This window comes from Poeciliopsis prolifica, unplaced genomic scaffold, assembly GCF_027474105.1.
Source record: "Poeciliopsis prolifica strain line A6 unplaced genomic scaffold, Auburn_PproV2 SCAFFOLD014, whole genome shotgun sequence".
Classification (NCBI taxonomy): domain Eukaryota; kingdom Metazoa; phylum Chordata; class Actinopteri; order Cyprinodontiformes; family Poeciliidae; genus Poeciliopsis; species Poeciliopsis prolifica.
Window position 1 is genome coordinate 7,528,360 of NW_026562389.1, and position 144,179 is coordinate 7,672,538.

A 144,179-nucleotide genomic window follows, 5' to 3' on the forward strand; every position below is an offset into this window, starting at 1 on the left:
ACCTTCTAAAGGAATGCCACAAAATAGTGTGTCCCACTGCAGTGGGTGAATATTCAAATTAAAAACATCAAAAGAAAAGGGAAACATCACAAGGTTACTGAAAATCATTTTCACTATTCATCTTTATTATAGCTTTCATTGAAGTTGCTTCCAAATTTCCAATGATTAAAGTTTGCAGTGCATACAACAGACATGCAGCAAGCACAGCAAACAGCTATTTGTAGAGCTTCACATATATATATGCATGAACAAAAAGTAAATATGTATCTCAAAACATTGTTTTGATTAAGTATATGAATCTTTTTTGAAAACTGTGGATAATCATCCTTTCTCCATGCTGAGTTCTTGATGTAAGAGGTTACAGAAGAGTCAGTGAGTTGAATTCTTGAATTCCATTTATTAATACCAAAATACAGTTAATCCATTTCACATGCCACCTTTAGACAAAATAGCACCCCAGAACAGCTTTGTCAGCCTCTTATTGAGTTACGCCCCAAAGAGGGCGTTACCTAATTCGCCATATCCCGTAATATTAGATTTAAGGGTATTTCCTAACATGTCATTTCCTTCAGCTCTAGCTTTGTGAATAGGTAAAGGAGATTGAAGGAAAAAATAATTATGTATTCTCAACAAAATATAGTTTGATAATTTACCTATTATTCTATTCTGCAGTTTCCTCCAGGAATTTTGCAGCCCTCGCTCCACTTCATCCTACATATGAACTGGAATACATATGAATTTATCAGCTTGCACTTCCTGTAGGATATTTTCCCACCCAGACCAACCTGCTTACACACTCTCCTCCATCTTTATGGCTCTATTCCTTTGGATCTCCTGGATCTCTGCAGGAACCTCCAAAGACCCAGACCAACAAGTTTCTGTTTAGGTTCTTTCATGAACTTTTCCTGAAGCATTTGCTTCACATGGTATTGATTCTCCTCTCTTCCCCAGACTCACACCAGAACCCTTGACCACAAAATATATCTCATTTCTTATTGTAAATAGAAAAAAAACATATTAAACATGCTATTCTTACATCTCTTTCTCAGCTATTTTATACAAATGTTTTGGATATATATATTTTTGTCAACAGAGATCAAAGCTGCAGACAAGCAATATTTTCATCTTTTTCAACCATACTTTTATAATTGAACTTAGGACTAGACTTGTTGAAAAAAGGCTCTAATCAGAAATATCACGTGTCTCTATGGTGCCAGTAATATTTGTTATATATATATTCATTTAGGAAACAAATTATGTAAATAATTGGTGCAATTTCAGAATATGGGTTTTAACAGGATCCTTTAGAGAATTTATATTTTATTGAGTTGAATTTGGGTTTCCATTACCAGTTGCCGTGACAATGGGTGCAACCACATTATTGCAATTCAGACAATGTTTAAGATGTGCATGCAAAATTTTGACAAACTCCAAAAATACATTGATGTACAAATTAACATTTGCATAAATATAAACTACAAAGCTATAGATATTTTTACGTGTGAAATTAGGTTTTGGCTTTTGAAACATACATATAAGAAATGGCATGACATTTGAAAGAAAATAAGCAACCTTTGACACACACCTGGATATGAAAAGAAAAGCATTTTTTCTTTTTATAAGACAAATTTGAATTATTGGCTAGTCTTTTGCCCCCTTCGTGTGAGACCTTTTTGCTGCAAGTCTCAATGCAATTTCCATCCATGTAACACATTGGATTAAAGGCTACTTTCCAAGTCCTGTGAGTCCTCCTCTAATATAATGTCAAATTGATCTGTCAGCTCGAGTCTCTGCAAGTCTGGGACACTTTAGCCAACCCAAAGGCATGATTAGCCATTCAGATGCAGTACTACATTTGCTGGGCAACTGGTAGCTGCTTCTGAGTGATCTTGTAAGAAAATAAATGTTGTAGTTTCACTGATCAGTGCATGTCTGTGCTCCCAACACTGCTGCTGCTTTTGTTCTCAAAAAATAACTCCACATTTCAGTATCCAGCTGTGAAAAAGGATATAATTCACAGAGTAAGTGATATTTGGCTATGTACTAAAATGTACTTAATTATTACAACATCAATGAGTTTAAATCTTTTTTCCTTCTGGCTTTAACTGAGTTTTCTTAATGTCACAAGAGGTGAAGCGTGATTATCATTTCGATGCTGTTCCTTGTGAGAGAACAGTACGTTCTTTGGTGTATGGCAGGAATGTGATATCCTTCCCCTGAAAGCACCTGATATGCCTGTCAGAGATAGCATAAAATGATTGTTCTATTGAGAAGGACATGAATAGGCTGTTTTTGAGAGTATCCCATGAGCTTTTGCTTACCACATGCTTCGTTGTGCATCTACACAGAGAAAGACCAGAGGTGTAAAGAGGTAATCATTTGGAAGGGCAAGAGTGATGGATTCAAAGTCACGTCTTGGCAGCGTTGGTGTGCTGTAAGATGGTCAACTAATGAGCTGTAGCAAAAAGACCATTTCTACTGTGGTATATATCATTTCTTAATCAAAATTGACCCTCTTAAAGGCACTCTTCCGGATGTTCTTTGATTGTATAAGCGTACATGATCCAAATGAAAAATAAATGTGATTAACTGCACTACTTACATTTAAAACCTGAATTTTCATGGCTGTTTTTTTTAACAGTTATAAGTCAATTAAATGTTCACTAAATTATGTTTAAATATCTTCTCAGTCTTCATTAACTGGACATAGACAGTTACTCTTAGTCTGAAGCAAAGATTAGCTTTTTTTGCATGAACAGAAGCACACCTTATTGTGGCAAACATTGCTGACATAACATGGGTATATATAATCAATTTAAAGGATACAAAACCATCATTCCGTTCAATTACTGCATATTTAGTCATATTTCCCTCAAGTCAGGATGTGTAATCATCAATCATCAGTAGACAAAGGATTTTCTTTTTTCCCTGGGGAGACTCATACTGTCAGGTTCTGTGTTTAATTCTGAGTTTCTGTGTCCTGAGTTCTCCTCGTTGTCCTGTCTTCCCCTTGATTGTTCCCAGGTGTGTCTTGTTCTCCTGATTACCCTCAGTGTATTTAGTCCCTCCTGTGTCCTTTGTTCCTCGTCGGGTCCTTGTCGTTGTTTGTCAGATTGTCTTGTTTTTTTGGTGCCGCCCTTAAGACCAGTTGCTACCGGTGTGAGCCCTGGCTTCTGCTCAGCCGTGCTGCCTGGCCGCGGACTATTGTTTATTGACACTGTGTTTTTGTGGACTATTTTGTTATTAAATTACGTCATCATTCACCATATCTGGGTCTCCAGCGTGCTGCCTCACCACCTCCACCACCACACTCCATGACAGAAGGACCCGACCAGAAATACGGTGAGGCTCGCAGAATCAGATCATGGACCCAGAGGGTTTAGAGGAGCTACTCCGAACAATCCGCGAGTATGAAGAGTCAAGGAGTACGTCCACTTTCGCCCTGAGACGGCCTGGGTTCGCCATACGCCTGGGGCTTTTGCTGGACTATTGGGTTCCTCGTCTCCCGCACCCCGCGCTGGTGGAGCTGCAGCGGGAGGCAGAGGAGATACGCCAGACAGCCTTTGCAGCCTGGGACGCTAAACCTCTGCCTCCCAGGCCAGACATCCGCTCCGCCAGCCCAGCCCCAGCTCCAGCCTCTGCCCTCGTGCCGCTCCTGCTCCGCCGGACCCCGCTCCGGCTGCCGCTCCTGCTCCGCCGGACCCCGCTCCGGCTGCCGCTCCTGCTCCGCCGGACCCCGCTCCGGCTGCCGCTCCTGCTCCGCCGGACCCCGCTCCGGCTGCCGCTCCTGCTCCGCCGGACCCCGCTCCGGCTGCCGCTCCTGCTCCGCCGGACCCCGCTCCGGCTGCCGCTCCTGCTCCGCCGGACCCCGCTCCGGCTGCCGCTCCTGCTCCGCCGGACCCCGCTCCGGCTGCCGCTCCTGCTCCGCCGGACCCCGCTCCGGCTGCCGCTCCTGCTCCGCCGGACCCCGCTCCGGCTGCCGCTCCTGCTCCGCCGGACCCCGCTCCGGCTGCCGCTCCTGCTCCGCCGGACCCCGCTCCGGCTGCCGCTCCTGCTCCGCCGGACCCCGCTCCGGCTGCCGCTCCTGCTCCGCCGGACCCCGCTCCGGCTTCGGCTCCTGCTCCGCCGGACCCGCTCCGGCTTCGGCTCCTGCTCCGCCGGATTCCGCTCCGGCTTCGGCTCCTGCTCCGCCGGACTCCGCTCCGGCTTCGGCTCCTGCTCCGCCGGAATCCGCTCCGGCTTCGGCTCCTGCTCCGCCGGAATCCGCTCCGGCTTCGGCTCCTGCTCCGCCGGATTCCGCTCCGGCTTCGGCTCCTGCTCCGCCGGATTCCGCTCCGGCTTCGGCTCCTGCTCCGCCGGATTCCGCTCCGGCTTCGGCTCCTGCTCCGCCGGATTCCGTTCCGGCCTCCGTGGACTCTGCTCCTCGTGCCGCTGCTCCGGCAGCCTCTTTCCCTAGTGCTCCTTCCGAGATCCCTAGTGCTCCTTCCGAGATCCCTAGTGCTCCTTCCGAGATCCCTAGTGCTCCTTCCGAGATCCCTAGTGCTCCTCCAGTGTCCCCTAGTGTTCCTCCAGTGTCCCCTAGTGTTCCTCCAGTGTCCCCTAGTGTTCCTCCAGTGTCCCCTAGTGTTCCTCCAGTGTCCCCTAGTGTTCCTCCAGTGCCCCCTAGTGTTCCTCCAGTGCCCCCTAGTGTTCCTCGGCACCATGGACGCCCTCCGGACCTCCCCTGTGGGGTCTGCCGCGGGCGCCGAGGACGCCCTCCGGACCTCCCCTGTGGGGTCTGCCGCGGGCGCCGAGGACGCCCTCCGGACCCCCCTCGACGCCTCTGCCCTCTTTCTGTTTAGTTTTGGACTCTTGGCCCCTCCTTGTGTTTCCGCCCACCTTTTGTGGGTAGTTTTTTGTTTTCTGGACTCTGGCCTCCTTTCGTCGCCCTCCGCCCACCCTGGTTTTGGATTTTGGTTTTGGGCGTCTGGTAGCCGCCCTTTAAGGGGGGGGTACTGTCAGGTTCTGTGTTTAATTCTGAGTTTCTGTGTCCTGAGTTCTCCTCGTTGTCCTGTCTTCCCCTTGATTGTTCCCAGGTGTGTCTTGTTCTCCTGATTACCCTCAGTGTATTTAGTCCCTCCTGTGTCCTTTGTTCCTCGTCGGGTCCTTGTCGTATTGTTGTCAGATTGTCGTTGTTTTTTTGTGTGCCGCCCTTAAGACCAGTTGCTACCGGTGTGAGCCCTGGCTTCTGCTCAGCCGTGCTGCCTGGCCGCGGACTATTTTTTATTGACTCTGTGTTTTTGTGGACTATTGTTATTAAATTACGTCATCATTCACCATATCTGGGTCTCCAGCGTGCTGCCTCACCACCTCCACCACCACACTCCATGACACATACACTAGAATGGGAAATTGCTTGTAAGTGATTTAAAGAGATGCCTCCAGGGGGGCAAAATACACCTACTGAAGATCTCTCCCACACTGAAGAAAAAAGGAAACTGCATAATGTTTATGTAAATATGAATTCATATGAAAAAGACACTTATCATATGACCTTTATAACTAAAGTCCCTTTGTTATTAATACAACAAATTGCACAACTTTTTTATTTGTTTGATTACTTTTATTATTTGAAAACTATAAATATACAAATTCTCTTTAGCACACAACAATTTTAGTTTGGTTACCTTTGCTGCACTTTTCACACATACATGAGCAAACTACGACAAAACTTTTTGCTCAAGTACACAAACAGGATTTGGTTATTTTTGTAAAATCTGTACAACAGTAGTTATTTTTTTTTAACATTAAGAGATTTATATTGTAATCCTGAAGGTGTTATTATCTCCTGTATTACAAAGCTGTGCATTTGCCAATGATTCTGAACTGGCTATGATACATAACAGGCATAACAGCTTGACCAATTTGTATCCCTCTTTTCCTGCCTAAGCATCTCTGACTGTCTGAAGCACCGTCGTAGAGCCCTGCAGGTGTGCTGTGGTATCTGGAAATGAGAACTTAGTAGCAGATGAGTGGTGCCCAAAGTCAGTCCTCAAGACCTACTGTCGTACATATTATCTGGTTCAACATACCTGAATCAAATGATGGTTCATTTGCAGGCCTCTGCAGCCTCACCGCATTCTGAGGAGGTAGTTGGACTATTTGAATCATCTCTCCTGGAGCAGATTCAAAAACTGACAGGACTCTGGCCCTTGAAGACTTGAGCAAGACACTCATCCTCTGGGTCTAAACTGTTTGTAGGTGAGGCCTGAGTGGATTCACTGCAAAAATATAAAATATTATCAAGTAATTTTGGTCTGGTTTCTGGTGCAAATATCTTAGTGCATTTGAAATAGGACAAAACTAACTTGCAAGTAACTTCCCAGAAATATGTAGGGGATTGTTTTAAGTAAATAACTTATTAAGTTTGATGAAAAATAACTATTTCCACTGGCAAATAATTTCATTGATAACATGGGAAAAATGTTTCTATCAATATTAAAAAAACAAGCTCTTACATCTTGCTGAAAAGTAAACTATGTGTTAGTTTTGCCTTATTTCAACTGTACTGAGTCATTTGAACTAGAAATTAGACCCAATGTACTTAGTGTTGAGTTAGTGTTGGACCTTTTTGTTCAGCACATCCCACAGATGCTTGACTGAACTGAGAGTGGAGATGTTTGCAGTCTGGATCAACACCTCAACTTGTTGTGCTACCTAAATCATTCCTGAAGCAATTTTGCTTTTTGTCAGGGCACACTATTCTGTTGCCATCAGGGAATTTATTTCCATTAAAAGGTGTGAATGGTATTTTGTCCTTGATCTGCAACATTAGGTGGGTGGTTCTTGTCAAAGTAATGTCCACGTCTTTGACAGGACCCATGGGTTCCCAGCAGATCATTTAAACGTTATCCATCATGTGTTTTTTGCCAGATTCCAAATTTCAAGGTAGGAAAAGCAACAATGTAACCGAGGAACATCTGTCACTGTTGTGATTAAGATGTATTTTTAAATTATTTGGCTCTGACATGGACATCAAGCACATCAAAAATACACAAAAAGGGGCTCCAAAAATAGATAAAAGTTTATAAATGTCTAAAGCCTATTTTCATTTTTTCTTTTCAGGGCTATAAAATATCTTTCATATTTATGACAGAAAGGTGAGGCACTTTGGATGGCATCATTAACGTCAAAATAGACTAAACCAAAAATCAGCCCCTCAAATGTGAGTGGCAATCGGAGTGTAAACATTGCACCTGTCAGCTCATTACTGGGGCCTCAGTGTGGCAGCGAAGCTGTTTGGACGATGGACAGCAGTTGCTTTGCAGCCGGGGTAAATACCTTGCCCTTCTGCTCTATTCTCTGGATTCATTATACCGAAGAGCAGCACAAAGGAGAATCTGTCAGGAGTTAGTGTTCCCATTACCTACTAAATCCTTTAACAGGAGCCTTAACTTGTTGAATCAGACTGCTATTGATTTAGGGCAAGAGGTGAGTATTGGGAGCAGAAGATTGGATGATTCAATGCACTAGTAAGAGTGAATCCTTCAATAGGACCCTTGAAAATCCAATTATTCACAGCACATCATGGTTTATCTGCATCAAGAAAGTTGGATTTTATTTGCTTAAAATATTTTAGTAATTTGATGACACAGTAAGACGTATCTTAAATCTCTTAAATAATCTAGCAACTGAGAAAGAGCAATATGTTTAGCTGTACTCATTGTAAAAATAAAAAAAAAAATATCAAAACAACAAGTTGGTTGTTTCTTCCCAGCTGATTGAAATTACCACTTACCTCCTCCTGGCTGCAAAGATCTGGATTTATCTCAGTTCCTCAGTGCAGTTCTGACTTCAGTACTCACCTTAGTGCCTGCTGTCAATCACCCTCACAAATCTGACCACAGGATGTATTCTTGATCTATTTAAACAATCTTCCCAGTCACACCACCTTCAAGGCCTTGCTTCCCCCCAAAACATTAACCCTGCCTCCAAACCAGTAGAACGTCTCTCTACTTAAGTACAAGGAAGTCTAGCCTCTTGATCTGCTCAAGTCTAAATTCAATCTCCCATTCAGACTTTGTTGTACATATATTAAGCAAATATCCTTATTATTTGAAACCTTATTATTTGAAACCTCCGTTCCATGAGCTGTTCCGCAAATGGATTAAAAAACTTCCTCAGGACATGACAATAAGATAGAAATATTTAATAACAACCAAAAGGACAAATCAATCAAATTTTATTTGTATAGCACATTTCAGCTACAAGGCATTTCAAAGTGCTTTACATCATAAAAAAGACTGCAGGGTCATTTGTTTTCATTAATAACAATAAAGAATGAGTTAAATCAGGATAAATTACTCAGTAATATGTGATTTACTTTGACATTGGGCCCTAAATACCAATGACTTGACAATGAGTTTTAAACTGGCATTCAGCAACTTCTCTACATTTAACTGTAAGACCTGTTTCTGATTGGATTTTTGTGAAGTATTGAGATTTGGGATTAAAAAGAGAAATTAGTACTTTGCATTCTGTAATGTTCTTTAATGTATTATTACTGTCCACTCATTTTGAAATGAAACTTTTGCAGATTTTTTTTTTTTTTTGTCAAATTTTCTGATAAACCACATAAAGACATAGATCTCTTGTCCTTTTGTAGTGCCTGTTGCCTAACAGATCATTGAGACAACTTCAAAAACCCTTCATTTCTCATTTAGGTACTTTTTCTGAGGTAAGTTTAGGCTGTGTGTCACCCAAAGAAAAACATTGCCTCAAAATCTCCTAAATGCTCCCCGGCTGCCAGTCCCCTCTGGCTCGGGTGCCACAAAATGGTTCTTTGTAACCAAAGAGCAGGTTAATGTTCCTCATTAGTGGGGTGACCTTTTCTGGAAACTGCTGTGTTCTCGCCTCACTGTCCTCTGATTATCACAGTTACTCTGGTTAAAATCATGCTGCACAGTCATTTCCACAAGCCAGGGCAACATGTTTTATCTGTGCTTCTCTTGGCAGACTTGCTGGTAGAAGAGATAAAGGGAATAGGCTGACAAAGGTAGGGGTCATGAGAACTATGTTTGAGGTTAAAGAAACCGATAAAAGCTGGACAAATTTGCTCCATCTAAAAGATAACAGAAAAAAGTCACTTTAAACTGAAAGATTTTAGAAAATACTGAATTCATGTGTTCTAAAACAAGAGACGAGAGCAGGGGAGAATGAATTCTTCATGAAATAATGTTACCCTTCGGCAAAAAACAAAAACAAAAAAAAAACATTTTTGCACTGTCACATCTCTGCAATGCATCCTTGTAAATTGTTCAATATTTTTAAACAGAGAGAAGGTCATAAAGAAACAATTAAAGTGCTTTAACTTATGACTTTCAGAAAGTCATAAGTGACTTTTAGAAAGTGATTTCTAAACACAAACTTTGCAGACTTTGTCAAAGAAAATTATGGCTTTGCTACTTGCTGCACAAACAGTCACTTTCTGTTCCTTTCCTACCTGGCAAAAAAAAAAATAATGTGAGTAAATCTTAATTTCTGAGAATGTAATGCTATTTTTGCTAATTGAATAATGGACTTCTAAATTAACTAGTTAAAATTCATCAATTACGTAACATTTTGCTTGTTGCTTTGAAGCAACAGTTAACCATTATGGTACAACCATGATGACAAGAAATGTTCTTGATATGTGGTTAGTTAAATGGAGGTCTTCTCTGTATGACATTCAGAATTATTTTGTTTTGCAGTTTTACAATTTTTTTTGTTAGATATCAACATCAACATATAACATCATTTTATTTCCCTTTAAAGAAAAAGAGAGTATGAATCATAGCTCTATTTTAGAATAGTGAACATGAATCAAAAATAAGTAGCAATGAATGTGGCTATAATAATAGATGCCATGAAAATGGGAAACATGGGTGGATAAGAGTGGGAATCCAGGTGAGGTTGAGGGCAATGTGCCTGAAGGTTTTCAATAATTTTGATCACTTTTGTTAAAGGCTGGTGTTTAAACAGGACATTCGAACATGCATAATAATAATGCATGTTTTAGAATAATATGGAATGGTGAGTATTAAAACATGACGATTTCAAGGGCATTTATTTTGGTAAGTAAGTATGGATGACTGACTTTCACCAAACTGTAAGAGTTTGGTGAAACTTTTGCTCGCTTTCACTTCCTCACATCTTCAGCGGCAAGAAATTCCACTTTACATGTCTAAATTACAATATAACCCTGACAATCCAAGCAAATGACTATAACCGCATTGATCATCTCAGAAATGAAACTGGTGACAATTTATACATTTTTCTGTTGAAAGTGTTTTATTTGATCATTTTCCATGCATGTCCATCTTAAAGTCTTGTTGTAAACATTCTCTTGGCCCCTACAACATACCTGATTTTTTGGGTTGTATTTAATAATTTGACATGTTTTACTGCTTGGACTTGGGAAAATATGTTTTATGAATATTTACTGGTGTTGACTGGAAAAAAGGTGATAGAAGAGACTGCAGGTTAGTCTCTCCTAACTACCAGGATGGGGGTTAACTACCATCGTTACGCTCTCTGTCTTATCCTAACAGATTTTTTGCAATAATGGCACACCTCCATAATCCTACTCTTCTGTTAAATTTCACCTTTATTTCTATTGTACAAACTATCTACTATACAGGTTGTAATACTCTATCCCTTGGTTTCATATTAGTAGTCTGAAAAGTATTAATTTACAAGGAGAAGCTTTATCTGGTGCCACTGGGAAATGATTTAGAGATTTAAACATGCACCATCCAAAGCATGGAAAATGATTGTGATAAATTATAAGTCCTGAACTACTGAAAAACGTTTGAGTCATTACAACCAGCCAGGTAAATAGTAGTATGAAAAATGGAACTCACTCTGAATAAATCAATGCATGGTGTGTTCATCCACCTAAAGATAATAGATAATATTAAGATAATATTTTAATATATTTGTTGGCAGGGGGGACCACAAAGATTCCATTTAAATTCACAGATTTAAATGGGATTCCTCTTGAGCGACTTGTAACTGATCCATAGAGATGACTTTTTATCTTTACTGCTAGTTATAGCATAGTGTCAAATCGAAGACTGTCCCAAAGCTTGACTTTGAATTATTTATTATTTTATTTGGGTTTGCACATATACTTATGAAAATACACTTCACCATGTGGCTTGCAGCTTGTAATGTTGTGATTATACTTCTGAACCTTAAGAGATACACTGAGCTGTATGAAACAAATATTGTTTGTTTTGTGAGCATTAATTTGCTTAGTATTAAGTATTACATTATGAAATATTAGTTGCAATGAATGGCAAAAGTTTGCCATGAGTTCTGTCAGAGAAGAGTTGTGAGTTAGAAGTTTGTTGGTAAACTATATTCACATAAATCATGGTAATAATGTACACAATCTTGCTTGATTGGTGAATGATTGGAGGTGCAGAGGAGTATTGCAAAACCCAGAGAGTTGGAAAGTGAGTGAGATGACTAAAGAATGGTATGAGGCTGCTGATTGTGGCTGATCAAGGACCTATAGATAGATGAGGTGGAGGTGGATGGCTGCGTGACGAGAAATACAGTAGAGGATTTCTCTAACAAGTGTTGTTTTGGATGAGTGCACAGTTGTAGGCAGTAATCTGTGAAGACACATAGGAGATGAAGGTATCTAGTGCACAGAGGAGCATAACATAAGCACTTGAACATAAAGCAATACTTAAATTTCACTAAACAAAACTTGTAAAATTTAGCCACAGGCAAATAAAAATGAGGTTCATCTCATGCTGAACAATGTTCCTGTTGAAAGAATGTATGGAAGCAGATGTCTGTGATGATAACAGGTCATAAATTGTGCTGCAAGCTTCAAATGAATGCTGTAATAAAGTAAATGTCTAAAACCTCTGCAATATCATATAAAACTAAAGACATTCAAGAGCATAAAAGTCTATACATGCTTTACTGCTCCCTAATGACTCTGTGTGAAAGAAAGGGGTACAGATAAAACCAACACTAAACCAATTTGTGTGCTACAAAAGAAAGCTGCAAGAATTATAACTGTTTCAGATTATAAAATATTTATTAAACGACAAGGTTTAAAGTTCTACAATATCAAAAGATTGAGTATAAATGAAATATATTTTTAGAAAAAAGAAAGGAGAGGACAAATATTTAAAGAAATGAACAGATGCCAGAGGGCAAATGTATTGAAAAACTATGAATAAAACTGTTTAAATGATAAAAACTGTACAAAAAACATGAGTATTAAGCAAATGTGAACGTCACAATAAGATTTGCTTATTTTTAAGACATGGTCTTGACATAATTCTGAGCTTGGGAACTGTTTTTAGTCGCTGTTTTGATTTTATTAGGAAATAAATCTGCCATCTGGTCATTTAGCTGGCGGGTAAAAGAAAAAAAGGGAAACGGAAAACATCACAACAGAGATACAGAACCATTTTTAATTACTTTTCTTCAGGGAGACAGAGATAGAGATTGATACAAAAAAAAATAAACGCTGCTTTACCTAAAATGGTTATATTTACTTCTACAGTGAATTTTATCAAATGTGTAAAATTTGGAGTTTAACTATGATGATATAACTAAACACCATATTTTACTCATCAGAAGTAAAACATGGAATTTATTTCAGAGAGGGCCATTGTGCTCCAGTAATTTTTAGAAGCTGATAGAAAGGATTTAACCCTCCTGGTGCTGCACAGAGCATCAGATATCACATTATATTTTTTATACTTGACAGGTTTAGAAAATTCTGCTCATTTTTTTAATCCCACCACAATAACTTTTACTCACTTTCATCAAACACGAACAAGAACTAATATTAAGACAATTCCATTTTTATTTAAACCATCATTCATTTTTTCTTTCTCGTTGAGGAAGTTACAGTTGCAACATTTTCAGGAAACTTTTTAGGATTTCTAAAGTTTTTCAGCTTGTTTTCTGAATTTCTCCATTGAACTGGATAATGTGACTGTGATGCTTTAAGTTTATTTTGTTGTGACTTTGCTATAAGCTCTGAACCTTTAATAATATAATACTAATGTTCTGTTTTTGATTGCATATTTACCTGTTTCACAGAAGTCTGTCTTGAGGGTGAACACTTTATGTTTGACATTTTATTTAATGCTCAGATCATTCAGAACATGCAGGGAAGTGTAGGAGGACATGCGAACCAGAATGTTAAAGAAGATAGTGCAATAAATCCAGGTTAGAGACATTTCCTTATTCAAAGGTTTTGCACGTTCAGTAAGACAGCACCTCGCAGCTTTTAGCCATAATCACACATTGCTCGCTTTCATTTCCAGCAACGTGCTGTGCAGTCTTGAAAAACAGCACATAAAAAGTGTGAAGAAATTAACTTAATTTCCATATTAAGTTTGCTTTTCAGGACCAATAATCTTCTAATTTTCTGAGGATGTACGATATAAAGAACCTTTTTAAACTTAATCATCAGTTTAAGTTTAAAAACATTGTGTGAAATGGTCATCATACTGAAGGGGACAATACCAAATAAATGTTGTCAAATCATTGTTATGAATTAATAACAGTGTCTAGTTATATTTTCTAAACAGTATATGCTGTTTCTGTTTTAGCAGCTGCTTACTACATCATCTTCACTGAGTGTCAGTCTGACATCACTATTCTTCTACCAATTGGTTTTCAAAGAGAGTCTTCATCTGGCACAACAGTGTAGCCGTTAAGATACAAAAAAATTGTGTTTTTTCATTCATGAAAAAATGATAGGGATAAATAAAATATGCGGACCACCTGCAAAAATGGAAACCATTAACAACTCGATGGTAAAATGGACAATTTAAAAAACAGTGGCGATGCAGCTGGTGCTAAAGGAAATTCCACCTGAATAAATCAGCATATGATGGAACTCAATAGTGACTCTAGAGAAAGTGAAGTCAGTTCATTCTTGGCTGTGCCAACAACAGATATCACTGGAGGCACATCAGACAGATCATGGTAACATACCTTATTGAAGACCCGGCTCCAGAGGAATTTAACTGCAATCACTCGTTACTATCTGTCCCCCTTTCAGATTGTAACTGGCCGAGGGCAGTAAGGGGTTTTTATACAATATAAATGCATAAGTAATATATGTGTTACTTTATTGTTATAACCATTTTAAATAATAATAATATAGCTAAGCTTTAGCTCATAAGTTGCCAAAACCTTAGCGCTGAAGTCTATGTAAGTGCAAAATCAGACTATGTGTAAAAAGTTCTCTTTCTGCAAGGATATTATAGCAATGTAGCCCATGCTAGCTATAATACAGACAAACATATTTGGACTGCGCAGTTGGTAGCACTGCTGCCTTGCAGCAAGAAGGTCCTGAATTCGATTCCCGGCCCGGGGTCTTTCTGCACGGAGTTTGTATGTTCTCCCTGTGCGTGCGTGGGTTCTTTCCGGGTTCTCCGGCTTCCTCCCACAGTCCAAAAACATGACTGTTAGGTTAATTGGTCTTTCCAAATTCTCCCTAGGTGTGAGTGTGTGTGAGTGTCCAGGGTTTGCCCCGCTTCTCGCCCGGAACGCAGCTGGAGATGGGCACCAGAAACTCCCGACCCTAACAGGGACAAGGGTGAACAGATAATGGATGGATGAACTGTGAATGAGGGACTCTTCAGATCTACTCTGATACTTCCTGTTCTATGCCATCACTACAGAAAAAAAACTTGTAAAACATGACTTAGAAGTACATTTTAATTTTCCTTTTGGATTAATAAATGGCATTTGAATTTATCTGAATTTTGAAATGCTCGGTAGGAACACACCACAGTCAGTTGCTCTCAGAGAAAATTTGGCCGGACGAACAGAGCATGTCTGAATATCTGATGCCAGAGGTGGGGCATACATCCATATGGTTTGTTTTTTAAGAGCGTAAGGAGAAGGCAGATGGAGCTTGGCACAGAGTGGTGGAACTTTCACTTTAATCCTTCATCCCTTGGCTGAAGTCTTTCTGGTGCTATTAACAGTGCCATTTTGCTCCCAACCCATTAATTAGCATAGTAATAAAAACTATATGTACTTTCCCAAAAAAAGATGTGAAAAAAAATGCTTATACTGCACAATATACTTACACATTCAGTAGAATACAAGTAGGTTGAACAGTTCAAAAGGATTATTGTGAGAGGCTCACATTAACACATTGAAACTTTTATGTAAGCCTGTACAATAACTGAATCTTGAATAAAATTAACATTTCTCCTCATCAGCTCTGGTTCTCTGAAAAGGCAGGCCTTTATGACCTTGAGATTTTGTCTCTCTAATTTTCTGAGAGTTAAACATTTGCTAAACTTGAAATTGTATGGCTCTACATGAAAGAAAAAAATATCAAAACCTTTGAAACATGGATCACTATTTTAAGCTGCGAAATACGGTGGTACCCTTGGTGGTAATTTCACACATCCCCTCTAGTTTTCACCACTAAATACTGGATTGATGAACGTTATAGTTGTGATGAAACACAGAAGTGACACGACTTGTGAAATGTAGTACAATCATCCAGCTCACAGATCCCAGTTATGAGTCATAGGCAACACTGATGTAAAGCAGTTCTTACCAACTGTGGTTATGAAACCAATTATTTCAGTGATTAAAAAGAAAACTAAGTTTTGAACATTTTTCTGTTTATGCCTTAAATATTAAAGTTTGTAAAAACTCAAGTATTATTTTCAGTATTTCTCACTACAGAATGAGAGCAAAATGTTTTGATTGGATGCAAAACGTCCAGTGATCCCTATGCTTTTATAAGAAAGTAAAGGCAGTTATAAGGATTTTGATGTGTATGCTCAGATAGTAATCAGATAACTGACCTACACAAAAGTTCTAAGGTTTGTAGAAAATTTGATAAAAACCATAAAGATCGTTGAAAATTCACCCAGGGATCAACTTTGAACTCTTGAAAATAACAACCTGGACAATTGTTGAGTCATTGGTATTGATCAATCACTCTTTAATGCCACTTTCTTGAATTTAAAATATAAAATAACATTTGCTGCAATGAGACTCTAAAAGTTCTGTTTTGTTCTACAATCTGTAATACATGGCAAAGCTTTCAAATAACCTCAGTAAATAATGACAAACGCTAAAATTGAGAAAAGGCTGAGCAGAAATATGGAAAAGAAACTCCATTATGTGTATTATGTGTTTTGTATGAAGTATATTTTCTGGGTCAGAGATGGTTTACATTGTTGGGAATTGAGCCCATGATTACTTTCCAGTCAATGTGGTGTTTGTTCTTCATCTTAAATGGAACATTTGGACTCTGACATTTTAACTTTATTCTTTTCCATGTTTCCTCTGCTGGTTGTTAAACGTATAATAAAAATAAAACTAAACAGATCTTTGTATTTTGCTCCTGACAAAACTTATAATCCATATTATTTTTGCAGATTTCAGAATATTTCAAATCAGATGATGTCTTAAGACTTGAGCATGTAGTTAAAAAAAATTGCAGTGTTTTCTTTGCCTTGCACAGAAAACTATATTAACTGATTTTGCTATGTTTTTCTTCAAAATCTCCTCAATACATCTGGCTTAAACTCCCATAGCTGTTTGTGCGTAATAGTGCTGGCTCAAACAAACGTAATATATGCATGCCTCTGAAACAATCAGTCTTGTTTACTCAGAACCCTTGAACCTCCAGGATCAGAAAGTTTCAGCAATGAATTCTTATTTGCTAAATCCGACTCCTATAAATTGCCTGAACTCTCCACAAACATGAAAACAAACTCCCCCTTTTTCTGCCTCCAGCTGTTAGTTCTTTATGTGAATAGCAGCGGAAAAGCAGCTGGATGATAGAAATGAGGAGCATTTACAATTTGTTTAATGTTTCATCTTTATTCTTTCCTAGTGTCTTACTCCATCTTCTTTATTTCTCTTCTTCTGAAATATATTTACATCACACAACTTTGTATTATTACTGCCTGCAATTGAGTGGTACTTATTTTTGGTCAAGTCAAACTTCACTCAGTAATTATACCTGATAGAGCACGTGTTAAGTAAAGGGAGGAAGTACGGTGAAGGAGGATAACTGCATAATGTGCAACTTATGGTTTTTGAAGTACAATCACTTGGTAGGATCCACAGCTTTGCTGAAAATGCAAAACATCAGTTTATGGTCCAGCTGTCATTTTTCAACTTGAATGAGAGTGGATTGAAAATGTAATTGGAAGAGTCGGATTGTGCGTCAATTGCTGACAAAACACAGTTGCTATTTGAACATCTGTTTACTTGTCGTCTCTAATTAAGATGATAGATGATTAGGTATGCAAAACCACTTCTCTTAGATTTTGGGATGGTGGTGGAAATGTTACATATCTTATTTTTCTTTTGTCTCATTTTCCAGTTGTTGAATGATCATAATTTCTAGGTGACTCATAATAGAAACACAACATACATTAATATTTATGTACAATATTCTAAGAAAAAATACTTTTTTTAACACTAAATATACTTGCTAACTCTAATAACAGAGGACAGGATTCAATCTTATCTTTCCTCCTACTCCTTTACAAACAGAAAATGGAGACATTTTACAGTAATTTTTATGACATTTCAGTGTATCTATATTTTGACTTTCTTGCAACATCAATAGTTTTACTTGAAACATATTGTGATGTTCATTAAGCATGTACTACTCACATGCTTGGAATATAGATTTTCTTCTTTATTCGAAAAGAACAAAAACTTTTTGAATGAAGATTAGGAACAACAATCTTCTTGTTCCTTCTTAGCTGCATTTTTTGTTGTTTATATACTGAAGCATGTTTATACATGAAGGTGTTTCTGTTCATCCAACATTTCTTCCTCTCAAACATTCACATCATAAAATGATCTTAACTATCTAAAATGTTTTCTTTAAAATACCTGAATTTTTTAAAATGTATTTTTCTCAGATAAACTTCAAATCAATAAATAATTGTGAATAATAGTGACTATGCTTTCTCCAGTACACATTCTATTCCTGGAGGTTTTTTTCAATATTCTTCATAATTATGTCAAATTATGTCAAAGCTTTTATTTCCCCTTTGGTTGTAAGACTTCTTTTTGTGTAATCCAATGGGATTTTTGCACACGTTCTGCAAGTGTCCATCTCCAGGTCTTTGATGTTAGAAAAGCCTCATCAAAAAGCTCCATTGCCATCACTCTGGGCTGTAGGTCCCTTAACAGATTCTTGACAGGATCAAAGTTTGGGTTCCAGTTTAGCCACTTCAAAATTTAGGCACTTCTTTCTCAAGAACTTCCCAAAAATATGGAAGATGTATTTTAAATTGGAAGGCAAATCTCACCAAAAGCAGTTTTTCTCTGCAGTAATGCTGCAGTTTTTCTCTTATTATTATTTAGAATCTTTCTAAATAATGAGGGAGGCGGGGGATATATTTGTGTCATTGTAATTCTCTGTACAGGGGATAAAATCTGCTTACTAATGGAAATACCTTCAAAAGATCACAACCAAGTGAAGCCAGGGGATAGTTTTGCTAATTAAACACAGCACCATTACACTTCAGATGAAAACATTGAGAAAGACTGATTAATTCAAAAATAACGCTTTCCTTTTAGCCTTACCTTCCTCAAATATTTTTTTATTTTTCTCCCTCACTTTCATTATGTTTCATACATTCCTCCAAATTGAATAGAGAACAAGAGCAAAATGGAGCTAAGAGGAGAAACTTGGGCTGTGAAGTGATATACTGCATATCAGTCTATACAGAGCACTCAGATTACGCTTTTTAATCACATACCCACACCAGCAGGGCATTACGTGGTGGATCACATTGCAATGACGAAGCATTACATTAGGACTTGAATTGGATTGGATATTCCATCACTAAAATTCCCCATGGCTGTCCAGAAGCCCTCTCTGTTTGCAGGGTTTAGCATAACAGCTTGAGACTAGATGACCCGCCAGATGTTTGTAATCTCACACCGAGAAGCTCATGGCTGGGGTCACAATCAGATAAGGACACCTAGGCAGGGATTATGAACAGAGAAAGTAAGGAAAAGGCTGTATATATATAAGGCTATACAGTTAGGGCCAGAAATATTTGGACAGTGACACAGGTTTTGTTATTTTAGCTGTTGACAAAAATATGTTCAGAAATACAATTTATATATAGTATGGGCTGAAAGTGCACACTCCCAGCTGCAATATGAGAGTTTCCACATCCAAATCGGAGAAAGGGTTTAGCAATCATAGCTCTGTAATGCAGAGCCTCCTCTTTTTCAAGGGACCAAAAGTAATTGGACAATGGACTCTAAAGGCTGCAAGTAACTCAAAAGGCCTTTCCCTCGTTAACCTGTAATCAAGTAAGTAGTTAAAAGGTCTGGGTTGTTTCCAGGTGTGTGGTTGCATTTGGAAGTTGTTGCTGTGACCAGACAACATGCGGTCAAAGGAGCTCTCAATTGAGGTGAAGCAGAACATCCTGAGGCTGAAAAAAAGAAAAATCCATCACAGAGACTGTGATATATATATATATATATATATATATATATATATATATATATATATATATATATATATATATATATATATATGACCAACTTTGAAGAAGTCAACAATAATGCCAATGCAAGTCTTGCCTACTCACTGTTAGCTTTTCAAATATTTAGTATAATTTAGTATCAGACTGTAAACTTCTGGACTGAAGGACGGACAGACAGACATTTATTTTTCAACCTCTATACAATGCCCAATAACGTCAAAAAGAAAGTGCCAGCAATTTTCTTTTGCCTAGTTTGTAAAGCTCCATTGAGAGCGTATGGTTGTGTGAGCAGGTTAATGGCATCATCTTGAGAGTTGTTCTTAATCACGAACAGACTAATGAGATGGGATGAGCTGGAATTATTCAGCAATAATCAGCAACACTGGTTGCTCCTTCACTGTCTTGCTCCATCTTTTTTCATGTGTTTTCATTTTGTATCTTGTTTTCTTTACTATCAAACATAATTCAAAAAGTTTGGCGAAACCTGTGGAATGAATGCAAGGATATACAGAGATGACAAAATTGTAGAACAATAAACTAATTCACTTTGTATTGATATACAAATGCAGCAATAAACCAATAAACCAAAGGCCCCTCTTTATGAAATATTATGAAAGTGGTGAAACATTTAACTGTGACCAAACCAAAACACTACAATGGTTGTAGGCCATTAAAATCAGATTGTACTTAAATCACAAAATCAAAGTAGCTCAACAAGGAAAACAATCTATTCATATTTTCTAATGATTTATTATTCTCTAGCCTGCAGTGTGGTGCACAAGATACATTTTTTCAACTCCTCAGTACAGAAGCATGTTTCACTCCATTGGAGAGTGAAAATTGGAGCCATGAAAGTGTAAAGAATTGGACATCAGTCCCCCTAAGCCCCAGAGGTACGTCAAAAAATGTTGGTTTGCCCAGCTCTTCCTGTTAAGAGCATGTTCTGACTGTGAAGATGGCTTAGCAGCAGAGAGTGCATTAATGCTGGATGTAACTCTGTCCTGTCCTGCAGTTCTGTATTTTATTCTGTAATCAAAGGGACAGGATGTTGGAATGTTGCACTGAAAAAAACGTTTGTGTATTTTTGAGGTTTTCACCTAAAAATAAATGCTCTATGATGATGAATGGTTGTCTGTCCATTGCTTATTTTATGCATGAAGCCATTGCTGAACTGTAGAGCTAATTTAAGGACAAACTGGTAGTAGATGTAGTGTTGTTTATTAGACTGATATTTTCATAGTAAAAAAGTGATCCTTTAATGTGTATATTCACATTTTTCAGAGCTGCAAAATCTGAATGCAGGTTGTAAAAAGTGGGGTTTGGGCCACACAATGGTCCTCAGCACATAGCAATGCTTCAAAAAATAGTTTTGCAGCTTTGTGGGTTTTTGAAGGACAAAATGTTTAAGAACATGTATTAAAAATTGCCCTTGTCAGCAACAAAAATATCTGGAATTGTTAGGAGATAAATGATAAATGGACCCCCAACCAGGACGGATCGATCCATATATATATATATATATATATATATATATATATATATATATATATATATATATATATATATGGTAAGCATTACCTTATATATAAGGTAATGCTTAAGGTAAGCATTTGGGAAACCTTAAAAGGACACTGAATTGATAAAGATTCACATAAGCATTTGTGGATTATTATACTTGTTATTTTTAGTTTGGACTCTGTTTTAGTCCACGGTGGATTAACCACTCAGAATGCTGGTGAGTGTTTTATTTAGTGGCCCTTGTGTGAGTTCTGTTGACAGATGGGGACATTTGGTTTGGAGCAGATTACTGGACAGTATGCTAGTCTTCAGATGATAACCCCACATCAGCACAGATCTCTGCATGAACTGCCATAAAATGGCTAATGGGAAAAAGAGTGTGTATTTTTCTCTGTGTGAATGAGGGGTTGAGGATGTGTATGTGGAGAGCTTTATTCTTTTTAATCATATTAAGTTGGATCATTAGATAGACCCATTTACACAGTGGTTTTCATGAGGTGTGTAGGACCAAATCCTATTGGATATCAGCCTAATCTACTGAAAAAGCTCCACAGTCGGGAGCTGCAGCTTTGTTGGAGAGTGTATCTCCCTCCACTCACGCCAGGATGTGAACGTTTAACATTTATTTTTCTGTATTAAAAATTAGCGAAAATTACAATTTTACATCCTAATGGTTACTGAAACATCATAAGTACACAAATGGTTAGATTTCAGTGTGCGTAATACAGCTAATGTCTTTCTTCAGAAAAAGCTCACATTGGAAATTTAGAAAACATCTTTATATAGTCCAGTGGTTATACCATTAAAATTTTCCCCATAACAAAAATGGACATTGTAACACTTAGCTGTTTCTATTTTATTTATTATTTTTTTACCTTTGCAATCTATGTCCTGTTAGTTTGAAATGAATCTGACCTTTTTCAGAGGAGGAAGGCCTTACTTAAGACCATGTCAGTCTGAAATGCTCAAAGATTATTTCTCAGCTGCATTTTGTCGTGTGAAATGGAGTCCAGTCCTGATAAAAATAGAACCATGATCCCCATCATTTAAAAGAGGATCAGGAAGGAGGTCCTGCTGATATGACCTTTTGAGTGCGCTCTGGGGGTTGACACCAGTATGGTGACAGTTGTGAAGTCGACTCATGAGACCACTTAAGCAGATCTAGTGTGGTTGAATTACAAGATTCAATTCTCTAATGATGTTTGGCTTTTAACGTTTCACTGTTAAGGCTACATGTAGTGCAAAAGAACACATCATCTTTGTGAAAAGCCATAATACTTCATAATGCGTATGTAAGCACTTACCCTTCATAAAGCAATGCTAAATATACAGATGTTGATCAGAATGTGTGTTTTTGAGCACATCTAAGGTGTGCAAAAAACAATATTATACATCTTATAACATTCTGGGGAGCCACATTTTGCTTTTGGACATATAAATAAATTTTTTTGAATCAGTCTAAACTTTACTAAGCAGAATTCATTGAGAAAAAAAAAGAGTTCTGTCTTTTTTATGCAGAACATCTGGTTTCAATTTCAAAAACAAAAGCAATGTGGCTGTAGTTTTTCTTTGGGATATTTTTTTATTTATAACCATTGTTTTGTGTCTAGTATCACATGTTATGTGGTTTATAATTGTGAAAATATAGAGTATTTTGTGACACATTAAGTCTTGTTCTATTAATGACATGTGTCTATTTTGGTAAGAAATTACTACATTCTTGACATGACAGCACTCTGTTATTTATTTTTCTCAAAATAGTTTTTATATCAAAAATGTATATAAGAACTGTCAGAGCTTCTTCATAATGTTGTATTACATTAATATACATATTTATTGAAGTATATCCATTTTGCTCTGCCTCGTGTTTTACCTGAGGCATCTAAATTTGCATGAAGAAGATAATGAGTATTTCTAAAGTTTATTTTGCTCATTTTAAACCTGTGTTGATAAACCCATCTATATTGAAAAGATCTAAACACATCACTCATTTTCACTTCTAAAGCTTTAGATATGTATCGGTGATATTACAATCATAAACTAACAGGAAAACATTTGATGATAGTGACAGAAATAGAGTGCAAAATAGCAACAGAGAAAGAATTGTGGAGAGATTCGATTGAAACAAAGACTGATACACTTTGAGAACTTAGTATGCAGATCAGCAAGCAAACTGTTTTAGACCCTCTGTCGAAGAACTCACCAGTGAGCAGTCAAAACTTTCACTTAAAAACCTTAGCCTCAAGCCATAATATCAAATATTTCAGTCACATTCACTGAAGCTAAAAAAAAAGTCTTATTACTTATGATCAAAGGTTGCTGTTTTCTGGAAGAGATGTAATGCGTCTGCCAGAATTTGCATTGGAGTTGAAGACAGGTCATTTTCAGTGGATAAATAGCCATTGAGAAACAGGCCTGATCATGTTGTTTTTGCTGCATTTTAAGATCTTTTACTTTTAAAAAGAGTTTAGATGGGAAAATATTGTGGGTGAAAAATCTAAATGTGAGAAATCCTGTTTTACCCAGTTAATGAGGATTGGCAAGTTAAAAGGAAAAAAAAAAACAACTACTGCTCAAGCAGTAGAAATAGATGCATTTTTGCTCTTCTCTAAGCGCATCTTCACACCCATCCGTTATTTGTCTTTCAGTCTCTCCATGAAAATATATGGTCCAACAGTATGATGTACACTTTTTGGCAAAAGGGGATCAAAATATCCCTCTGACAGTTTGGTCCATACTGACATGGTTTTATCTCACATAGTATATACTAGTTGCTTGTACATTCATAAAAACAAATATCCCATTCAGACTGATCCTAAGGGTGCTCTATTGGATTGCAATGTGGTGACTGTGAAAGTCACTACAGGAATATGTACTGTAGTGATTGTACCGTCAATACAGTACACTTGAAATGAACAAGGAACAAACTGGTTACTTATTCATTTCAAGGAACCAGTTTGAGATGATTTGAGCTTTGTGACATTGCAGGAGTTGGTATCTAAAAATGGGTACACTGTTATCATAAAAGTGTGGAGATATGTCCCATTGGGTGCTGAGGCACACTCTAAGTCCTTATCAAAAGACTTGGAGAAGTATTCCAAAAAATTTACATCTTCCTATTGAAGAATACAAAATGTTCAACTTAGAGGTGTTTTCAAGTATTAGTTGAAATGTTTGGACACATACAAACAGATAATTTTATTCTTCCTTTATACATTGTTTTTCTATTGAACTGCATATTGAATACTTCATCATATATTGGAAAAGGTTCTGAAAGGATTTGTCATGGTCTCATTTCTGACACGACAAAGCACAAATCTTCACTGAGGGTAACACTTTTTAAATTTAACTTTGGTAGTGGCACCTCCACAGAGATATAATGCTGATAGATTAAGAGGAGGAAATATTTCATCAGGGAAAGAGTTTTTGTAAGGCTGTTGATGATAAATCAAAATAAGTGATTATCATCTTGTTTGTTTGTATGTATTTAGCTACCCCCTTTATAATTTCCCAGATGTATTGTATAAACAGCCTATTTATTGCATTTTATTTATAAAGGAAAAAATAAATGTAAAACATAATAAAAGTTTATCTTTCTGATCTGATAATTTACAAATATTTATTTATTGTACTTGATGCTCTATCCTATACAATACAGGTGTTATGCATGTGATTTTTTTTATTGAGGCTCTGCAAGTCTTTTCTCATTAGCAACAAAACAAATTACCACTGAGCATTTGCAGTTGTACATCTTGCATGGTTTACTAATGTCTTTTTTCCATGATTATCTACATTATTATTTTATGTTTCTTAGTCCTTTCTATTAATTCTGCCTTGTCTCTGTTTTTACTTCAGTTCTTCTTAATGATTCTCGTTATTATCTTTTTTTGTCTTGTAATTTTCTTAGTTACACTACTTTTTATTATGTTTCTTATATCTAGTTATTTTGTTAGATTCATTGTCTAGTCCCCTGTGTACGCTGTGTCGGCCCCTGTGCCGCTTTCCCTTTCCTTTTCAGGGTTTCCACCAGAACACTTGCTGAACCCGATGGTCGGGACGCCCAGGCAGTCCACCGGCGGTTCACCTCTGCATTCTTCTTAGTATGAGTCTCCTCTTCAAAGTCTTAAAGCCAGAATGACAAAAAAATGCAGTGCAGTAATGGAAGTTTTTGAGACCAACAGCTGGTTGACTAGTAGCTGAATATTACTTCTGACTGAGAAGTTGCAGTGATTTCTTTGGGTATTCCCTCCACAGCTATTGGTAACTGAAAGATTTCAAATGTTGTTCCCTTCCAAAATGTTCGCTTCCAAATGTAGGTTGTAATGGACAACATTCCCTTGATCTGAAGAAAAACTACTTCATTGATATACTCTCAACCAGGAAAACAATATTATTTTTTTGTATTTTTTTAAAATATATATGAACTAAAAATCTGTAACTTGTTATTTAAGTTTTGCTTTCAGTCTGTATAAAAAGACTACTGCTTACAACAGCTGGATAGATGAAGTTAAGTCTAGCTGACTTGCAGGCTGTATTGCTCATGTAGCCATTTTAACATATAGTAGCTGGGGGACTTGGCTAAGGATCTCCCCAGTCCCTTTTTTTTTTTATGAAACTATGTAGATATACAGAGGATGCTTGAATGAGTCATGTGTAATTACTGGTATCTTTGAAGACTGCAGCTCATATACAGATACAAACCCTGATGAATCTAGTTTGGCTGGGGGTTGGAACTGTTGTTGTTTTCACCCTAAAATCAAGTTTCTCATGTTCTACTACTTTATACCCCTAATTGACAGCATCAAAAAAGCCTTAGGTCTTTGTGAGGACCCAGTCTTCTAGAGATTTCTCATTCAGCGAGATAAACTGAGCATTGTTGGCAATTTCTCAGCATAGACTAAAGTGCACTGTAACACTACATTGTCTCAGCCTGTGGACACCCCAGCATGGATGTGTTTCAGGCGACTTGTCCAAGACGGGATGTTTCATGTCAAGCATAATGTTCTAATATTTCATACTAGTTTTTTTATGCAAAGCCTTGAGGGCCTCTGCTGCTCTGATAGTCAATGTTCAGATGTAAGGTGTCATTTTTTAAATATTTCTATATGATTTTCATGCACACTTACATAAGATTCAGTACATCTGCTTTTGCAATGTATAAACCTCTAATCATATTCTGAATTTTATTTAAACTTCCTGGGGCAAATAATTTTTTGCATCATCACATTTCATGTGCAGCACCTATTTAAAACTAGTAAACATAGTGGGTGGGTCGTTGCCACTATTTTTGAAACATCAGTGATTATAGTATTTTATAGCAACATCAATATCAAGATTCCATTTTTGCCAGTTGACTCTTGTATAATTTGACAGATGGATCAAACCAAGATAACTTTTAAATGACCTCCTCAAAATGTCCTTACTGTGTCAGTATAATATAAAGCACTTCACTAATCCACTAATATTGAAGCAGGTCTTAGTACTGTCAGTGATTTGTGTATTAGCATTGAAAGTAATGAGCAATAAAATAAAAAATAAAAAAAAAACAGAAAGAGAAAGAGTGTATGCATCAGTGGTTCCTAGAAATAAATGAATTATCATACTACTATGTGATTAAATATTTGATTTTTCAAGGTGTTATTTTTTCAGGTCTAATTATAGTGTCAATAATTTTCTTTAGACAAAACTTAAAGAATATTCCTATCCTGCTTTCTAACAGTGATGCTCTGTTTTACAGGTCAACAAATGTAGAGAATAGTGTTCCAATAGTTTTCCCAGGATGGCCGGGGATATCTGAACAAAGTTCATGCAGCATGTGACAGATAGAGGTCACATGCTGTCTTTCACTATCGACATTTTTGCAGAAGGTAAAAATATTTAAATTGTTAGAGATTTAAACAAAGTAAAATGCATCTCCAGTGATACAGTTGTTCAAATTATACATATAAAAGTGGCTGTAACGACAAAAAATGGCCAAAAGGCCATTGAATGGTTTGCTAGGCCAGTGGTTGAAAAAGCCACAGAAAACAGTGTTTTTGGTATTTCAGAAATATATCAAGTGTTTTTGGTATTTCAGAAAAATACCACACAAAATAAACATCTATGAAATAATAACTTTTATTCATAATATATTCATACTTGTACACAAGTAAAATAAAATGCATATCTATGATTCCATTGCAATCCCCAGTGAATAAAAGGACAGCATTCATTTCATAAATGCTCCCCATATATCCTTCTGTCATGAAAATATAGAACTAAAATTCAGGGGAGGCAAAACATTTGTTTTTATAAACATAAGAAAGAACATTACAACAAATGTATGACTTTGAATAAATAATGAGAGGGGATTGTTTTTTTTCTCTTCTTTAAACAGACCAAACATTCTTTGTGTGCATCATGTCTCTGATTTCCCGTTTGAAGCTTTTTTCCACATTTTTTTGTCCTTTATTTTTGTCTTTCTGTGGTCTGTCTAAGCAGTAAAAGCTTTTAAGGGGGAAAAAAAGAGGATTCTCCGAAGTGTATCTTAGACACAGTACAGTTGAGTACATAGAGAACAAACAATTTTGGGCACCAAATCAATATTTACATTAGATCTGTAGTGTTCTGTAAAGGCATCCATTTCTTTTATTGTACTCGTTTCATTATTGTTTGTCTCCAGCAACGTTTGATCAACATGACTCCTTGCTTCTCAGTCACTGTCTGTTGTAGGCGTCACTGGATCTTCTGTATCATTGTCATTAGCATAAACATTCTTGAGTCCTTTGTGCAGAGTGTTGTCAGGAGTCCTAAGACATGGCTAGAGATATCCAAATCATGGGAATGATGAGAAAGTGCAGCACTTGCAAAGTAGAGCTCTGGCTTTTACTACAATGGGAATCCAATTTTGTTTTTCTGGAACACTTCTTTTTCTTTTTGTTTGATGCTGTAGATGATTCTGGATTCTCTATGAATTCAGGGCTTAGGTTTTCCAACGTCTTGTCCAGGTTGTTGGATAAGGTCCCCAGTGGCCCATCATTCTGCTTATTCTGGGTCTCATTTTTTGTTCTTTCTTGCACCTTGTATTTGGTCTTGGACATGTTCTCCTTTGACTTAAGAGGATTATTTGTGATCTGGCGACTCTTTCCAGACAGGATCGAGGATTTGTCATTATCTCCAAGACAACACTTGGGAATGATATCACCTAGAGGGCTTTCAGTTGAGGAAAATTTCCCAGACTGTGCCTTGGAGTTAAAGAGAGTTGTCTGGATTTGTGATGTCTCAACACATCCCTCCAATTCTTCACTTTTCAGTTGTTTCAGATCCTTTCCTGCCAGGGACTCTGGGACATAGCACTCCAATTCTGAACTGGAGCCTTTGAAACGTTTGAACCAATCCCACAAGGTCCTCGCACGGCAATCACAAATCCACTGATTCCCATTTAAGCGCAAATATTGAAGGGAAACCAGAGGATCCATTGTCTCCCCCGTCAAGACAGTAAGGTTGTTGAAGAACAGGAACAAGGATTTTAGTTTTCCAAGATCACTAAAAGCCCTGGGTTGAACAAAGATTACCTGGTTCTGGTGTAGCAGTAGCCTGTCCAGATTTATTACGCCACGAAACATGTTGTCGGTTACTATCTTGATCTTGTTATTATGTAGGTAGAGAAAAGTGAGATTGGCAAGGTCCACAAAGGTGTCATCATGCAGAGTGTGAATGTTATTATCCTGCAAGTAGAGATACTGGAGAGAGAACATTCCTCTGAAAACTCCAACAGGGAGCTCTGACAGGCCACACCTGTGAAGGTGGAGGGTGTGCAGCTTCGTTAAACCTCGAAAGGCTGTTGGGTTAATGGTGCGGAGATTGCTGTTATCTCCAATATCCAGTTCCTCCAGTTTTTCCAGACCAAAAAAGGCTCCAGCCTCGATGTAGGTTATGTTGTTTGAGTAGAGCCAGAGGACAGTAAGATTGTGGCAAGAACTGAAGCTAGTGGACCTCACCACTGTCAGCTTGTTACTCTGGAGGAATATCCGTTGGCTCCGTACAGGAATCACTGTAGGAATGGAAAACAGTCCTTGTTGTTGGCAAGCCACAGTGGGCCTGGGCTCACTGAAGCACACACATTTGGCAGGGCAGCTATCAGTTTGAGGCAAAAGGTTCAGCCACATCACCAGGAAAAGGAGTCGCCCCCCTGTGGAGACATTAAGAAAAGACACATGTGGATCAGTAAATGTTAAATAAATATTACCCGGGAAATCTGTCGAAAAAAGAGAATTTTGGCAAGTGCACACACAAAATAATAAAACAGGCAACCTTTCAGTTCTCCCTAGACAATAAATATGCTATTTGTCTCTTTTGAATAAGTGTCAGCGAAAATGTAATAAAAAGCAAACAAAATTCCAAATATTCTTTTGAAATGAGCTTAATGTTTAACACGAATAAACAGAACAGTTAATCCAGTTTAAAAATTTATTCACTGGATGTTTTAGCTTAGATGTTGTTTGGATTGAAAGCAGCAGGAGTCCTCTCAACTGTTGACTCATTTTGAATTGAGTGGGTGGCTGCTGTATGGAATTAGCTTGATCTAATAAGGCAAACATAACTAATGGTGTTTTAGTGTTCCTAACGCTGACATTGTGCCTGATTGTGGGAGAAAAATTGCCATGCCACGCAGAAAAAAAAATAAAAAAATCTGATAGTGGTACCAGGTAGCCAGAACCAATTAATTATTTTGGAGCTAAAATATATCACCATTACCCTTTCTTACAAGAAGTCTCAATGTTAGGGTTTATATTCAGGAATGAGCGTAAATTCTTACCACATAAAATCAAATAGGTTTTGAAAGGTCATGCTAGAAGTCAGTGTAACTTAGTTCATCTTCAGCAGATTATGGTGAAGTTGCTCTGTTGTTAAAAAAAAAAAAAAAAAAAGTAAAGTTCCACTAAAGTGGCTTAAACTTACACTCTTGATATACAGTGCAGATCACCTTTTCTGGGTGATTATAAAGACATCAATACTGTTTTATATAAGGAGATCATAGAAATCATAGATTTTCATTTTCTCACAATTCAGTTGTAATAGACTGGTTTTGCAATTTGTCAAATCCACTACTCCTTTATACTAAATTGTTCTAATTTCTATCTTAATAAAAATGCAACTGAGCAGTACGTGCAACACATCCTGCATGATATTTTCATAAAATTTGTAAAACAAGGTTTTAGAGTTACCAGACGATACGAATCATAATCAAATAATTAATGATCAGCTTCTGTATTGACTCAATAAGTTCTGCCGGAATCAGTTTTAATTACTAATTAATTTATCAAATTTCCTTCAATTTTTACAATATAAATGATCAGACTTTGATATTATAAAGCATCATTGCTTGATTTAAGGATACAACTCTGCTGCATGCTTAGCAATTAAGAGCATGTTTACCCATATTTAAAAATAAAGCATACATCACATCTGGTCATATTAATTATTGGTGCATATACTCCGCCATGGCTCAGATTAAAATTATTATAACTGAAATGGGGTTAGATAGCCACACATAAACGATCTGCTCTGATATTACATTGCTGTCCAAAATGAACATTATCTACAACCACTCACATCCTTCATGTACAGATGAAGATGTCAACATGTCACAAACTGTGATAATCACACAACGGGAGATACTCCTCAAATTCTCTGAATCCCGTTCAACTCCGGTCCTTCCTCAAAATTTCCAATCTCCGCTCCAATACACATGTAAGGAATTCGAGGGATGGCAAGCATGACAGGTAGTGAGAGTGGGGAAAAATGCATGAGCCGTACTCATCCCTCCTTACATCCCACTACTCACCCCCCTCTCATTCGCCTGCAAAGTGTTGTGGTGCAGCTTATCTCTGGACCTTGTTAAACGGGGCTCTGGTGTGGCCTGACAGCAGCCCTCTGCTGCACTTTCCTTCCAGCCTCCCTGCTCAGCCGTCAGACTGCCACCGGAAAGCTGTCAAGACTTTCCACTCTTTCTGCACCGCAGCACTTTTCCCTCAGCACTGACTAACAATAGTGATATTTTACCTCACAGCACGCTTCGTGTATCTCTTCTGTCGTCTGCATTTTTGCATTTTTTCTCCTCTCTCTCCTGCCTGTTCATTAGTAGTTTATTTCACCTGCACCTTATGTCATTGCATGGATTCCACAGAACGAAGCAAAACATGTCTTGTTTCTGTTAGACACAGTTAAATGAAAGAAGTAAAACCCTAAATGCTGTCAAAATAATTCTACTGATGAAATTGCGTTATTCTTTGAGCAAAATTCTAGTATCCAAACAGAAGCCTTGATATAACATTAAGATTAGATCCTGAATGGTCCAGTCTGTTGCACTGGTTTTCAAACTGTTGCACAGGTGGTTTTGGGGCTGCCTTCTGTGATAATCTGAAGAAATGTTTGCATCTATGATTTTTTGATGGCAAATATGAACAAAGTGATTCAGTGGTTAAAGACACACACAAAGCAACATAACAAAATATGTTTTAACAAAGACAGATCATAAACTATAGCATGAAAAATTTAGTCCATGTTAATCGTTATACTATTTTGCTGTAACATGTCCAGTGAAGGAAGCTTTTATTGGTTCCAGTTATAGTCAGCTTTTGTAGCTTGGCAGCTACATTGGATTTGGTGGTGATTGTTGGCGTGAAACATCCAATTTTCTCACATGAAATTCTGAGTATCAGTGGCAAGTAAAACTGGTGAACCATGTTTTACTTGCATTTGTCCACCAAACATGCAACATATTTGATTTTATTAACCCTCTCAAGCTCAGATTAAGTTAAAACAAATTTGAAGGAACTAAATAGGTTGCTGCCATAAAGCTGTTTGAAAATATATACAGTATCAATGTGGTGGTATTTGGAGACAAGTTTTTACAGTTGTGATACATGTAAGACGACAGATTTAGGAGTACATAAAGTATCCATACTTTATGTAGGATTAAGTTACACCAAGGATTTAAAAAGTTTCTAGTTCTAAAACAACTATAATGTTTTTTAAATCACTTACTGAGTCTTAAGTTCTTGTAATTAAATGCTAGCAAAAGTCTCTGAGTGACCTATGTGTTGTCTGGCTCTTTTAATGATGAAAAGTATCTTGTTTGTGTTAACAGTGTGATATTTTAACAAAGTTCAACAAACCTTCACAATGGAGCAGGTAAACTGCTTAGGCTACTAATTAGCAATATGGTGCACTGCTTATTGATTTCATCACTATAATGGTTCCTTTTCTCAACTTACATTATGCAGAAAATGAATATATTTATTTTGACATTAGCAGAATTGATTGCTGCTGACTGCTTTCAAATCTTCTCTTGTCAAAGTACAGCTGAACATAGATCCTTCCCACTTTCACACTCTCCCATCAGCCTCTTTTCTTCAAGACACACACGACTGTATTACAGCATTGTCAGTTTGATTAGAAGCAGAAAAATATATTTTTCTCCTAAGTCACAATTCTAATCCTTTCAGCTTCAAGTAAATCTTGTTGCATCTTGCAAGGTGTTAATCATTGCTGAAATCACTGCATCTTGTTGCTGGCGGCCTATTGTGCCTCACAGCTTCATTCACATTAGCCCACCTCAGTGACAGAAAGCAGCATTGCAATTACTTGATGTGTTCCTATTTGCATGAGAACAGGGGTAGGACTTCATGTGAAGGACAAAACCAACAAGTTTACGACGTTTTAATACAAGATTGCACATTAAATACAAATTTATACAGCCCTGCAACCGACTCAAGCATTAAGTATTATATTTTTTATTCCTTTAACTATGTTAAATTTTATGATGGAAATACTCTTGAAAATTTTCTATTGAATGACATGGTTTGATCTTGGCTCCTCTTTATTTTACATGATCCTTATAAGCATACTTTATTTTTTTACGAATCACTCTAAGCAGTTGGGGAATTGAACTACTGACTCGTAATAAAAGGGTTAACCGGTTTTATCAACAAAATCAAGCCAATCAAAACTACTTCCTGTCAGGAGAATAATATGGGACTTAAAATAATGTGTTAACTTCAAACAAAGACACATACTGACTGCAACTAGATAGTACTTTCAAAGACTCAATTTAGACAAAAAATACTCTGCAGCTTTAATATATGGTGCTCTAATCGGCACTCTGTTGATATAGTTCAAAGGTACACCTATTCTTCAAACAATGGAATACAGTGGACCCCTGGTAATTGCAGGGGATAAGGACACAACCATGCACAACTGGCAGAAATCTACCATACTTGAGACCTCCTGTTGAAACAAATATAACTGCCAATTTTAATAGGTTACACGCCAGCTATATCTCAGTCTTTATTAATACAAAGCGGAAACTGTCATGCCACTGGTTGAGAAGCTAACATTCATGACTTTCCTTATCTCTGCTCTTGGGTGTACAATCAGCCAGAAGGAAAATGAATGGGGCTCTAATGTGTCACATAATCTTGCACCACGGTATTTCAGCTTCCTATGCTGCATTTTCTTTCAGATATTTTAGATATGCTTCACAAAAACATCTGTGAATAGGCACATTTTGTACGAACGACCTAGAGTTATGCTTAAAAAAAATCTGCAAATAGGTGAATCCACAGTGATGACTAGGCAGGGCTCAACTGCACAATTTTTTGATTGCTGTTTAGTACTGAATGAGTGATACATATATTTTAGGCTCATTCAGTAGCAATTGTGATGTGAAGCTAAATCAATGAAATTGGATTTTTTAAAAACAATTTAATACTTATTCTCATTCAGCTGCAAATCATCACATTGTTGGCTTTTCCCAATTTATTGCATCATATTGATACGAATAACTTGTAACAAATTAAGAACTAAATTAGACATAATTGCAATTAAGTGGTGAAATGACTCGTATCAAATCTTTCTTTTTGGGTTATTTATCTTTTATGTATTAGTAGAGAAAAAGAAACCAAGAGCCCACATTTATATTTTTTTTTCTAAAAGACTATTGTAAAGTGTGTTTAGGACTTCAAGGCTCATTTAGGAAACCACAGATGATACTTGTTTTTACCAATCAGTGGTCTGAACTATTTTTAGATTATTGTTTGTAGCAAAAATTGTTCTGTATTGTTTGGTTAAGCATGAGGAATATCCTGATATCTAAAAGCAAAAACCATAAACAAGAAGAGAGTCAAACTGTGTCATGTAGTATAGAGTTCACAATTTAATTTAGATGTCACCTGGGTTCTTTCTAGCAAAGGTTTTCAGTTACTTAAGATAACCAATCATTGCTGCATTTTCCAGATTTGTTTTATTCTATTCTGAAGTTATATTGGAGTTGTCAACATTCAACTCTGCTGTAAGAGTTCATGACTTTGTGTTTTTGGATACAATGGTGAGATTAGACTTAGTTAGCACTAAATATAATGATGAGGAATAACGTATGGAGGAGTTTGCTTAAAGGGGGATTAGGCCAAAATCAGGTTTATGCTCAAATAGCATTACAAATTAAAGGTTAGACTTAAGTACAGCCAAAGAAAAGTGTATGTTTTACAGGATCTTTAGAGTTCTTTGATGGCCTATGACATGTTTTCCCAGTTTCACAAGTTTGGTTTCAGATGCCAAAGAGCTGAAAGCCAGTGGAGCGGATAAATAAAATCAACAAACCGTGGCTTCAGTTTAAATGTTGTGGTGCCAGTGCCCCAGCAGAAGCCAGAGTACATCACATTCTGTTGGAAAAAACATAAAGATGTCAACATGAGTGGAATGAGTGGGTGCAGACAGCTTTGTTTACTCATCGGGGCATCACATAGCCAGATTCCTCACTCATTTGCATATGTCCCTGGCATGTTTGCAACTTCACACAGATACTCACTGCTCCTTTGTCTTATAGTTAAAATGCAACATTCATTCCGACATTTTCCCATGCACCAAAATGCACAAAGTAGACAGAGGGCATGCTGGGACAGCACATTCAGCCAGCCTCTGATTCATCACGGTAGCTTTACTTTGAAGGGACAGGGAACGAGAAGCGACAGCTAACATGTCTTATCCCTTTGCTTAGAGTGGAAGTGATGTCTCTGTCAGAGATGAATCACATCGTTCTCCAGAGGGACCTCCTGGCCTCTTTCGGAAATTATACATTATTGTGTTGCTGCAAGGCAGGCTGTCATTTAATATACTTATAATTTGTTTCAGCTGTGTTATATATCATAAGGAAGTCCATTCATACATACATTGTTTTTATATCATGTCCAAATGGAACACTTAGAGGGAATGCAGATGAAATGATAGCTGTATGAAAACCAGTCAAAGAAAATTGATGTAGATAAGATGAAGACAAGATTGGAAACACTATCACAAACTAAAAACTATCAAGAATTTTACCAATAAAAAAGCTAGAATGAAAGTACTGAAGGAACAATGATTAACTTTATAAAAAGTTATACCTTGTGTTGATTACTGATTTTAATAGGCTTTGAATACTTAATTTTACTGTTTTCTGAGTACAAATTTGAATCACAATGGCTTAATTTATGAAAATCTGGTCACAAGGACTCTCCTGTACTTAAACATTTTATGACACTATTTAGACAAATTAATCTTCATAGTATTGGACCATAAATTTATTCATTAGAAGGCATTTGGTTGCTTGTGTAAATTGACAATTCAACTTATATCTTACCCACATTTCCTGATCCTTTCCTGATCCAATCAGTGTCGTCAAACTAACTTTCACCTCTTTCAGATCACCTTCAGTCACTCACAATATCTAATTGGAATTTATTGTCTGATTGTTGAAGTTAAAATAACATTCTAGTCAAGTCACATCTGTAGTAAAAAATATTAAAGATTTATAAATATTCGTTAATAGACAAATAGGCAGGTCAGTAAAACAAGTAAAGCTACTTTAACCCTCATGTGTACATGTAAACTTGTCATCATAACTGTATTAGATGAAAATCTGAGAAATCCAGTCTTCTTTAATTGTACCACTGCAGTTGTAAATAATTAAAAATGCATATAGTTATTTTTACCACTTAAAACTTTTAAAAGTTATGAAGTAGTTTTGTTACAGTAAGTCGGTGCTTTTTGTTCTGCTTCAAACTTTTTGAGCACATTCTAATTGTGTGCTTTTACTTTTCCCCATGTGTAGTTTCTTGCTTCTTAGGGGAAAAAAGTGAGAATTACAGAGTAGCCTACAGTCACACGGTCACAGCAAACCAGGAGAATATTCTATTAAAGTTTGCTTTGAACCTCTTTTCCCTTCATAAGCCTGTGAAAAGTTTTATTATATGGGGAAAATGGTCTTCATTTTCAAGAGGACCACTGAGTAGCAAAGGAATTGGTTGGTAGGCCATATTCATATGAATAAGGCTGAGTTGAAAAAGACTACGGTGACCTTTTTATTGTGTCTGTTACTGAAAGTAAAGTTTTTAAATGCCTTACTTTTCCTTTTTCATATTGCTTTTTGTGAAGTAAATGTTATTTCTAGAGGTAAAAATCACTGAGTTTAGCACTTTGTAATGTAAAAGTTGCCTGAATGCAGGGGAGGGTATGTCAGTATTTTGCAAGTCAAAGTGCAAGTCTTAAGTCTTTACACTGAAGTTGAGTCAAGTTGCAAAAAAGACATGCAAATCCCCAATTTGCATGTCATTTATTATGATTCAGAATTAATACAAAATATTCCCACCCAAAAAAATCTGCTGGGTGTCAGCCTCCATTTTGAAAATACATATGTGGGATGTCCTGCCATTATTATATAGTTAGTCCTAAAAGTTACTATATAGTTTCAGGAAGCTCCTCGACAAGGAGAAAATTAGAGGAATTGAGGTAAGAGATATTCCAACCATGTCTACGTTGAAGGAAAACATTTGGGCTCATTTTGATTTTCAATGAGTGCCCGGGAAGACTGGAATTGACATGCATTTATGTAAAAGCTTTGTAAAATGAAGATCAAGCACTTTGGGAACACTGCAAATGTGCATAGCTATGGTACCCGGAAGTCAAGATGCGCCATACCCTCCCACACATAGCTCTATGTCAGGGGTGCCCAAAGTCGGTCCTGGAGGGGCAGCATCCTGCATGTTTTAGTTCTCTCCCTGGTGGTAGTAACAATCTTTCCAGCATGTCAGTGATCTTCTTAGACTTTCTTACGAGCCATCATTTCATCCAGGTGCGTTAAACCAGGGAGAGAACTAAAACATGCAGGATGAAGGCCTTCAAGGATGGAGGCACCCCAGCTCTATGTGCTGTGCTTGAGAAGCATTTTATCAATTATCAAATTGCTCACAACATATGGATAAAAAATTCAATGCCTTTGCTATAAAAATCTAATGGTAGGAGAGAAAACAAAAGTGATTTTTTTATTTTTACCCCAGACATTTTGCACACAGATTTTTTTTAAATTATCAATATATTTATTGAAACATACAATGACCATAGGTATTATCTATTTGGAGAGCTTTCAACTTCAAATCCAAAAGAGCTATTTTTGTTATTTAAGACAGAGTTTAAACCAAGTGATCTGACTGAGCTCTTCATCTCTGCCTTATTACACCTGGTAATGGTTCAGTAAATCTAGGTTTATTTATTTTTATTTTGTCTAGATAGTTGGCAATGTTTCTTTGCTTCAGGATTGACTGAAACATTTTAAACTATATCCCTTTCTGTCTCTCCAGATGAGAACAAAAAAATGACAATTGTACAATTAAAATGTTTTTGTTTATTCTTACAACTTTAATGAACCAGATGGTGTGATCTTAAATATAGATGCAGTGATCAGATGAAACAGGTTATTTAGGACATGATCGACCAGAGACTTAGGCGGTAGTCCCTTGGCTAATCAGGGTGTCTTGCAGGGGCATTAGTGTCAGCCTCAGATTGCACACGAGGACACAATTAGAAGATGAACGGGAGGGACAGATGAGGTCCTGTTTGACACACATCTGACGCAACCCTTGCCCAAGCAGATGGCTCATGAATAACTGAAGGAACCGGAGGTCTGCAGGCAGAAGGAAAGCCCAGCCCAGCAACAGACTCCTATGTTAAAAACAGTCGGAAAAGATGTACATTATGAGCCTCCACATACATGCAATCCTCCTTTTCTGAAAGATGAAATCAATACACAGCATTTTTTTCTGGCTCGGCAGAGAGATGGTGATGTCAAACTATGGGGAAGTGACAGCAGTAACAATGGGCAGTTGACTGGCAATATCCTGACATTGATAGAATGAGCTTGCAATCAGAGGGTGTCAGATCGAATCCCTTCTCAACTGGCAAGCAATTGGAAGGGAGAGTGGAGGTGAGGAGTTCTCCCTTTCAACAACAGCCATCAAATTACCATCGACCCTTCAATGATGCACTGACCTACCAGATGCTCATCTCTACACAGCGGGGTATCAGTCAGCACTGTGTTTTGCTCAACATTTGCAAACTGCCAACAGTGTATAGTGAGCTGAAAACTAACCCCATAAATAAATGGAGTCAAATATTAACTGCACTTTTTAAGAAGCTCTTTGGTATCTCATACATTGGCTCACTTTGATTTGTAATGGATTTCGCTCAATTATGTACTCTTCCACTTTAAGTTCAACTGTTCAAGTGACTCCTGATGTAGTAGCACATCAGTCACATTGAAGCAACTCTATACATTTAGGGATGACAGAATAGGATGATGCAGTAAAGTTCAAATTGAATCAAAAAGAGGTGAAAAAGAAGGTTTAAGAGATTTTGAATGGGGCATAGTTTGAGTGTTTCAGCAACTCCTGATTGACTGGTTTGCACTAGTTAGTAGGAAATGAGAAAACATTTGTAAACATGTACTGTTCATGCTGAAGAAAAACCACACTAGTTTAAGATGACATCCATTCCTTAATGACCAAAATGCACTATGCACATGACTACAAGAACTGTACTATAAAAATATCTGTAACCTGTGCTACACAGTGTACCCTTCCATCAGCTGTTTAGCAGACATACTGATAAAAAAACAAGTTCTTTATAGAAGTGATGGATGGGATAGAGCCATTATAGAAGTGATGGGTGAGGTAGAGTCATTTCTTATTACTATATCAATGATTAGAGCCCTGGAAAACCCCAGCTCATTTAATGCACTGCCTATTTAACCTACTTAGCTGCCTTAGAAACCTATTTATGTTTCTAATTGTAAAAATACACCACTAATGTAATCATCAGAATGTGTATCAGGCAAATGCCTTGTTTCACTGCTATGAAATAATAGGAAAATATATTACAATTCCTTAATTGTAATAATTAATAATTACTGAGTCGGTATTACTGAAAACAGAACACCACCTGAATTAACAGTGATTGTATAATGACCAAATATTGTATAAAAGAGCAAAGCAGATCAAAGATACTATTCACATCAACACTTACCTGTTTCAAACTTTGTGAAATTTTAATCAGCAAAGGTAAAAAAGTGTATGTTATTTTCTTGTCAGTCATGGCTAAAATAGTGTCAGGTCTGCTTAAATACCACAAAAGTGGATTAATTAATATGAGGTGGCAGAGTTCCACTGGATTAGGAAGAGAAAAATGGTGTTTTACTCACAACTCTATTACAGTGCTGGCAAGAAACCAAAGTGGTTTCCCACGTTTCTGCTACGGCTCACTATGAAATGTTCCATGGAGGGCATCGGGAATCAAGTCTGCCCGAGAGGTTATGCAGAATGGATGAAATCCAGCTTCATGCCCGCCCCTCAGTGTCACAGACATGGGCAATTTTCTCATGTGAAGCCATGTAAAATTCAAAAGATAAGTAATATAAGCAGAAAATAATGCAAGCATCTCCCAAGCATAAGCGTGCGGGGGTGTTGAAATGCTCTCCTCGAGTCAAAGAAGGCCAACAATTCACAAGGCCCTATTGTAAATTTTGTGCTGTTCATAGTGCAGCCAAAAGATTTTTGCTTTAAGGAGGGCAAAAGGTGTTCTCTTGTCTGCACAAGGCTAGAAAGAAAACAAAATGAAGGTGTCTGCTTTATTGGCAGACTACCACTCATGTTACAACATCCTTGTTTTCACTTCAACACAAATTACTTCCTAGGATTTGATCAGAGCTATTCAGGGTGTATCCTGCCTCTTGCCCAATAACCCCTGGAGATAGACACTAGTTCCCTTGTGAAATTATGTCAGTTTAGATTTGAACTTCTACGTAGTATTCTAAATATCCTGCGTGCTCCAGCAAAACTCTGCCAATAGTTCTTCACAACAATATACTAAGACTAGGTTTGGCATGAAGTCCTCAGGCTCATGAGACTTTTTTTTGCCTGTGAAATTAATTTATAGTTGGCCAAAAGTTCTGGGAAAACTTATGGTATGCCTATATGGTGCTAAAGACATCTAACACTCCCCTATGCTCAGCTGAAGTTTTGCAGCTCCTGCCCCGCAAAATGAAGATACGTAAATGCACCACCACACTTAAATACAATTGCTGAAATATCTCTCCAGTGTGGTACAAAGTTCAAGAATGATGAAACAAGGATACATCTAAAAGTTGAAAGACAGTGGCTCTCGAGGAGTAGATCTAGGGACAAAGCTAAAAACTGTGCACTAACACTCCACAAACTTAACTGGCTAATACATGCATCACATCATTTAATAGGAAAACATGTTCAACAGCAGCTGTCAGAGTTGTGGTCTTAGCTTGTATGCTGCTTATATACATATATTCTGAATATATAAGATAAAGATTCCACAGTCTAGGACCACAAGTATAAGTAAAAACTGTTAAGAGTACAAGTGTCCTATTAAGTGACATAAAACCAAGATTTAAGTTACCATGTTTGCTACAGAACTCAAATTAAATGGCACCTTTTTTTTTAATTCTGTTTTGGTAACCACAAGAGAAAGTTGTAATAAGAAGTAAGTAATTAATGTAATAGCTTCTTCTTTTTTAAGATCTTTGAAAGACTGCAGAGTGCATATAGAAAAAGGTTTTCATGTTAGAACCCCTTTTTAGGTTCTAACATGCTCAAAATGTCTCAGCTCGGCTACTGACTGACTTCTCTTACATCTACTGATTTGCATTGTGCATATCAACATTTTTTGTTTTGAAATAATAGAAAAACCAAAACAATATTTTAGAATTATGTTTTTGCATGATTACATGTCAAGTTCTCTAAAAAGAATGACTTACTTCTGCAAACAAAATGAGTAATGGTATTGGAAGAAACTGGGGAGGCTGTGAGGCCCTCGGTTTATTTACTTCACTCAAATGTGAGTGAATAAGGCCAAATGAATCATTGGCATAGTATTTGAAAACGATAATGGTCCTAGTAAATATTGGATGACAGCTTCAGATAACGTTAACACCTCCTCATGTTAAGAGTGAGCTCACAGAGCTAGTGAGGAGTGACAGCACCCGCAGGATGCCCTGCATGTTTGCACATCTGAAGATGAGAAAGCACACAGAAATGCCCTGGCCATTTTGATGCGTGTATTCAAAATGAATTGAAAATGATGTCATTTTCAATTCATTTTAATTCTAGTTTAAGTATGCCATTGGCATACTTAAACTCCCTGATAATAATTCACTTTGTTACACTTGCAGCCCTCAAAGTAGAGCGGGTACAAACATGTGCCACTTAAGTTGATTTTCTTTTTTTTCTGACAGTTGCATTACTCCAAAAGTCCTAAGATTGTGAACAACTATCTTAGAATTTGCACAGTTACTTATTGAAGAAACACTGACTGTAGATAAATTGCTGTTTGTGCAAGAAATAAGTGAAAAAGACGTATGAAACAAGCAGTATATTATATTGAATCTGGCTAGTCTAGAGTAAACCAAAGTTGTTCCATGAGGAATTGATTGAGTTGTTGTTTAGTGGAATTGCTCAGTAAAAAAAGTGAAGAGGTTTCACTACCCTAACCCAGAAAACTTTCTTTCTTTATTGGCATAAATTCAACAACTTGCCCAAAACATTCCCCGGAGATTTTGCTCCATATGGGTATAAAAACCTAACAGAGTAGCTGGTTTGGTAGTTATAGCTATAATGTGACTTTCCAGTTTCACAACATCCCAAAGGTACTTTATTGGATTGAGAGTAGATGACTGTGGTGGTCACTGAAATACAGTGAACTCATATCATATTAAAGGAAATAGTTCAGGGTCTCACATGGCTCAGTGGTAGAGACTCCAAAATACAGTTGTCCCTGATTCAATTCCCGTCCCCGGGCCATTTACTGCACATCTTCCCCTTTTTTCACTGCACTTTGTCCTATGCAGCATCTAAAAATTTAAGTTCCACAGAAGCCTTCATAAGGAATAAGTGGAGGGTGCTTTGATTTTTGTGACACGGTGCATTATGCTGATAGAATTATCCATCAGAAGATAGCCATCTTTGACATGGCAGGCAATGGTATTTTCTTGGTTTGTGTTTAAGGCACGCCTTAAACTTGTGTTTAAAGTGTTTAAGCTTCCAAGCAGCTGTACAGACTGCTGCTTGGAATTGCTGTTTTTGCATCAAATTCTGTTATCCAGCTCTTCTTGATGCATCATGGTCATTGTGTAAGAGAGTGGTTCCCTCCCCCACACCAACACTGGCCTTCAAGGCATAATGTCCTGCATGCTTTAGGTGTTTTCTTGTATTAACATCAATTGAAGTCAGGAATTGATTGACTTTAATCAATCAATTAAAGTCAATTGATTGATTAAACCAATCAATCAATTGACCATTCAGGGGTGTGTGTCTTGAAGAACAGGGTTGGAGAAAATACTGATAACTTATCAAAATTGTTTTGCTATTCTCTCAAATCTAATTACTAATTTGAATTCAAAAGTGGCTCTTATCAACATAAAAAAAGCAAAAATAAAACATTTGTTTTCTAGTTTTTAGTGGGTCACAGGCTAATTACAATGAACCAATTGGTTCTTAAAGAAGGATTTCCCCAACCTCACCGTCACACTTAGATATGAGGTCAACACTGACGTGCGGTGAGATTCATAGCTGGTGTGGAGCTGACTTAATCATAATCATAATTACAAATATAGACCCCCTGCATGCTACTGTTTACGTAAGGAAATTTTGCCCATGCAGAAAACGCTAGAGGCCAAAAAGACTCTTCTTCTACATGTCAGGCATAGCCACGCTGCCACAATAGAATAACTTCGTTAACTCAAACTTAGACATGTAGATATTACAGCAAAGGGAAAAAACATTTTTCCCTTTGCTCCAAACCACGTTTTTCTCGCCCTCTGCATTGGCCAGGCTACACACAGACTCGTTGCCATAACAAATGACAACAACGCCCCTAAAAGAACACTGAACTATTTTCTCGCACAAAGAGCAAAACATTCAATATGTTGCAGTAGTATGGTCTTAGGCTTAATGTTTATTTTGTGATTATTAATACGTGATTGCTCTGGTAATAGGAGAAAACTATAAATATATTGCTTCATTTGACTTTCCTGTATGGCTACCACCATGGCTGCAGTTGTGGAGTCACAATTATTTTATCATTATATGTTATTTTTTCATGATGGCAGGTGAGGCAGGGGAGCCTCACCTGCCTCCCCTGACTGCACAAACCTGGAGGTTAAACATTTCACTGTGACATTGTTACAGTGAAATGTAACAATGTACAGCAAGAAAAAAGTAATTTACTTAAGTCTTTTTTTTTTTTTTACTTTACCAGAGGTAAAATGGAGAGCATTGTAGAAATGGAAAAATTATTACCAAGAAGAGAAATAAAATAAAATACTAGATGTTGATATGATTTTAAAAATGAGTTCAACGTTTTCTGCCTTCCTCTTGACATAGACACTCAATCTTACTGTTATATGCTCACTCTGGGCATAAAAAAAGTCCCGTTTGTCACTTTAGGGAAATGCAAAGGCGGATGTAATGCATAGCATAGAGAAGCAAACTGAGTTACACTCATGTGAAAATGCAGTAAATGACACATATTGTTCAGTGCCTGAAGGCAAGATGGTAAAAATTAGCCTGAAAATATTCCACATGACAAACCATTATTGAGACACTTTTCATGCAATGATGGGTTTCTCAGCCTTTTTCATTCTGCTCCTGTTTTGTAATATTTGAGTCTTTTAAATCATCCAGTTGACTGTGCAGACTGGCTGCAGATGTATCATCTGCAGTCACCTCAACTTGTCTGAGAACTGGCAAAAAAAAAAAAAAAAAAAAAAAAAAAAAACTGTAACCAGTTTTTTTTGTTTTTTTTAACCCAGAAGAAATCTCTGAACGCAGCTAAACATGCCAATACAAACACATTTATACTGCCGAAAAGAATCAAATGCTAACAGTATATTTCATCCCATGCCCATAACCACAACATTATGCAGACATTTTTTATTCATCACAGTGGAAAACATCACCGCTGACTTAACATGCTGAAAGTAGAACAGATCGGCTGTCACCACACAAGTCAGCTAGCTATTTGAAAGAACAAAAATCAATATTTCTAAACTGTGCACATTGTTAAAGTACTATCAGCCAATTCTACAGTTTTTTCTTAACACTATAAAGCATGTTACTACATTTTGTTGAGGCTCATATCTCTTATCAGAACGGTTTCCATCCACAGCAGGAAACTAGGGTAAAAGACCAGGGCACGGAGCCACATAAAATGCCTTTTCCCCTCAAATTTAATCAGATTGCACACTACAGGCAAAACAAGCCTGATATAAAGGAGATCAAAGCTACAAGATATTTAAAGACATGGATTAGAAACTCCTAAACAATGCCGGATTATTTTATCAATTAAAACCAGGGCTATATGTCAGTGTAGACATTGACACTTTGAGTACAAACTTCAAGGAAGAAATGACCATAAATTGTCAAGTTGATGGTTTCATAACCCCTGGCAAAACATACTGATCTTAAAGTCCAGCAAGATCTTCTGCAGAAAAGTGAAAACAAATTCAAAGGCCCACCTCATTGCAGATCATTGAGTCTAAAGGTTTTCATGCAGACTTAGAATAAATCCACTTCATTCAACTAAAGTGTGACTTTACAGAATGTATTGGAATAGAAAATAGTTTTATTTTAAGGCAAGACGGACTGCATGTCCCTCCTACTGGTGAAGGAATAAGAGAATTGGTGTTTGCCCATTCACCTGATAGTGGTCACACATGCTAATTAGACTAAAGTTGATGTCATTGTTTTAATTATGCATGTGCAACATAGTGACAACTGTATGTATGTACATAATCATGTACATACTTTATCAAATAAAAATATTAGTTCAGTCTTTCAAATGTCATATTCAACCAATTCAATAATCATATCTCATAAAGTGTATATGTAAACAGCAGCTGTCATTATCACATTGAGCAGCTGTTTAAATTTTCTAATAGTGCCAGTGTATGACTCACCATGACCACCTTGGAAATAATACAACCATGTATAAGAAAACGCCAGAGGAAGAAAAAGCTTTTGATATGTGCAGAAAATTAAAGGAATAATAAATAATTTTAGTGGATTATTGCACAAACGTTCACTAATTCTGCTCAGCTTTCTCGTATATTCATCTAGTTCAGATGTTCAGGCAGCCCTGGAGGCATGTTGACCTGAAAAAGACAAACCTCCTCCTTCCTTTCATCTTCAGAATCAGTTCCTGCAAACAAATGTGCTGGGGCCAATACCATGAGCCCTATTTATGCTGCTCTGCCCTACAATAAGAGCTATGTTCTCAGCAGTGCTTTGCTTCTATTGCATTAGGTTTTTTTCCACAGGTCTTTCCAAAATAGGGTTTGTTGAAGGAATGCACTGGGATTTAGTTCTCAAAACTATTGAGAATCCAGCAAATATTTGCAAAAGCTGTAATACTGTGTGAACATGTGTGGGTGGATTTTTGACATTGGTGTGGTATAGGATCTCATATACTTGCCTGCCTCCGCACAAACATCTGATTCATTCTTTATCCCAGACCTTCTACTTAAACCAAAGCTTGCAAAAACTACCACTTTCAAAGCGGATTGAATATGGCCTGCTTCTGTTGAGTTCATGTTACCTGTATACATTAAAGTGAAAGTGAAGAAAAGAGACATTCAAACACACACTTCCTTATGTTCTAAAGTGCTCCACATACAATAAATAGTAAAATACTGTTGTGGAAACAGTGAGAACAGTTATGAAGAACAGAGGAGAAAACATTATAAGGACTGTCACCTGTTTGGATCTGTCACCTTATCTTTCATTTGAAAGGTCAAATGCTGACACCATGTTCTATTCCCACAGGGAAGTCATCTTTCCTCCTCTTTATCTCTCAGGTGAGGGATGATCCGAGTCTTACAGTCATATCAGTGTGCCCTCTGTATGCCCTGTAACCCCTTCAGCATATTTTTCATGTCTGCTTCGGCCCATCCCTGACCAAGGCCAACACCTTTTGGCAGAGTAGACATCAAGTAAGAGCTGAGGTAAATATGCTAGTGGAAATGTCACCGTGTCTGAGTGATGGGTTGGTTAGGCCATCTCGAAATACCCCTCTCTTGTGAATAAGTGAGTCAGGAGATGAGTGGAATGTGAGGCGCAGGCCAGCACATAGCAGCCACCTGAGACATTTTTTCTCCCTCAGAGAAAAAAAAAAAAACACAATTTGCACAGAATTTTTTGTTGAATTCTGACTGAGGTGTGTATGTGCATATGAAACCGTGTGTGTGTGTTACTGTTGTCATCATTCCCAAAATGACTGCAGGACTGTAAATGATGCGCTGGCTCAATTTGAGTGCCACTGTACTGTGGGACGACTCAACTGACAAGACTTCCTGCTTTGCTGCCTGGGTAATGAGTCATTCCAGCCCTGGAGAAAAACAATCTGGTATTTTTAAACTGCATCCTTCAGCTGTTCTTTTCTCCCCGGAGCTCCAGCTTGTAAGCTCTTGGTGGCTTGTAATATGAAAGCCATTTCTACACCTATTACTAATGTGCTTTGTATGTGTGAATAATATAAATGCATTACAGAGCTTTTAATGGTACTCTCTGGCCATCCGTGCTTCACTGATTTATACTTAATGCTCTGTACAAGGCAACAAAATGTCCTATATAAATTAACTCAACCAGTCATCTGCTGCTTTTCAGGGTATAAAACTGATGTGTTATAAATTGTAAAAAAAGAAGAAATTGCTGTTCAGCTTAGTCATTAGAATAAATCCCTGCCACTTTGGTCTATCTACAACACAAGAGTTTTTATGGGAAGAAGTTTGGACTAAAATTACAGATACCTGTAGGGAAATATTTTATTTCAATGTAACAACAAAAAGACCAAAAAAGCCAGGAATGTTAGTCACAGCTAAAGCTGTACGAGTTCTCTGAGAACACAGCAGATCCATGTCAAAAATACACCTTTATTCAATATGACAGCAATGACCACTGGCAACATTTTGTTTGAAGTTGATGCTACATGGTGTGACACAGATTATTTTCATATTTTATTTAAAACGTTAGATACTAATTGATAAATAAATTTTTTTATGTTAAATGGAAACTGAGAAAACAGGTTATTACCATTATTGTTATATCCTTGTCGAGGTAAGCTGGCACCTTTAACATACTGCTTGGCATATAGACATACAAAACGTTAAGTCTTTTAACTTAATCCGCTTTTCTCAACAACCTCCCATGACTCTGTTACATATACAGCAGGAGGTGCTCTTGTGTTCGTGTGAAGGATTTGTATTAGCTACTGGTTTTACGCATGCCTCTTCACATTATGCCTAAATGTTTGTGCACTACATAACTCACAGCCCTGATGAAAGACAAAAAAGAGACGGCGCTGGATGAAATCCCTCCTGATCCTTTCTCAAACGAAAACCTTTTCAGTCTTCTCTCCATCTGTTCAGATTCTGCTTAGAGAGGCTCTCACTTTCTGCCAGATCACCTTAGCAGCCATCACCTAAGGGCAGGGATTTCAATCATTGTGCTGAGCTCGTATCTCTGTCTCCTGCACCACCTCTCCTCTTTACTCCCAATGCGGCCAACTGCCTCTACTATGCTAATTTATGTGAGCACACAAATTTCAGAGCTCTCTGACAGACTCTATTACCAACTGTAAAATAAAGGTTAGCATATTTTGAATATGCAGTACCAAAGACAATACGTTTGTTCTATTGTGAGAAAAATCCGCTGCAGAAAAGTTCATAAGAGAACCAAGCATGTTTGTAAACAAGCTTCTGAGCGAGGAAAATAGCTCAGAGTCATAAAAAACAGACAGCAGAGAGCTGCTGAAAGTTCACAGGTATGCAAGTGCATTTCTACAGGGCATCAAAAAATAGCAGCTGTGGAAAGACTCCAGTGCTTAACAATAGATCATGTTTGCGTTTCCATTTCTTGCTGTCTGCATCTATGGTAAACTGCCTACGGAAAAGAGGGGTAAACAAGAAAAGTGAAGCTTTGCAACTGCTCTGAGCAACAAATCTTTCTCCCACAGATTATCATTAGCCTCACTAGCCACCAATATGAGACAAGAACCTCATGCTGGAACTAATCCAACACATAAAGAAGAATAACAAATCACATCTTGCTTTAATTAGCCTTTTTTTTTTGTAAAATACCTCTCAGAATACCTTTGAGAATTCTCAGAGTCTCCACACAGCTGCAAATGAACCTTTAAAATCATGACACTTCCACACTTGCACAGCTTCCTCATGAGTATGGACCCTCATTTATGATTAATAGCATTATTGTCTAGGCTAAGATAAGAGCTCAATTTGCTGTGTGGGCAAAGACCTTGACTCTATCTCCAATGACTAATCCCATGGCTTTTGTTATGATTATCTTGAGCAGAGTTTTAATCTTGAGTTTTGAGTGGCTGACATTGGTCAAAACACAAGCTGGCCATTAGCACTTAAAAAATGCACTCCTGCTGCAGGAGATATTAATCTGCACTGCATAATAGGGGAGATATAAATGGTAGATTACTCAGCAAACAAGTCACGTGTTTTGGTTATATCAGCGGCAACACTCATTGGCAGTAAATTGCATTAAGTCATCAGAGTAAAATAAATCCGTCCACCTTGTTAATATTCTGCCAAGAGGTGTCTCTAGAGAAGGAGCCTTCACATAAACTCCGGCCATCCTGCTGGGCATGGCTGGGAGTATGTGTGGGTCCAGGATGCCAACAAATGTAATTTTAATTAAAGCAGGAATGCCCACAGTGAACTAAAGTTTTCAAAAATAAAAATATGAGGTGTTCGTAAAGATAGCTCCTGAGAATTGGTCAGCTGAGTTGAAAAGCGTTCAATTTAATCTGGAAAGAAAACTATTATGCAGATCTAATGTGTAAAAGAGGTGTTCAAGGTATATATGTTTCAATATATGAAGAGTTCCACACAGTTTGGGGAAGTATATGATTAGAAAAAAATATTCCCATTTCAACTCTTTAGATGTTGTCCATATCCATCTGCCCTTGCATCCATCAGTTTGCCCATTCATCCATTTGTTTCCCATCTTTCTTTCTTTTCTTCCTTTTCTCTTTTTTACAGGTTTCAGACTGTGGCAGAAATACCTTCTATAGATTTATGGTGAATAGCACAAATTGTTTAAAATTGGTTTTAGAAAAATAGAGTTTAGACTAACTGGTACATTTACACAACTGTAGGTGCACTGTATAAATTAAACCTATATTTACAATAATTCCTACAGAAATCTCATGTGTAAATGAGACCTTTTCAGACTTAACTTCCCAATACATAAAATTTTAATTTTAAAATGATAAAGTTTGTCATGTTTTTGAAGACATTTCATGCTTTATATATACACTCTGCACAGACAGAGAGAATAAAAACAGGAAGGGGTCTGGGAATAGAATGGAGGATAGCAGGATAAAAGAAGGAGCCCCAGGAACAAAAAAAGACAGGAGTAAAGCTCGGCATACTCTACACAATATTTTCAGTTGTTGTATTGTCAAGGCGTGACACAAAATACAAAAGCTAAATCAACACCGAACTTGAGGTTCTCTCTCCTCCTGACCATTTTTGTATGACTCTGTTGCGCATTCAGGAAAATACTGAAAACAAACCCCATACCTCTTAAAACTGTGAATCAGAAATAATGTAGAAATCTGAATGTTTTTACTCTGAAAAAAATAATTATTTTATTTTTTACATAAAATATGTTTGATAAATCTATAAGTACATGCATGATAAACATCACCAAAAAATGTCCACAGAGGATTACTCTGTCTGCAGAGCAAAATGCAGTAAGACTTATATTGGTATATTGTCACATGTAGATGCATTAGCAGAAGCGATTTCTGCAGTGCATAGCCCATCCTGTATGATGCTGCACTTTGAATCACTCACCCTCTGCAGGGGGAAACGCAGCACACCATCTGTTCTTCAATCCCTACTAACAAACAACGAACACACCGGCACAGCAGACACAGAGACCAGCAGACACAGGCGGCCACTATTCCTACACCACCAGCAAAGAATTGTGGGAAGCTAGGCGGCTGCTACATGAAACACGAGTAAGCTAAATATGGGATGAAAGCTCTCATCAGCTGCTGGGATTTGATCAGGAGGTCGGAGATGAGACTGCACAGAGATAAATGATGCAAATTGAGTCAGACACTGCAAAGGAGACACCTGCAAGAAGTGGGACTCTATCTAGAGAGGTTGGAAGAGCTGGAAGCCATGGGGTGAGGCAGAACTCAAGTGGGAAAGAGAACGATGAAGGAAATAGAAAGCATTTAACGAGGAAACGGCCCGGGGAAGGCTGGTGCATTTAAAGAGATGACCTGCAAAGACACAGACATTACAGTATCTGCAAGCAGGGGAAAATATCTGGAGATGAAATTCATTTTTATTCTAAACCACCAGAAATCTAAACAACCCACCAATGAGAACATTACAAACTCTTAAACACTTTGATCATTTTTTAGGCATAAAACTTATGAAGTTGGCTCATCACATAAAACGTGAGACTTCACACCCTGCAACAAGCATATAGCCTGGTGATGGGTGCAAACAAAACAAAAAGAAGTGTTAGGAGATAAGAAGAGGAAAAATAAAAGACTAAAAGACACCATGGATCATGTGAGACAGGGTTAAGCTTGCCCCCTAGTGTTCATTCCTTTTTCCTAAAAAGACAATACAGTGCATGCCAGTAATTATGAGAAAGTAAGAACACGTTAAGATAGATAGATAGATAGATAGATAGATAGATAGATAGATAGATAGATAGATAGATAGATAGATAGATAGATAGATAGATAGATAGATAGATAGATAGATAGATAGATAGATAGATAGATAGATAGATAGATAGATAGATAGATAGATAGATAGATAGATAGGAATACATTTCAAAAGTATGTGTGCTTTTATTTCAATGGATCAGGATAATATTCAGTTCTATAATAGAGCATTATATTATGAAAGAGATGAAAAAAGAATATAGTTCACAAACAAGACTTTCTTCTACTCAGGTTTCAAAGTCCTCCATTATGTGCTACCAGTGTGATTAAATATTGTGTGAAGATTTAATATTGAAGGGCGAAGGTGAGAACAGCAAAACAAAGCTTTCACATTGAAGTTCTTTTGGACTATGGAAATAGCATAAAGTTGTTTAATGACAATGAAAATTAAAAGAGATGGTGCAAAATTAATGTGACTCAACTCCATGAGTGATAAAGTGAAATGGACCAGCAATCTCGTTAAAAAACCCTGAAGTTTAATTGAACAAACACCAGCATTATATGCACAGTATATCGTCCTGTCATCATAAACGTTGATGAGTCAGTGCAGAGAAATATCTGCAGTGCTCTTTCCATTTCCACAACTGTTTGCAGGTGTTTTAAAAGCTCATAGTTTATAACAAGTAATTTCTGTCCTTACACTTTACACTTGTCATTGATGGCGCAATGTCACTTCCATTTAATTGCAAGACATTTTGCAATTAAGTTGGACAGCTTAAAATAATGATCACAAATTAAAACTCTTCATTTATCTAAAATAAATTGCTTGTCTTAAAAAGCTGACTTTTAGAAAAATGAACACAGCTATTAGGGTTACAGCGTCAAATGTTAAAAGTATAAGACAAACAGCCTTGAACATATAATGTAACAAAAGCCCATCTTCATTCATCAGTTTTTTTATATTAATTTTCTTCTTTTTAAAGAAATCAGAGTTTCAAAGTCTTGAAAATAGCTTTGGTTATTCTGATACATCCATCCAAACATCCTTCCTCCTCGCAGGAATGTAAGTCAGCTGATGATCTTCAGTGAGTATTGGATGATAGAGCACACACAGGTCAGGAAAAAGAGCCATGCATGTACAAACTCACAACCAAAAGCACTTTAGAATGCATGTTTTTCAATAGTCCAAGTACCCAGAAAGAACCCATACACACACTGGGACTGTTTTCAAACTCTATAGATGGGATTCACTCAAAGGAAGAAGAGATTCAAACCCAGAACAGGTCCACAGTGATGCAAGCATATTCTGAATAATTCACCAAAGAGCTGACACAACATCCAACAGACTCACAATTTCTTTTTGCTAAATGTCAACAATGCAAGTTCAGTTTTTTGGTAAAAACTCTTTGACAACTGCTTTTGTTAGTGAGAAACAATTTGACACTGTCATTTGCAGCTTTGGTGGTTTTGAGCCTGAAGTTTTTCTGGTACAAAAAATACAAGCATCTGGTACGGCACATTTTGTTCTAGTCATACAGTTCATTTGCACTGGGGACATTTTGTGCTAGGTTTGACAGCCAGTGAGTTTTGTGATGCCATCACTTAACACCTACCTGCAGGAGGTGGTTCATAAATATTTAGTTTTTTTATCATTAAGATAAAAGGTAAAGGTAATTTTATTTATATAGCGCATTTTCAGGAACAAGGCAATAAAAAGTGCTTGGTCATGATATAGGTCATAACTTTTCATATTTCTTAAGAGATAATAAATGTTAAAAGCGCAATAATAAGCATTTTTCTTATGTTTATTAAAGTCAAAAGTCTTAAGATATATATGAAAACTAGAAATGAAGAAGTAGGGGTTACAAACTAACAAAGGAGCAAAATGATGTGGACATAAGATAAGATGGAGTCAAAAGTAATTTTGCCTGACACAACTCTGAGTCAACTACTGAGTTGGGCTGGTACCTATGTCCAATGGTCATTAGGCAATAGGAGGGATTCATTCTGGACAGGTCACCAGTTCATTACAAGGCATCATAGAAACACAAGACAAACTAGCATGAGTGCATTAACTCATTTAGAGCTAGAGTATCCAACTGAAATGCTCATATTCATGGGAGAGCATGCAAACTGCAGACAGAAAGAGCCCAAATCAAGATTCAAACTCAGGACCTTCTTGCTGCAAGGCAATGGTACCAATTTCTGAATTATGTAGACTTTTAAAAAACAAGTCTTTAATATAAACATAGAAGCCTGTAGCACTGGACATTTGATTATTTTGAAGGAAGATATAAAGAAAAACTTCTAAGACTAATATATTTACTGTACCTCACCCATATCATGTTTGTCTTTTGTTTTTTTTTTCCTTTTTACTATGATTAACATGGCATAGTCAATCAATATATGCAACCTTATGAGGGAAGCATCTGTGTCGCTTCCCTCAACTGGACAAAATGCTCATCTTCGTCATGGTACTTTTACACAACCATAAAACATATTTGCTTCAAAGTGAAGTTGTCCATTATGTGGTTTTTACAATGTTGCCTGCTGTGTTTTACACTAAATAACTTGTTCCCTACCAGAGATAACAGGTTGACACAGAGCAGGACAGGAGCATTATGACCTACATTGCAGCATAGTCTCTAGACAACAAGGATATTACACAGGCAAGATAAACAACTGCCCATTAGAATTGGAGAGACCGATTAAGTTGGGTTACACAAATTTCTCTGTACCGACTGCCTTCTGATGCAGGCGTGAATAAAAATGCAAAGCCTTCACCTTATTGGAAAGAGAAACAGGCTCATGGATTACTAGTTTTTCATGTTTTTTTTCCTCCCTTAAACTGAGGCACAAAGAAGGGATAAGCGAGCCACAGCAGGAAATCCACTTGAATACTTAAATGTACCATCAAGCCTGTTTGCACTGAAAATACTTCCCTGTTCTATGTGTGTGGTTACACAAGGGACATATTTTTTTGAGAAGCTTTCAGGATTGATGCTCACTAATAGTGGGCCAGTTGATATGTTGCAAGCAGAATGAACCCAAAATATTACTGGATAATTGTCACCTTTACAAATGTCATTTATCCAAAAGGCTTTTCTGTCAATAAGACTCTCCACTTAGAAATGTGCAGTTGGTTTCTGGCATATACTCAGGACTAATGTCCCAGCGGGAGAACTTATCTGATGGGAGCTTACATTTAAATTGACATTTTAAAGATCAGACTTGGGGTCACCATTTGGAGTCTGTTCCCTAAAGAAACGTAGACGTTCTTGGAAACATTGCAACTTGACACGCTTCCCCCAAACAAAGTCGATAAAATATCTGCTCATCAGGAGATTCTGTCAGTCAGAGAGACAAGATCACATCAATCATGTGGACTCCAGTTCTGTGGCTCAGAAAAAGTAGGAATCATGGATGGACTGTGCTTTAAATAGACACCAAATGCGAAGAACACAGACCATTTCTGTTACTTAGGTCAAGTATTAAGTTGTTCATGAGTTTTAACACTGGTGTCAAGAATAAATTCATATCTGACTTGCAGGTTAGTGAAATTTGCAGTTACAGTTGAATTCTTCACTGACACTCAAGAGTGTTTGGGAAAGAAGGACTGATAAGTGAGACTGAAGTGGGAAGAACATGCTGAATTGATTCAAAGCTGACCACTTACAACATATGTAGGATTTTGAGTTAGAGAAGTAGACAAGCTAATTGCATAAATTTTGCAAGCTCATCACATAAATTTACATTCACAAGCTAGTGCTTATTACTAAGCTACATTTTATGAGGAAGATTTATATTTAAAGACTATCCTACTTTATTCCAGGCCATGCAAAGTGAGCAAATGACAGAGGATGAATAACTACAATCTAAAGGAGTAAAGACATCGGATTAAAAAGTAAGCTTTATTCAATTCACCGCAAGTCATTCTTGTTACCACTTTAAGTTTTCTTTTTTTTTTCCTTTTAGCTTTAACTCTGAGTTTTCATGTTGATTAAAATATGACAGACTAAATACTGATTGCAACATGTGACAGGACATATTTGATAGCTGTTAGCTGATGGTTGATGTCAGTTGTTAAATGCCATGTGGTAACAATGATGGCGGCCTGCTGAAATATTCTGAGTACTAACAAAATGCCCTAAAAGTCAACAGATTTGAAATTGTTTTTGTAATGTGTCAGTTCCATACTTTCCTCTCTCAAATACTCATAAAGAGTGACATAACTCACTTCTTTATTTATGATTATCTGCATTTTTTAAATTTCTTTTGTTCCGTTTTCTTTTTGGTTTTTACTTATACAGAATTATTTTTAATGCTATCTCTTTTCGACAATATAAATGTTGTAATTTATCTTAGAGCAAATAATTATCTTAAATAAAGAACATTTGCCATTTATGTCAAGTGCTTTGTAATAGAGGATTTGGTTATGCTCATTTTTAATTGCAGTCTAGATAGAGAGAGGGAAAATCAAAAGCAGGTCGTAGGGAGTGCTGCAAAATAACAGGGCCACCTGTCGTTTTGCACCCGCTGCACATTGAATAAAGTAAAACAACACATTATTTTACACGTCTCCAAAAGCACCACAAAAAGTCACTACATTTGCTGTTCAATGCGATTTTATAAAAAGAGCCAAGCCATCACTGAGGTCTGAATACTAATCATTGGAACAAAGTTGCTAAGTAACTTTATTGCAAGGTAATGTTGCTCAGGTAACGTTACTACTTTAAGTTGGTAATGTGAGGCTGCTCACCAAATATCCTAACTGTTCTTCAAATATAACTTAGATCTCATGGTTTACTGTATATTTGTGATATATACTAAATGCAATTTTAATAAATTCCTTTTAACTTATTCGTAATCATAACTCCAGCACATCCCAGTCCCCATGCTGCATATCACAACTTTATTCATCGAGTTGCAATGTCCTGAAATCACATCTGTTTGAAATCATCATCTTACTCATCCCAGGAGGTGAGTGGAATACTTTTTAGCCTAATTCTATGAGATATCCTTTCCTCAACTTCATCTGATAATTACAATTTAAATCAGAAGTTGAAAAGGTTTGCTTCTCTGCAGATGTGAATCAGTCTACAAAATGTTGTCTTTCCACAAATTTCCAACATTTTGAATCCAAACACAAGTGAAAACTCTGCACAATTTAAAAAGTTTTCAAGAAGGTAAATATTTCAAATAGCCAATTTTACTTTAAGCAACACCTGTTCATAACTTTAAGACAGAGATGATATATGAATTTTTTTAATTACAAAATACAGCTAGTAGACCATTTTTGCCCATTAAGTGCAGCGAGGACATTTAGCTCCTCAGGCTAACTTATGAATAGGGCAGTCAAAGCAGTAGGTGTTGTATTATTGCATCCATTTACTATACTGGAGTTTCTTTGAATCCTTTTTTTTTTTGCTTCTGGGGAATTATGGACCATGTTCAGAAGCATTTTGTTGCTGGTGGGAATGCCAACTTTTTACACATGCCAGCATCTGACATGCTTTCTTTTATGGAGCTGTGTTTTGACATTCTCTGTCTAACCTCCAACCCTGCAGTTCAACACTGCTTTTCGTTTCTTTTCCCCAACGCAAGTCAAGTCAAATCTTTTTCACAGTGCACTTATTTTAAAAATACCTCCTGAAAGCTTAGAGGTATACTTTGCAAGTTCAAAAAGTCAGTGAATTTTAAAGGGAGCAATTTGTTGACTTCCGGCATAAAACGGCCCAAAACAAGTGTTCCAAAGACAAATAAGCTTTTATGATTATATAGTCTAGTTATCTAAGTTATGCTTAAGTCTGTTACCCGGATGCATAATACTTTCAGAAAAGTCTATTCTATAGGTGTTTTATTTCACCAATTTGCTTGATAAAGCAGAATACCTAATTCAAGGAAAAGGAGAATTAGATACTGTTTGTTTTTTCAGACAATCCTATATCTGATTTAATAAAATGAATATGTTTTTAAGACATAATAAATAGGCATAACTGCAGAGTATAACAGGATGTATATCAGTGACATGCTGTGAGGTTCATAGCTGGAGAGGCACTGACTTAATCATAATCAGATTTACAAACATAGACCCCCTGCATGTTATTGTTTACATGAGGAAATTTTGCACATGCGGCTAACGCTGGAAGGCAAGAAAACTATTCTTCTACATGTCATGCATCGCCGCACTGCCGCTGTGGAATAATTTTGTTAACTTAATCAAACTTCAGAGATGTAGATATTATTAATTTTGTGCTATACTCCACAGTACAGGGAAAGACCGATGAAAGTGCAACTCAAAACCTTGTCTTTCTTGCTCTTTTTGTCAACTGACAATGCCATAAAACAAAAAAAAAGCTCAAATATTTCCCACACAAAGAGCAGAACATTCAACCTTCGGCAATAGTATGGTTTTACGCTTAATGTTTATTATGTGATTATTAATAAGCAATGGCTGTGGTAAGAGGAGAAAACTATAAATATATAACTACACTTGACTTTACTGCATGGTTAGTACACTGTTACTGTCTCTTACCCTGCAATTGTGGAGTTACAATTTCTATGCCTCACCTGCCTCCCCTGACTGCACGTCACTGATGTATAGCCACATGGGTCTCCCAGAGTAATTTATTACAAATGATCTCAACCTCTTTCTAAAAGCTGATATTCAACATCAGTAACATTCATCTGTTTTCATCAACTCCTCTCAGATAGATAACCCATCTGAGCAGCTCTTTCAATAGTCACTCTGGTACAGTACACAGCTAATGGTGGAAATATAATGAAGGCACCAAGTCATTTATCTTCTTAGAACTGTTATTTCTAAGTCAATTAGCCAAATCAATATGCTGGAAAAGTTATTAAACACATTACATAACAGGAACATTAATTCTGTGCAGTTTGGTAACCTTTATCAGGTTGACACCAAGGTAAAGGCATCTGGATGAGAAATAAGGATGATCAATTGACACCACTGAAAGGCGATAACATCAGCTTGAAACAGTGGGAAAATTGAGGAGGTACAGAAAGTGAAATCTAAACCTTGAGAAAAGATCACTATGCAAAGTAGCAGGAAAAAAAAGAACATAATGCAGAGAGGGGCATTAGTATGCATGCTTTTATTCCCTCTTTTAAACTGCCTTCCTCAGTTCCCTGGGTTCTCTGCTGCTGTCTGATCTTCAGCACCATCACCAATCCCGCTAGATCATTTTCCAAGGTCTCTTTTCCCCTGTTTTATCTTAAACATGCCATGTCGGTGACAGCAATGTCGTACGGGGAAGAGGCAGCTGAAATGTTTCTTTGAGAAACTTATGAAACTGTGGTGACACTCCATCCTTTCCTGCTGCCTGGCAATCCAGGGGATGTATACCTCACCAAGGGGATGTGTTTGAAAGATAGAATTTGTTTTAAGATACAAACAGGGGGAAAAAGAAAAAAAAAACTTTCAAAGAAATGACAGGTTTTTGAAATACATAAACATGCAAGTGGCAGAGAGAAAGATGATTTTTGTCTTGCAGTCATACTGTATGTTTTGCAGTTTGGAGCAGTTGATCCAGAATAAACTATTTCCTATCCCCTGTAGACTTAAATTAAAAAAAAGTATGGAACAAGTATGAAAAAAGTATAGAAAAAGTAAGAGAAGAATTTTAAATTTAACACGAGGAAATAAAAAAGAAGGTATTTGGAAAAGAGGCAATAAAGTGTAGGTGTTACATCCCCCTGAGAAAAATTTGTTGAAATGATGATTGTCCCTATTGTCTGAACAAAGTGCAGCAGTTGAAAGGTGAACATATGAACACACGATCCATTAAGACACACTGTGATGTAGATTGTGGAAAAATAATAATGTTACAGCTAAAAATGTTCCAAATGTTCTTTGACTTGTGTTGAATTAAAAAAAAAGATAATAATTATCCTCCACACAAATGAAGTGGGTGTTCTGCAGTGGGAGAGACCTTTACAGATTTCTCAGCCATTCTGAACTTGCCCTTTAGTACAGTATGAAATGTCCTAGCCAGAATGAAAGCTAGGAAGAGAACCAATTTTTGTATTCTTGCGGACTACGTATTGACTTTTAGATGGAAAACATCCAAATAAGATTTGTAGTTCAAAAACACTTTTGGGAGATTTTTTTAGGAGATTATTTACTTTAATTTATTTAACCATACCAGGACGTTCCTTGAGATAAAATGACCAAGAGGTACACCAATGTGCTTTTCCTTTTTTTGTCAATGTGTTATTTATTTTGCTGCAATGTTTGTGTCTACTATTGCATGTAGGCCAGGCGATGAGACTTATCTGAGTGCCTAACTTACATGGCTTTTACCTGCCAAAAGCTTCTTTTTTTTTTCTTACTGTGGTGTAATAACAGCAATAAAATTGGCTTCATTGTGATATCATGTTGTTTTATTATTGGGAGTTCTTGTGCCACAAATGACAATCCATCTATTACCTGATTTTTTATCATCATTATTATTTATTTTATTTTTATTTTTTTTGTAAAAAACATAAGAGTTGTTTTGGCTCATCATCATAGAACCCAAGAAATGCTAGAATGGAACAGTGGAAAATATGACCTGGATTATTTCAGTTTAATTATCTATGCACACTCCTTTTTTATTATTATTATTTTTAGTTCTTTGTGTTTTGGGTTTATTTTGGTCACATTATATTTTAATTTGGGATAGCATCCTTGGAATTAATGGAAGATAAAAGAAAAACTGGTGCTCTGTTAAAATCTCTTTGAAGAAGCGGTCGATATGCCAGGAGAATGCCTTGGCCTTATTTCCCTTCCCTTTCCTGTCTTCCTGTATGCAGCACAGTAGATGAGAGATAACCGCATACTCAGCTTAACATCAGCTTACCTAAGGTGGGGGAACTCTTAAAGCAATCTTGTTTCATCTTGCTTCTTGTGGCAGTAGCGAGGCTTTGTTTTGTCTTTTTAATCGACATCTGGACAATGAATATTTATTTATGTGTAATTTCTGCTTATCTGTACATCCTACCCCGCAGAGAGAAACAGGCTGCACCTGTCTCGATGGATATTCAGAAATATAAATTAACATTATGGTTTGTGTGATAAGCATATGTTTATGTAAAGAAGTGCAAACAAAACACTTTATGCTTTTAGTCTGCGGCCTGTTAATGACTGCTCCAAAATAACCATTTTTCTACCATAGTAGCTATTATGCAAGTCCTTCATGCATTTAACCTGCATAATCCTCCATTAGAGTGGCAGATTATGATAATGGGGAAAAAGTACAAACAACTTGGAACATTGTAGGTCAAAACTGGATAGACAATTTTGTATGTTAATTTTGGTGATGTAACATGTAATTTCCAAACATTTACATTAGACTGTTGTTCCCAAAGCAACTTTCAGCAAAGGCACTTGCATGTGCAGAGACACTTTCCTTCTAAAATCAGCAGTAGAAGAACACATTTACTAACACAGAAATTGCATTTCATTTTTTATTTAATGAGAGATTTGCTTTTATCCCTACATTAGTCTCTTTTTTCACATGAATTTAATGCATAGACTCAAACATTTACTCACTAAAGAAGCTAAAAGTGCATCCACTCATTAAATTCTATTAAAGGAAAAATTCTGTTTACATATTGCCATGAATTTTATTTAAAAGGTGAATCTCTAGCAAAGTGCCTGAGCCAAATAGTGGGAAGTCTGGGAAGCAATCAGTCACAGTTTTGATGTCACCCATATTAGCACTCTTATGGCCAGGCCACCATCTTGACGAGTCTCGAACAAGTCACACTGCGACTTTAATAAGCAGTTAATTACTCCTGTCTTGACCTGCTGCTAAAATGAGCCAATGTTTCTGTTATCTGTGCAAAACTGCATTAGCGTATTCACCCCTTGTCCCCCCTCCTTCTCTTAATGGCCCTAATTAGTTGTAAAAGGAGCTTATTCTCCATTTAAGTGGATGAGGAGTCGATACTGTAATACGGTCCCAATATGCTCGGCTCCAACTCTATCTCATTGAGAAGGTGGCACACAAGAGGATAGCTCTCACAGCAACAGCGGAGAGCCGATAAACCCACTCTGTGATAAAGAAGGAATTACATACAGGCAGCACCTACTGCTGATATGAAAAAAAAAAAAAACATAATTAGTTTGATGATTAAGTGACAGAGGGATCGTTACAGTAAGGCTGTTTTAGTGGCAGTTACATAATGTGGAAAAAGTTTCCACCAGAGAAGATGAGGTATCAGCAGGGCCCATTATCAGGAGAAAAAAAAAGGAGTCAATATAAATGAAAACATGCTTGAGATTACTGAAAGAGAAGAGCTGGATGAGACTAAAGTAGAAAAGGAATGTTTTTTTCCATTATGAGTAGAGAAAACAAGAAACATAAAACAAATTGAAATAATTTCTGCTTTGACTGACTGTTTTGCCAATAAGTATGGAACTGGAAAAAATACACTTCTTCAGAGCGAGTAATTTCCATAGACATGTCAATATATAGATAAGTTCTCTTTTGAAAGAAACAAGTCTTTACAGTCTAGGATTTCAGAAAAAATGCTGTAAGAGATACGGCATAGTAGTAGGTCCATAAATATTAATACTTAATTACAAACTGAAATCAAAATTTCAACTTCAATGCTATATTTACACACTATTGACAACAATATAGAAAATGCAGCTTCCAAAAGAAAGCATAAGTTGGGTATGGCTAGAGATATTCAGAACCAGCTGTAATTCTTGTTTTCCTTCACACTATTTCCTTTTCCTCTCAGTCCTTAACATCTTCATCTTACTTTTGAAGTTTAAGGAAAGCAGAGTTAGAATAATGTGCTGACTCTGTATGATAATTCAAAAAAAAAAACAAAACAACAATAACAACAACAAAAAAAAAAAAACAGTGCAAATGCTGTTGTTTCCAGTCCAGAAAACCTGTGTGGGCATATGCTAAGGGAGCCTTAATTTCATTGCCTTCACTACCCTTTGGACAGCGAGTCGACATGTATAAACCACAATCAAACATTTTTAAACACACTTTTAAGACAGAAGGTGAAAATGGAGATGTGTTTTGCAAAATTTAAAAACATAAGAGCGATATTGTGAATATGGTCAAAAAAATCATTAACTTTGAAACTAAAACTATTTGCAAGTGAATGTAAGGTGGAAGGAAATAAAAAATCTCGTAAAAAGTCCAGATGAGTGTAGAGAGGGCCGATGTCTCATTGCTTATTCCCATCTGTAATAAAGTTTCCAGACTCCCGTCCTTCTGTTTCCGGCCAATTCAGAGCACTGGTGTGCAGTGCTCTCATAACAGAAATACCTAATGGCTGTTTATACTTTCTTATTTATGATGCTAAGGGTTTTGACTCAGCCTTTCTCCATTACAGAATAAAGTATGGATAGAACTGATGGGAATTGAAGTGAGACTCTAAATGAGTCCAAATACTTCCCCACCAAAGTGCTCCATTAACAGCTCAACCAAGCGTGTGATAGACATTTTCAGTTAAGATAAGTGTTGCCTTTTATTAATTGTTGCTACAAGATTCACTTTGCTAAGATATTTTTTATTCTTGCATGTCTTTTTGTTCCCATATTGACAAGCACTGGCTGTATGAATGCAATGAATTTATTTAAACTCAATTCAGTGTGGAATTGAGCACCAATTCACAACAAATATTATCTTGAGGCACTGTATAAAAAAAATATTTCAATTAAATCATACATACATTCTAATTTTCCTTACATAGAAGAAAACCCAAACCTCTTATGATATTAGATTAATGTCTAATCTGCTAATGGAAATTTAATATCTAATAGCAGTGCTGTGTTCATTTCAGTTTGATCAAGAGTCTACAAACTCTGTAAGTTATGTGAACATTTTCTTTTCTAAAATTATTGACCAGCAGTAGAGAGCAACTGACTTATTAGGGTTAAAAGTTGGAAATGGAGCTAGGTTGAGACAAAAGAGCTACTTGTGGACAAATTGGCAAAGGTGTGGGTTGACCCAGATCTCCTTCTTCTTCACATCTTTCACATCATTACTTGGATGGAACAGAGAGGAATTAGTTCCCTAGTGTTTTAATCTTCTTTTCAAATAAATTGAAAATCAACAACAAAATATATGTATAAAAAAAACTATTTATAAAAACAGATGGCCAATTTCTTGCAATTTTGTTGTTTGCTGCTGTGACACTTGAATTTCCCCATAGTGTCAATTTAATAACATTACTGTAAGACACAAAATAACTCAAATGTATCAATCTCGGTATTAAATTTATAATAAGAAGTACATATTGACGAGTTGTAAAAATTTTATTTTTTAACATCCGTGGCATGATTTGCTTTTTACTTCTAACAACTTTCAGCAGATTACAGCAAAAGTAAGGACATTACTGAACAATTGAGAAAGAAAAAATCTTGACCAATAGTAGAACAAAATAACTGGAACCTGGCATGAACTTCTGTCGAGTGATTCAAAATGTTTTCGTAAAGGTCGTGTTTTTCAAACACACCAGTTATCAAGTGAGTTATCAAGTGAGCAAAGCGAACATACCCTCATTTCCAAACAATTTTCTCCAACTGGTGCAGTTTGGCATCTAACAAATCACAAGCGAGAACTATCTTGTACATTCACATACACGAGTAATTTAACAGAAGATCATCTGAGCAAGACAACGTGTATTTGAAACACAGACCATAAATCACAGGTTGTAGATGAGTGGTGCTTTGGTGATATGGGAGGAATAAAAGCTGGAAAGTTTGGAAAAGGTATACATATCAAGACACTGATAGAATGCCAAAGTGTGAAAATCTGTTTTTGATGCACAATATATTCTTCTCCAATTTGTCCATGGATGCTTTTCATCCCGGAAGTGAAATTCAAGAATCCTTTTGATGGACATTGTCGCTCCATAACATTCAGTTAATGTTTTCCACCATTACTGAAAGGGTGACATACTTATTGGAAGAGGCTTTTATGTGTAAGCTAAAACCTGAAAGTGTTGCATGGCAATTTGCTACTATGGAGACATGGGCACAACCTTTATTCAGAGACAATGCTGCTCAAAGGGTCACACAGATTTCTAAGATATAGTTTCTTCTTACCAGGGTGTCAAAGGATGTCAAAGGTGTTTCTAGCATGTTTTTTTATTTTTATTTTTTTTATTATTATTATTTCAAAATCTGTTTTTTTGTGATCGTAGCCCCTTCCACGTGAAGATCTGATTTAGGTTCCCCATTCTGATTTATCATGATTCAGAAACAGTAAATAGGATTCTGGGGGCTTTGTGGAGTCACAAACGTCATTAACCTAGAGGAGAATTCAAAGCAATTTCTGGTCTTTTTTACCAGAGTAAATTGTAGGAGAGTAACCTGAACCTTTCTCCCCTTCTAAAATATTGTTCACCTGCTAAGCAAGCAAACAATAGCAGATTGAGGCAGTCCTGTTTCTTTTACTGTCATATATATTTATTTGAATGTTAGGTTGGTACTTCTGAAATACGTGTGTGAGTGCAGACTATCCTGTCTCATATTTCACTACTTGTTCTTGTAATGCCTTTTAAATGCCAGGTGGGAAATACTTAACAGCTAGGCACAAACTCAATATGCTAATGCCTTTTAGCGTGGATACAGAACATAGGAAAACATAACCTGTCAATTACCCATAATACAATTGCTAAACCACCTGAAATGTCCACAATGCAAATTAGCTTAAATTCAGGCTGCAAGTTGTGTTGTTAATTACAAAATAATGTCAGAAAAATTAACCTTTTCTGACTTATTGGGATCAAGTTGAATTGCATTAAGTTTAAAGAGGCATATGCCAGTTGTAACTTCATCAAGTGCTTAATTAAAGTGCCAGGTGGAAATTTCTGGCTTTGATTTATGCTAACAGAGGAAAAGCTGATCTGTCAACACTCATTACCCAAACAAATGGAAGAGGGTGTACTTTAGAAGACAGATGCAAAATGGAAAAACAGCAAAACAGTGACTAAAAATACAGACTAGATCAAAAAAGTATTGATATTACAGCCAATTTCATTCCTTGTTGGCAATTGTTACTCTCACAAGAATTTGCTGGTCGACGACCTAAGATGGCACAGTGGGACTGAATTGACTTCAGACTACTTTGTTTTCCATGCAGATATCAATGAGACCCCCTCAGCATAAGTTGTTTACAGCTCAGAAACAGAGAGTTGGCTGGGCTCATTTCTCTCCCTGGGATAATTGATGTTATGATGGGCTTTGCTGAAAACATGAACAGGCATGAGAACAAGCATGTGAAATATGCAGGAGTGGAAAAACATGTTTACTCCCGCAGACCTCAAGATACGGGGGCGTCAAGACAGTCAAACCAATGTACATCCGTTTGTTATTCTTCTGAGCTTCATCAGATGTCACATCTTGTCATCATTCCACTAGGGATTGACTTTAGAACTACTGTTTGTTGCTTTTAAGACATACAACCAATTTTTAAACATCGTAGCTTATTTTTCCTTAAAGTAGACATTATTTTGGGTTTTGACTCTCTCTCAGACTTTGCAGTCTCTTATTCTGGTATTTCTGGAAATGTGGAATTAAACCACTTACAAACTGCAAAACTTCAGGATATTGCAATCTTAAAATGTTATTGGAAATCTGGCTTTCAGGGGAAAATGCAGCAATCCAGGAAAAACCAACCAGATGACAAATTGTATCAGCATGGAATTGATTTCCAGCAAGGTTCAGAAGAACAGCTGCAATGGAGTTTAAGTGTGTAAGAGTTATGGTTTTTGGTTAACTCAAAAAGCAGTTACGATTAGACAGAAATTTCATCTGCAGAGGGAGATTTGTTGCATGTCACAGAAACAGAGAAATCATTGTGGTTTTATGAGGGTGCAGGTGTAGAAAGAAAATTTAAATGGAAAAGCAGCAAAACAGTAACTAAAAATACCGACTAGATCAAAAAGTATTGAGGGGTAAATGAATAACCAAAAATAACAGTAAAAAATGAAAACTGAGTGGCATAATCTTCAGCAAGAACTAAGAAAAGTTCCATCTGATTTTTAAATGGTCGACAGACAAAAATGTGAAAAGTTTGGTTAAGACAGATTGTCAGTTTTAAAAAGAACTGACAGACAATCCGTTCTGAAATCTCATGGACAACATGACTGCTGTAAGTGGAACTCAATCAAATAACTACAGTAGACCATGCAATATTGATTAAATATAGTATTTTACATAACAGCACATTAAGGGTGCTGAGTTTTCAAGTTTATATTGGGTACTGAATGACTTGCAGATATCTGGATCTCTCCAATTATGATTCAGAAACGCATGAATAAAGAACAGGTCTGAAACAGTCCAACTTTTTGACAATCTGAAACAGTCAAACAAAAAAAGACAAAGAGGGGGAAAGCTAACTCATCAACAATTTTCTAATTTCATCTATTGATGATGTGACAATCTTGGAAGAAACTCTAGTTCACATAATCCTGAAGCCATACATAACATATGGTCGATGTGAAACCCATTGTGGGCTAAGTGGCTAAAGTCCATGCTTGCCTCTTTCCTGCCAGCCTCCAGATCCGTAATAAATCCCCTCACATTACCCTCCCTCTATCTTTCCAACCCTCCCCACTGCCTCCCCTGAGCCCAGCAGATTACAGATATCATTATAATGGACGTCCTGGCAGGCTAGTTGTGGTCACATTTAATTTGCCATGGCCTGATATCTGCACAAGATAATAAGCATTTACACCTGAGAGTGATGACAGAAACAGCAACAAGGTGTTTCAGGGTGAAACGGTAATAGAATTATAAAAAGAAGATTGATCAATACAATGTAAGCTTAGTAAGAAAAAGCAACAGTAAGAGAGGAATATACAGAATATGGAAGAATATGCATTTAGCACACAGTCCACAGGGACAGAGGAAAGTAAAGATGAAGCAGGGTTGTCAGATTTGCATTTAAATAAGAATAGCCTACTTTGAGAACCTAGATGACTGTGAGCAAAACCTGATTCACCTGGACACAAGACTTACCAGCTTAAAAGAAACTCTTTTCCTTTGTGGAATGTTTTGCTTTGTGGAGTCAGGCCTGTGAAATACATGTAGATAAACCTAAGTGTTCTTGCAAAGTGAAGGTTATAGGCTGTTCTTACTATGAGACAAGTGGGATTTCCTCTGATTCCACTGCTATGCTTCAGAGTATGTTTAGACTGTCTTACTTCCCTCTAGCTGTTGTCGGATTATGTCTTTCCTGCTTTACAAATCCTTTGCTACCACCTGCAACTCACCTCATTCATTGGTGTATGAACAAAAGTGTATGAACATCAGAGTATGAACTGATGAAAATTGTAATATCTAGGATACAGCTATCAACATTTACCCCTTAATAAATGTGATTGATTTAAAAAGTTGAACATGTTAATATTACAGAACACAGATGAATTGTATTTCATAAATACTTTGAGCTAAAAGTATTTATGAACACCACATACAAATTTATACATAATCATTTGAGCACAAGGCAGCAAAATGGGTTGTTTACAGGTACAAAGGATGGGCCAAAGTTGTGACCCATAGGTATGAAATGAAGCATAAATAAGTAGAGAGGCAAATTGAGATGGAGCCATTTATAGCTTTGTACTGAGCCACAGACATACATTTTAAAATGTACCTTTAGTATAATTTTGATGGCTATTAAAAATTTTAACTCACATTTAAACAGCATTTTTCTTTCCATCTCTTGGTATTTATCTTTAATCCAGGCTTCACTCTGATGCTGCTCACATCCTGGATCAGTGAGCTACTTCATCTGAATAGCAGTGCAGCCTGCATGAGGAAGAGCCAAGACGGGTTGACTTATAAGGCTGACAATGTATCCATTCACACATCTAATTTAAGAGCAGCTTCTGCGCTGCCTAATTAACAATTTACTAGGCCATCAGTCACTTCCCACTGTGGTATAATCAGCGTCACCGGTGTTCAAGTAGCTATTTGCACACCTCCATATCTGCAACAAGATTAGAAATGACATTCAACTTTTAAGGATGCACAAATAGAAAAGAGGCCACTGGTTCAAGGATTGTCAGAGAACAACCATGAAAAAACAGACTGAACTGAAAGATGTTCCCTCCGCTACAGAACTAGATGAAGTGTGTTTGACAAATTAACCATCTCTCTTTGTGCATGTTAGGAGCTCACACCACATAATGTCTTTGTCATTACAGAATCGTTTGCAGAAGCACTCAGATGGGCAGCTTTCATCTTTGAATTTGTGGGTTAGTTAATTTATGTCTCAGTATTGTCAGGCCATTTTTTAAAGATATTTACTGTTTTGGGGTAAAGCCACCGAAAGCTTTGAAGAATTATAATTGAGCGGGTTTTTATAAAAAATAAAAATACATACCCCCAAGTGAATCCACTTGCGTCATCCTGAAATTGCATTGATTGCACTAACTCATCTAGTTGGCCATATTTAACAGCCTACTCAAGATGAGAGCTAACATTTATTTTCCTTTTATCATATTAAGAAACAAATTGAGGATGTATCTGTGTGTTTGTGTTCTGGTAGGGTTGGGGGTGCAGCATGTTCTCAGTAGGTTGTCTCTCCAAATTTTCTAACAGCACAATAATAACCCACAGAGAGGATTAAGGACTGACAATCTGGGGGAATAGCACATTCCATTTCAGCTGCTTTACATTTCACCCCTCAGCTTCCTGTGTATAAACAAATGGAATTTTGCTCGTTTATCCACTTAGTTCTTCTGTCGTGCTGATTAGCGGTGTAGGGCTGGAAGAATGGGATAACCTAGAGTAGTGGATTCCAAAGATATCTGGGGCCAGAATGCATCTGTGTATCTGCATGTGTGTGTGTCGCTGTGGATATGCATGTGTATGTGTAATTGAGCGGTTTAAGTGGTACTTCAAGGGTGCGGCCAATTAAAGAAGCTCCCAAAGCAGTGTGCTCATCAGGATGCAGTGAACATAGCTGATCCACTCCTGGATAGCTCACAGCAGTCTGTCACTGGAACTGAGGCATTAATACTCCCTAGCTTTGCAGCACATAGTATTGACATCCTTATCCTATTAAATACCAGAGTCCATAGGAAGATGGATACAATCTGACATAAATGTAAAAAAAAGCTTTCTTGCATGTAAAATCTGTGCTGCTATACAATAGCACAGATTTTGGGTAAATTAAAATGTGTTGCTGATCCGATTAACCAGTATTCTATAAAAAGAGCTTCTATTTTTAACTATTGTAAAAATGGGCAAACAGCAGAGTGCTTATTTCTGGACCAAGTCCATATGCAGGATGAAAGCAAAAGTTGTAAACCCAGGATTTCCAAAGGTGGACCTCAAGGGCTGGTATCCAGCATATTTTGGTTCTATTCCTGGTTCAATGCACTTGGATAAATGATGGCTTATTAGCAGATCTCTTGCAAACATCTGCATATCAACCATCATCAGGGAGAGAATCAAAGCATGCAGGAAACCAACCCTTGAGGACTGATGTGATATGCCCCGGTTTGAATTGTGTGGCTTATTTTCTTTGTAGACATATTAAAACTTAAAATGTCAAAACTTCTATGAGACTTTATATGCGAATTTGAAAACAATTACACTTTGGATAGATATTTGCATGCGAGAAAAGAAGGAGGAAGTGATTCTTTTTTTTTTTATGGGGGAGCTATAAATACTGTATTACATCATTTTTTAATTCTTTGTTTCTTCAGTGGATTGTGTTCATAAATTTTATGCACATTAAAATTCTATTTTACCTTGGAAAGATATTTTAATTAAAAAGCATGAAAAATTATCCCAATAACAGTTTTAATTGTATCTTATTGAAAGGAGAAAGATATTGCTGTGACTTATTAGTCACAGCAATATCATGTTCCTTTGTACTTTTTTGCCATCCTGTTACTATTTAACTGCCTTTACTTTCTGACGTAGAGTGATTGACTGAGCTACTGCCGCAATTACCTTTATGAACTCAGATTTTCTGTGTTTCTGGACCAGTGTTGTTTTTTGTATTTGATTTTTCTCAACAGTCACTTTTAGTGTTTGCTTTCCAGACTGACTTTTCTATAACCACTCACAATGCTCTTAAAGCTTCAAAGCTTTACAAAGGTCTTTGGGATATTACTTGAATGTTTGCCAATTTCTATTCAATTTATCAAACTCATTCGTTTAGTACTGAGATTTTAGTTGCTTATAGTTCCCAGTAATATACACACAGTGCATGCTGTTTAATACCAGGAAATCAAAAACTTATCATTTTGGCTGAAACCTAGCAAAACTATCAACATTGTGTATAGTGGTTGAGATAATGGCAAATGTAAATAACTATGATTAGCAGATGATCATCAGTTGAAAGGAAACACCCAAAGAAGTTTCAAATACATGCAGAAATCACCTGATGCAGGATATCAAGGATGTTTCATTTTTTTGTTGATCCATATACATTAAGGTATGTGTGATGGAGTTAAGGTGCAGACCCACAGATTTATACCTTTAGTAATGTGCTATCTTCCAGATTTTCCATTGATTAAACAAAAGAAATTGGGAAGAAAATATTTCTAGTGGATTCTACCTGACAAAGTGTTCAAAATTCTAATATTCTAATATTTATGAAAAACTTGAGGTTAGACACATCTCTTCAGTTGAACTTAAATTGTTTAACAACAAATAATTATTTTAAATATGGTCAGGACCAAGGCATGAGCTGAAGATAAATTATAAAGCAGGGAATGTCCCTCATATAAATAAAATTTGATATGTGGAATGGTTGGGGGATTTTAGTTTCAGTGATCTCAGTCACTTCATGCAAAAAAAAAAATAAATTAAAAAATACTCCCATATTTGTAGTTGAATAATTGCATGTAAGAATTAAATCTTATTATTTGGATTTAACAACTCCCTGCAGATAATTTATTTCAACCAGCAGTCCAATAGATAGACTCAACATTTTAGAGATTAATAGAATAAAACTTTTTAGACTTCTATATCAGTGGTTGTTTTTAGACACATTGAATATGCGTCTGCCTTAACAAATCAACTGGTATGAATGTTCACTGATTTAGGAAAACCCCAAAAAATGTAAGTTGCTCCATTCTTTAACTAAATTAGTTGTGTATTGTAGACATATGTAAATAACCAAGTCTGAATGTGTTTCTACATATGTGTGGGTGGATGCTTCTCTGCTGAGAAATGGCCATCATTATATTCTGAAACCTCAACATATGGAGATGTTTTGTGAAACCAAAACAGAGCGAATATTAAATCCGAATAAGCAGAGAAATCAGAGCCCTTCAAAAGTACTCTTGTTGTCTGAAGCCATTAAGTCATCCACTCTGCCATGAACTTCGAGCTTTTTCTTTCGGAAGCCCTCTTGGACAAATGTGTTGGTGTTATGTATTCGTCTGAAGATTTCTTCCTTTTCTGCAGAGGTAGTTGTTCTTTTCCTCTACTGCCATATGCCATCTTAGTATGGGGAATTGCTGCAGTCAGTGAGTGAGTACAATCTGCTTGGTCGCCTTATCTATTTTTTCCTTGATGGCAAAATAATCTGGATTTTTCTGCACCATTTTATAACTATAAGACAGTTACATATTATAACAGTTATAATATTGTAACTAATATATTACTGTAATATTATTATAGTTGGAACATCTTACAACTATAATACATTATAAATATTTTATATTTATAATATATAAATTCTATTCTATTATAATTATATATTACTATAGCCATAATATGTAGTCATATATAATGGTTCTATATTATGGATTAAAGAATTAAATTATTAAACTAAAAGTTTTTGTAAGTAATTGGAGGTAAATTATCCATATAGAATTAGATTTTTTGGATCTGTTGTTTGAATTTTCTTTGTGAATAAATAAATAAATACTGTCGACTGACCTGATTTGAACTCAGTGCTTACTTTTGAGAGTCCAATGTTCATCAGCCAAAAACTTTCTTCACATCTGGTGTTTCAGGATCTTGATCTTTCAACAAGTTTCCACAGAACTACTAGTGCACATTACAATGGCTTAAATTGAAGGCAATCAGAGTTTTGCTCAGTTTTTCCTGAATGTGTTTTGACACCAATCCAGGATTCTGTAGGCTCACAGTTTAGTCCAACTTGCTTGCTCAACTGCATACCTCCAGAAGTGAAAACAATTCCTGGATAGGGCTGGAAATGTTTTCAGAAGAATTTGGGCAAAAGACTGGTTGTCTTTAATTTATGTCAGTGGTAGAATACATAATTCGGAGGACTAAGAATATACACAGGCATCCTGGTGCACATCTTAGAAAAACACAGATGAACACAAAACAACTAACACTTTGAAAGCAATCATGGTTTTAATAGTTATTTGGGATTCTTAGTCCCTGATGCTCAGGCGCTGTCCTCAACTGTTACAGGTTTAGTAATATCTTTTAAAGTTTGCTTTTTCACCTTTAAGCATGTCGATAACTACTCCAACTGCAACTGCGGTGACGTCCTGGCTGGCCATGATTATATAAATATATTTTAAAATGAAATCATCAACTATATTTTGTCATAATTTTAGTCAAATACAGGTGCCAGTACTGCTGCTGTTTCAACAATCAGGCCAAAGAGTTGAGAATAAATGCTGGAAATCTTGTAGTTTAGCAGGAACAATCACTGATCACTATTCTTCCCAAATTCTGCTGTTACAACATTATAATTCAGTGACCCCTGCAGACTGCTTCTATTGTGCTGAACTATGGTGCACTCATTGATCATATTGGCTGATTATGGACAATTGTGAAAAATTAATGTAAGCTGCATTCCCAAAGTAGCAGCTAATCTTTCCGGAGTATTGTTGCAGCATCCTGTAGCATCCTGATAATAGACACTTTAGCAGGAAAATATATTTCTGTCTTTATTCCGTTTTACTACCTGCACCTTCTTCAGGCTTCCCTATAACTCACAGGACACGACACAGACACACACGCACACACACGCACACACAAATGATCCAGGTAGCTCTCATCTTGGGGTTGTGTAAACATCCATACAAGCACTAAGATGGATCAATTTTACATTGCTTTTTAAGAGGCTTCAGATGTCTTGTCTCATTGGGAAGTTATGACTTGGTGTTTGATCTAATCTAATTCCCCTTCAGCAAATCAGGCCTGTTTTTGATTTTAGAAAAACTCTATCCTTTAAAAGCTTAATGTTCTCTGCATCCATCTTGTGGCCTGCGTTTTACAAAGCTTAAAGTTTTTGCAGATGGGTGAAAAATGTACTAATTTGACATTTAGAAAAAAAAAAACTCATTGTGGTGTGCTTTTAGACTCTTAAAGAGAAAGCTTTCAGTTCCACCATAATGGTTTTATCCATTCATTTGCACTTTATTGGCTTTGCTTGGCAGTAGACAGGGAGCAGCGGCACCCCCGAGCAACAGCTTTCCCACAGAGGCATTTGATCATATGCTGACTGGGTGAAAAAGAGTGTAAATTAAAGTCCCTCCTCACCCTGACACTTTAAACACGAGACACGACAGGCCATATTTTCTCAGCCAAATCAGCAACCCAAGAGATGGATACCAATTATAATTGCAGCAGAAATAAAAAAAGAAATCAGACATAGGTGTGTGTCAGTGGCCTGGTGCTAAATCACAACAAGAGCAGTTGGATGATGAAAACTTGCCTGGAGGGGTTCAGGAACCCAGAGCCATTCTTTGCACAGTGATGGAATGTGCACTTGAATTTGCATCACTCTGTGACATATCAAAGAGAATACACAAGCAGATATGCCTCTTTGATTTTCCTAGTTGTGAGATGCAGAATTATTTTGTGGGTCCACAATAATCTGCAGCTTTCTTACCATAATCCTCCAGTTTTAGCCAAGTAATGAACATCGTGAGGAAGATAAAGTGTGTACAGCATGTTGCATAAGCTCTACATATCCCTGTTTATGTGTGTGTTTGGAGAGAGGGAGAGACTGTGTGTTCTTACGACTTTGGGTAGCAACTGGATTATAGCACATGCTAGTGTAACAAACTAGACAGTACATATACACACACGTAAATACAAAAACACTTCATCCTTAACAGAATGTTATATTGAGTACCATTCACTTAACTAACTCTATCCCTGAGACAGGTCTGAATTCAAACCTCCAAGTCTGATCTACAGTTCGAGATGAATAACTATGAATTTCACAATTTGCATCTACCCACTGGGGTTTGTCACAACTTTCCATGGACATGGACAGTCTATCTGTAGGCCATATAAGACTTTGTGAGCTCAATGGATGAATGGTAACAGTGACAATAATGGAACCAATTTAAAGGGTTGCCTCAAACAGACAACTGTTTAACAAAACCACAAGTAGGATCTTCTCAACAGATGAAGAAATACAGCAGGGGACACTTGTGTATCTGATGATTTTATTTTATTTTTTTTGTAAATGGAAAAACATTAATCTTCATTTTAGATTACTTTCTTCTGCATCTGCTCTGAGTAGAATGTGTGCAAACAAACCTGTTGGACTGTATGTATTAAAAACCTGTTTATCTGAGTGGAATGTTGTGATTTAATAGATCCAAAAAATAAGCTTCAGCATTATCTCGAACATTAACCAATATTGGTACATACTAAACCCTTAAATAGCATCATACTTATTTATTTTGGTATTATTCGGCAGGTGGGCCAACTGGCTCTTATGAAATGTGACAAAACAGAACCTCTGGTCAAACTAAAATAACTATGAATAAGTTTCTGTTTGCAATATTACGTGTGAGCATTACATAACCACATTTCCTTACAAAATAACTTAAATTGCCAGTTGTCAGCTCTTGGACAGTTTTCCCTTCCATCAACCCATAACCCAATTGCATTGTTTTTCTTCCTTCATTCTTCCACTTCAAACTTGCATACAGGTCATTTTGTATCTATTTACCTAATGCATGACATTACTTTGTTGTTGCAGTGGAGTACATAAAAGATCTGTGGAGTTCAAGTAACACAAAAATGCTTGTTAATGTAATTTAAATATATAGTGTCTGTACATTAAGTACTGCACTCTGTTCTCATTTATTTTAGTCTTCATCATACAGCTCTTATAAAGTATGTCTAAATATAATCTGACAATAGCAACTAAGAGGTCTCTGGTTTGTAGATATTTATAGGATAAATATCTGTCTTGGCAGAAGATTGTAGAAATTTGTTTTTAAAGTGGTGGTTATGATCTTTGCAGCTTTGCTGAAAAAACATCCTGTAGCCTGTTACAGGATGTCAGACTTTTCCATTTTGTCCCTGAAGAAGCCAATCAAAATAACCAAAAAACAGAAAGGTATGAAATGAAGAATGAAGTGACCAGTAGTTATTTTGAAAAGGCAACTTAAACAAGTACACATATAAAAGTTTGTATTTCTATGTCTTTTGGGAAACTATATTGCCTCCATTCAGTTGAGTAAGTATCTGTGACCATCTCTGACTAGATTTACTGTAACCCTAACCCTCACCTCAAACGTGTGTTCCAACCTATTAGGACTGGGTTTTAATCCCCATTATGACCATCAGTCAAGAGAAGGTAGGTGATTGTCCTTGGAAAGGTCCTAAAGAAGCTACATGGCGCACGGGTACGCACACACACGCAGAGCGAGAGGGAGAGACACACAGAGAGAGAGAGTTATCTCATAGTGCTGCTTGTCAAGAAGCACTCACCATGTCCATATTATTATCTCTGCACTGCATTAAACATAAGCTTTTTGCACACAAAAGCAGGCTCCGGCACATACAGGTGCAGGGAGACAAGCATGCCAGGTGCTTCTCCATCCTTCCTCTTCGATTTCTCCTCCCTCCGAGCGTAAACGTGCGCGCTCTCACGCACGCACGCACGCGCACACACGCTCAAAAAAATACCCTTGGCTTGCCAACAACATGCTCTTCCCTTCTCCCCCTCTGCCAGGGAATTAAATTCTTAACCATTTCTGGCGGGAATGGGATCGCGTCCGCGCTCTCATTATTGCACCTCCAGACACAGTCCAAAAGCGACGCGGCCCAGTTTCCCCTCACTTTGGCGGCGGCACCCTGCGAGCGGCGATGCCACAAAAACACTAATTATAAGCCAAGAAGCTGGAGAGGGATGTGGTGTTAGTCAGCCGCCAAGCGGACCATCTGCAGCCTCCATCAAAAAACAAAAACAAAAAAAAAGTCAGAGCGGATGCCTCGGTTAAGTTGCGAAATAAACAGAATACTCTGGCTCATTTATACAGCGAAACAGCGGAGAAGCTAATAATTATTCTTAACTATAACTCAATTAGTCAAGGTCGTTTGCATTACCAACTAATGTTGACCATTGTCCTATAATATAAAAGCTCATGTTGTCACAATGCAAATTAAAGGTCGTTTTGTTGTATTATCCGTCATGGTTTATGCATCAGTTTCTCTGAGACACATTAGAGCCTGCGAACTAAACTCCAATAAGAGCAGCTGGTTTATTTCTCCCACTGTTCTGTCACAACGCATCGAGGTGGATTAACCAGTGTGCTTAACCCATCGAAATCCTCCAACTTAATAATAATAATAAGAAGAATTAGTAATAAAAACTTATTCTCTACTTACCATCAAAAACGACGGTCCTCATGGTTTAGATGGGGGTGAAATCCTGGAGCGCTATAAATCCAAGTGGAACGACTCCCGGTCGTGCGCAGAGATAGACGAGATATCCGTTTTTAAGTGAAATTTCTGGGGTGATTGCAAATCCCAGCAAGTAAAGGTGGGGGAAACGAACAGCTTTGCACCCTTCAAACTTTAGCCGTAGGTCTTCCCAGATGGGGAGCCACGTCTCCGCTCGTACCCTGGCTCAGTCATGTGGATGAGGATTTCAGGAAAAAGTCAGCAGTAAATATCCAAATTTAGATCAGCAGACTCGACACCTCCCCGAAAAATGTGGGACGGGCAGACAGCTCTGGAATAACAACAATAAAAGAAAAGAAAGAGCTCAAAGTGTTATTGCAGTCGTTGAGAATTAACAAAAATAATAATTAAAAAATAAAAAGAGAAGCCAGCACTGAATCCGAACGTTGTAATCGCAGAACACATCCAGTTCGATCAACGATCAACTGTTCGATTTTGTAACAGTATTTTCCAAGTGCACAGAGAGGAAAGTGTGCGGCATGAGCGTGTACGACGGCCGCACTGGTGCGCATCCGTGTGCGTTCACCGGGCGGGGAGGAGATGAGGGCGGGGCGGCGAGGTGAGTCTGGCGGAAAAAAGAGACAGAAAGAGAGGGGGAGAGAAAATTCAAAGGATGAATCTTTTATGGCTATGTGTCACGGTACAAAAAATATCTCCCCTTTTATTCAAAAAGAAAAGTTGGAATAGCCTACTTATAATGGCAAAAAAAAAAAAAAATGTCTCCAGGCTATTTCCTGCCAGCATTTTATGATACCCGCATTAAAGCTATTAATAGAAAGTGATGAAATTTCCAGATTTTACAGAGTGACTCGCAGACCTAATGCCATTTCTTGTTGCGCCGTGCCTGCGCTCTGATGAATGTTTTATGCGCAGGGGTTTGGGGTTGGTGGTGTGGCTGTGTAGGACGATGACGTGCGGCGAATCTATTTGTATCGGACTCAGTAAGGCGCAAAACATGCATAGAAAAATAAGCTCTAAAAAGTAGAGGCACAGAGCCAAGCCTAATGGTGGGACCCGAGCTTTCTCCTGAGAAACTCCTGCTTTTATGTCTTCGTCAAATTCTAATACACCAACTGGGAAAAAAAAAAAAAAAAAAAAAAAAAAGATTTTCATCCTGTCTGGTTAGAATAAACTTTATTTTACGAAAGTATTTGAGTGTAACAGGCAACTCAAACAATTCCCTGTAAGCACGACGTGTTATAGGCACAAAACCTTTCATTTATTTTGCATATATTAGTGATGACATTTACTAAGTGACTGGATATTAAATAATCACTGCTGATAGAACCACAGTCTAATTCAGCGGCGCTCATCGGGTCTGCATCTATTGCTAAGCTTTGCTCAGACCCATGAGAATTGGGGGTCTCAACACAAGAACGTTATCTTTAGGTGTTACACGCCCCCTACCGGTGAAGATTGAAAGAACATATTTTAATCTGAGGAACAGAGAATCTCTGGGTGATACCCAAGGTACTCTTGTAGATTAATATTAGACGTCACATTGGTAATATACTGTCTTACTTCCTTAAGGATATTACCTCACTGTGTAATACTTCCATCATATTTATTTCCACTGCAGGAAAACTTTGCTCTGCTTCATATGCATTTGAGCTAATGACACCACACGATGCAAAAGAATCAAACTGATCAGTCGGAATAAGAAGATATGTTATTTTGGTGCTTGTTTTTTTTTTTTTTTTTTCTACCAGATTTCTACTATCAAATCTGGTTGCAGCAAATGTTTAGTGTTATGAGGATAAATGTGGTTCAATTAAAATGCATGCCACACTTTCCATATTCCACATTAGATATTTTGGATTTTTATTTCATAAGCAAGATAATATTTAGAAAATTTGTGGTTGTCTAGCAGATAAAATCTCAATAGATACATTGAAATTTGTGGTTGAAATATGGCAAAACATGTAACAATCAAGGCTTATGAAATGTTTTTAAGGCTCTGTATGCCTGGTCCAATATTAATACCTCTAATAATTACAGTACGCTTTGTAGATTGAGACAGATAATAACCAAAAGATTACCACAGTGAGCAGGTGAATGGAAGCCACTGTCAGGTGGACGGTTTAGATAAGTGAAACAGGGATAGGCTAATCCCAAGCTTACAACCACCACCAATGTTGAATCACACCATCAGAATATGTCAACGAGCCGTTCGCCTGGTATTTGCTCTCAGTGGGGATGAGCAGAGCCAGATGGCCTGTAGAGACGTGGGCCAAAGCTGCCACGGCAACCTGCTGAGATCGAGGTCATCCCACACAAAAGAAGATGGTGTCACCTTCCGTGGTTGTCTTTGTCTCTCCTACTTTATCCAAATGCGTCTGGCTGGGTAAACACATGCATAAGTGTCATCCTATCACACTGTTGTATAGCTTTACTTTTGAAGCAGAGACAGCTTAGCTCAGGTAAAGAGATGGAAATAAAACCGTGTGTAAAGAAACAGACATCAAAAACCTTTGTATTTTCCTTACTTAACATTATTAGTAGCACGTTTTTAATTTTAACACTTTTATCTTGCACAGTCCAACAGACAATACAGTATCAGAGTAACACAGTTCTGGAGGCGTATTAGGTGATAAGCAACTCTTCAAACAGAAACTGCTCTCGACAGAATAAGAACAAGTCTTGCATGCTAAAAGGATCCTAATTAAGTCAAAGCAATGGCGTTACTTCTACATTATTACAACATAAAGTTCTCAGACAATAATCACTCTTAAACATATATAAGAAGGATAATTATATGCTAAGATACTTCAAAGGCCAGGAAGTTCATGGGGTGCATGACACCTGATTACTTCCTCTATAACAAGTTTATAAGTAGTCTTCTCATTTCACTATTATATATCAGAAAGACATGAAGGAGGAAGTGAAAAAGACACCTTCCACAATAAGCAGCTATAAATTAAATAACAGCAGATCATTGCCATGTGAAGTAAAACAAAAATGAGATTGACGATCTTTAATTCATGACTGTAATGAAATGAGTCAAGCTGTTGAGTCTCAAAGGCAACAGATCCCTATAGGCTGAAGCCCTGCCATTCTTTTCATCATAAGTCTGACAGATCAAAAGGAGAGCAGGGGCATAAATGACTTCCTTTGGTAATGGGGAAGTTAGTTGTATCCTGCTGCTACAGGAACTGCAACGGGCTCAATATTAATCACAGTTAATGAATAAAAGCTAAGGATTTTACTCAGTTTATATTACAGAATGAGCAAGTTGAACATGAAATTTAATTTGTGATTATGCCAAAGGTCCTGGAGGCCTGTGACACTAACTCATCCTGTGGCATATCCATATTTCTTCTTGAATGATCTTTCCCTGTTTATAATTACATTAATATTCCAAAATGGTGCTGGCATTTGCTTTCATAACGTCGTCCGCTGCATTTGGCCAGTGTTGGCCCATAAGTACAGCATAGGTAAATGTATAGCTTCATTTGTCACTAATTAATTTTGCATTAGTTAATATTCAAGAGGTCACCCACTAACTAGAGTGGGGATACTTTAATTAACCCCAACCCAAAAATGTTTAATAATCAAAATCAATTTGACTTTCAACACAGAGGGACAATTGTGTTCTTATGGACTGTTTTGGGTGTTTTTTTTTTCTAATTATAATTGCAATAACCTGCAATTGTCACCTTGGCCTGACAAAAAGACACAATTAGAATAAAAAGAAATTGATGGAATAAACATTTTTACAGCACTGTATGTGTTGGCAAGAAAGTTCCAATTGATTATTTTTCTGTATCTTCAGTGATACAGAAGATAAACATATATAACATACAGGTTCATTGTAACTTTATAAAAAATATGATTGTAACATAAGTATATTTGTTTCACATGGTCATAATCAAACCATTTATTTTTTTTCCTAAAGCAATAGCAATTTAAATCCTGACAGACAAAGAGCTATGGACTGTTTATAGAATAATAATGGCTTCCTGGGTATCGACATGAAAGAGGCACCATCTTGGACTGTGTCTTACTGAGGAGCAATGCACCTAAATTAAAAATGAGCAAAGCAAACAAAACCAGGCATGTAAATTTCCTGCTGGCTTTCTGTCTATAATTGGGTGTCTTACAGATCTGCTCCGTAATCATAAATCTCATTCTAGTTGAGTTACATCTCATTTGTAACTCAGCTGTTCAGATGTGTGCTTCTAACTTTTTTTTTCACATCACCCTGTGGTTCTCTTCTCTTTTTGTATTTGATCCTCCTAATATTAAGTCATGATGTTGTGCATGACTGAACTTAATTGCCTGCTGTTGTTTTTTTCTATTAGTTTTCTCCATCTCATTTTGCTTTTCTGTTTTTACTTAGGTTGTTTTGTATTACAGTTGGTGAGGTTTTATGTCATTTTGGTCAGTTGATGAATGGATTATATGTAAAACAGTAAATAAGTCAAGAGAAAATGGCAGGTATCCCATGCAAAGTGGTTTCCTATAGATAGGAAGTTAAGGGACAAAAAGTCAAAGCTTGAGGGTATGATGCTTCCAGGTAAATAAGAGATCATAATTAAAACTGCAAATAATGCGCAATACACAGTAAATCAAATGCATTTACATTACAATACACATGACTGAAGTGTTTTTAGCATATTTATACATTACTAATAAAATACTTAAGCATAGAGATTAGTAAAGAAAAAAAATACAATTGTTGAACCACATTGAATGGAAGTAGAAATACTATAAATGTAATGTGTATGAAATAAGTGTACAAATTAGCAATGCAATTAACCATAACCTGAAGGTTATGACTAAAACTTTTTTTTCAGCCACAGCTAACAGAACATAGCTGTTACAATTAATAATTTGTAAAAACTGTATGACACCTTTTATTGGAATATGTCACCGCACCACTCCCAATAAGACTCTTTCAATTAAAACAGTACATCTGAACCAGGCTTATTTTCATTTTTCTGTGTTTTTCTTTTCTTTTTTTTTGTTCTGGGTTTTTTTTCCTCCAAACTTCCAGTACAAAGAGTTCAGTCTGCTTGCCAGGCCCTTGCTCATTAGGCCTGGGAGTCAGATATTAATTCTGGCCTGGGTGAAAACCCTGTCGCCATTAAGATCGGGTGACAGCTCATTTTCCTTGGTGGCCAGCAGTAGACAATAGCTGTGATGGAATTGTTTTTTTTCCAGTCTGTAACCTCATTAACTCATTGGAATAAAGACAATGTGGAGTTGTTTGCATTAAGCTGTAATTATGCTGATTCACTCACTTTCTGCCTCTCTTACTCACTCTCTCTTCTTTCCATTTGCCACTTTAATTAGATTCCCCTCCACTCAAATACCGGCAATGTGGACTGGGTTGTGTCTCGTAAATTAAGCACCTACCTACCCATCGCTTCTTGTGGTGTTTTGTGTTTCATGCATGAGGAAAGGGAGGAAACACAGTGGAAAGGAAGAGGACATCTTCACTACTCATATATAACTTGGGCATAAAGGTTACAATCCTCAAAACTGTCAATGAGTGAAAATGAACAAGAATGGGTAAATTTATTCTTAGATAGCCTCACATGGTCTGGTGCCTGACCTTGATTTCTTCTCTTTTTGTTTTCTCAAGTGAGAGACTTGAGAAACGAAAGAGCCGAAGGAAAAACAAGAAGACAGAAAGATGGAAAGAAATTGTGAATCTTGAATGAACACAGGCTTTGTGCATCTGTCGTATGTCGATTTGATCTCATATTCTGGGTAGTGTGAACATATATAAGTAGATATATGATATGACTTTTTAAAATTACTTAATCATTCCTAAATAGCTCAATACATTTGGAGAATTGGCTTTTTTGGACTTTTCCTCTCTGTTTATCAACAGAGAGTAATATCTGAGTTTACCTTAATTTTTTAAGAAACCTGTTGGCAGGGATGAAAACTTTCATATTCTGATTAGATTAGAAAGGTATAACAGTTCCCAGAGGGCCTAGGATTTTTTACACCTCCTACAGCAGGCGTGTGAAGTGTGCTGGACGATTATAACAAGACCATCAACATTTTGGTATTTTGCCTAAGGACTAAAAATAGCTTTTTTTTTCCCCCTCAGACTTTTCAAAGCAGAAAAAGGAAATTCAAAACATTTTTTTAAAGAACTTGTATTTATGAAACAACATTTTTTAAAAATAATTACATCTTTTGATGTTATCCATATGCTAGGGCTTAATTAACAAACACCAATGGTTTGGGCTAAATTTACACAGTGTTCTTATTTTGGGGAACGATTAAGAAGTTTGCACGCTTATGCTGAACAAAGAGTTCTCCCATCTTAACAGACATAATTATACCCTGGCTTCAATTTAAAAACTCTTGTTTTCCTTATGCTTCTCGGAAAAAAAAAAGTCAGTTGTGACTCAGTTTTATTTTAGATGAAAGGAGGATCCTCATCATTCTTCACAGAATGTTATTTCAAACCATAAAACAAGCAGATCAGTTCACAGAATCTCCCCCATTGGGTGAATTAAAAATAGTAAGATGTTAAAACATATTTAGTAATTATTTTTAAATACCATGAGTTGTGGTGAACAGCAAGTGGACAAGAAGTTTGGTCACACAAGATGTTAGTCTTTTCCCTGCAGAGTGGTTAGCACAACCTAGTTCGACTTTCGCATATTTGAATTTGTATGTTAGGGGTCAGACTTTGAAAGGCGAGAGTCATTGCAGGAGAATCTCCTCCTGGCCCTCAGTATTATTAATATTTACCTGAAAGCACTTAGCAGAAGCGTGGTAATACATAAATGGGTCTGCACTGTCAATCGACCCTTTGAAACTCTCAAATATTCTAAAAATGTTCTTGTAAATTCTGGCAACAGTAACCAAAGTTTACACTGACACACACACATTGTTATCCTATCAACAGCTATGTTGTATTGGTAGCATTTGAGCTCAGGAATATTCTGTCTTCTGTTCAGTGACATTTTTTGTCTCTAGCTTTTTTATTTTCACTTTTTTTATTCATAAAGACACAGATTTAATCTTTTTTTTATATATACAGCACTTCACAGACAGCGCTTCACAAGACAAGCTGCTCTGCCAGCATTGTGATCAAAAACATGTCTTTCATGTTGTCGGCTTTGTGCTACAGTGTAACAGCTGGACAACAGAGCAATTTGTCCTGACATGCCCTCAACAAAGAAGCCATATTGCTCTGTCTGAAATTCCAGGTCCGTTCTGGGCCGGATTATTAATCTGCGTTTTTCAATTTTATCTGACACCCTACTGGTTCTGTTCCCCCTAGTAATTCCCATCACAGATTATTTAGGGGTCTAATGTTTTCACTCTGTCTGGTAAAGTACATTACACACCCTAAATGGAGTTAGTTAATTTTTCTCACTTCAGTGAGGGAGTTTCTGCTGCCAGCAACTCTTCACATGACTTTCATTTCTACAGACTTTTATGTTTACTTGATTACAAACATTAGATAGGACCATAAAAAATATTTGTAATAATTGAAAATTAATGACATGATTCCATAGAAGTCTTCTTTTAATGGAAATTTCCTTCTAAAAACGTAAAATTGATTGTTTGTTCCAAGCTCTTATTATGCTGTTGAACCTGATTAGATGAGCCTTTCTTTTTATTTGTGATACATAATGGAATTAGATATTGTCAGGTTTGATCTATTTAACAAAATAATTGCAGTCTGCATTAATAACATCAAATACCACCAACCCATTCAACTTCTATTAAATTCAAAATGACTTTATGAAAAGCCTTAAAAAATGATAATTTATTTAATCTAAAATTAGTATTATAATCCACCTTTTGTTTGTATCGGGTGATCATCAAATGCAGTGTTTTTATTCCATAGTTGTATTGATATGATCAGATGATAGCATCAGCAAATTTCAGTGTCATGTGTCACACATCAGTAGGCCCAGATTGAAAGTCTGAGGGCATGTCCATCCTTAAATCTAAATGAATCTCTGCTGGTAAATCTTTCCAAGTATTAGGCTGTTCCGTGAGATACTGGAAGTGTTTGAAGGCAAACAATCAATCTTGAACAGAATCTAAATCTTTTGTCTTTAAGCCTACAAAAGACGATAAGACATGGCTATCAGGATTGCAGCTCAGTGGTCTAAAACACAACCATAACCATGTGATGAATAACGAGAAAAGACATGCCACATTTTCAAAACATGAAATTAATTCACCAGTGTAGACGTCAGAGCATTTAATATGCCTTGGAAAGCTTTAAGAAAAATGAAAGCCTTTCATCTCTACATATAGACATGTACTTGTCTAGAAATTCCATTATCAGTAGAGTATTCCAAATTAATGCAAAATTAAGATTCTCAATTTATTTTGACAAACTAATCCATGTACACTAAGCAACAAGGACAACTTTAGCCAAACAGGAAAGAGTAGGATATTTACAACTCTGTCATGCAGGAGGTTGATGCTTTTTGCCCTTCTTTGTGAAAAGAAATCCATAAATATCAAAGAAACAGGTCAATTGTGAAATTTAATTAATTTTGATCTAATCTTCAATTAAAAAAAATTGTACTAATGGGAGCTAGCAATATTGTTGCCTCTACTTCAGAACAAGAAAAACTAATATTGCAAATATGTAATTTTCTGCATATAGGCAAACAGCTTCCATTGATGTATGTCTCTACTCTTGATGTGAACTAATGAATCCTAATCACACTGTCATAGTCCCTGATAGTTTGAATTACATTGGTATGTACCAATAATTAAATTTAGATTAATTGCAGTTACTAATTTGGACTCCATTGAAATCCATAGTTTGCAATTCTCTTCATTTTTTAGAACATACTAGAAATCTACAGAGAATTTTGCTACTTATCTTTTGGCTTGATCAAGCCTAAACACGCTGTCTAAAATCACAACATTTGCTGTTTTACAGATCACTGAAAGCACAATAACTTAGTTAAATCATCGTCACAGTAACAATTTATTGCGGTCATTGTTAAAAAAAAGAAAAAAAAAAGTTGACTATTATCAATGAAGTCTTGAATGTAAGTTTTATAGAAGATTAGCTTTTGAGAGGAAAAGTATATTTTCCAACTGAATGCTTTTCTTGTATTGAATTTTTTATAGTTCTTACAGAGAAATCAGGGCCCATTAAAACTGATTTCAGCAGGTGAAGTCTTTACACAATATAAAATAGTAATTTCCTTTGGTGATACTCAACTTTTTAAACTTCATGGGTTAAATGTCACAGTATTATTTGTTCAATCACTCATGTTACCATTAGTTTCTTTAACCTTATGACCTAACCTATTTAATTGAATTAATCACTGTAGAAAACCTTGTAAATCCCATACCCATTATTGATTATAAAATTCCTTTAATTAATGAGCAAGAAAGGCTCATTAATTAACTTCAATTTCTCTTAATTATCCCAACCAAATTCAAATTCAGTTATAGAGTTGGAGAGTAATTTGAATTTGTGGCATCATCAAATGCAATTAAGTGCAATCAAGCAATTGGAAAAGGTCTGTTTGGGTGCAATATTTGCATCAACATAAACATGTATGAACAAAATGCTAAAAAACCACAAAAAAACCCATCTATTTCTCAAGAAGTTTCCATCACTGACCAGACATGCTTTCTACACATATAGCCTCATTCTGTCTAAACTTTGCATTCAGGAGAGTGAAATGATTTTAAAATATAGAAAAGATTCAGGCAACTATCTCATTGCAGTCCAGAACCTAACAGCTCCCAGTTTGTCTCTCTCCAGGGTTCTGGCCCAGGGCTACTGTCTATCTCTTTGGAAAAAGGGTCAGCAGGAGCACTCTGCACTCATAAAAACAAGCCAATTAACACACCCTCTTTTGGAAACTTGCATTACTTATTCAGTATCCCTGCTTAGGACCAGGACTGGGTTGAGGGAAGGATGCAGGACGAGATGAAGGAGATCAGTGGATATGTGGAGTTTAATTACTAAAGCTCAGCAAGCCATCTTCACAGAACCAATTTCTTGGCAGGAGCCAACGGAAGAAAGCCAGCAGCACCCGAAGCTAGTATCTGTGTTTCTGACATGTTTCTCATTCACAGAGGTGTTCTGTTTAACCACACTTAGATCAGGGTTAAACAACTCCTATTTGACAAGGCTGACACACTTTGAGAAGAATAATGAAGGAAGTGTTTTTGTCGAATCCCCTAATTGGTTTAACGGGAAAAATAATTTCCTTGTAGTTTGAGGAACTGTTCTTGTTGACAGGATGTGACTCAATGTCCTGTGTAGATAACTTTCCAATCATCTTCAAAATATCACTAAACAGAAATGTGTTAGCTTAGTGCAAGGATAAACACTTAGTTTCACACCAAAAGAAGGAAATGTGATTAAGTCTCCACATTTCCACATCAAGCGATAAACATCATTAGAGGGAAATTGCCCCCATCTAATTTGTTGTGAAGTGTCTGTGATGTCACAATTGGATGTGCTCCTCTGAATAAGATACTGGCAACCTCAGCTTGTTCGAAAAACACTTTGATTTGATTGATCATGCTATGTCGTTGGCAGCAGTTTTACTGGCATAGCAAAAATGGATTCTCTGCTTTAACTGAGCTTTGAGGGAGAGAAGGAAAGAAGGTCTTATGACCCATCTCAGTTTACAAGTGTCATAACATTTATGTTTTTGTTTCATAAGATAACAAATGCAATCAAGTACTAGATTAAGCCAATAATCAACAAAACACCGTCATAAATATATTTCTATCTTGCCTATGCAGGATTTTTTAAAATAATTTCAGTCTTCAATAGGAATTTGAGTCTCCTTGCATGTCCTGGATTTGTTGTTAAATAATGAACAAACTGTTGTTTAATTCAAGGGAGTAAATATGATACATTCTTAATTCAGAAAGAACGACAGGTTCCATCTTCCCTGACTGCTTCTATTTATGCGTGATTTCTGATTATGCAGACACGCTTCAATACACTCAAACCCGATTAAAGGTTCCTTCTTATGATGGAGCATTTCTCATTCATCATAGCTTTTCATATATGAAGGCAAGATTATTTTTCCTCCATATCACTTCTATAAAACAGAATTAGTATAGAAAACACCAGGTTTCATATAATCATCAGTTTCTGAGTCTATTTAACACATATTGAGCACAATGTTTCCTCGCCCTGACAATATTCTTTTGTGTTTACATATATTGATTTCTACGATATAGTAAACTAAACATTTCTGTTCAAAGTATCTCCTCTGATAGGAGGAGGTACCCAGGTCTGCCATATAATTTCAGCACAAACAAAGCAATGTGCATAAGTGCACTATATCTCTTGAACTGAAGTGGCTAACTGTGTACTTCAGAGAAAACAAGTAGGTGTTAGTCATTAGTCACTGCTGGGGTTGCTGTTGATTTTCTATTTGTGTGGGTGCATGATAGATATTATGAGATTACAGCAGTGAAGATCACATCTTCACACTTATAATTAACAGATGACTAGAGGTTGGCTGGAAAGAAAATGGATTTCAGCAGATGAAAACTCTCTAATGTAATAGAAATAATGCTTTTAAAAAAAAAAAAAAAGATATTACTTTAGTGTCCAAGACTTCTCTTCTCCTGAGGTTTGATATCAAGAGACATATGTTTTGTTTTAATAAGAGCAAGCAGCATTTATTGACATTACATTGTCTTAAAGTTAGAAGTGAGCACCACAGATTGAAGAAGAGGACAAGAATATGCGGTATTTCCATACAAGCGGCTAAAATGAGTTTCATCCACAGGGTGTCTGGACTCTCAGAGATCCGGTGAGAAGCTGGTCATCCAGGAAATCACCAAGCTTCTTCAGCTAGAGAGGAGGAGGTTGAGTTAGCTCTGGCATCTGGTACCCAGGTTGCGAGACGGACTGCGTTTCTCTGCTGGGAACACCTTAGGATCCCCTGGAGGAGTTGTCTCATATGGCTGGGGAAAGGGAAGTCTGGGCCTTTCTAGTTCGGCTGCTGCCTCTGTGACATGACCCTGGATTAGAGGAGGATAATAGATGATAGATGGATCAAAATTTTATTTTCCCACAAATTAATTATTTGTACAATTAATTTGTTTGGCAGTCATGTGATGCCAAAAAAAATTAAATAATGATGTAAATTCATTTTCTCACTGTATTCTAACAAAATGCAGTATAAGATTTGGACAAAATTAATCCCAGTATAGCCAAATGCTACCCTGATAATTAGCAAAAACAAAAACATTACATCAGGAATAAAAACAACAGTGCGAGTGCATTGCTATTTATGGTAATAACTTATGTATCCCTTTTGGCAGAGAATTTAAACAGAACTTCATAAGCATCATGCTGGTTGACAAGATTTCAGCACAGCTGGTGACTGTTTTAAGTGGGTTTTCACAAAACCTCCATCTCGCCACCAGAAAATGAAGCGAAGAGAAAAAAGTGCAGAGCCTCTTCTAATCTTCTGCTACTTCAATTTGTATAGCTTGAAGCAGTGAAGATGCTTAAATTTCTTCTGTGGCTTTGTGACATTATTGCTTCATCATGGAAACAAGAAATAAGCCTTTTAGGGCTTTTTTTGTTATTTTTATTAAGAAGCACTTTAAAATGATCTGTTTATCAATTTTTCTATGTGTAAAGTGAGTGACCAAATGAAGAAACAAAATCTATTCTAAGTAAAATTATAACATTCCTTTTAGGGTTTATATTAATTCAAACATGGGATGGAAAGCTACTCCAATAATATACAAAACCCTTGGAAAGTAATCATACCTCTTGAACATTTTTTATGATGTCTAATTAAAACTTACACAAATAATACACAAAGCATTTTATTAAGACTAAATAGATCAACACAAAACTGCAAAATGTTTTGTAATTTACTCTGTTCACTGTACTTGCAATGGCAAAACCTTTTGGGTATGTCTCAACCAGTGTAGGTAGACTGAAATGTTTGGTGATTCTTCTTTGTAGAATATCTTATGTTTAGAGTGAATATATATATATATCATCCTTCCATTGACAACAGTTGCATGTATATATATATATATATATATATATATATATATATATATATATATATATATATATATATATATATATATATATATATATATACATATGCATTTAGTTACAATGCATATGTGTTTCAATGTATATATATATATATATATATATATATATATATATATATATATATATATATATATATATATATACATATGCATTTAGTTACAATGCATATGTGTTTCAATGTATATATATATATATATATATATATATATATATATATATATATATATATATATATATATATATACATGCAACTGTTGTCAATGAGCAACAGTTGCAATTATTCTCAAAAATTAACAATTGGAATCAGAATCTGGACTTTTACTTCGTCATTGTGACACATAAATATTCTTTTATTCAAATTATTCATAAATCTAGTTGTGTGCTTAAAGCAATTGTTCCTCTGGAAGATGTTTTCTGGGCCTTTAAAGGATTTGTTACCAGGATTGCAGTGTATTTACAGAGACCCTTCATGGCTACAATGAATAAATAAATAAATAAACAATCCCAACAGCATGTATGCATCTATGTCTCTTGTATTCTAATGTCTCGTTTGTCCACTCCTCCTGCTCCACCTTAAAATCATAGTTTATGTCTCATCATTTCAGAGCGCCATCTTTTACGTGTTGGCTTTTTCCCCTTCATTCTTTGTGTCACTGGGAGGATGACATCATCCTTCCAGTGACATTTATCCTGCTACCCATACATAAAGTCCAGATATGTTGAGTGGACAGCTGATAGTTTTCATGTCAACAGATTTTCCCACTGGAACAGATTTGCCTTGGACGTCTGGGCTGCTTCTTATCAATCTGTCAACTTAGGTAAACTGTCATATCTCTCAGTTTTGCCTGACTCTTTTTGTTTTTGGTTGAGAAACTGTCACAACTTCAAGTGTATTCATGAAGCTAATTATTCACCAATGTTTTGTAATATTTATGAGCCTTTCACAGGACAGTTCAATTAATGCCTAAATTACGCACAGATTGGACATATTTTATAGTTAGATAAATTAAGGCATTTAGTTACAATGGATTTTATTTAGGGGTATCAGAGTAAAAGGGACACATATGCAGACCACACTTTTCAAATGATTAGCATTAATAATAATATGATAAACTGTGCTAAAAGTCCATATTTTTAAATTCTCCATGGGAATGCTGTACATGACTTTAAGGCTGCCTTGCTGGTGTCTGTATTCTCCTCCATCCCCTCTTGCTGCTGTATTCTAATATATCATTTGTCCACTGTCTCTGCCGCTCCAGACTTGTCAGCGAAAGGTCACTCTGGCCCTCCAAGCAGAGTGCACACTTTCTCCAGGGAAATTAATAGTTTGAGCCTTCAAGTCTTGCCCCTTCTCTTGTTCTTTGTATCATGTTGCATCTCCTCAAAAGGTAAATGGTAGAGTAGGGCTGCAATCAAGCAGGCATTCATCTTGAGTTGATGAGTTCAATAAGCTAGAAAAACAGAACCACAAGGTACAACAGACAAAGCTCCTCTAGGCTGTTTTTTGTGCAAATATGGTAACAGTTCATATTTCTGTGTGTTCGTGTGTTCTGCAACGGCAGGTCTGAAGAAATTCCTTTTGATTCGATTTAATTTCTCTACATCCTATGGAGGTGTCAGTGGGAGGTTTTTGTAGTCAACATAGCTGACATATCTGCCACTGATGCTACAATTTTGACAATGATCTCATCCTCCCAGAAAATCAACAGAGACATATAAAACGACTAAGGGAAAATTATGTCTTCTTTTTTTCTTTCCGGAGGGTTTACAAGCAGCTGATGTCTAAGCTCCAAGCACAGCCTACAAAATAGATTAAGAGAAATGGTGCTGGATTTGAGAAGTTTGTGATAAGGACAGTACAACCTTCACAAAGACATAAATATGATGGGACACATTAATTTGCCTGTGATGACTTTGCATATAAAGTAAAACATTTCTGCCCCCTTACAGATTTATTCTGTTCATGGATTTATTGCCATACCTAAATGTCTCCGCCCCAAAAAAGATGACATTTTATGTCAAAGTTAAAGTTTAAAAATCATTGCTTCATTTGTTAAATAAAAAAAGATATTTGAAAATGTAAAATCTAATTGACCCATAAATTTAACATCTGGTTAGAATCTCTGGAATCTTTGTAGAATTATTTTAATTGCACTGGGTTTGCCAGTGCTGGACAGGCTTTTTGGATCATGATTGTATCCAGGAGGGATATCTGTGGACATGTTTTGGAATTGCATTATTGTATGTTTGCAGGGGCATTGTCGGTGGGAGCCATCAGCCCCAGGGTGCATACCGCCTGGCAGGGATTGTTTGTCAGAAGAGTTGATCCTAGTCTTGTTGGGTCAGAAGATCCAGTGTGGTTGCGTGGCTCGGTGGTATCCCTTCTGCTGCGTTTGCATGCAGGGGCTGGGAGGTTTTGTTCAGGGACATTGCCTTGCTATTGCAACATGCCTTGTGGTGGAGAGCAGGATATGGCGAGGGTGTTTGGAGTAGAGTCTGTGTTTGGATCTTGCACTGTGTGGGTGGGTTCTGGGTTGGATATTTATGGCATCCATGTTTGGGAGCATGTGTGTGCCGTTTGTGTGCTGGCCCTATGGGAGAATTCATGTTGGAGTTTGTGGGTGGTGGGAAGTTTACGGAGTTAAGATTGAAGCTGTTTTGTCCTGGGGCTGATCTATTGTATTTGTCTGGTTTTTCTTTGTTTTTTTTTTTGGCCCTGGTAGAGGTGTGGTCTGAGCCAGGGTTGTTCATTAGCCAAGGCTCTCGTCTTGGCTAATGGGCTGCTCCACTATTGCAAATGTTTGAACAGGTTTTTTTTTTTTTGTCTTTTTCCTTAGAACTTAATTGAGGCAAGTGAGACTTGTAGTGCTTTAGGTAGTTTTGTGTTCCTTTGTGAACTTCTGCATGAGTACGGTAGTTGATGAAGTAATAGAGTCATTTGGTAGACTGGCCCCCCCTGGCAAGGGTCACCATTACTCCATGTTTTCTCAGATTGCAAATAAGGAATCTCAGGGTAGTTTTCTGGAATTTGAAAGCCTGTAGGATTTTCATTCCAGACCAGAGATTGCATTAATGGAATATTTTTTGTATTTGACAGGTTATTTGTTTAAACCACGGGAAAATTTGAAGCCGGTCATTTGACAGGTTATAATTCACACTCCTGATTGGTGCACATGGGCAGACATTATAGACTTTATGCAAATAGTTCATTGCACAGTTGATTGTCTATAACTCTTCGGCTGACAGTATGCCGAAGAGTTATAGACAAGACTCTTTGGAGGGTCTGGTTCAGAAGCGCATTCCAAACCTTTTCTTGAAATGGCGCGTTTAGTTTCAGTCTCCACTACAGACCAGAGAAAACTAAAGAGAAAGCAATGTTGAGCTAATCCATCTATAGTCTAAACCAGGGGTGTCAAACTCCAGTCCTCAAGAGCCGTCCTGCAGTTTTTAGATGTGCCACAGGTACAAAACACTGGGATGAAATGGCTTAATTACCTCCTCCTTGTTCTCCAGAGCCTTGCTAATGACCTAATTATTCTATTCAGGTGTGGTGCAACAGAGGCACATCTAAAAGTTGCAGGACACCAGCCCTTGAGGACTGGAGTTTGACACTCCTGGTCTAAACAGAGGAGCGGGCAGTTTATCTTGAGGAAAAAAATAAAAATGCAGAAGTTAATTAGACTGTAACATGCGCAGTCTGCTACACAACTAACTTTAACTGTGAAAAGTTAAACTTAACTCACCCTGCGGTTTTAACAAATGGAGCTGGAAGACATATTTCTCTGCAGATGCAACCAGGAGGAATTGGAGAGTGCGCATTGATACCCCAGCAGGTGAGGTGCTGGTAATTTAAATGGAGTTGTTTAATTTACTTTATTATAAGTTATTGGGGCCACAGATAGTTTTTGTCACTACGGTTTTTGACTCTACATCATCAACTTCAATTAAGGTATGCATTTTTTGATTCTATAACGTGGTTTAAGATCAAGGCTATTTTTATTTTATTTTTTTAAAACTATAAGGGTGGTTGATTTAGATAGTGTTTTTCAGTTATAAAATGTGAAGAATTATTGAAATGATCAAACTCCCTTTCTATTTATTAAAGTTGTCTTTGCCTGGTTTTAAAATTGTTTTGACATTAAATATTTCAGAGTAACAAAAAAGGACAAATAGAAGAAATATGTAAGGGTGCAACTAGGTTTTCACAGCACCGTGGGATGTCAATGTTTCTTTGTTCAGTTTATTTATGGAGTTCATTTGAAAAGAATAAAAATTGACAGAACTGCATTACAGGCAAAATAAAATTTACAATATAAACAACAAAGCACCAAGAGGCAATAAATTATAAAGCCACAATAAGTGGAATAAATGGACAATGAAATGAGAAAAAAAGGGCAATGCTATAAATCTGTGTGGGCTTTACACTTCACTAGAGGTGAAAACAAAAAGGGAAGACGTAAGGAAAAAAGGACACTGAAAGCTCAATCACCTCCATGTTTCAAACTTGGTCAAGAGACAACTTTGGTGTTATAACAATTTGGGTTTTATGTAACGATATCAGTTATTGTCTGTGACTGAAAGGGACAGACTGTAACTTGACCAAAAATGGTTATTCCCCGTGGAACACTTTATTTTCTTTTGCGTTATATTCCCCGACTTTTGTACAGAGTCACGTTTACCACTCTGTCCAATTCTTTCGTGGCTTAAATGTGGACTTAGCTGTCTGGTTATGACAATAAGCCTAACCAAGCTTGATAAATCTCCTACGTAGTGAATTTGGGCCTCCAGTGGTAAGGGAAAAAGAAAGAAAAGTTATATTTTGAATCTATTAAAAATTGCTAATAGTGAAAACAAAGGTCAATATTTTTCAAAAACCAATCTCAGAAAATTCTCATGCACAACTGCAGCATTATGCAGAAGTACATTTTGTATCAAAGGAATTTGGAATTAAACAAGGTGATTATTTAAATTCAAATTTTCTAAAACATAGATGGCAGTAATTTGATTTTAAATTATCTAGTTCCACCTGTAAAAGACTTAAAGATATAAATATAAATTAACTCAATTTTAAAATAAGAATCTTAAAATGAGTAACACGGCTTATGAAAAATTATCATAAAATGTTTACGTTAGACAAAAATAACCAGAGAAAGCACAGAATCTAGATTTTAAAATCTTTTTTTTTTCTTTATAAATTATTTTTAATCAAACTATCTGAGCCAGCTTGGCCTTGTGTGAAAATATCCTCAACAATTGCCACCGAAACCTAACAACTGGTTGTGGCACTCTAGGAAGCAGCAACTGCCATTCATCAAGTATTTCTGATTAGTTGTAATGCATATACTAAATCTGTGTGGAGGAATTTTATCCCACTCTTGCTTTTTGCCAGACTGAAAGACTTTGGAGCAAAAAAAAAAGGTTTTGTTTGAAGTCTTGTTTCAACATATCACCAAACAAGACGGCAAGCCCAGATTTTGGCTGTTTGGCTCCAAACATTTTATTTATTTTTCCCCCTGATCCATTCAGAGGAGGACTTTTTGATCTGTTTTGGACCACTGTTTTGGCATTAAGTTCATTCTTAATGCCAAATAAGTATGAACTAGATGACGTTCAATGACTTAACTTGTATTGCATTAATGTAAATTATGGTTTCAAATGGCTTAAAGTAAATAACAGTCAAAATAAGTTTTAACTGCTTCCTAACGTTTTGAATTATGAAATCTGCCTGGGTGCTCCATAAAATTTTAAAGTGGTGTTATGTTTTTTTCATGTAAGCTAAATCTAATAATTTTCTAAGAAAGAGAAGCAGAGCGCTTCAATAACATGTCGATGTGATCAATACTTGTGATGTGTGTGAGGATGCAATGAATCAAACGTGCTGCAAGTTGGGGAAGTGAGAGGAAGATGGGGGGTGGGGGTGGGGGTCTCTTTATGGCTGCAGGCGAGATATGACAGATTGGAGGCCAAACCACAGGCCCTATCAGGTCTCTGGTGAGTGCCCAGGGCATTCACAGTTCAAAGTCCAGAGTGCAAAAACATTTGAAGCAGATGCAACTCTGGATGACTGAGGGGCTATCTAATGTTTGTGAGGAAATCCATGGGGAAACTGAGGTTGGAACAGTGAGGAGGAATAGGAGGATTTAGATAAGGATAGGGAAACATGATAAACATGGGGGAAAGTGTGCATTCACTGTGATCTCTAAACAATGGAAAAGCAGAATTAAACTATAAACCATGAAGCTTAAAAACTTTGTTTTACTAACAAGTCTTTCGGGAACTTGTACCTATAAATTACATAAAATATCTGAATAAAGCTTGAAAATGTAAACAAGTTGACTATTTGTAAGTAGCTCCTCGGTTTAGTGCTTTGACATTTTGACATAGGGGATTTAATGAGTGATTTTATCTGTAGCCACATGCTAAATGACCTGCATTTGTATAGTGGTTTGACAAGTCAGAGGACTTCACACCACTTTACATTACATTCAGTCATTTACCCATTCATACACACACTGAAGTGCATTTCTATGCAAACGCACTCAGAAGCCCATGTGTCTGTCAGCACGCCTCACATTAATCTCTGTCCTGCTACTGTTTTTCAGAATTTATGTATTCATGTTTCTCTAAGCAGTCACTTCAGAAATATTTGAAACCACATCTAATTAATAACAATTTACCTCTTCAACGTCCTCCTCCTGGAATTTGAAAGCTGCCGTGTCACTGATAGCACTTCAATGTGTTTGGTCACATTTTCCTTTTCTCTATGTTGTGGGTATGTCACTATTTCTCTATAGTGCAAATATATTAATGTCCTTATGCAACATTGGAACATTGGAACCAACTTTAATATGTATTTCTTGGGGTTATGCATAAGTGATAGACCAAAGTAAAATTCTGGATAATTTTGAAATGTAAGGAAATTAATTCACATATTGAAAATGAAACTCTGAAATTACAAACTTTGGTTTGTATTCAGCCTCCCTGTGGCAAGAGTTGTTAAAGCCATCTTTCACTGCTGTCATGTTTGAGGTTGGTGAAGAACAAAATTACAGAGATTTACTACAGCAGTTCCTTAATAAGAAAGTGATGAGGGAAACTTACAGAGCAATCACAGGACAAGTAGTTTATGGGAAACATGCAAAACAAAAGAAGAATCCAGTAAAACATTTAAAACCAGTAATCTTACAGAGTCTATAAAATGCTACCATCTTGAATGGTTCAGCCTGTTGTTGCTTTTACAAATCTGACTTTATCAACAATTGGTATAAAAACAATTGTACAAATTGTACATTTTTTGACAAAATGTACAAAGAAACAATTTAACAAAAGTAAAAACTGTTCCCCACATTACGAAAAAATGATAATGTATAAATATTTACTCCCTTTAAATCTGTATTTAGTAGATGCCCTTTTGGATGCAGTCAGAGAACAGAGACTGCCTGGATTTGTCACAACAAATCAAAATTGTTCACAATAATTGTTCACAATAATGATAAACAGCCATCACAAATGCTTTCGTCTCTTACATTCTAACTAACACTTCACATTCTAACTAACACTTCAGTTAGAATGACTGAAGTGTCCAAAGCTAAAAGTAAAGCAGTAGTCTGATTTTTATAGGTGTATTTTATTCAATTCGTAATCTGTTGTCCTTCGTAGCTAATCACTACTTTGTGGCATTCTTTCACATAAAATCAAAATAAAAAAATTCTTCATTTGTAATGTGATTAAAGGTGAAAAAGTTCAAATATTATAAATACACTTTTGGGGAGCAATGGGAGACAAATAGTTGGCAGTTGAAAATGGTTTCTAATATTTATTGAATGGATTACTATGCTATTTGACAACATCTGTCATTTGTTTAATTTTAACAAATACTACTGCAGTCACGCTATCTCATAGAACAAGGAAATAGGCAGTGGCCTCTGTTTACAGTGTTTTGTTGGTCACAAGCAAAACATTGATCAATGGCAGCTAATTGTAGCTCGGTGCATGCCTATAATATTGACTGTAAAAGTCTAAACAAAAAAAACAAATTGTGCTTGATTTCAGTTTTGGTGCCCTTCAGTACGTTTAATTTCGATTAAAATGTTATTTTTAGATGCACAATAACTGTCTCCTGCATGCAACTCAGCTCTGAAATATTTACAAGTCAATAGAGGCAGCATGTTCGACTCTGTATATCATTTAAGACAGGGGATCAGGATATAGGATTTCTGAATATGGTGTCAGAGGTGTAAAACAAGTATTGCAAGTAGAAATTACCCCTGGCTTCAAAGTCTGTGTTGATTTAAACCTGCCCCATGCTTGTCACCTTGAGAACGGCAACGCTAATCTCTGTGAATGGGGTTGCTTGACACGCCGTACCAACACACCATGAAAAAACTCGTTTTTCTTTCCTTGAGCCTCCTGCTGAGGCAGCCAAAAATGTGGACCACTTCAGACTGTGCAGACATTTGTTATTCTTTTTTCGTAATATAATTTTGTTGAAAAGAGAGGTCCACTGCCGATCAATAACAGGTCAGCCGATGATGGATGGCAGTGCGATTACTAATTTCACCGCAAGACAAAAGCCCTTGTGCTTTGCCCTCTGAGCTCAGGAGTGGGAAGGGAAAGTGGCACACCTCAGATCCCCTTTCCAACCATGTGTTCGCATGACCATTTATCGCCATTGCTTTTACACTCCTGACTTTCACTCTCACTTTCTGAAGCATCATAATGGCTGTTACGGTAATCAGATGAGAGAAAGTGCATGTCACTCAATAATTCTCACTGCAGCTTGTCTGGCTCTAACTATGGTGGCTGCAGAAAAATCAGCCCAGCTCAATAATGCTCAATTTTAACTGTGCAGTTTGCTACTGATCTTCAGAAACAGTATTAGTCAACATTGAGGTAAAGTACTTGCATTATACTTCGAGGCAAGACAACAATCCATCTAAAACTAAAAATCTATAGCGCAGGTTAGATGTCTTAATTTTGGGAATTTGCTATTTAACTATTAATTTAAAAAAAATCCTCCAAGCTTTGATGTGACATTAAAATTAAAACGGTGGTCTTGTTTTGTTTTTAAAACACATCAATAAATGTGGAAGAGAGTTGGGGGTGGGATAGGTCGGGTAAACAGAGACAATAGGACGTGTCCAACTTTCTGGGTCTCTCAACGCTCAGATGAACTCATTAGAAGTTAATTAATCACAGCTATTGATCTGTTGTCACTCTCGCCCCTGCAAGGCTCCACCAGATTCCACAGCTGGGGTTTTGTCAGTCTGTTGCAATGCTGACTTCTCTCATCTCTCCCTTCTCAACTCGGCAGTGCCATTTGTCCTGGCGCCATGCTTTTGGTCCATGTAGCATGAGATGGCAGATCCATGCATGTGATGGAAGGCAGCCAGTAGGACTGAGTTTTACTTAGAGTATAATTAAGTGTTGAGTCCAGTTCTATACAGTACAGCATTATTTTCAAGCTGAATAATCTACATTTATGAGTTGTCCATCTGGAAGCGGTTTTCAGAAAACTTGAAACAACATAAAAATGATTCATTGAATAGCTAAAGAGAAGAACTAGGCAGCCAGGGATGGAGAGGAAGTCGTGTACAAGTCCAGCAGTGAGGAATGAGGCAAGTTGGTTATTGTCCAATATTGACATTTGAATTTACAGAGATTATCGAGAAGAAGAAGTCTTACAATTTCAGAGGGGGAGAAGATCCAGGGAAAGGTTAGAAGATCCATAGGGGATGTAGTTGGCAGAGACCTGGAGCATGTTGCAAATAGTGATGAGGTTTTTCCATTTGTCCCAATGATCAGTGGAACGTTGGAGGGTTTGACAGGCATGCGATCGTTGGGGCCGCTTTAGGTAATATTTCTATGAGTACAGAAGAAAGAGTAGCAAGGAGGCAGATAAGGTGAGACTGAAGAGATAAAAACGATGATGACAAGGAACAGCAAATTGCAAAAACAACCATAAAGTGGGAAAGAAGAGGTACACAGAAGAGTCTACAGACCTTAGCACACTTTTAAGTAGGCCTGATTGTAACACAATGGACATTAGCCATTTGGTGTCTGCCTCAGGGAAACTTGCCTCTTTTAAACACTTCCTGATTACACGTGATGAGAAGCAGCTGGAGGCCACGCCTGCCAATCACACCCTGAGAAAAAGGAGATAGTAAAAAACACAAAACACCCACCCAGCTGCACACAAATCCCTCCTGACCTAACAGAGCAAAGAAAAAAATGTTATGTTACCGTATGTTTAAAATAACATAAGGTACATAGTTCAAAGATAGCACAGAAAGTGAATATTACATTCATATCCAAGGAAACCATCTAATCTGAAACAAATTCCACCAGTGAATCAACCACCAGTGGAAGAACATGAAACTCAGCAGGACCACTGAATATTATGAAACCTGTGGTACAGGCATACGCATGTGTTTGCATTCTCCATTTCATACTAACTCCTTTACAGTGTTATCTATTTGGATATAATAAAACATGCACTGTAGTATCGTTTACATTTCAAAATGTTGTGCATGGATTTCAGAATTTTGGTTTGCTTGTGTTTTTGGATATCTCATCTGTGTCTAATCTAAGTTTTTTACTTCACTGCGTTCTTATCTGTGATATTTCCGTTCAGATTGGTCTGAGACTGCTCTTAGTGCCTGACTGTTTTAAAGCTTATCATCAGAAAGTGCAAAATCCTGAGAGAAGTCTTTACAAATGTAGTAACTTACCATGTGCAATATGATTTATTAAATCATCTGCCTCATTGTTTAGCATGTTTGAAATGCTGGAGCAAATTGGCATGCAAAAAGATACAGTGACAGAAGAGATTATTTGTCAAAATAGTTGGAAAAATCACTAAATAATAATAATAATAATAATAATAATAATAATAATAATAATAATAATAATAATAATAATAATAATAATAATAATAATAATAATAATAATAATAAACAGAAGAATCAATTGACATTTTTAATCTTTTTGTTTCCTGGAAAGCATAAAAAAATAAATAAAAATAGAGTAGATAATATGCTTCCTCCTTGTCAGATGTAACCAAAAAATTTAAAGCTCGAAAATAATTTTAACCGTTTTCAGTGGCTACATCATCAACATCCCATCGCCCGTATGTAACTGGGTCTAGAAGTCCACCCATCATGGAGAACACAGGCATGCTATCAGTTTTGCTTTTACATTGAAAATGATTGCAGGCGATATGGCCAAAATATTTCTTTAAGTTTTGCACTATTAGAAAACCATTAAATTGCTCCCCCTGAAAAAAAAAAAAAAATAATCCTTTGTAAACATGTCATCACTTCCTGACCACCGTTACTCAGACGGAGCAGAAAGCTGAAGTTGTTTTCTATATGTCGCCAGAAGAGGAGATGCCGCTATCTATTGTAGCTGCACACGCACACCCACTGGATATTATGGAGAGCAAACAGTTCTATTCTATTGGCTGGAAGTATCGCTAGGTGACGGAACTCCTTGATCTGCAAGAGAGCAGAAGAAAAATCTGCAAGCAGGCATGGAGGTTTGCGTGTGCAAATTTGATCTATGCAAAGAGAAAGTTTGCATGCGAGGAGAAAATCTGAGGGAGAATTGAATATTTGAAAAGGAGCAGAAGTTTTGATTGCAAGCATGACAAGTTTTGAGAACAAAGAGATGATATCCTGCTTTAAAATTGAAAATGTAAGCTTTTGACTTATTGCAGTATTTCCCTATAGTATAAAAATGTTTCCTCCTGCTTGTTAGATGTAACCTAAATATTTAAACCTTTAATTGGCTGCATTTTGGGTGCCAATATAAAACATTCTTTGTTATGTGAAATGTGGTCCAAAACAGTATCAGAAAAATGAGGAGCATGTTTTTTTTTTTAAGATGGGCTCGCCAGATACTGACGACAGAGAACACAGATATGCTATCAGTTTTACGTTTACTGGCAATTTGACCAAAACCTTTCTTTTATCTGTCAATAAGTCGAGAGCTTACTGTCATAAACCCTCAAATGCCAGTAAAATTCTCCTTAAATGTGCATGAACTTTATAGATTGGGCCCACATAAACATGTTCCATTTTTTTTTTTTTGCTGATGTAATTTAGTGCTTCTGGTTTGGAATCTTTCAAGATCAGACCCTAGTGTTTGCAGTAGACAATATTCAGACAAAATTTGAATTTTCAGCTTAGTTTGACAGTAGTAGAAGCTCAGAATTTTTGAAATAACACCAATGTGGCTCTGACCTTGGTTTGGTTTAAAACATTTTAATACAATTAGCTATTTGGATTTTAAGAAGAGAGTTTGTTACAACAGAAATTATAGTAAAATCACCTGCTTTTTTTCCCTGATGTTTAAAAACAAAGATTAGCATGAAGACTTGATATAAATTAGGATTTCCAACAGCTGTGTTTTCATATATTTAGATTTTTGCTTTGCAGCAGACCAAATTAAAAACTCATTAATCTGTAAGCATATCATTTTTAAAGTTAAACTTGACTGAACATCTAAAAACATTTCTGTTTAGACAGACTGCTGTTTTCTGTACATTCCAAGCAAGAAGGAGATGGGTTTTGTGTCGTCTATTCATGTTAAAAACAGTGAAATAGTTAATTTACATTTTCTTAGTAAGCAAAGTTTGAAATTGTTAAATACTTTTATCTGGTGGTGTAGATTTACATAAATGGAGCATTTTGTGGAAACATTTTTTGCAATTTGTTATCTGATGTTATGTCCCATTCCAAGTTTGTGTAGTATTAAGGTCTTCTTTAGGAGCCTACTTTGAGGAATAAGTCCTTAAGTAAACACCTCCTGACCTGAAACTCAGTAGCCATACGCTGCTCCAGTGAGAAGTTTAATCATGTTTCAGTGATTTACAAAGAGATGCTATTTCTCTCAGTGATCTATGAAGTAATAATCTTTGGATTTTTATTGCAAACCTGGACTGGAACATTTTACACAAATCATAGAGTTTTTGAAAAAGTGAAATACGTACACCATTTGTGAAACAAAAAGAAATGTGGATTCTTATTTTTCACAAAAAAGTATCTTTTCATTTTGTCTCTCGAAGAATTTATTTTGTATAATTTCATCTCAGATGTACTGACACAGCCCTACTTTGCAGAATAAAATGTCAGTTGTTAGTTTATTAACAGGGTTGAAGGGTTAGGCATACAAAGCAGCAAGATAAAAGCTTCTTTTTACCAGGCATCACAACAAAGTCTTAGATTTGAAATATCTTGGTGCAATGCATAAGTTGTGCAGATTCTTTTTTTTTTTTACTTAAACTCTATAGTACTGAAAACAAAAGGACACTGCGAGTTGGATATGCACACTGTATGCTGCATACATTTGACAATTTGAGGAGCTATTCTTCTGATGTCTGTTATTTCAGAAATTGGCATTGTGCAAGAAAAGGTCATAGCATCTATTTTAAATACAGGCGGTACATCACGTTGCTGTTATGGCTACTGTTACCTAATATTGTGAAGAGGAGTGGATACTTTTAATTCATTTCTTGCTGACATTATGTCACACCCAGATAAAACTTGGTGTTTGTCCCAGAAGAACACGCAGTATATGTGCCTGAAAGTAAAGCCATCAGCAAACTCTGTGCCCTCACTGACACAGACCGAAGTGCTGAATTTTGTCAATTTTCTGTCCCATTAGAGTTAAAAGACACCCATGGAATTTTTCTGGTTTATGCAAAAATAACATTATAAATGCCTTGGAAAGAATCTGAATAAGTCTGGGTCAAGTAAATATTTTTTTGTAATATAAGAAAGAAATGTAATTGTTGATACATAAGTGGGCCTAATATTTGTTTTCCATTTGGCCTTATGGTGTGTAATCATATATTTGTGTAATTTGTACAAATATTTATAAATTGTTTCATACAATCTTACTGCTCTTAAATTCAGCTTTAAAGTGCCATGAATCTGGCCCAGCGAAACATGATTACCATCATATTTTATGCATTTTAAATATTTAGGATCTTCTGAGATGTAATGGTATTAGGCACAACATAGGTCACTATCAGTCTGCTTTCTATTGGTATTTATCTTCTGCTCTGGCTAAAAATGGTTTCCTTGATGCTATGAGTTTGTAAGTACTGTTCTACAAGGACAGTAAACCTATAAGGACAAAGCAAAATTAAAAAAAAAATGCATTTCAAAATTCAGTCTGAGGCTAGTCATAGTTTTCATAAATGTCTATACTACTGTTTGGTAATGCAGCTCCTAAAAGAAGGAAGTATGAAAAATGAAGCCTGAGTCTGACTTTCAACAACTGTTCTCTCTTCATTTCATTTCAACAGATTCTTGAATCTGCCTGCCAGCGCTCACCACTTATCAGAAACCTAATCCTTGCTACAGAGCAAAAAAAGTGATTATATCACATACAGCCTTCTGTCAAAACTGATATGCGTTGCCCTTGACAGACCTGATATAATGATCTGACACATGAAGAACTGAAAAAGCTTGAGAAGAAAGTGAAGTATGGAAGCCACATTGGAGGAGCAAATAAATCTATGTGCGATCAGTGTTTTAAAAACCGGGTTTTCTGAGTCATTTCAAAAACAAATGATGTGTGTACAAATATATATATATATATATATATATATATATATATATATATATATATATATATATATATATATATATATATATATATATATATATATATATATATATATATATATATATATATATATAAATAAATAAATTTTGTATAATTTCTAAAAAAGATGTATACACTGTGATTTGCATGAAGTTGGTTAATGTACCAAATTGCAACAGTTTTCAACATTTCGCAAGAGCAGACTTCATTAACTGTTTAGACTATTCTTCATGGGGCATTAGTTTGTTTCCTACCCTCGAAAAACACGTGAATGAAGAGATATTGAGTCTCCAAACCCATTACCTGGTTGTCTACCCCAGCTTGACTGATTAAGCCCTCTCTTTCTTGAACTCTTAAAAGTCGGTTTGTTCAATCCCTGATTTAAAGGGGTTACTGGCCTTTAGATATTGCCATTTCCCTGAGCATAAATTGCCAATTAGCTGAAACCTTAGGAGTCACAGTAAGGTAAAAATAAGGAACTAAGCACTGACACCTTCCCTTCTGTGGAATGGTATTGTAGATAGATACACAGGAGTCTTTTATTTAACTAGCCAGTGAGGAAAACTTAAAGTGAAGAGAACAGGCGTTTCAACGTGCGTTCGTTTATTCTCCTTTAGAACAGTACAACACAACTGCAGTACACAGAAGACACAGCAGAGGTCAGCATAACGGCCTCTCCGTTAACCATTAAACAAAATTACTGCTTATTTCAACATAAAGTGGGTTTCCATTTTGAATAATAGGAATTGTGTAACGGCAGGGACATTCTAATTAGGTAACAATTTGTTTAACATTGCTTTTTGACCACCTTACGGGTTTTCACACCTGTTAGTCAGGTAGACAATTGGGGATGAAAGTTGCAACATTTGTTGCATTTTCAGCTGGTGCGGTTCACTTTCACATTCACTGAGTGGAACAAAACAAATCTTTGAAAATCCTGCCCCCTTCCCATCCCATCACATGTGCTGGCGCTTCACCAAGAACTACCGAAGGAAGCGGCACAAAACGTCTGAAGAAGACACGAGTGCACTTTCTTCTTTGCAAAATGGAGAGCTGTCAAATTTTTTTGTTCTCTTTTTTTGTTGGTAAAAGACCACAAGCAATTTCTATCTCTAACATTAGACACACAAGTTTGTTTTGGTTGCTTTTGCCCGGAATGCCCTTCTCTATAGTCCACTTTGGAGCAGTCTACGGTGCACTTGGCATTCATTCAAACCACACCAGAGTTCACTTAAGCTGAAACAAGACTTAGGATTTTAGGGAGACCAGAGTTTTCTTTCCTGGACTGCATCAGAGATCAATTATACGTTCATATCTCTCCAAATGAATTGGACTTTCTAGACAAATAAACTAGAAAATATCCTATAATAGAAAAAAATAAGTGCATCAATTTCAAAAATTAAAGTTTGTCTTAATTTAACTCAAACATGAATGAGCCCTTTCATGTTTTAGCTCAGCAGTGATACCTTTTCAACAAAATGTTCATTACTGAGTAGGTATAAAAGACACAAAGAACTTATTTCTAAATTTTATTTTGAAACAAATTCTATTTCCACTTGACACGATTGTCATGTTTGAACACCTTTGATCCAAGTGTTACTGCTCCGGAGCTTTTTATGGAATTATCACTCATTTTAAGGCAAGACTTCAAGCAAATATAAAGAAAAGATAAATAGTTTTGTATGCTCTTTTTCTATTGGCTTTTTCAGTGGTCATAAACTCTGCAACATATATTATAAAATAAAGGGTTGACTCTTTACCTTAGAAAATGTAATCTTAACTGTTGCTGCGCCTAGGTGATGGTTGGTTCTTGTAGATCTAAAAGAAGCCAAAATTCATATGATGAAAGAAATTTCAGGTGAATGCTGTGGTCTGGACTCGTTTTACTGGACCGTGGAAGACATGGTGACAATGTACCTTTCAAAAGAATATCAACAAACTCTCGCTGACCTACATTCGCAGACACAGACAATAACAGCAGTGAGTATACTGTGGAATTAGGAGCAAGCAGAGCAATTTTATCAGGATGCTTTGGATGTGAGGATGTTCACAGGTCTTCCAAATCTCTCGGGAAAGTCGCTCATATTACAGGAAGGCAGATGATGCATTCTGTCAGGCATTTCCTCCCTCAATAATGCAGCTATTGTTATTTTTGCTCCTCTATGAGCAGGGAGTTTCAGAGGCGGAGTAAAAGTATTTCAAGGCTTTCAAAATCAATTTTTGATGAGCTTTATGGCCCTCAGATAAAACTGAGGTATGTAGGACACAAATGCTCACAATATTTTAAGGCCATTTAAAGCCTCAGGGGAACATAAATTGCACAAGAAAAACCGTGAATGATCAAAGATGAAAATCACTGCACCATCGCAATAATTCAAGTTTAAAGGGCCAACTACTTTCATAAGAGAAACAAGCCAACGCCACCTCTAAATTCTAGGATTTCTGTGCACAAAGCACTTTTTTGAGTATTTTTTATATTTTGGCTTCAGTTTTCTGTAATAAATACTAATATAATAGAATCTGTGGTTTGGCATTATATTTAAGATTAAAATGACTTTATCCACAGTAATCCAAGACAAAAAAGTGAAAGGTCAAGGAAGAAAACCCAGACAAACTTCCAGGCCAGATACACTATGAATGAATCTCTGAGGTCCCTGAAACAAACACCTTCATCTTTACAAAAACACCTTGAGATTGTGACCAGAAACAAGAATATTTGTATGTGTTAGGTCTATTTTTATAATTAAGGAATGTTTCACTGTCTTGTGATAAATATCTACAGTCTCTATATAATCGGTGGATGCTTGCGATTGGTCAATCAAATCTTAATTATTCTGAAAGTAGTTTTGACTGCCATTAACTGAAACTAGTCAAAGAATTCAGTGATTTTTTTTTTTCTGAATGTCATTCACTATATTGGATTTTATTGAATAAAGTCATCCACAAGCATGTTCCTCTTTCAGAAATCTCAATCATGAATTGTTTGTGTGATCATCAAGACATGAACTTGGTGAAGGTATGACATGAACATGAATAAGATTCCTTAAGAAATTGAATCCACTTATCTAAACAAATTGTATCTACAAGTCAGTAATGAATAAATTCATGACCAACAAAACCACAATTTCATAGAAAAGATGACTTTCAAACAAAGCAATTAATAATACACTGAAGAAAAAGACAAAACACAAAAAATGACCATCAAATATGAAAACTGTTTAAATTCTTAAACGTCCTGGTCAGTAATTGCATGTTAAACAGTAAACTTATGAGATTTCGTATAATTCCTACAAAGTCAAATTTAACAAACATTAAAATCAGCCAGTACAGAGCAAGAGAGGAAAAGAGAAGGACAAAGTGAAGGAGATGCGTTGAAAATGCCAGCAGCTGTGGCCTCATCTGTAAAACACCCAGATGGTATTTACCTGACAGCAGGGCACTGGACAAGTGGAGTCCTTTTTGTGCCTTCAGATCACTGTCTTTCACACTCACCCCCTGCCCTTCTTCATTCTTGTCCTTTCTGTCTTTGCTTTTTGCCCCCCACCTCCACTCACCCCGCACCTCTCTGCCCTTCTGTCACTATCGCTGATCAACCACCCTGCAGGCAAGGGCACAGTCTTGTGCAAGACGTGTGCCTGGTAAATGAAGATCCAGACTTGTGCAACAGAGGGGCCCCTGCAGCTCATGGGGGGGCTAAATCACCACCATTGATTGTGCAGCTTCAACTTACTGACAAAAAGGCCATGATCACTTATCTTGTTAAAAGCGGATTATTGGCCTGTTTGGATCTCGTTACAGCCATAAAGATTTTTCTTCCTCCTTTTTTTCCTTCAACCTTTCAACACATTAGCTGTTTTTCTTTGGCCTAATTTGCTGAACAGATGATCCTCCATGTTGTTGGGATTTTTTTTTTTTCAGGAGAAGAGCTATGACTTTTGGATGCTTTACATTACCCCTTTCTATGAAATTGACTGATAGTGTAGAAATGTGCATATTTTACTTGGGCATTTAAATTTGCATGCTGGTAAATAATATAAGGTGGTTCAAGCTGATGGCCCTACCTCTTTTTGATGCTTCCAACTGATTATCTACTGAACTCTGGTACTGACAAGCATGAATGTTTGTTGTTGATCTAACTGCATTCATCCAATGCTCTGCTCGTAGGTATGACAATTTAAACATCTGACAGTAGGCTCATTTTGTCATTATCGATTTCCGTCTTTATAATTAAATTTCAACATCATAGAAATTGGACTTGAATCTCATCTATGGAGTATCTCTGACGCATAAGCACAAGTGTATTAGCTGTTCTGCTTTAATTCCGTCTCGAAGAAATGCGTCATCTGCAAATTTATTCAAAGCTGTCCAGGAGAGAAAAAAAGATGTGTGAATTTTTGCAATCTGGTTAGTAAGGGTGCAATGACATATCAGTGCCAAATCCTAATGTCACCACAACAGAAACTATTTACCTCCTCAAATCTGTGCTCAAACAGAGCTTAATCCAGACAAATGGCAAATGAATCACAGAACACCCGCATGGCAAAGCTATTAGTGAATAAACCGAATGGCTCTGTTGTTTGCTGATTGTTGTTTTGATGTTATGTCACTAGTGTTTTTGATATTCTAGTAGAAATCCTAAATTTGCCCCAAATATTTTTTTCATGAGTAACATATGAGCCAAAATCCCAATGAAAGCTCAGAAAAATTTATTTATGATTAGAAAGGTCCAATCACATGACGGCAACTCAACACCATTGTGAAAATGACTTGCTGAATTTCAAAGTAACCATCAGAATGGGGAAGAAAGTAGATTCAGAGTGACTTTGGTGCCAGATGGCCTGGAGTAGGTATTTCAGAAATTGCTGATCTACAGAAAACTTTCATTGAATTTGTTGTTGATGTCAAAGAAGAATGATAGTAAGGTGACGTTATTTTAAAACCAAGGCATGTAGAATAAAATCTTTGAATGCACAACAGGTGGAACATTGAAGCACATGAACTATAGCACCAGAAGGCCATGCTGGGTGTCATCGTTGCCAGCTAACACCACCAAACTGACATTCACACATGCTCATAAAGACTGGATAATAGCAAACTCAAACTCCAAGGTGAGCTTTGGGTAAATATCTGGCACAGTGTATGAGCAGGCATTGCCCTGAATGGCTATCATGGCAGATTTAAGGACTTCTCCGACAGGTATGACCCAGAAAATGGACACCTACAAAAAAAGAAAAGATTTAGAACTGATTAGCATTTTTTGAAAAATGAGAAGTTAAGATGCTTTTTGATACACCATAGATATGGAGAAATATTAATTTGTGAAAACAACAGAATATTTGGGGCCATGTACATATTTACAAATGATAATTTGTAATGTCTGCGACAGACAGGCGTCCTTTTCAGGGTGTACCCCGCCTCTCGCCCGGAACATTAGCTGGAGATAAGCACTAGCATCCCTCCCAACCCCTTTAGGGAAAAGGGTGTTAGAAAATGGATGCATGGATGGATTTGAATCCATCCATTTGTCTTTTCCAAGAAGCCTTAAAACCACATAATTGCATATGTGGTTTTACTTATTGGGAATGTCATGCCTTAATGGCAGATCTGTGTCAAATCTTAAATGCTCTGGCACATGGCCTGTTTTCCTGATTTAACTCTCCTGTTTTCCTGATTTAACTCTCCAATGCTAACACTCAGCACCAGCAAATGACAGAGAATCACAGGAAAAATGGAGCACTAACATGTCAGTCACACTAGTATATGCAAATCTGTTGTAGTCGAGTGGAAGTGCCTCCTCCATCTAATTACAACCAATGGAGGTTAATCCCTGCTTTTGACAGAAAAAAGTGCTTTCTCAGTGAACCCACATCATCTATCACATTTGAAAATATGTGCCTGCAGAGAGGATATCCAGCCCACCTTTTAACCACAAACAATCATTCTGCTTTTTAATCCCTTCAACATCCAGTTAGAGGTCTCTGCCTTTAATGTCACAACATTCAGAGCTACATTATGAAGCACTAAAATTTTAATTGGACATTAAATGTTTAGCATTTGGTCTCTTCACATGTCATACAAAACAAATGTGGGTCTTTATAAGTTGGCATAGTGGAAACCTCATATTTCTTTCGATTCCTATGCCAAAACAATGGAGACATTTACTGTCTCATTTAAATGTCATCTCGAGTTTCCCAAACTAGAAAGCACACCGCTAAGTACTGAGCTTCACAGTGAAGCCACTGTACTCGCAAACAAGGCAAAATCCCACACTTGCTCAAGGCGTGATTGATGGGCTTTTATAGCTGAATATAGAGAAGGTAAAGACATTTAGAAGGGGATATTTAAATTAATGATACTGATTCAAGGGGTATGGAGTCAACCATGCAAAGAGTTAGATGAGGTGCATCCTCACTGCTTAAAGTTTCACAGATGCATACGTTGCACTTTACCATGCAAGGTTGACTTCCCATTTTTCACAGTACATTAAAACTAATTACACAATTTGAAAGGGTTCCTAAAACAGTTTTACAGGTACATTGTAGTTGTTATTTTATTTGCAAAATAATCTGCAGCAAGCTTTATTTGCAGAGAGAATGCATTCCAGGATAACTGGCAGAAAAGTGGATATGGTGTTGCATTACAGGCCTTTTAATCGAGACCTTTCCATCGAAATTAAAAGTCTCGATTAAAAGGCACTAAAAAGTAATTACAAGTCATTCTGTTTTCTTTTGGAATACACAAAGGAAAATTAGTGTACAATTAGTAATTGTTCAATCAAGAGACTCACTACCCTGAGTTGAGGAACTCTGCATCTGATACTCTGTTCCAAGTTTGAAAACTACAAATTGTTTTCAAATCCAAATAGGACACTGAAAATTGTAGTAGCAACGTGTCCAAAGAGTTTCTCTTTATTGGCACTATTATCCGTGTTTTATCTGTTAAGCTAAACATCATAGTTACTCAATCAACATGAGTCTGCTGCTGTATTTAACATTTTTAAGTTCATTGAATAAAGTGGTGCTTTCTCACAAGAACGCTCAGTAAATAATATTTCCCTCAATAGCAGTGATGCCAGAGAGAAACCTGTGATAAACTCTAACTCTTTATTTTTTAACTACCATGGAGATATTTGTAGAAATGGTCAAAGTATTAAATCTAGTCTCGTTTATTTGAGATTTACTTTGGATTTATTTAAGAAACTATTTCTTGTACTTTAATATTTGCTGGAAAGCACTAAGAGCTTGTATATAAATATTACTCTATTAAATTCAGGTTGCAATTATTGTATCTAGATTGGCCAGTAAGTAATTAAAAATGTCTCCAATAAGGTCAAACTGGCCAATTTGAATCTCAAAAATGTCATGTTATTTTACCCAAGTAAACACTTGAACAGCAGGCAACCAACAGTTCAATAAGATGAAAAATATTTTTTTTCCTTTTATCATGGTGACCTCTGTGTTGTACTGATCTGATCAGGTGAACTTTACTGGAAAACTGTCAAATATTGTTATTCCTTGTAATCATCAACACACATAGCCAGTGGTGCAGTGCAGGGCATACAGAACATTCTCGCTTACTATTCTGTCAGCACTGAGTATGCAGTTCTGCCCCCCTTTGATGTGCTTCCCATTCAAGAGTGTGCATCAAGCCAAATACTTTTTTCAAGCATGTCCAAGGCATGATCTGACTTCTCTCTGCATTAGGTTCTGGCAGAAATAGAACATTTATGCTTTGGAATGAGCAAATATTTTTGAAATAAACAAATTGTAGCGGAGGATTATAAAAGATTAATTGTTTTGTTTAATTTTGGACAAAGCATGTTTGATGCCTTTTTATGACAATGTGCAACATGTAAAACTTATTTTCTCCTGAGATCTCCTGTTGGTAAGATCACATAAGTAGCAATATTTTGTAGTGAACATGAACAGGAAAAGCTATGGCACATTTGCAAGTTTGAGTAGAAAAATGTTCTTTTTTTATCATTCTTCCAACCTTTTTCTTTCAATATTTTCTGGTCTTGCAGCTCAAATTATTTGTCACATCATACTGTCAAGACTTAGATAGTTTTAACAAATGGATAAAAAAAACATTTTATATAAAAATTGCATAGTACAGCTTTAAGGTGTTCCTGAGGCACATAAATCATTAGCATCTAACCAGAGCTAAGGGGCAACAAGACTGGACTGATGCATAGTTATTCAAAGTTTCTCTTCACCTGGAAGTAAATATTGTATTGCACTTGGAAAATGATGTCCCAGGGTCTGGAGGAAAAAATGGAAAGGTGCAGAATCTTAGTTTCTTGAGTTTCAGTGGGAAGTTTTCACAGTCAATCATTTGGGGAGCCAAGTTATCTGCTGGTGTTGGTCTACAGTGTTTTATCAAATCCAAAGTTAGTGGCAGAAAGTGCTTCCCTCCACTGACAAGCTTTATGGAGATAGTATTTTGGTTGTTAGTTTTCTGGAACTTGTACACACACTGACAGTGGGATCACTGTGTTTGTTTGGCTAGCAAATTAACCTAACTTAAACCCCTAAGAGAATCCACAAAATAGGATCCAGAAAAAGACCAAGGATTTCTCTCTCTTTTTCTGGCAAAACATGCTACATTTCCTGGAGGTTAGCAATAACTAATGGAATCTCAACAGTTTGGCATTACCATAGCTCAGTGCAGTTAAATAAAAACTCAAGATTGACAGCTGGCCAAACAAAACCTCCAACCTAGGTTTGCATTAAAATAGTTATTGTGAACTTGGTTAAAGTTAAAAAGCCTCAAGTTCAGCTCAGATCATTCACGTTGATGGAGAGCATGCAGAGTTGAAGGTGTCATTTTCGCAAAAAGATTAACACATTTAGCCTAGAGCTTTAAAATGCTTTAAAATATTCTGCCAGTGCAGAAAAGTGCTTGTCACATTTTATAAAACTTTATCTGCACCAGATACCACAGAGTCTCTTTCCCAACTATCTGTGACAAAAAGTGTTTATATGTGAGAGTGTCAGGAAGGCAAAGCAGAGTGAAACCTGTAGATGAAACTTGGCTTTGGATTATTGTAGCTCTGGTTATAGCTGAGGGGAAGAGGTGTTGATAACCCCAGTGTGGCGATGTTGTGCACATTTGGTAGTTGCACTGAGCTTGTCTGATTTATCTGGTAGAGCATATGTGAAGCAGATTAAAGTAGCAAACTGCCAGATTAACAAACTGTTATCCTTGCTATATCTGAGGTTTAATGAAGCAAAGTGATGGCTTCTCATTTTAGTGACAAAGTAATATGTTTTGCCCTCAAACTTACCATCAGATATGCATGGTAGAAAAGTTTAACAGAATATCTCTGGAGTGAGGGAGAACAACAAATTGTAGAAATAAAGGGATTCAATTTGGTTAAATTAATTCTCCATTCCCCTCTAGGGTCTATGAATCTGGGATTAAATTAAAGAGCTTCCTTGAGGGACTGACATGGGGTTGACTGTAGCTTGTTTACTGCTTTTTGCTAAACCCATAAAGTATTCACAGTGGCTGTCAGTGTTGAACACTCGTAGGGGTTTGGCAAATCGCTTCCCGGTGTGCTTAAACGTGGTAGGACATACAGAATATGGCTGACAAGTTCAAGTAAATTAAGCTCTGTTGTGTCATTTAAAGCATTTCTAAATGCTGAAACACAGTGGAGTGTGCAGGAGGGCGAGCAAAAAACCAGAGCCAAGCTGTGCAAATCACCATTGAAGTGTGTTTCCAGAATAGAGCAGTGATATTAGTTTTATGTAATGCAGTTCAGCTTAACTCAAATAAAGTCAAGAAATATACTCTGATGGTTAATTTGCAATGCAAACAGGTAAGAAAAACTAGAAAAAACAATTTTGGGGTTCTTTCCTGCATAAGATGAGCAAAGAATCTGTTGCAGACGTCCACTTTAATAATCTACAAATTGGAACATGCAAATCGCATTACCAATATAGCTACACTGATTTGTATCAAATCTTTCTAGAGACAATATCTACTTTCTATCTAAGCTGCTTTGAAGCTCTGCCACCTGCCCTGTGTCTCCACTGATACCATCAGCTACTACTCTGCTGCTCCATTTCTTTTTTCTTTAACCACCTGTCATATTACGCTCACTTTGGTATTTTTGTGGGTGCTTAGTTATCACTTACACAAAAGTCTACAGAAAATGTATCACAGAACAGGTCACCTAAAATGGAGGGCATGCCAGACATACAGATTGCGTCCAACTTATCAGGTTAAATGTCTTCTTAACAGATAGGTTATGGCTTCTTCATTTTGTAGGCTATAGTGTTGAGTCTCAATGTGTTAGACCTTATCCTTTCCTCAGTTGTGACAGCAGGAAATACAGGCTCTCAAAGTTATTCCTTGTATGACATCCAATAAGTTTCAATTACAGAGCCTCTAATTAATGCTCAGGGAATGGAAATGTGTTCATTTTAAAGTGGAGAATTATACATTCTCATGTAATAATGGATTCTTACATTTTATTTTTGAGTTATGAGTGGATTGATTACCATTTTTGATGAGATATTTTCATAGCAGTACTAGTTGGTTAGCTGTCTCGAGGAAAATCCTGGTTTGTTTTTTCAATGGGCAGCAGAGAAGATGTCCTCCAACTGTGTTAGTGAGCTTCTATCGGTCAAAGTGTGCTTTAAAAACTCCTCAGAGTATAGAATTAAACTTTCATTAGTAATTTTGATCAACAAACACAAGACATTCACGGTGTTTCAAGCAGCATTTATGAATGTCAGATGGTGATATTTCCAATGTGTTCTTTTCTTAAACATCTGAATATGATAGGTTTATAGTGAAACTTTTTCCCCCCAGACTTTCAAATGCTTATAGGGTAAGGCTGCCCAGGGACCCATTCACTTTTGGGTTATGCTTAGAACTAATAATTGATTAACCGTTTGTTGGGGATTGTGAGGTTGCTCTGCATAATAATTTAGCGGGACTAAATTACAGACATAAAATTAAACTTTTAGTAGGATTGTTTTAGATTAAAAACTAAAGGATTAGCTGTGTTTTATGAATGATCATAACTGTTATTTTATTTGTTATTCAGTTTATTTTTTATCATAGAACACTCTGCTACAGTTACACAACCTCAGAAACTTATTTATTTATTTTTTGTCAAACATGGCACAATTTCTGATGTGTTATTGACTGCTAAAGTGTTTTTGCTCATAAAATCATAGCACTATGGTTTGTACTGTAATGTTCCTTTTTTATATGCAGGATTGTGTATTATTGTTCAAATTGAGAGAATTGGGGATATATTTATACTGCGTTAAATACGCAAAAAGTGACTGACTAAGCACTAGAGTTTTATCATCGCTTAAACAGATGGAGCCTGCATTTCTTTACATCTTGCTGGGTAGGTCACCAAGCTTACCAAAACAATTTTAATTAACCCAGATATCCACAGGGTGAGTTTCCTCCTAATCCGTATGCGCTCGCGGCTGGACACCACCACCCGCTTATGTGTTTGTTTCGCAACCTCTCCTCCCAACCAGACATAACAAATACGCTCACACACACGCAAACACACTTCTCATTTGCCCTTCCCTTGGGTTATTTAACAATCTGCTGTGAAACATTTTACACTGGTAAAATACAGCTGTTGGCATTGGAGCTTAAACTTTTTGATCTATTTTCTTATCTAGTCCTGTGTTATTTTTTGTTTGTTTGTTTTTTTGCAGAAGGGATAACCAGTGATGTCAAAAACTATGTCACTGAAACCTGAAGTAGAGCTTATTGGAAATGCAACATCAATACTGGAGATTGGGCGCTTGCAACATTTCCCCCTGGTATCAAAGTGCAATTTTTGTTGAGCCACACAATATAATATTGATCTTTGAATGTCACATGAAGGAAAAAAACAAAAAAAAAAAAAAAAAAAAACAAAGCCAGTGGCACCAGATAGCATGTCTTCAATTAGGAGAATGCACGCTGCCATGGGGCCAAAAATGTGAATATGCCTGATAAAAAGAACAAAAATGTGACCAAAATAATTAAAACATCTGAGTTATTCAAACCACATGGACTAACTATCCCAAAGTGACCACTGAAAATAAATGTTGATTGTAACTTGCAATCTTTATATTCAATAAATTTTTTTAAATGTTTTGAAATTCTGATTTCTTGTCATTTAGAAAAAACGAAACAAAAGAGTTTAAAAAAAATATGACATTACTAATTTTAATTTGACTCATGATTTAAAGCATGAAATGTTGTTAAACCTTTTAAAGATGACATGTAAAAAGGTGTAGCATGAATGAATCATAGGTTTTTGTGTGTACACCTTCAGACTTGGTAAAGTTCCACAGAAGTGAAAGCCATTTACCATTTACTGTCCTTGAACTAATGTGTTAACAATTACATTTCGACACAGCACTTAAATCTTCACAAGTAAAACATGGTGAGTCTTTCAGCCAGCTCTCAGTAACATTCATTACTAGCTTAATTTCCACACTATAAGCTACCACTTTTGTTACACACTGTGAACAATGGGATTGAGTGTGTGGAGCTCTTTATCAATGGGTTTTGAAAGGCTGGACTGCTGTGCGTTGAAGAGGACAGCTGTGTCAGTCTGGCAAAAGGATTTATGGCTCATACTTGTATGTTACCCTTACAAATTTTGTTAAAAGTAAAAAACAAATAAATCTGTCTGTATATCTTTCACTACAATGAGATCACCTGCAGCTTATGGTCAAGTGCCATCTATACATGTACTTTTGTTCTCACTTTTCAATGTTAGTGGATGAGGCTTATTTTCTGGTGCGTTCAACAGTCTAGAAACTACAGTATGGTTTAAATTATCACCTCTTGTCATAGGAATTAATAACACTTTTCAAACCAGATCACAAATAAAAAACATATAGCTATTTTGAGGTATTTTTCTTTTGTTAGTTTGCTTATTGATTTGTTCAGAAAAAGTAATTATTGTGGTTAGTCACATCCTAAGTACCGTGGCCTATTAAATCTCCAAGCATCTGCCCATCACAGTAGACAAATTGTAATTTGAGTCTTAACTCCATGAAATGCAACTGGAAATGTTGTCACTGCTTTGTTTTTCTTTAGTTTGTAATGTCATTGTACAAATGGCCACCTTCTACATTTTATTTGCCTTGTTTTACTTTGATCATTAAATCTAATTGTGATTATGCTGTACTTTTACAAATATCAAATATATGACTTTATAAGTTCCACATGCTTTTCACAAGCTGGTTTCTTTTTTAGTACCAGATACAATTAATTTTAAAAAATCAATTATTGATGGATGAGAAGCACATGTAAGAAATGGTCCTGTATGTTAAGATTATGGAGGAAATTAGGGAGGCAATGTGTTGCAGGTGATGAAAAGCAGCTTTATTTATCTAAATCTATCTCTGTTTCCAAAAGTCAAGAATAGAAATATGATGGATTGTGCATTCTGCCTTGGATGAATTTCAATTTTACAAGCCGGCATAAGCCCATATGAGCAGAATTTCTTTCACACAAGCCCCCCTCCTCCGCCCGCCTCAGCCCCCATCATTTTCTCTGTCCTTCAGGTTGCCTTGCTGCTCTCTGTTCATCTCTGCTACCTCTCCTTTCTCACATACAGCCTGCCTCTCTCTTACTTTGTAGCGCTCACAGTGTTCCCTATCTGTCTGTCTCTTTCTGTTTCTCGTTCTGATCTCTATCCTCCTGAGCATGTCTTGGAGGCAAATTGTTGCAGTCAGGCAGACTGCTGTGTGTTGCTGGTCCTGTGCCACCGCACTGCCACTGCTGTTCACCCACCATCTATTTATTTAGAGGAATTAAAGGATGAATTCCTTCTCGGGACCTTTGCCCTCTGAGGTGTCAGCAGAGAGCTATGCAATTGCACCTAATAAATCCACACGCTCACACACAACAGGTGGAGGATAGATAAACAGATAAATATGTCTTATACCCTTAGGATGATCATCACATTTGATTTCCCTCCACTGACCACAGCATCATGTCGGGGGACACGTTAGCACTGTGGGTTTTTGATGTAGCTCTCATGAGTGTCATTACACTTACTACTTGGCTGAGTTCAGTTTTCCCATCAGCTCTTAGCAGACCACAGGAATGATTCAATATGCTTTCTGCCATGCCGTTTGCGCACCACATTAATATAATCCATTTTCTATTTTCTCCTAGAGATTTTACTTAGCGGGCAGTAGGAAAATTGGTTCATATTCACTTGAATCATGAACTGCATTTGCAGATGTTTAACACTACAAAACATAAATGACATTCAAACAAATTAAGTAAAAAAAGCTTCTCTGTGCTACCTCTTGAGATAAATAAGGGAAAAAGTGTCTGTTAGATATGTAAAATGACTTGATGTCATTATTGACTTGAAAAAGTCCCTGCTGTTCATAAAATCCAACATCGAGTATAGCAAAAAGTAGCAACAATATTTTTAATAACCACCATATCTTGCATCAGTTGAAAAAAGATTATGTGATTTGTCTGTTAAAAATACACTTCCTGCTAAATGTTCTTGTTCTTTAATTCCTGATGTTTAGTGTATGTGGGGGTTTTTAGCAGAAATGCCTTGTGCTCAGGAGTTTCGATACAACGATTTGGACCTGATGATAAAGTATATTAAACTTTGGCACTGCAATGTTCATTTCTTTTACTTATTTATTCATTTTTTTGGTGGGGACAAATCAAAGCTTAAAAGCAGGATTACCAACTTTCACTTTTTTGAAGTTAAACTTCATTGGAAAAGTTAAAACTAAAACAAATATGTTCACACTGTTTTTTTTATGACTGCTAACTCTTGCATCTTCTTTTAGAGGTTGGTACTATGGATGTGACATAACCACATGATGCTATCAAACAAATTTTGTCCAAAATCTTTAATGAATGATTGTGTTGAAACTACGAAATGATAAATTAACCCTATTCTATCGGGCTAAGTAGGATCAAACCCTTCCATTCTGCCAAAGTATTCATTTGGCATTGTTACATTTTCAAATTAATCATTCAAATTAATGTAATCATTCATATATACAGTTCATGAGGACAGTAATATGGTACATGTCAAAATTTTATCAATAATAATTTAGCTGCATAAAAAATAGATATTGTCCAGCCCCAGGTAACAGAATATTGAGCAGTGCACGTGTTATTTATCTAATAAATAAAAGAAATATATTGCCAGGTAGGTTGGTAAAACTGATTCGTTTTTCTATATTTACCTTGACCTTCACATTCAGTGGGCTTTGCTGTGGTATTTGCTGCTGCCATCCTGAAAACTATGTATGTGCACCCTGCTGAGCTTCTAGGAAGTAATAAGCTGAACTCACACTGGGTGATATCTGCTTACTTTCCATCCACTCTTTTGGGACTTGCATAACTTAGAGGCAAGTGAAGCCAGGATTTAATTCTGACAAAAGACGCGAAGAAGCGTAGAAGAAACATTTGCTCTCTTGGGTTTCCATGAACATTTTAGCCAGCCTGTGTGACAAAAACATGCTGGAAAATAAACTGCCAATTTCCATGCAGGGGCAGAGGGCAATAGAAAACAAAACTCTAGTCACCCTCTTGGGTCCACAAAGAATGCACATTTGATGCAAGCTCCCCATCCTTGCAAAAACTGTTGCCCTACGGCATTCTGATGTGGGGCAGAACTGTAATTCCTCCCCTTTATCTGACAGGTAACATGAATTAATTATGCTGTGTACTGCTAGGAAAAAAAAAACAACCACCTATATCAAAACGGCTGCAGATAATAAGTGGGGCAAAGTGCTCGGCATGGACTAATTATTATTGATGTAGATTCACTTTCACTTAGCAGCCAGATAGCTACTGATGCTCAGAAGTGGAGCACTGCATTAGATGTGCTGCTGGTGGATTTTCATGGCCCATTGAACCAGTGGAGGTGATGGTATACAGTTAGGGCCAGAAATATTTGGACAGTAACACAATTTTTGTGAGTTGGGCTCTGCATGCCACCGCATTGGATTTGAAATGAAACCGCTACAACAGAATTCAAGTGCAGATTGTAACGTTTAATTTAAAGGGTTGAACAAAAATATCTGATAGAAAATGTAGGAATTGTACACATTTGTTTACAAACACTCCACATTTTAGGAGCTCAAAAGTAATTGGACATATAAACATAACACAAACAAAAAAGTTTTTTCTCAATATTTTGTTGCGAATCCTTTGGAGGCAATCACTGCCTTAAGTCTGGAACCCATGGACATCACCAAACGCTGGGTTTCCTCCTTCTTAATGCTTTCCCAGGCCTTTACAGCCGCAGCCTTCAGGTCTTGCTTGTTAGTGGGTCTTTCCGTCTGAAGTCTGGATTTGAGCAAGTGAAATGCATACTCAATTGGGTTAAGATCTGGTGATTGACTTGGCCATTGCAGAATATTCCACCTTTTTGCTCTCATGAACTCCTGGGTAGCTTTGGCTGCATGCTTGGGGTCATTATCCATCTGTACTGTGAAGCGCCGTCCGATCAACTTTGCAGCATTTGGCTGAATCTGGGCTGACAGTATATCCCGGTACACTTCAGAATTCATCCGGCTACTCTTGTCTGCTGTTATGTCATCAATAAACACAAGTGACCCAGTGCCATTGAAAGCCATGCATGCCCATGCCATCACGTTGCCTCCACCATGTTTTACAGAGGATGTGGTGTGCCTTGGATCATGTGCCGTTCCCTTTCTTCTCCAAACTTTTTTCTTCCCATCATTCTGGTACAGGTTGATCTTTGTCTCATCTGTCCATAGAATACTTTTCCAGAACTGGGCTGGCTTCTTGAGGTGTTTTTGGGCAAATTTAACTCTGGTCTGTCTACTTTTGGAATTGATGAATGGTTTGCATCTACATGTGAACCCTTTGTATTTGCTTTCATGGAGTCTTCTCTTTACTGTTGACTTAGAGACAGATACACCTACTTCCCTGACAGTGTTCTGGACCTCAGTTGATGTTGTGAACGGGTTCTTCTTCACCAAAGGAAGTATGCGACGATCATCCACCACCGTTGTCTTCCATGGACGCCCAGGCCTTTTTGAGTTCCCAAGCTCACCAGTCAATTCCTTTTCCTCAGAATGTACCCGACTGTTGATTTTGCTAATCCAAGCATGTCTGCCATCTCTCTGATGGATTTTTTTCTTTTTTTTCAGTCTCAGGATGTTCTGCTTCACGTCAATTGAGAGCTCCTTTGACCGCATGTTGTCTGGTCACAGCAACAGCTTCCAAATGCAAAACCACACACCTGGAAACAACCCCAGACCTTTTAACTACTTACTTGATTACAGGTTAACTAGGGAAAGGCCTTTTGAGTTAATTGCAGCCTTTAGAGTCCATTGTCCAATTACTTTTGGTCCCTTGAAAAAGAGGAGGCTCTGCATTACAGAGCTATGATTCCTAAACCCTTTCTCCGATTTGGATGTGGAAACTCTCATATTGCAGCTGGGAGTGTGCACTTTCAGCCCATATTATATATAAATTGTATTTCTGAACATATTTTTGTCAACAGCTAAAATAACAAAACCTGTGTCACTGTCCAAATATTTCTGGCCCTAACTGTAAATGCCCCTGTCAGGTGCCACCAGAAACCTTGTGGAGTCTCTGGTGAAATTTGGTTTTCTTCCTCCACACTCATTCTCCCTTCGACTTCAAAGCCATATGTTTATATTAAACTCTGTCACAAATGTGTGAAATCACTTCCGGCTGAATTAACTTTAACACCACCGGAGACAGTTCATTTTTTGGGTTATTTCTGTTCTGCAGTAAAACTCCAAGTGTTTTTAAGTTTGTCTTTTCCTCAGGGTAATAAGAAGTGAAACAATCTCCATGAGAAAATTTGAATAAATAATGTGGATTTTTACAGGGATGTTCTTCTCTGCTGGTGTTGTTATGTTAGTGCATCACAGGATTCCAATGTGCTGCCCATTAATATTCATGACTCAGTCAGGATTTTATTTTTATTAACCCTTCAAGCTATTTAAACAGTGCTTTAAAACATTCTTCCATCACTGTATTTATGCTCTAAATGCTTCACCGACTGATTATGTCTTTTCCTTTTGTGTGAACACTGAGATGACCAGCGGGAACACAGCTGCAGCTAACAGAATGTGGTGCCCATGCACAAGCCCAAGTGTTCCCTGAGCACCAGAGCATGAAAATATGTACCAGTTCTAACCACTTTTAATTCATGAAAACATTCCCAATGTGACTTATCCACACAGGTGTAAAGCCTGCTGGGGAATGTCAGAATGACTGCAGGCTGAAAGCACGGAAGTGGTTTTCTTTATGGAACATGCAGTTTATTGCTGTATATTGCATGCTGCAAGGGGAGAGCATTTCTCTGCATGACATAAGTGTGAAGTCAACTCGCATACATTTTGAAGTTTTCCACTTTGTGTAATTTTAGTGATGATTGATTTTACCTCTACGCTAGTCTCCAAAAATATTATTGATATTTGGCAGAATAAATGATAAAAAAGTTTACTCTTTGCAATAAAGTATCTAATTTGAGAAAATTTCTTTGTTGGGTTTGTGCTACAAACCAATGCTTTTCACTGCATTTTTGAAATGTCTAGTTTTGGGTAAGAAATTCAGTAATTTTGTAAATATGACAAAAGGTCATAATATCAGTCTGTTTGGAAAAAGACAGACTTCTAAAAGCTTTGAATTATTTATTCACAGCTTGCTATGTAGAAAACCTTCAGAAGTAAAGGACTGCTTTGAACAAAAATGCAAGATTTTTAAAGGTAAACCCACTCTGAATGGGTTTACCTGGTTTCCCTTTTCTGCACCATCAGTAGAAAAAACAAAAACAACAAAAACAAAAAACAGCAATCACCACCTTTGAGTCACAGGTAATAACCATCTCAGCAAAGCTTTCCAATCTTGGTGGGCCGACACAGAGCCTTGCCAAATTAAGGACCTGGGAATTACTCCTGGCACCGAATAATGATGAGGCGGTCCCTATCAGGACAAGGAAGACTGTTTATAATGAGATCGTAAACATATGCTCGTGCCAGCACAGCAGCTTCCTGTCAGCTTAATTGGCTCGATGTGAAATTTTAGCCCTTGTTGGTCCTCTCCGGAAGAGGAGGGGCACATGGAGGGGAACAGTGCGAAAGGTGTATTCCGACATTAGTGAGATGTAGATGGAAGGAAATGAATATAAGTGTAAACACGTACAAACTGATGTGATGATACATGATGTATAGACAGAGATTTGTAAACAAATGCACTTGGCAACATCCAGCCCAGTAAACTGGTATTTGCATGGAAAATGTTGAGGGCAAACAGACCCATTGTGCATTGTCCTGTAAATCACTGTAATAGCAGAGGAAAATAGAGTGCAATATGTAATGAATTGGCAAAATAATTGACAAAGTATGATTTATGCACGTTTCTGAGTCTAATCAGACTCAGTGAGGCTGTATGTGGCCTGGAGAGTGAGGCAATGAGCAGGGGTTAAATTGTACTAACCTCTGTCTGTTAAGCTGCTAGTGGGAACAATTTGGAAGTCTGGAAAAACACAGAAGCTATTAATCATCACTCTGCACATCTCACATGTGTAGGCATAAAGACAGTAACGCCCAAGCTGTCTATCTAACTCCTTAACACAACGCTTAATGACACCGAACTTCAATATGTTCAACTCATTCTACATTACCTTATTCAAACTGACTGCATAGTCTAGTAATTAGCTATATTATGAAAACATTAGCATTAGCTGAGGTTGTTGTTTTCATTTACATTGGATTGTGGGGCCAAAAAAACCCAGAGAGCCATATTTCTTATTTTATTTAGTTTATCTTATCAAACTAAAATATCTCAATTTGTTCTTAAAAATACTGCCTTACTCATTCACAGTAAACAACATTTATAAACTCCAAAAAGGGTAAGAATTTAATTTTATTGTTAAAACTGTTGCTAGTATAGGGGGTGCTGGGTTAAGCACAACTCGCACAAGGAGGCCCTTTAAAAAAATAAATAAATCCCTACAATCTTCACAATATCAAGGTGTGAATTCTTGCAATTGCATAGGACTGCTATTGTGTAAACTTTAAAATACAAATGTGTTCAAGGGGCTTGCAGTCACACTTTTCATACAAATATTATATTTAGCCGGCTGGATTGACCTTAATCCCTAGAGATACACGATGCTGTAGTGCAGCTGAAACTGTCCTTTAAGTTGAAATAACAGGAAATAATGCAAAATGGGGAGTAGTTGAAGAAGAAAGTAATTTTTCTCTGCTTCAACAAACCTGGGTCAAATAACGAGGTAATTTGACAGACTGAAGAACTTGACAGTCTACAGAGGAGGTGATTTAGCCATTTGACTCAGGTGTGCAGAACTACTCCTAAAGGTTGAGGCCTGGATTTGAGGGTCGCTGCTGTACGCCACTCTCACATCTGTGACAGGTCTCAAACACACACTGTCCTCTTCAACTGCAGTGGAAAAGACAATGTTACAGTTATCAGACCTTGAGAGCCTGATAAACAGTGCATCTAGAATTTCTCTTATAAACACACACAGACTGGAATTATTTTTAATGGACAAAACTAGACAGGTGAATCATCTCTGTGATTATTTTATGAATGATTACTGTTATGACAGGGATTATGAATTTAATGCTTTAAAATAGTGTCTTCTCTCCACTCAGCCATGCCTACCTCCTCTGCTGCAATCAGCACAAATTCACTCACCTGTAACCCGCTCTGTTTAAATGCTCTCCAACCTTCTAGTCTGGCAAGTTATGAACAACTTCTGTCAATGGATGTCCAGTGGTTTTTCTTGCCCTCATCTTATCTCCTCATTGCGACCTAGATTCTTTGTCCTAGATTTAGCTGCCTTGCCCTCATCTGACTTCGACTAAACACTGATCTCACACTGATCTCTGGACATTGACCTTGTTTTTGTGTCCTGACATCTGAGCTTTGCCTTTTCCTTGAATACTTTCCTTCTCAGATCTTTTCCTTCTCATGTTTGACCCGAGCTTTCACCCTCTGGATTCCAAAAAATATTGCTGAGAAGTTTCACTATAGGTGTGTGAACCTAAAAAATATCTGGCCATGACTCGGTTTCCATATTACGTGTTATGACGTCATCACCCTACCATGCTGATCCTGGTTTCTCTCCAGAGAGGAACTTCACAGCATGCAGGCTGATGAGGATCTGTCTGGAGACAGACACACTCTTTAAGATTCTTGAGGAGCATTCTGTCAGGATCAAAGACTTCATACTAATCATAAAAAAGTTGGGGTATTTCATTTGGAGTCCTCTGAAATTCGCTTACTCTTTGGCAGTCTCTAACTCATTCTCTCCCCTTCCAGAGTTTCTCGTGTGCTCCTGCAAAGGTTTTCTTATGTCTGCCGATTTTAGGTTTAAAATAAATCTTTTAAAACTTATTCTGTCTGGCTGAATTTCCAGGTTATTTTTACTGGCTTATTACAGGATTGCAATGATAATTTTCATGTTCATGGCATTTCAAAATTTTATTCCGAGGAACAGAGAAGTTGGCAGATTTTCTGACGTCTTGTGTGAAAGTAACTTGTTCTACACTTGTTGAGTGTTGTCACTCAAGGTTTAAGTATCATTTGCAAACAGATCAGCCTGGAAAGTGTTCTGATCCAACACTTAAGCTGTCGTTCAGGTTTCTTCCTCACAGGAGAAACATCTCATATATAGAAGTAGGATTTCAAAGCTGGGATCCTCAGTGTTACAGAAAAAGAACAAAACATGTGTGAGGCTTCAATCCAGCCAGCCAACAGGTAAGTTGTCATCATGCTCCAGTCTGAGTTGTGCACAGAATGGTTCTTGGGAAGATTTTGTTTCATCAATGCTGCCTGTTTGTCTAACTAACATTTCTGGGACTTTTTTTTTTCTGTCAATATTCCTCAGGCATTTTTATGCAACTCCTGGACAAATTTTTTTGTCCCTTCTCCTCCACTTGTAAAACCACCTTTGACTTAGCCCACCAACCAACCCCGTTTATTTTCTGCTGTTATGTTAGTACATGGTGGTGGGCAGAGAAAGCAAACATTATTCTGAGCCAAACATGTCAAACTTGTTGCCTTCCCTCATTGCTAAGAGCAACTCAAACTTGTCGTAAGGAAAACAGACTTTTGATGAAGAGCTGAACTGTTATCCTGCTTGATTGCTGATGTCCAAAGAGGAAGAGAATGTTGAGAACTCTCAGAATGTAAAAAATTCAATATAGATATGGAAGAAAGAAGTCAAACTCTTTCACCTTTTTCCTCCCGAGATCAGATAAAAAACATAATCATAATGGGTGGAGTTCTTCTCCTACAAGCTTTCAAAACGGTAATGTCTTCATAATCATAAATGCGATTACAGGCTTGCAAACATTTTATTACTTTAGTAGCCCTTTTATCTCTATCAGAAGTTTATTTATTCCCAGCTTGCGGTCATGTAGTTTATTTTAGGTTTTTTTTTTTGGTCAGTAAATATTTGATTCCATTAATTGCTCATAGGAATTTTCTTATCTTTTGAAAATGTTTTCTCTATTACTGAAAATAAAGCACAGTTAAGTGACATAATTTCAAGCTAGTGCTCTTTTTAAATATGTAACAGAATCCCTTCCTTGAGAGAGTGAAATAACTTACACAGATTGTCTGATGGGTAAATATAAGGGACTGATTGATACTCTATGCAGCAGCATAATTTAACATCAGCTATAAAGCTAAACCTCACAGTGAATAATGCTGACAATGGGATGGAACAGAGTGAATAAAATACAGTTAAATCACAAACTACATTGATATGTTTTCCAGTTGTTGTACAGTTTTATATGCAACTGTATTTTAACCGAACCTGTAGTTTCACCTTCTCCATGATTATTTTAGTTATGAAGTGGTGCTACACAGATAAAGTGAATTTAATTGAACTGTTCACACCATACTGAGTACTTAATGGGGTGAATTAGGACAGGAGGACCTAGACATACTCCCTACTTTGTATTGACCAAGTTTTATAGTGCAATATTTACATTGTAGTCAGAGATTATGCATGTTATTTCCCCAGTGGTGGCATTTATGGCGGGCCTTTTTGGCTGCACATGCATATGATATTGTTTGCTGCTAGTCATCTGGAATTAAAGCTCCTTTCAACCAGTGAAGTCACCACCTGTTTGTAGTGACAGAGTACAGATGAGGCTGTGAGCACATCTGAAATGTTAACTAGCTTTGAAATGTACCATGATGCTTTGCTGCACAGAAACGGGGTACTTTTAGAGCATGTTAATAGTCTGTTCTAGTAACACCCCGGGACTGAAATATTATCTTCCCGAGCAGACATGCTTATCAGTTGCAGTTAGAACCTAATTATACATTAGAAGATTGCTCTACAGACATGTATTGGATAAGTTAAAGGATTAGCATTTCTAAATTAGACACATGTGTGAAAACCATATAAAAACAGGCAGTGACATCAGTGTGCCATCATCTTTTTATATCCCACCTCTCAATATTTAAATGTTGTTGAATGAATCCTTGTATTTGGTGATATGTTTGGCCACTGTTGCATTAAATTCAATAAAGCCACTATTTGATGTGTTGTAGAACTGACATACCATGAAGAGTCCTACTTGTCCTACTTGCTCTTCTGTAACAGGCTATTTTCACAGTGTGCTAGCATTGTTCCACTTGCTTATGAAATTATGACATTTTGCGCTGTAATAAAATGTCAAAATCTGGTAATATTTCTTGTTGACACATTTTTTTTTCTTTTCTGGAGAGTTAAAATATATTTGAAAACAATAAACTTCAACACTTTCTCCATAACACCAAGAAAGCAATGTCCATCTGCATTTTCCCATTAAACATTTTGTGTAAATAGGATTCAATAATCTATGAAAGTTGACAAACATTTATAAGGATGTCACTTGACCTGGTGCCTTTTTGTCCTGCTTTCTTCCTGAAGTGTGCAGTACAAAAAAATTAAATTTTTTATATCTCTGTGTTCACCCTTTCCTCTCTTTTCTCAAACAAGCTCCCACTTTGTGTCACTTTTATGTGTCGAATGACAGCAAAAGCTCTAGGTTTTCACCGATGGTTCAAAAGGGCATTAACAGAGGCCTGATTATTTCAAACTGATTAACAGACGATGCCCAGCCTCACACACACACACACACACACTCTGCCAGAGGCCAACAAATGAAGCATCTTATTGACAAATGGCATGCCGATCAAAGAAAAAAAAAAAAAGCTACCCACATGGGGGCTTAATAGATGTTGATCTGCTCTCCCTCCATCAAGTCCAAAGCTCTGCTGTTTTGTGTTTGACGTTTTAAAATCATCCTGCACAGATATGTTTTGACTTATTTTTTACTCCTCTTCTTCTTTTGTTGAATGCCCCCATGATTCTTATTTAGTTTACCACATACCTTTTAAGCCACTGAAACTCAATTATCATAGAAGGTTTTGAGTATACATGATTTTTAGCATATCATCAAATCGACATAAGTGGAGCAGAAATTACAGCAATGCTTGTTCTAATGAAATTTTACTTGGGGAGATATATCAGTCTGATTTGAATAATCTATCTGTCAGTGACACTAAGAATCAAAGGTGCATAATCACATTAAGTGATTATTAAGGAACCATTCTTCTCTTCTTCTTTGCCTAAAATGAAGCTGTAGTAGAAACTGCATGTATGAGCAGAGTGCTGTGGTTCAGCTGACCAAAATAAATTAGTACTCTGAACATTTGTTCCATTAAGGATTGCGTCTCTTTTCACCTTTTTGTCACATTTAAACATTGTGGACCACAAATATTGAGTTTGAGTTTATTCCACAGTGTCTTTAGGCAAGCCACTTCAAAAGCTTCATTAGCTGTGAATGAGCTAATGAAGGATTTCATTAACCCAAGTGTCGATGAGCTTAAAAGCACACACAAATCATAAGATGTTGTCCTTTAGGGATTTTGTGTAATTCATGTTATCTGACATATTCTATCCAGCTGTTTTCCTGATTTTAAAGATAAAAAAAATAAGAGCAACCAACCCCCAATTACTGGTGAAATTTATCTCAACCACAAAACTGTCAGATTAATCAATCATTTTAAAAGATTCCTTTTCTGGCAGCTCCAGGTTGGTTTGTGTAGGTTTTTTTTTTTTTTTTTTACCCTACAATAAACTATGTAACAGTTCAAAATGGGCCTTTGTGTTAGGATGATTGTCTATCTCAAAATGTTTTTTTTAAGTCCCAAAACATTTAAGAGTCACAAAAAAGAAGCAAGAAAGAAATCTGTTGGGACAACACTGTGTGAATACAAGGGTCCAGCAGTATGTATCCAGACATAAAAACATGCATTGACCTTTCAAAAACTCCTGATAAACTTAGACTTCTATTTAAAATGTTTATTTCAAACAATTAAAGAAAACGGCCTTATACAATTAGTGTTGACTTTCAGATGTGAAATTTATGCATGGCTTTAATAAAGTGGCTTTGGATTTTCTGACAATCAAATTTCTTTTTGTTATTTTTCATTAATTTTTAATGGAAAGAAGCTCAGCAAAAACAAAGTACTCTCACTTTGACCCTTGAAGAGCTTCTTAGAGGACTGTTTGTCTGCTACCTGAAATGGAAATCAGCACAATAATGTTTCTCATTTCAAGTCTCCCATGACATGAGGTGTTAAACCGCTTTGTCGAGTTTGACTATTCTCCAAAAGATGTTTATTGATCTCCGATCATTCCATAATTATGCTTTACTCCTTTGATCCACATTGTGTATCACTTATAAACAAAGAGTATTTCCAAGAATATTCAGCAGCAGGTCAGCTTGATGGGTTTTGTTCAAATGAAAAACAGTCATTAAAAAGATTTTTGTACTTCATTCTTTTTTTTTTTAATTTGTACTTTTTTTATTATCCACAGGATTAAGATGCCTTGTCAGACTTCCTCCAGGTTCCTTTTGGGTTATTGACTCTTATGTTATGCAAAGTTTGTTCAAAAAAAAATGCTGAATCTTGTAAACTTAATCTTTTGTTGTGGTTACTTAACTTAAGGCAATCAGTTTCCTAGATTCTGCTAAGTAAACTGTACTGTTCATGTAAGTTGGACTAACTTGACATATTTTAGTTAAGAGGATGATTTTCATGCTATTTCTAAGTTGAAACAACTTCACTAAACTAAGTTAAATTAAGTTCATGCAACAAGGTCTTAAGTACATTGAACAAGAACATGTTAAATAAACAAAACTTAAGAATAGTAATTCAACTTATTCACCTTTTCCAAGGCAATCGGTTTCCACGATATTTTTTTCAAGTAAAGTCAACTTGTCAAAGTTTAGAGTTTGACATAATCATTAAAATCATTTTATTCTCAACAATCTGGGTCCGCTGCATATAACTCACCACCTTAAAACGTGACACTTACTTTATGATGCTTTCAGACCATTACAAGTCAAAAGTCAGAGCTTTTCAGGCAAGAAGTTGACTCACTTGGTTGAAGGCAACTGAGAGTGCTGCAGGTATCAACAGCAGAAGATACAAGAAGTTCCCCCCACTCAAAATATGGAGGCTGAAGATAATGAGGCTTTCTTAGATTCCTACCTTTCACATACAGTTCTGCTCAAGACTTTTAAATCATTCATTTTTTTTTTCTTTGCTCCTGAGGAACCAGCTTCTTTTCTAATATTTTGAAATTGATCAGTAGTTGCCAAGGCTCAACATCTTCAAATATTTTCATTTTAACTTGAGCTGCTTTCTGATTCAATTCTGACCAGTTCCTGAACCCTATAAATAGGAATAGGTTTCACAAAAGTTAAACAAGTGGAGGACTAATAGAGAAAAGTCAAGATTAAATCATCATATACAGTAGATGAGCATCACCTGCAAGGCATGTATTGAAGAAAACGGTAATAAACAAGCAAATGTGATTAAGTCTGATGTAAAATCTCTGCTTATGCTCATTTTTATTTAGAACTGTTTTTAGTATTTTCCAGTGACATGTGTAGAAGTTATAAATCCTCTTGGCTGTAGCTAAATGTTTGCACAGCTTTAGGTAGCTGTGACCTGAAGCTGTAACTTCACATACAGTAGAAGAGGGGCAACCAATATTAGTTTTCTGTTTGTCCTGAAAATCTTGCACAGATTTATTCTAATTAACTCTTCAGACCAACTTACTGAGGTGTGGAGCAGCATTGGGCTGTGATGGAGAATCAATCTGTACTAACAAGGAACCTTTTTGTTTATGTGGCTAATTGGGCACCATCTGAGGTCATGTTCATAAAAATGCAAGTGCTCTGATGACTCAAAATAAAGCAGGTCATGTTAATACCCCAAGAAAAAATTATTATTGCCTCTATTGGTGTCTGCTTCCGGTTTCTTGTTTATAAAATTACATGTACCAAATAAAGAAAGGAAACGTGCAGCGTAAAACATTTAAACACTTGCTTTGCACATGTAGAAGTGTCAATCACATTATTTTTAAAATAAATATTTTCTGATTCCAGTTATCTCCTTGTTTTATCTCAAAGCAAATGAATCTCTATCAGCGTATTATCGCATCAGCTGTTGGCATAAAAAGTAAATGACAGTGTCCCCGTTAACGGTTTTAATGATATTTTAATCAGTTAATGACCAGTGTAGATGTAAAATTATATTTATGAGGCTAAGGGAGATGCTAAAGGCTGATAGAGCAGCTGATGGTGAGGGAGGGTGAATCATTCAGGTCAGTAAAACTCTACAGGTTGAGTGTTGATTTTTTCTCTCTCCTCTAATAAGTTATATATTCTAGCCAACGGCACAGACTACACTATAATAATTTATATTTGATTCCGACCTGCTTAAATTGCTGAAAACTATGTAGAAAATGCAGCTGGCAAGGATCCTGGGTCAACACAATATGTGCATTACTATTAAATGGGTCCTATTGCAATTGTCTTCTGCTATTTCCATGAGTAGTTTCAGTAAGAAACTTTGATTTCAATGTGAAGGAGGGATCTTTTTCAACACACTGTGCCCAGGGTCCTCTGCCATTTCAATTCAGCCCTGACTTCAGGTGTATCATCTACATTTTTAATTAAATAATCCTTTTATATTTAATACACCACATTGATTCAAAAAAATGTTTTTCAAGATTTGTTCAAGACATGAAAGCAAATCTTATTCAAAACTTTATGGAACTTGTGAACAAGAATGATTTGATGAAAAAAAAAACATGTTATTTTTTTTTCTTTTGAAGATGTAAAAAATTCAATGTAATCAGATTTTGTTCTGAGGATACAACATTTATATTTCCACAAAGACAGAATGTTTTATACAGAACTAATTTAAACTGGTAACGGTGAATATAGGTCCATACTTTTCAAGCTAAAATGACCAAACACATGCTAAAAAATGCCAACATTAGGATAAAGTAATGAAAATAATACCAGATTGCTGTGGGCTACCCTGCTAGCAAAAAGATCAAATGCAGCATTGATCGTGTTCTCTCCATCATGTTAGTTTGCTGAAGTAGAAGAAGGCCATACAGGTATCAGGAGAGGTCTGTCAGGTGCTTTTATTAAATTAACAGTGATTGACTTTCTCATATGTGGCTTATTGCTTGGATGGTTAATTCATGGAAAGATTAAATAATTGATTTGTAGAGTAATTGGTGCATGCATGTATTAATGATGGGAATTTTTGCCACCATGGAGTAAGCCAACAATAACACTGGGGAAAGTCTTTGAGACGTTTACTCAAAATTGTGGCACCAGCGTCCTGGTACTGTATGTGAATCTGTAAAAATTAGATGAAAGCAGGTTTGTGTGGTGTCAGCAACAGAGCACCTTGACATGCCATACCTTTTTTTCAGAAATAGCTGCACTTTGACAAATGTTTCTTCTTTCTCTCCCACACCTAACCCCTGTCCTCGACTGTGTGATGAGCAATGCAAAATGATGATGCATCGCTTCAGCACCTCTCAGAATTCAAAGCTTGTACTTTCACCATGCTAAACTTTGCTCTATATGTAGCCTGGCAATGTGCCAGTCAGGCATTATAAATGTTCACAGTGAAGCCTCGGGCTGCTAATGAGCTAGTAAGCAGTGGAATCCTCAATGGAGACTGAGATGGAGATGAATCCCCGGACTTCCAGACTGAGAACACCCACTCACATCTGCAACATCTGCTTCGTGGCTCAGTCGAAGCCCCTCCCAACTGCTACAAAACCCCACAGCAACCCAACATCTCATCACCCCTCCCTAAGTTTGCACACCCACGCGCTCCTGAAATTCGCTCACACATTACTGATACTGTCAAATGCCTAAATGCCAGACCACCTTCCACCTACCGACTGCGGACTCCCCTTCCCCCTCCTCTGTGCACTGAGAAAGCCAGAGGAATACAAAAATGCCATTCCACACATTTGTGGAAACGGACATGCTGCTTGTTGTCGTTCTCTTTGCTCTCCATGTTTCAAACATGTTGCTTAGCTCTAACTTCATTTTCTCCAAGCAATAGCTGACCTTTTTAGCATTATTCCTACGTGCCATAACATTATTCACTTTGGACCCATTGTTAACATTTCTCCAGAGCTGGTTTTCATGAGGTTGAAGCAATTTTACTCATTTTAACCCTAACCCTAGCTTGTTAAATGGTGAGGTTTTTATTTATTTTTTTACTTTAAAAGCCTTTTATATATTGAATAAAATAATAAATGATGAATACGTCTAGAAAAAATTGTTATACATACTGGTCACTGTTTTTTTTTTATAGCTTAACATGAATTTGCCATTTTGATACACTGATATTAAGCAAAAGAGCAAAAAACAAGAAAGGTTGTAACCTGAAAATAAAATTTCCATCAAATTTCTGTACCCACAGATTGCCTTGGGCCATGAAAGAGCTGGAGTCTGTCCCTGTAGTGAGCACATAAAAGGAATGGAACACCATGGACAAATCACTAGTCTATCATAGTACTGTGATCTGTCATTTGTGAGTGATCCAACTCATTGAGGACAAGGTGAGCCCAATTTTGTCATGGAATACCAAATCTAATGTTGCAATCTAGCATTATATCATTATGTCAAACAAGGAAGCGATGGAGTATTACAGTGAGTATAGGTCAGGTGTAGAGCTGCACAGAGCTTGGTGGGAAAAAGCAAAGAATTTAGCGAAGTTGGATGGATGGACTTTATTTATTTGATTTAAATTAAAAAATATACATGTTTGACTGAAAATGTATGTATGTCCACAAATTTGAATAAAATGTTAAATGTGTATTTTGTTGTAGCATTTCATAAAAACAGAATGTGTGTCACGCAAACCACAATTGCTAATCTAGGATAAATGTGAGGCCTGAAGTCATTCTAAAAACAGAGTCATATTAAAAAAAGAATCATTTAGACGCTGTGTGAAATTTTCCATTGCTTTGTCTCGTAGCCAACACAGAGAACTGAGACAAACAACCGTGCACATTCTTAGCTAATGGCTAATGATGCCATTTAAATGAACATGCATGTTCTGGGATTGTGGGAAGGAGTACCTGGGGAAAACTGAAGCATTAATGGAAAGAAACTGAAAACTCTACACAGAGAAATCTCAGCCGATATTTTAACTAGTAACCTTCTTGTAGTGATTTAAAGGCAGCAATCCGGCAAACAGATATTGTCTATTGTCTAGGTTTTCATCCTTAACAGGCTACCAAGTAACCTAATCTTGATTTTGACAATTGGATGCATCTAGAAAAGACTGAGTGGATGGTGGACGGTTCTTTGCAGAATTTAAAAAGCCTTGACTTTTGTCATGTATAATAGTATTTTATAGTTAGGTATACTTGCAATTCTGTAAGTATGATTTATGGCTGCTGTCTGATACTGTGATCCTTTCATATATTGGTGATGGTGTGGTGAGGAGAGACGATCAGGCACAATGGAGGTGGACGATGTGGAAAATGGTTTTAGTCAGATTTAATCACTAGCAGAATAATAGTTCATAATCCCAAAGAAGAAAGCAGAAGGGCTGAAGAACAAAACAATGCAGAACCAAATATTGAGCTTTTTTCAGGAGGATCTGAAAAAAGCAGGAGGCATTTATGCTGGGTGTGTGTACGGAAATGAAGGTCAGGTGGAACAACTGAGAGGAATCCAGCTCTGAGTCAGGTTGACTGACTGAACTGGGAAAACAAGGAAATTATAATCAGATTGAACAAACACAAGAGTGACAAGAGATGCTAATCTAACTGAAGAATAAACTGAACGACACAATTTAACATCCATCTTTTACATCATGAAGAACCTTTCTTCATATAGGATTATGTTGTTTTGAAGTATAAACAAATATAGCACACAACAAAGTTAGACATTACTCAATTAAATGATATTGATATAATATTCTTAATCTTTTATTAGGCAATATAGTAAAGATGAAACACAAGAAAGTGACTTGTGATTATTTTCACCAAACTGAATAAGGATTATTTCCACTTAATATGTCTTAATCTTGGTGTACAGTGGTTCAGTCTTTAAAGAAAGCTTTACAGGTGCGTCTGAATAAATTAAATTATCTCAAAAAGTTGTAAAAGGGAAATTCACATATTTCTCACATTCCTACGGACACAAAGATAGAAATTAAGCAATTATTTTCTTTGGTGATGGGAATGATTTTGGGCCACAGCTGATGAAAATCCCAAATCTATGTTCTCACTAAATGAAAACATTAGATGAGACTTAAATGAAGGGTAAGGTAGGGTTAGGGTTTTTGTGTTTCTTAAACACAGAAACGTAATGTTTTGACCCTGTATGGCCTGCACAATTGAGGTGAGGACTGTTGACATAAAGGTTGTCCCACAGACACTCATTGACACCTTCAGTGGGGAGGGTAAGCCACAAAAGGTCATTGCTGTAGTAGAGTTGTATCCCCGCATATTAATTAAAAGTTAAGCAAAATCAAAAAGTGTGGCACAAAAAGGAGCACAAGCTACAAGCAAAGGGTTGTGAGGCAAAGCATATTCAAGAGCTTTGGGGAGATTCAGAAGACTTGAAACCCAGAGGAAGTTAGTACAAGAGCCAACACAAACAAATATATTCAGGACAAGGTGCTGTTTTGTCAAGTAATTCCTGAACAAGAGACAATAGAAGCATATGTTAGGCCCAGACATGGAAGGGAAACAAAGCCCTGGACTACACAAAGAGAATAAAAGTGACTGGGGAAAACTCTGAATCCCAGAATTCATGCACAACTCCCAGGAAGGTGGAGTCACAGCTGGAATGCCTGTGATATCACAGAGGCATATCCCTAGCAGTTTTCTTCCTCTTTGCCCACAGCTTCAAAGGCTGCATTGGTAAGGACGCACACATGCATGTCTGGATCTCGCCAGGCGTGTAAAGTCCTACATCTTCAAAGAAACCTTGGATCTTAAGTAAATTACAGTCTGGTGTTTGTGTATCCAGAGACTGTACCCATGCTGAAAATAAGGAAATCATCTGACCTGAAAAACACCGGGCCACATTTTATTGTGCTTGGTTTTGTGTCGCTTAATTGCTTGAGAGCTAAGAGGCAGCTGACCCTGATTTAAATGTTTTGTGAAGTTGATGACTGAAAAAAAGTCACTTTCCTCCAGGGGCCTATTTTCTTTTATTGGCATTTCCTTTCCCTCACCATAGCCAGCACAAAACTTGTCAACATATAAAAATGCTAAATTGTGTCTCCATTACATAAGTTGCTCGTGTTCAATTTCACCATTAGTTTTGATGCTAAATGTTCTTACTATTTGACCCTTTCTGTTCATTTGGCGAATGGCCTTCTATCAGTGCTCATTAATAAACTCATTAATATTGGTATAAATGGGAAGGTACGTGTAGGACCTAAAGGGCTTGTTAAATCGTGATGAAACAACTACTTATTTGTTGTTAAGCTGAACCACTAATACATCATTATGCCTACCCTTTGTTTGCCATCTTGTGAAACTATTTTTCAGTGGCCATCTTGGTCGTCCATCACTCCATTCAATCAATGACTGTGAAAGATGGTTAACACAATATTAAGAATTGTGGAAAAGATTATTTTTTTATAATTCAGTTATTTTTCAAACATGATTAAATTAGGATGAGGTTTTGTTTTCCCTGCTGCTTTGCTCTGTGAACTGTTTTTTTGACTGCATGTCAATTAATTAGTACATTATATTTCATTCGGAAATCAAAATTCCTGTGTCTACAGGAAAAGTAGAAAGTTGTTTCAATATCAATAGGAAAAGGAGAAACAGCAGACATAATGAATTAGACTAGAGATATGCATAAATACTTGCTGACTTACATACAGTATATGAAACTGTGCTGCACGTGGCTTTCACTAATGTCGGCAACACTCATTTCCACTAGGTGTTAGAATAAAAGAGATTAGTCTTGTCTGATTGTGTGTGAAAGAGGGGGAGGATGGGTTAGGAAGTGGGACAGAACTATAAAAGCTGCGGGGATTAGTGGAAACACTGCATCAGTTTTATGTGAGACTGGGGTTAAGAGGGAGCATAGGTGAGGGGACGTGTGTGTGTGTGTGCGTGTGCTTGTACTTGTTTGTGGGGGAAAGGCGAGAGAGGGGCCTATTGCTGAGGAAGACCAACAAACAGCTTTCTATATCTTCCTCTAACACAGCTCAAGGTCAGAAGTGCTTTGTGCTGCTGAGACTGGAATCTGTGTCTGCCCAACTAATATCTTTTGTTTTGTTATTATTGTCTGTCAAGCACTGTGTCCCACAATCCTCTGCAGTGATTAAACAGCTGAAAGGGAGCGTGAATTGGGATGATAGGATTGAGAATGACAGAAATTTATATGTGAGCCTGCGTGTCGGAGAATATTTTGGGGTTGTGAGTGGAAAAAGACAGCAAGACAGATCCACAGACAAAGGCAGATGCGGCTTGATGGTTTGTGAGTGCATTGTGTTTGCTTTTAGAGATAGTCGCGTTCACCTCAGCCACACCTCATTGCATCTTGCGAATAAAGCTGCAGAGCCATCCGGAGAGATTCCCCGCACAGCTTCTTTGTCAAGGAGAAATACAAAATGTTTAAGCTTATTCTGTCAATGATCTTCCCTATATATCACTGTCAAATAAGCAAAAGAAACTGTTGCTGATGTGTCCCCTCTGCTTGTTGGCTTACATATGGGTAACCAAACACAGCGGATTACCATTTAAAAAAAGAACATGAACAGGAGCAGAATCGCCTCTGAACAAATATTCCTAGTAGAGTTCAGTGCCTTCCAAAATGATATCCACTCTTGTAAAAAAATGTGTATTTTACAACATATAGATATTTCTCTAACACTGATGGAAAGATAAGAAGGAAACTAATCATGGAGTCTGCCAATAGGCTGATGGCTAAATGGAAGCAGTCAAACTACTTTCTACCAACTGTTGTAAATGTAACATTAATCTCCTGCTTTCTTCTTATGCCTGACCAAGAAAAAATATGGTATGCCAAAGTTTTTCTTCCAAATAAAAAAAAACACAGTTACTCAGAATGCTGATAAATTATCAATGTTGAAAAATCTCATTAGAAAGTGGCTTTCAGAGCCTGCAAAACAATCCCACAGTATGTATAGATAGGTTCAAAATCCTTCATAACCCTTAGACTTAAAGTTATTTTAATGGAACCAGGACATTTGCTTCAGTTTTAAAATGACACAGATATTTCTCTAAATGCCCGTGTCACTTTTACACAAGCTCCACAGTGATTGTGTAAAACATATTTAATTTCATAAGATCAATGGATTTTGGCTTCATTCTTTTGTGTGGTTAAACACACACAAACTGTCTGCTAAGTCTAAACCTTTGAGACACAGATGAAACATTTTTATTTGAACTTTTGTTTGAAATGGGATAAAACAGCAATAATACAGTTGAATTGTTGTCACGATTATTAAAATACACAAACCAGTAAATCTACTCCAGAACTCCAATCAGGTAGCAATAAATGTGACAGAGTTTGCGATCAAAGGAGTGTGCTGGCAATAATGCCTACTTTGGACGTGGAAGACAGAAAACAATTGGTAAGAGCCAAATCTGTGAAAGTGAAATTGTTGTCTGGGGAAAGATTTGTAACCTGCAGGAACAGCTTGTAAGCAGCTTTCACTCAGATGAGACACAGTCGACAAGAACGACTGAGTCATACATCTGCCAGCTTAGAAGAGCTTTCAGTGGAAGAGTTTGGTGAACTTACAACTAATATTTCGAAGTTATCGTGCTTTTTCTTCCCTGATGGAAGTAAAACATTCCTCCCAGACAGGTTCGTTTTATGTGCAGTGTGTACCTTTTGCTGCTCACTGGAGCTTACAATATATCAGTGAAATGTGGGTATTAGCAGTATTTTGCTGGAGACTTGAGGGGAGCAGTGTGGAGCAGCCAAGTCTGCAATGATGATCTTCGCCATGAGTGATAATGAGTGTTCAGGTAATCCCCACCTGGAACCACTAGAGAATACACAAGCTAACAAATATATAATACTAGCACACATTAACAAAATGCCACCAATTAAGACACCATGCAAAAACACAAACCCTGAAGACTTTGCTTTAGTCTTATCAGCAATGGATTTGTCCAAACAGGGATATCAGAGGAGCACAATCATTCCCCCATCTTGCCAAACTTATGGCACCTCAAAGGTTGTTAAAACGATACTCCCCTTTCTCCTCCTCCTTTTCCTCTCCTAACAGCTTTTATGTTTCATCACACAGGCAATCGGACCTGAAACTCTTCCTTCAGCTCTGTAATGGGTACTGCAAACTGAGGCCTCGCTAATGCAGCCCCTGAGCCCCGGCCCCGCTTAGCAGGAGTCATCCCTGAAAGATAACGAAAGGGTAGATAGCAGAGTGTTAGGTAAGTGAGGATAGATGATCACTGGAAGTCCATGCGAAAGAGGGAGAAAAGAGGGCAGAGTTGGAGATGTTTGAATGTGTGCGTTTCACTCCTGTTCCGAGTCAATTTCTCCATTTTCCAGTTCCTACCCCCATTTTGTATCAACACAATACCTTTTTCATCCCTAACTACTTCTGTTTTGTAAGCATAAACAAGACTTTTTTATGCTGTACACAGCTATGGTAAGCTGACTTAATATTTCTTAAATTTTGTGAATATATTTTAATATATATCATCTGAAAATTTTGTGTTAGACTGTTTTCCAAAGCATTTTGGTTCTGATCCATGTTGAGACCAGTTATCTCCTATGTAATATGTCAGATTTTAATAACTAAGTGACTTCCTGCTGACAGATATTAATCTCCCATCACATTTTATCATCACAGTTTTTTTTTTTTTTTACAGTGGATTATGAGAAGAGAAGATAATTACTTTGAATCATCAGCTGCCAGGTATTAAAATACACATGGTCAGGACAAAGCATCATGCGGTAGATGGCACAATTCCATACCTGGAAAAGTTGGGGTAGAAATGAACAAACCTAAAAAAGGTAGGTTGGTCGAGGAATGACCAGCACCCTCGAAGAGACTGCTTAAGGGGAGATAACTGTCTTTCCTGTGTGCTTGAGTCTGTCTCTTTGAATGAAGACTAAATCCGTCAAATGAAAAGGCAAGAGAACTTGCTCTCACCCCCACCCCAGCCCACTCCCGCCTTCTACCACCCCAGCTCATTCTCTCCTAACAACTTCCCTCCCATCTTTGATCTGATTGTTTTTCTCTCTCGTCAGACCAAAACAATCTGCCACCCACATATCATGTCATCATGGAAAGAAGACAAGGACACGTGTGTCTGAGCCGGACCACATGACACCTAATGGTTGCGTGCAGATTTCTTTCAGTTTGGGTGTGTGTGTATGTGTGTGTAGTTTAAGTGTCCCTTTGCAAGTAGTCTTCCTGCAATAGCAGGAAGACTACTATGGATGATATTAATCCTAAAAACATGGAGGAGGGGATTACTGTGTTTACTAAAGGGCATGTCTGCAGCTCTAACCCCAGGATGGTTGTGTCTTTAAATGTCCTAAAAACTCTATGAAATTGAATAAAAGAAGGAGGAAAAAATGTTACATATCCATCTTGGCGCACACATGGATGATCATTATTCATTATTTGGAAAAAATAAGAAACTTATTAGAGATTAGAGATGGCAGCTCTATTTTTAGTTGTCTGTATTGGTTGTCTGTATTTAATCTGCCCCAAATATCCCCCCCACCCCTATTTTGCCCACCTTTTAAAAATCCTCATAATTCAAACACTATATGGGTGAGGGAAAAAAAACAACAAAATTTTCTGAGAAGCTAACCAATCTTCCAAAATAGGTCAGTTTGAAAGCACAATGAATTTTCATCCAGCTTTTTAAAAAGGATTTTTAGGAGTGAGGATTTCAGAGGAGAAGATGCAGTTGAGAATCTCTTTCTTTTTTACACACATACTCTGCTGGGTTCAGGTTCAAGGGAGGACCGTAAAGAATACTACTGCCCCCTGGTGTTTACGTCTGGAATATATATATATATATATATATATATATATATATATATATATATATATATATATATATATAATATATATATATATATATATATATATATATATATACATATATATATATATATATATATATATATATATATATATATATATATATATATATATATATATATATATATACATAGTTTTTTTTTCTCCTAAACGGAGAGGCTCACCTCAACTGAGTGTTTGGACTTGCAAAAATGTGTAGGATTAGCTTCCTCATGTAGGCATCCTAATCATGGCTTTCAAAAAGCTGTGGGAGTCAAACACGGAATGAAAACCCATAGGATGTCCTTCCACCACCACCTTCCTGCACCGTCTTCTGTGGTGGAGCTTACACAAGCATGAGAGGGAGGGAGAAATCAATGTGGATGCGCCAGACTTGGCTCCCTTATCCACAGAATCACAGCTCTCCCAGCTTGCCACCTCACGTTCTGCCTGAGGTTGTATAACAATAGAGAGGCAATCTGTGACTCATCACCCTGAAATAAAACAAGCAATTATTCATATCCTGCTTGGAAAAGGGTTGAATAAGCTAATAGTGGTGACAAGATTCTCAGCTAACCCTCCATTTGATGTTGCTGTCATTTCTATCAAATGTGTGTCCTGTACATTCACTGTATGGCACATTGACTTGTGTCAAAGTCCTTTCACAGTGAGATATTTTACTTGACAATTATACCATTTTCATTCAAGAAAGAAAACTGAGTTTGTCTTAATGTTTCTTAACGATGCAGTATGTGACATTTATGGAAAATACATGTTTCTACATATTTATTAAAACTTTCACTAAGTAGTGAAACTCATTTAGATAAACTGTGAAAATATCTAGGTCCTTTATTTCCTGCTTGTGGTCCTATTACCATCTGCAGAAATATACCGCTTGGTCAGAAACAACAACCAAACAAGGAGGAGGGCTTTATCCAAATTCAAATTACTTTATTTCTTTATGCACTGATGACACCCTCCCCTTTGCTCTCTGCTTTGCTGCTAATAACCATGGCCACTGATGAAGGCAGAATAAGTTGCTCTCTGCCAGTAGCAGCTGCAGAAAACCAACAATTTTGAGCAGCGCATACACATGCAAGATTGACTGTACTGAGACCTTCTTCCTGGTTCTGACTGATTATTTCTTTCTCGGAGCGGTCCATTTCTGTAGTTTTGTAGTAGGATGACAGGAACACTGTCACAAGTCACAACATAGTAACATTTTAAAAAACTATTTTTTTTTAAAGTTACTGCAGTTTTACGTACAGAGTTTAACTGTGTATATACAAGAAGTTCCACCGTGTGTAATTATCAGGAAATACAAACATTGATGCAGCATAATAATCAAAAGTGTGCTTCTGTCAGCACCCAAACCGAAACTTATTATTTGAAAACTAGAAACAAAGCTGAACATAATGACCGGGCTTAGAAATGCATAAAATGAACATGTTTTCTTTGAATCACATTGCCTGGTAAAGCCATGGTATATTACAGATTACACAAGCCAGTACAACAACCTCTTCTACCAGAGACTTGGCTGCTCCACATGGCAGTGATAGCTCAACTGCTTCTTTAAAAAGGCTAAAATATTTTTTCAGTCAGAAAAAAGCTGAAATCGAGCTATTGGCATTGTCTCTGCAGAGCTGGGATGTAATTTGACTAAGTTACCTGCTCTCTTATCATATAAAGTGGTATTAAATAATAGGAAGTGTAGAATAGTGTAAAGGATCTGGTAACAAAACACAAAAACAAATCAATTTGTCTCTAATGTTATAGCACTTTGTCATGAATAAGTCAATGTTAATTTTTACTTGTGCTTAAAAAAACCTTTGTCTTTCACCTTATGTTACATTTGCAGATATCCTGTGTCTGGCCATGGGGCACACAATCCATAATCCTTGTCAAAATAATGAGAGGAAAAGAAGTACTTCGGTCCTCTGCTGACTGAAACAGCTTGCTAATCCACATGTTATTTTACTGCTAAAACAAATGTTTGATAGAGGACTCAGAGGACACTCAGTCAGGCCTGAAACCTTATAAAAAAGATTGCTTCCTTGAATGAAGGTTCCTTCATCTCCTTTCAATATGAAGTTACTAGATGGCAAATAAGACATTCACTTCTGGGAACATAAAATGGCAACATGAAAAGCATTGGTATTATGTGGATATATTGTTTGTAGAAATATAGTCAGGCAACGTTTTATTTCAGCAAATTGCTTACTCTGACAAATCCAAGGCTTGGATCAGAGAGTGCTGTTATGGTTCACTTGCTCAGACAATAACTTTGATATTTTCCCATTAATCAATTTTATTCAGAACAAGGACAAAATGTCAAAAGCAGACATGCAGTTTCTTA

The 144,179-nt window shown here is 36.9% G+C and overlaps 1 protein-coding gene across 1 annotated transcript; it reads right to left on the reverse strand.

Moving 5' to 3' along the window:
• Positions 1 to 27,132: 27,132 nt before the first annotated feature.
• On the reverse strand, positions 27,133 to 77,286 carry rtn4r (reticulon 4 receptor). Its single transcript, XM_055039114.1, has 2 exons — positions 76,696 to 77,286; positions 27,133 to 29,199 (listed from the first exon to the last, which is right to left on the reverse strand). The coding sequence occupies exons 1-2, from the start codon at positions 76,715 to 76,717 to the stop codon at positions 27,818 to 27,820; spliced, it is 1,404 nt and encodes a 467-aa protein (XP_054895089.1). The 5' UTR covers positions 76,718 to 77,286; the 3' UTR covers positions 27,133 to 27,817.
• Between the last annotated feature and the right edge of the window lie 66,893 nt (positions 77,287 to 144,179).

Excerpts from the sequence above, each read along its gene's own strand:
- rtn4r (XM_055039114.1), bottom strand. The coding sequence starts at position 76,717 with ATGAGGACCGTCGTTTTTGATG. Across the intron at positions 29,200-76,695 it reads GAGGACCGTCGTTTTTGATG|GGGGGCGACTCCTTTTCCTG; the intron begins GTAAGTAGAGAA and ends ATGTCTCCACAG.